At 36.5% G+C, this 144,179-nt stretch overlaps 3 protein-coding genes, 1 long non-coding RNA gene and 1 pseudogene across 5 annotated transcripts in view; 3 read left to right on the top strand and 2 right to left on the bottom strand.

Annotated features, from left to right (window-relative positions):
• mkxb (mohawk homeobox b) overlaps nucleotides 1-3,691 on the bottom strand; it is a 10,036-nt gene extending 6,345 nt beyond the window's left edge. Inside the window, exons 1-3 of the mRNA XM_042717802.1 lie at nucleotides 3,393-3,691; nucleotides 2,199-2,346; nucleotides 1-29 (exon numbers count right to left, since the gene is read on the bottom strand). The exon at nucleotides 1-29 is cut by the window's left edge and continues 125 nt beyond it. Of these exons, the coding sequence (XP_042573736.1) occupies nucleotides 1-29; nucleotides 2,199-2,346; nucleotides 3,393-3,577 (362 nt within the window). The 5' untranslated portion in view covers nucleotides 3,578-3,691. The remainder of the gene's footprint in view (nucleotides 30-2,198; nucleotides 2,347-3,392) is intronic.
• Nucleotides 3,692-19,605: 15,914 nt separating this feature from the next.
• Nucleotides 19,606-72,664, bottom strand: LOC109092036 (MAGUK p55 subfamily member 7). Its single transcript, XM_042719335.1, is given in 19 exon segments — nucleotides 19,606-19,803; nucleotides 29,335-29,433; nucleotides 29,435-29,481; nucleotides 30,115-30,227; nucleotides 31,881-31,997; nucleotides 33,290-33,299; nucleotides 43,725-43,853; nucleotides 43,856-43,891; nucleotides 53,793-53,857; nucleotides 55,070-55,272; nucleotides 55,379-55,453; nucleotides 55,795-55,880; nucleotides 56,349-56,430; nucleotides 60,594-60,734; nucleotides 61,536-61,616; nucleotides 66,167-66,244; nucleotides 70,553-70,671; nucleotides 71,049-71,107; nucleotides 72,494-72,664. Coding segments are annotated over 18 exon segments (1,689 nt in total). The 5' UTR covers nucleotides 71,077-71,107; nucleotides 72,494-72,664; the 3' UTR covers nucleotides 19,606-19,623.
• LOC122136144 lies at nucleotides 22,664-23,713 on the top strand. 2 transcript variants are annotated; one of them, XR_006153954.1, is made up of 3 exons: nucleotides 22,664-23,032; nucleotides 23,125-23,205; nucleotides 23,688-23,713. It is a non-coding gene; the product is annotated as an uncharacterized LOC122136144 (long non-coding RNA). The 2 variants fall into 2 exon arrangements; XR_006153955.1 differs by having other exon boundaries at nucleotides 22,665-23,032; nucleotides 23,169-23,205.
• A 2,471-nt stretch (nucleotides 72,665-75,135) lies between the features above and the next one.
• Nucleotides 75,136-89,294, top strand: LOC109092352 (annotated as a pseudogene).
• An 818-nt stretch (nucleotides 89,295-90,112) lies between these two features.
• On the top strand, nucleotides 90,113-93,570 carry LOC109092353 (BMP and activin membrane-bound inhibitor homolog). Its single transcript, XM_019106128.2, has 3 exons — nucleotides 90,113-90,614; nucleotides 91,143-91,424; nucleotides 91,942-93,570. The coding sequence occupies exons 1-3, from the start codon at nucleotides 90,539-90,541 to the stop codon at nucleotides 92,355-92,357; spliced, it is 774 nt and encodes a 257-aa protein (XP_018961673.1). The 5' UTR covers nucleotides 90,113-90,538; the 3' UTR covers nucleotides 92,358-93,570.
• Nucleotides 93,571-144,179: the final 50,609 nt, after the last annotated feature.

The raw sequence follows: 144,179 nt of genomic DNA on the forward strand, positions 1-144,179 counted from the left end.
CGCCTCGCATTTGCAAACCAGTTGGAGACCTGAAAAATACAAACACATCATTGTTAAATCAGGAACATGTTTTGGCTTATCTTTGTTGCAGTAAAAAAAAAAAAAAAGATGCAGTACATGGTCTATTTGTTTTCAGTCATGCTAGCTGTTTTTCATCCCTATATAACTCCTCAGAGGCAGGCTGTTGTGGTTGGTTTTTGTCTGCAGTTTGAAGATTTGACAGTTAGATTTGTACTTTTTATTTATATAATATTTATCATATTCACATATAAATGCATACCATTTATATTCATAACATACATAATCTGGCTGTGTTTTACGATGGAACATTTCTGCCCTATCAATATGACTCCTGACACTAGATAGAAGGGGTCACAAACTTGTTACCCATTACATCAATGATGCATTCATACAGTAAATTAACAGATGAATTTACAGATGTGTCTGCAGCAGAAATTACATGTGATACATAAACCAGCAAGGTGAGTTATATGCATTGCTTTGTTTTCCTCCCTTTTATATTATTCAAGAACCCACATGGCCTGCTCCCATTGCAGAAATGTATTGCATGTAGTTACCCTGTAAATAAAATGTGTTTGGAAATGGTGACATTGACTTTTTTTGTCAGGATTTATCATTTATTTTCACATGGTAAAATGTAATCTTGAAATTAAATAAATGAAAGGAAATATAAACGTTTAAATCTTGAAATATGTGTATCTGTCTTGATGGTGGCAAAAGGCTGATTTTTTTTTTTTAATGTTTTGATATCGTTTGGTTATTGTAATGTTTTGTCACATAAACCTGCCTTCCCTGATCGGCTTCACGTGCAATTCCTAAAAAAATAAAATAAAAAAAGGCAAGGATCATGTCAAAATGATCTGGATTTCTGCTTAAATGGATTCTAAATGATATCAGATTTTCCATCTATGTCATGATATTAAATACAGACTTATTTAACAAATAACACATGCACCAGTCTGCAGCGCCATCAATTTATTGGACCAAAAATTTAAACATTTAAAATCATCAATGGAAAAAGTATGTGACCCTGAATGATACTACAGTCAGATATTTCAATGCGTTTAGATTGACCTGCTCTGCAGTATCAAAAACACATTAGTGCCCCACTCTTCATGAGAAGATCATGTTTATGTGTAATATACAGTAACTCAATCAAAAGAGATTTCAGTAGACCTCAGAAAGAGACCTGTTGAAGTTCATAAGACTGGAAGGGTTGCATAAGAATTTCCAGACTTTGCCCTCCGTCCATTTATAATCAGGACGATAGTTTACAAATGGAAGGAATTCAACATGATTGTTACTCCTGTGAGCGGGCTTCAGCAGACTATCAGTGTACTTGGTAGTTTACCATTAGGAAAACACTAAAGACGAGAGGAAACCTCTAAACCATCTCCAAAAAAGGTATGGTGCCTGATAAGATAAAGGTTGAATTTTTTTGTCTAGTTCTACACAGCTAAAAGTTTAAACATTCCAACATCTAAAACTCATCCCAGTTGTGAAAAATGATGCTGGGAATATGATATTGTGGGGGCTGTTTTGATGTCTCTGGGCCTGGAAAGTTTACAATCAGAAGGATTAATAAATTCCAAGTTGTACCAAGAAATTATACAGACGAGCTTCAGCACATCTGTCTGTTATCTAAAACTTGAAAGAGGATGGTTCATGCAACACAACAAGGACCCAAAAACACAGAAGCAAACAACAATAGGGAAGAATTTGGTATTTTTATATTAGCCAAGTCAGTGTCTTTGAAATCCAGTTAAAATTCTGTGGAGCAATCTAAACAAAATCCTTAAATAAAATTACAGGAAATGTTTCATGATCTTTTTGAAAACTATCTTTTACTATTATTATTATTATTAAATTATTAATCTAGTTGCCATGTATTTTTGCATTAGCATTGTTTTTAAATCAGAACAGACTTGCTACCCATTTTTGGGTTGTGACCCACCAGTAGCTTAAATGCCATTTTACATTGCTGTGCAAGTTGTTTGTTAAACATGTCATGATAGGACTAATAAGCTTTTTTTCATCACCTCTACATTCTGTAAATCCATGTTTTTATGTCTTAATATAAATGCTCCAAATCCATCCAGGTACTCCCTCAAAACCACCCCAGTCTGATCTGATGAAATATCAGTCTCATTCAGTGTCAGTGTTTGTTTTGACCTCACCTGAACCAGGGTCATGTGGGAGCCCAGAGCCAGCAGTATCTTCTCAGTCTTGGTGGGGTAAGGGTTGTCCCTGTGCTTATAGAGCCACTGCTTCAGTGGTCGAGCCATATCCTGCAGGGCCTGGCGTTTGTGTCGCACCTTCCCTCCACTGATCAAGTAAAACAACACAGAGAGGCAAAGTTGTAATTTTATATTCCAGATGTTAATGTCTATGTTGCATATAATTAATTATAAACTAAATTACAATTGTTAATTTCTTCAAAGAACAACATAGTTATCTGTAGCCATCTGTCCTGATATTTCAACAGATGATTTAATGGAATATATGTCATTAGTCATCTTTACTGCAAGATGTCGCATAACAAATCCTTTCCCCCTCTCAGTTACTTTGCTGATTCTATAATAATTCTTTGTAATCCTTCATGCAAAACTAGCTGAAAATGATAGCTGAAGCATTAGTTTGGAAAAACTGTCAACAAAGCATCCTTACCACTACCACCGCACTATATTAACACAAATGATTGCATTGTCAGTGTATAAACAATTCATTTTACATGAGCGACCAAAGATACTGTAAACAAAGTGCAGGCCAATGCAGCTTAAATTAATGAACCATTTAAAAGAAAAGAGTTGATGTCCAATTAGAAGATGTGGATATCCAGCACCAATACAATCAGCAGATGTCACTGTGGCCCAAGTAACATCCCTGCTGTATCTCTCCACATATGATGTTCTGACTGGTCAAAATACATAACCCAGTGACTTTACTTATACTGTATGGGTTTGAGGTTCACATCGCTGTCATATCAGTATCCTTTAAATAAGAATAAACAATATCTCACATCCAGTGTTGATGTATTAGGCTACATTGCACTTCTTTCCTATAGATTAAAGGAGAAAGAACCACGTACCCTACCTACATCAAACCACCACTTGCTGCCAATATTCAATAATCTTCATCATTCTAGCTGAATAAAACTGGTTTGTTATATTACATTAACAACAGAGATAACAGTGACATTTTTAATACTTGCGATATTAAAAGTATAAATCAACACTGTTCACGAATATTTACTTATGAGGGGTGGTAGATGTAAAAAAAGGCTGGGTCCATTTAAAGTAACTAATAGTGGATCACATTCAGTCACAATTACAATGTTTCATGCACAGTCATTTTATTTGTCACATACATACCCATTTCTCCTGTGTTTGAGAGCTTCAGTGCCACCCATCACTTTGTGGCTGGTCAGTAAATCTGAATGTTGTCCTTCAATCACCTCTAAATAGCTTCTGCTGGTTTTCTCCACGTTCTGTCCGCTCTCTTCAAAGCGCAGCTGATCAAACGTACTATAGACTGCCGTGTTCATCGCAGCTTTCATTAACTGCCATGTGCCAGTGGAACTCCAAAGTCTGTCCAGGAAATGTCCTTATACTTTTATAATGCCCCTGTCAACGAATGAGTTATTTGAAATGATTCTCCTGATTTAAAAATCCTTATATGGCTAATTCGGATAATTTTGGATATAGTTTAATTATAATTTGTTTTAAAATGTTTTCAGTAAATAAATAAAATATGACCAATGAGCAAAGTTTATTTAAATAAAATAAAATATTATTTAAATAAACAGTCATAATTTCAATAAAAATTAAACTTAAACAGCAATAGCAACTATTGTAAAAGTTGTCTAATTATGTAGTTGTAGTGTTATTTGATAGTTTTCATGTTAGATAGAATTTCAGTGTCTTCCATACCATCTGCTCATATTCAACAGCACTGCGCTCAGCCAGGCGGCTCTCCACTATATCAACCCAACGCTAGAGGGTTTGACACCCCGGAACATGAATACAGCGCGAATCTCGTCTTTCCCAATGAGTCTGGCGGGCTCGTGTCCATTCAGCTACTGTGCGTCTGGCTGCTAGCGGGACTGGATCATCTCCAGTGGACTTCTCGAGTGTAACCTGCTTATTTCACGGATAACATTTTAAAGTTGCGTTGGTCAGACTCGGCTCAGCACCGACAATTAACTAGGAGCGTCTGGTTTAAAGCAGAAAAGCACAAACAGGCGCTTTTTAATGCGTGTTAGAACATACAGTGAAAAGTATAAAAACAACAACTTCAAGAAAACATAAATTGACGAAAATCACCTTAAGTATTTCCCCTCTGGTAAAAATTGTGAAAAAAATAAATAATGGCATAATGTCAGCCTTATTTAGGTCAGGTCATATAAATCTGGAGATTTTCCGCTTATTTCGAGGTTACCAAATAAACAAATAGGCATGGCTTGAGATATTGCTTTGAGTTTAAATGTCTTTATTTATTTACTCTCTGACTCAAGACAGGACACGAAGATTATACATTATATGTTAATCATAAACAATTATTCCATGGGTCTAAATCTTACAAAATGTACATTTTTAATTGGTAGATTGACAAACAAATAAATAAAAATACTATTTTTATTGTTTTATATAAAATACTGGTAACACTTTATTTTGATAGTCCTGTAACTTTGCAGCATGTCATTAGAGTAAGACTGTCTGCTTAATATCTTCTAACACTTTATTTCGATGGGTCCACAACACACTGACTATAAGAAACTTCAAGTATATATCAACTTATTCTACTAACCCTAAACCTAACAGTCTGAGAGTTAGTAGACACATACTTGCAAATGAATGAGAATTAGTTGACATGTAGTTGCAGAGTTACTAGCTAGTAGAATGTCTAAAGTGGACTATCAAAATACAAAATACTTGCTGAAAACTGAAGTAGCCCCAGGTTTACTCCACTGTATTGATTTGATACATTAGCCTTTAGTGGCACCTCAAATTGAGCTCAGGATAAAAACATTTTTATGATAAAATATATATTTTTAAATTAGGTATAATTATGGTTATTGAGAAAGCTTTATTTCCCACTCAGACCTGAGCACAGATGTTCTCACATAGGGGTGTTTTAGTTCAAGCTTTTGTAATCACAAAGAGCATCCCCATATGAAACCTTAAAGCAGACAGCACTTTCCTCTTCAGTAGCCCAGGCATATAACACAGCAACACACAACATAAATTCCTTTCCCTCAGAGATAGCCTTGCTACCACATTCGTTGATACTAGCTACACGCAGCCACTTTTTTCACCTAGGAAAACAAAAAGAAGGGACACGTTAAGGTGGAGTTGTTGACTTAAGCTGCACAATGCTGCAAATGTAGACAACTTTCCACATAAAAGACACAGGTTTATTCCCACTTGTTTTTCCACTCTTTTTCGGATAAAGGATGTTTCAGGATTTCTCAGACCCAATTTTCCAGGAAAATGTACTTTTATATGTGCACTAAGATGTACTTTTATATGTGCACTTCCAGTTTTTTTTGCTTTAATAATACTGAGTAATGTTGTGTAATGTAATGAGAATATATGGTTATGAAGCTGTAAAATTCATTGCAAAAACAGCAGCAGTTTCTTCACAGGCCTGAAGGAAAAAGCATTGGGCAACTTGAGATTACTGCAATATAGCAGCAATTAGAGCAAATCCGAAACCACGAACACCACAGCCACAAATGCTCTGCAGCACACAATAAAACGAGCACAGCCCAGAGAGATGTACGGTACGACATCTCTCTATAAATGACACAATCGGTTTAATATTCCTATATGGAATGATCTGAATAGAAACAGTGTCAGCGAATGTATCACATGTACCACAAGCCTTTTGAGTCATTCAGTTAACAATCTCAGCGCCCTCTTGATCTGTTGTTTTGATTTCTAGACATTGGTCACAGATACAGGATTGCATGTACTGGGAAAAAAAATTATGACGACTGTGGTACATGGCACTGTCCCATGAAATTTATAATCCTAGAAGGAAAAAGCTTTGAAAGGTGACACAAAGAACAGCTATTATGTTTCCAGTTTGGTCTGGTATATCTAGCTGTTGTTGTTTTGTTTGGTATTTTTGTTGTTTTTTTTTTTTTAATTGCAACTAATGCTGTTTGATGGAAGTGACGCTACTGAGTTTATTGTGCATTCGTTTTTCTTGTGGTTTTTGTTTGGATCTTTTATAGCTGCTTGATATAATTGGCCATACGTTGCTTTAGCAGTCACATCTATTTCTTTGATTGGGCAGCTGTTGTTCTAAGGCGGCAACGGTGGATCTGAAAGGTCACAGCATTCATGTGCAGCGGTTCTCGGCCAGAGCCGGCTATCACTGACAGTCTGTAGAGAAGAGCATTACTGCAGCGTTACTCTGTCTCAGACCCTATAACCAGCTCCACATGTCTTATCTAAATAAGCACTACGCCAAGACAGATCACATTTCCGTCTGGTGCTAGCCAGACGTACGGATTACCTTGTCACTGGCTTTGCCATAAAAATCGGAATTTGGTTCTGGATAATGATTGTGTTTTAATTGTCATGTTAAAGAAATACTGTACTTTGGTTTATTAAGTGATTCTTCACCCCTTTTTACCATAAAGATATTGTACATTACTTTTTGCCGTACAGGAAGTCACATTTACCGCACAAGAATGGGTTAAGTAGGTGTTTTATCTGGGTTATTTTACCTTTGCCATTCCACGTATATAAATCTTTTGAAGAATTTCCCCCCACGACATGGACCAATTGAAATGTTAATTCATACCACAATCACAGGGTGAGCACAGTTAGTCAGACAAAAAGCAGCCAGAATGCCAAGGTACAGTCATGGCAATGGCTGGAAAAATTGAACAGAAGGCAGAATGTGGAACGTACTGTAAGATCATATTAGTAACCACCATTTTTGGTGGGTAAAGAGACTGTAGAAACACTGGACGCTATTAAGTATGAAGCACTGGGTTTACAATCAATATGAAATCATAATTGACCCTTGACCCTGCAAGCTATTCCAAAAGAAAACATTTACTGTCTTTGTAATATGTTTTCATAATCTTTCTGCTTGATGTGATTATTTGATGTGTTTCTGATTGTTTTTATAGTCTTTATGGGATGTTTGTTAATTTTATCTGTGTATAATCTGTAAAAATTACAGTTGCAGTTATACAGCCTTGAAATATAGTCCTGTTGAGGCAGGTTTCCCAAATGCAAAATCCTGGGGGTTCATCTGTTGATGAAATGCTAATAATTAAATATATTGAATGGACAAAAAAAAAAATGGGGCTGAATGATGATTGCAATGCAACTTAGTGTGATTATCAATTAAAGGCTGTGAATATTGTTTGATGCAAAGCATATTTCAATGAAACGCAGCACTATGTTCAGCGCACATACTAGCAGCTTATGATCCAGTGTTTTCAGTATCTCAGAGTGGATTTGGGAATGCTAGGTTTGCTTTCTTTTCACATTCACATAATTTCCAACATTTTTTTTTTTTCAGAATTTATCCAGTTTTTCCAAAATAAAATCTAATGAGTGTGAATGTTTGAAAGTGAAGAATTTGACATAAACATTAGTATTGGAACTCACATAAAATACTAATGTAAAATACTATATTTATTATATAATTTTTATTTTATTTTACAGTACAATATACAATAATCTTTATTTGTATGTTTAGAGTCAAAACATGGATTGTTTGGGACAGAGACAATATCACAACTAAAAAGAGGTTTAAAGGGATACTCCACCCCAAAATGAAAATTTTGTCATTAATCACTTACCCCCTTGTTGTTCCAAAACCGTAAAAGCTTCGTTCATCTTCGAACACAATTTAAGATATTTTGGATGAAAACGGGGAGGCTTGTGGCTGTGCCATAGACTGGCAAGTAAAATGCACTTTCAAGGTCCAGAAAAGTATGAAAGACATCGTCAAAATAGTCCATCTGCCATCAGTGGTTCAATCTGAATTTTATGAAGCGACGAGATAACTTTTTGTACGCAAAGAAGGTTCAATCTGAATTTAATTTTAAAAAATTTGCTCCTCTGTGTCTCTCTGCATCACGGGTAGCGCCATTTTGTAACGAAGCTTTTACGGGTTTGGAATGACATGGGGGTAACTGATTAATGACAAAATTTTCATTTTGGGGTGGAGTATCCCTTTAAATCCACTTTGAAGTCCAAATAAAAGTAAAACAAAAAAAATATTTGATTTAATGTGACTATTAACTGACATCAGAGAACCATGAATGTGCAAATGTGTCATTAAATTATTTTAATATTAACTTTAATATTAACAAGTAAGTATTTTACATCTAAGGAGTTTGGCTGACAAAAAAGTTTGGGAACCCCTGTGCTAAGGTAATAAATAGAAAATAATTATATTTAAGATGTTCTCTAAGATTAACTGCATGTTTGACATCATTCTGGTTTGGAAAGTTCACTTTTAAGATTTGAACAATAAAATGAACCCCACCCTTACGGAAGTAAAATGGGTTGCAAATGCCATTTCATCATGACTTTAAGACAGAGAAACAATAGAACTACAAGTAGTCAGATTAGCACGTCTTGTTGGCAGGTAAAATATGTATTAATAGTGTGCTGCCTGAATAAAAGCTGTAATACCATTTAATTTAAACCAGACTGTAAAAAATGCATTGCTTTTTGCAGGCCGCCTGATGTAATTTCATTTCCATATGCGTGCAGTCACCTTAACACTGTCTTCTCATAATTCTTTAAACATTCTCTAATCAACATGTCTCTGTGTCTAACAAAATGTTAAATCCCAGTAGAGTCTATTTGCATCATGTGTTTTTCTTTGCTAATAAATCTACCAAGGTGGAATTATATCCACAGAGTACAGTAAATTGAGTATGATGACATACCAATGTTAGCGTCTTCTCACTTGCTGTTTTGCCCATTAGCTAGCTGAATGGTCCAACAAAGAGATGCACCAGGTAGTTTAATATTCTACAAGTCGATGAAAGCTCTTTTTTGGTAATGCAATTTCTTTACATGTAGGAGGATAGTATAATTATTTTTTTTTTTTTTTTAATAGTGTTACACAGTCTTCACTTAATGCACCCAAGGTGATGCTAAATAGTGTACAACTCTAAGATTCAAAAGGCTCAGAAGTGATCAATTTGGCAATTCAATTCTGTTTCATGCAAAACTCCACAGGGTGCATCCTTTTGCAAAGAAGTTATGTCAAAAATTGTTCTTTTAACTCATTTGAGAGCACCTAAAATGTATTGAGGGCAAGGGCAATAACTGGGACAGGTATAATTGTGTCTGCTCTTCTGCAGGTGGCTCTCTTTAAGGGCTCACCCTATTTTAGCACCTTACATGACCACTAAGGTTTTGGACACTTGGGACAGGTATAATTGTGTATGGTTTTGTGCAGTGGGCTTAAAAAAAGGAGCTACAGAGCAATAGCTCTTATTAAAACATAATTAAAACTGCTCGTATTAAAACATAAGCAGTACGATCACAACTCCTGCTGATGTATTCTTTTACTCCTTTAGTAACCAGACATCAACACCTTTTGTGCTGTGATGTTTTTTTATTTTATTGTCTGAATTATAAATTATTCTAATGTTTTTAGGTGTATAAAGTCAGCAGTTTGAAGTATTATGTGGTGTAACCAACATGCTGAAACATTATATCATAGAGATTACATTCACAGACCCTCATGACTGTTTCTAAATTAACAGAACTAATTTTATAAAAAGTCAAGGTTTGTTCAGGCTATACAAAAAATTCCATATAGTGCAACTCCTTAAACAATGTAAATGATATTTATAAATATAGAGATAATTCATGGTATTTGTATAAAAAAATGTACATTGAATAATATATTAAAAAAATATCTTAAAATTGTATTTATTTATCTAAGGTTGTTGTGTTACAGTTGGTAAACTTCTTCAAAAGATATTCAGCTCAACTTTCCAATTGTCATTTACTGACTGATTTTTGAAACAAGAGGGAGGAGTGAGAACACAGGTTTTGATTGCATTTATTGTAGTATAAATATTGAACATCTTAGTTTAGCAAAGCAGTGGAAGCTGCACTCCTATTCAGTCTATCAAGTAATTACAAATCCAATTCTTCTGCCGTCTTTAGTAAAAATAAGCCCGGCTGAAGAGCCAAACATGCCTTTCCCTTGATGAATTGCTTAGTGAATGTGTTGGTCTATGCCACTTACACTCCCAAAAGTCCCTGGGTGTTTGAACACTGTAGTTACTATATCATATAATTAGGACTTTGCCTTCAGTCACATTTTCATACTAATGCATCATTAACCCAACAAATAACTCCCATATGTTCATCCGAACCCAGTCCTCTGGTCCAAATACTGTGTGCCTGCCACATGATTTTCCATAGAGTTGTGAGTTTACCATGCGCCACATGGTTTCTTCATCTCATAGGCTACATCTTTTTTCACATCCCTAATGAGTTGGGTCATGTTTGCTAGTTAAGCAGTCACTGATAATTCAGTACAAATGTGTTCTTTCGAGAGCCATGCGGATGTGTCAAGACTTTCCTGTGTTTCTGGGCTTTTCAAATGTACCGGATTGCTTTTGTAAGCAAAGCTTCATACGTCTCTGTTACCAGGGTCTGCAATCTACTCTGACAGCCGCCGGCTCCCTAACCCCGTTCCAGGTTTTTTCTTGGACGCTGACAATTTTATGTTTTTCTGCTCGCTCATAACTCCAGATCTCAACTTCAAGATGAAATCCCCTTGAAGCACATTAACCTTTTCTTACTTAGAATCATGCTGGTTTCCGTCGACAAGCAATGGGCAATTTTATGCCTTTCACAGCCAATTGACTATATGTTCCAGGGGAGAGGTGAGCCTCTAAAAACTTCTGTTATTTCACGTTTCTCATTAGACTCATCATGGGTCAGTGTTGAACACGGAGCTTTGCTAATGACATGGAAGAAACTGCACCTGCAATTACGGCTCTCATTATTGTAATCATCTTTATTTAATACTCCCTGTTGCGAGTATGGTTGATACCAAATGGAGCATAATGTGGTGTTGGGATGATAATAAGTTCAATGTGAAGATGATGAGGATGATGGCTTAATACTCCAATGGTATAGTGACTTGTGGTGTCGAACTGCTTTTGGCCCATGTGCAAGGCAGCTGGCACCTCATTGCATGGTAGAGGGCCATGTGGTGAACATCATCTAAAAGACGGTAACTGAAGGGTGTCTTTTTTTTCTGTTAGTTAAATTATTGACATATTAGTGAGATATTAGAGCTTGTTCAGTTATATTAATAAACCTACAGAATATTTAACCCATTAATACCCATATTTTCCCTCAAAAAAATATCTTTTAGAATGCAAAACAACATTAGGCTTTATATAGGAACTCCCATAGAAACCTTAAAAAGTCTGGATAGATTTTTTATATTAGCTTCCATAGAAAGATTTTACAAACAACTTTAATTGCCCATGGGCCTAAATGGGTTAAATATTAAGAACACTCCCGATTTTTCTAAAATGAACCAAGACAAACAACCCAATGCACAATCCTCCAAAAACGCCATCCAAAAAAAAAGACCAGACACACAAATTAGGATATTTTGCAATGGAAAATGAATCTCCCATCACTGTGGAATAACATAAAATTTGGCTGCATGTGTAGGAATCTTGTAAGTTATTTTTCTAGTTGAAAGGACTAGCAATCCAACAAATTCTTCCAAAATGCCACTCTTCTGGCTTTAGGTATATAATGGTCAAGTCTGATCAACTTTCCAAGTTTATATATATACTCTGAGTCTATAAATGGCTGAGCCAATAACAAAATTATGTTTGACTTTTTGCTTAGGATGATATTCCCTAATATAACCAATTCTATGAAACATAGCAGCACCTATAAATAGTTTGAGACAGATGGTGTGAAATCTTCGATATGTTGTGCCACTTCCCTTTGTTGGTGAATTATTTTAGATGTGTTGTGAGGTTTGAATTGAGGAAAGTAGTGGATATTTTTAAATGCATTTAAGTCTTCATTGGACAGATGACTTTGCCTCTCAGCCAGAACACTGGAACATGCATGGCTGAGCCTCTGATGCATGAGTTAAAGCCATAACATTTCGCTAACAGGGCAGATTGAATTAATACCCATCCGAGGACCACTCCAGATGGCTTCTGCCTCTCTCACAGCCTCTCATTGTGTAGGAAAATAAACATCCGTAAATCACCTCGATGGGAGTTCCTACAATCAACGGCGCTGAAGTCATGGTCCGAATCACGCCTTCTCAGAGGACCTGCTGATTTTGTGTGGAATACTGTGCGCTGTAAAAAGTAATCGACTGACACAACATAACGTAGCTGTTTGAGACGGATGTGGTCTCATGTTCTTTCTGAGCTGATGTTTTTGGCTACAAATGTTTGATTCTGCCGAGGCCACAAAGTAGCGACACCTCTGCTCGCATACCTGCTTACAAAGTCTATTTGTATCTTCAAGAACCGTTACAGGCATGTTCTAACACTCCAGAGAGGAAGCGTCCTGCTTTTGGAGTCTTGTCTTGCTTGTATTACAACAGCCACATAAAGGAGTGTTTTTATTGGAAAATAGATGCTGCCCGATACCCTTCTATGCCAAACTAAATCCATATGAATAGATGACCCTAAGCAGAGGCTGGTTACAATTGCAGTCAATAGAGCTTTTTGTGGATATTTTACAAAAACATTCATTGCATTCATTACAACTGTAAAACAGTAAATAGAGCTATTTGTGGATATTTTACAAAAACTGTAAAACTGTTTATGGATTGATGAGGTGTTTATGGTTGATTTCTTTTAAAAAGTTACACTTGTTAACAGAGAATTTTGCCCCAGAAATTCAATTATATTATATTTTTTTTTTTCTTTCTTTCTTTCTTTCTTTCTTTCTTCTTTCTTTCTTTCTTTCTTAATCTAACTTAAATGTTTCAGCTTCTTTGTACTCTTTATGTTTATGTTTTTGATAAAAGCGTCTGCTAAATGACTAAATGTAATGTAATGTAAATGTTGGTATCAAATTTTTTCAAAAACTTTTGTACCATTTTTCAAGAAGTTTAAATTTGAATATTTTTATTCATGTGGTATAACCATCAAGTTAAAATGAATATCATACTTTTCCTATACCTTGACATTTACAAATATCAGTATCAGTTTTGGGGATGTCACCACATGACATTTAACAACCTGATCTAACGAAGACTTATTGACCTTGACACGCATCAGCAGGGGTACTTTATATAATTTCCTATTTTTTATTTTGTATTTGTTTTTTTTTGCATGTTGTAAGGTAATAGCATGGTTGCAATCCCAGATCCAACCTCAATGGCCAAGTGAATGATTTGGTTAGAGGTAAACAGGAGGTTACTTTGGCTCTTTATGTGCTCTCTGGTCATAGTCCATTAAACCCACAGGCCCTCAGACCCGAACGTTCTACACTAACAAGAAATGATCGGACATCGCTGTAAATCACATCTTATGGAAAAACAAGAGCTTTGGTTTTCATAAATTACAGTAAAAGGAGTTTCAATACTGTATTATGAAATAACAGGAGGGTCAAGAGGTAAGTCTAGCCCTTCGTCTGAATATGTGTACATATGTATTCCCTGCTGAACAGTATGCAAGAAACATTATGTACAATGAGAACAATCTCTGTACAGTAGGAGAACAATATCCAGATGACCTACTGCATCTGATGGAAAGTGTAAACCCATTCGAAACTTTGCTATTCCTTGAGGGTAGTGAAGCTGGAAAGATGTCAGATTCAAAAAGATGAGAAAAACAAATTGTGGACAACCTTGAGCTTCTGCTAGGTATGAAGTTGCTCTTTGTGTTGTGACCTTTTGGTCAGTGCAGCAGTGCAACTGCTACAGCGCCCGTATTTGGACACAGCCTAGGTGTTTTAAAGCTGATCCAGCCTCCATTGTCTTCTCAACTGTCTGGAAAGGTGAATAATTTACATAAAGTGAAGATCCAAGGAGCATTCAGTAATTTCTGTGTGTTTTTATGTTTTGGGTAAAGCTTCTGGAGTTTTGTTAAAGACAAACCTATGTCTCTGGAAGATACTTTGAATGTATGAGAGCTGTCAGTTAGACAGACAGCCTTCTGGTTTCAGGGTCGCGTGCTCACGAAGGTGGAGCCCAACAAAACAACCGCAAGCTCTTTCATTTATTAGCAGGGGGCAAAATACCAAAATGAGCATTTGTGTTTTTAAATGAATCCACACTATGAATCACAGGATGGTGGTTTGACGGTTATGGTCACGACCCAAGCACAGTTTGTCAGAGTTTGGTGATTCAAGTTTAAGTGAAGTTCTCGTAAAATTTAAGTATTTGTGGCATGTTTCCATCCCAGGGATATTTTGTTCTAAGAGGTGGTCTGTTTTATCCTGTTTTATCCATCTTGATCTTACCATGATGGTGAAGTCATATTCACCCAGTGTATGGCGGTTCATTAACTAATCAATTTCATGTGCTCCAGTCAGCTGCAAGAATGGCCCGTTCTGCCTGAATCTGTTATGATTGGCTTTCAGTATGTTTAGAATCCCTCTGTTTCTCCAGTGTGTGTCTTGTGTTCCTCAAGTCTCCATAAATAACACTTAATTGAAACTGTCCAGCTGTCAAAATGATTACACGCTTTAGTTCGCCATTTGGCGGCAAGAGACAGAAGTCTATGCATGCTTGGTTAAACAGTACAGGTTTGTGGGGAATTCTTCACTTTCCTAGCCAACATAATCATGCCACTGGAAAAAAGGGTGAGCGGCTTACTGAAAACCTAGACGTACACCTGTTTAGTGCACTACAGCGATGTAAGCGGTTGTGCAGATGCTCTTATCAGCCTTGATAAACAAATATTGAAACATTTCTAAGGTCAGGGAGGAGTGGTGGTTTTTAACTAATCCATACTTGGAAAGAGTGAATGGGCTGCTAAAAGACTGCTAGCTCTAGCATGCAAAATCGCAAAGACTTTTTGCATTGAGCCAACACAGATGCGGTACAGTGGGACAACTTTATGAAAGACTAAATAAAACATTTTGCTAGCACAAAAGCAGCCTGTTTCTGGAGCCTCTCTTTGGAATTGGAACTGTGGACTGTTTAACTAAACCGCTTTCTATTATTTTATTGATTTATTGCTACTATAAAAACATTCAAATTGTGCACGTTTTGTCACAGAGAACAAGAACTTGCTGAACTTAAAATAGTTTCAATTTTGATGAATATTATTTAGATTTAGATGCATCATCTTAGTTTTATTTAGTTTATAAATTTGAAGAAAAAAAAAAAAAAAAGCCACAGATTTACCAAATAATTTGGGCTAACTAGCTGCAAAGGATGCTGATTTTTGCAGGGTGCTGGTGTTCCCAGCATGCACTTGGGTATAAATAAAATAACATGGTTGCAGTGTTGGCCCATTTGCCAGTATTACTTTGACTGTTGTGATCTAAGTGTTTTCTAAGCATTTTCATAATGATTTTTTTGGGGGAGGTCTTGGGGTCATAAAAATTGAGAACAATAATGGTGTATATTGTTTTAATCAGGCACAGTTCATTCACAGTTCAATTCTGTCTTCATTTATTCACCCTCATGTCATAAACCAGTAGTGGAAAGCAAAAGATATTTTGAAAATACAAAGTCTATAAAGCTAAAGAAATAGTTCAACCAAAAATGAGCAATTACTCTTAATTTACTCACCTTAAGCTGAAACTCCTTGGTGGTTCACAGTTCACGGCTACCATCACTCTGAGAATCAAAAAAGCATATACAGGCAACACAAAATGAATACCCGTGGCTCCTGAAGATATACTGTTGTCTTATGAAGTGAATCGATTAGTCTGTGCAAGAAACGAATATTAATTACAACTTTATTATCTGTAATCCATAGCCTCAGGCAATGGTCCAGAGTGATACCTAGGTTTGCGAATAAACTGTTCTTTTGAACAGGTTCTTTTTAGTGAACCAGATGAACCAGATCACCAAATCGAATTGAACTGAGCCAAAACAGACTGAAAGGGTACCTCCCCAGTGACAGCTTTTGTACTTTTTTTTCTCAAGATTTACATGAAACAGTCCTCATGAAACAGAGTAACTATGGCTCTAAGTTTCTGAGGTTTGGCAATAAGGTGAACAAGCTTTGTGCTGTATGTCCAGAGAAAGCTGTGTCCCCTCAAATGGACACTGTTTAGAGTGCACTTCGTTAGCCTTCTGTATTGAGTAAGTGTGCTAAAAAATATGTTTGAAACAGCCCCCATCAAATAACTTCATCCCTGCGTGATTGGGTTTTGTAAACTAGGAGTAGTTGAATTGATTTCACTGCTGACCACAAATGGTTGTTCTGTTGCTGAGAGGCAGGCCTGAATTTAGTGATGGCCAATGCCTGGCTATAGTTTTGGGAGAGTTTTGACATTAGGAATAAAGTGTGCTTTGTTTTATGTAGTTTTATTAATATTGTTCTTACATTGTTTCTCCTGCTGTATTTTGTGATAATCAGGAAAGCACAAATTTCTTGTTCACCATGAATTATGGTAGAATATTTAACTCAATCAGTTATTTTAAACCCTTGTCCGCAGCTCTATGGCTTGCCATATTTTTGTTGGCATTTTCATTGTGTGCATGTGCGCGCATGAAGTATCCTGGTCTTTTTAACACACTCGGGCCTCGCTGTTCAGATAGTGCTTTAATAGCAATGACGTGAGCCCATGAAGAAACCTGACCTCTCGTAAAGCCACAAAGTCTGGGCTGTCTACCCATGCAGCTACTCCACACAAAACCAGACAAATACAGTATCCATCTCTTCATCCAGGTTTCTCTTTTTTACACTGGCCTCTTTTAGTCATTATAAATCCGTTGCATACAAAAGACTAAATTGATTGACATTTGGATGAGCCGTGACTGACTAATAAACTCATTTCACATCCACCACAGATACATGGAAATTTTGAGTGGAAAATTACAGTACTCTCAGCTTTAAAGGCTGAATATAATTTCGTTATTACAAAAGAGGTCCTTGAATTTGATAGGTCAGCAGGTGGATTTTTAAAAAATAAAAGAAAGAAATAAAGTACATAGATAGATATAATGATTATATAATCCTATTATGGATTTTTTAAAATAATCCTTTCATGCAGTTTGTAACACAGCTCTAAGTGAATGAAAATATCCTGCACCTATTATCGGTTTTTGAAAACTCCATGTATAAAGTTATTGTCTCTCAAAAGAAAGAGTCGACTCTGAATCATTTAAACGAGTCGTTTTTAAAATGAATCCCAAGCTGTTTTAATGTTGAAGTCAACATGAAACATTAGCATATTGCCCGCCCACTTGTTGGTCTTTTCAGGTTGGTCTGAATGAAAATGCAAATTAATTCTGTGCCACTAGGTGCCGCTTTAGGGGAACGGAAAAATAGCGGTTTCCCCAGTAATGCTGTACACAAAGCAGCACTGCGCTCACAAACGCTGCTTTAATCAGGCATTACATTCAAGATGAATGAAAAATGGGACCAATCGGACCAATCACCACAGATTAGTGTCACGCAAAGGAGGGGTTTGGAAAAATGAATCATTAAACAAATAGCTGTTTGGGAGTCCTTGAGCAAATAAGGTGAAAAATAAAATGCATATTATAAGACAATGAAAGTGCTTTTTGACCTTGCATGCATGTTAACCTATTTTTGGGGACTCCCAAAACCAAATATGAACTTTTCATTACCCATAATAGGGGCACTTTAAAGACCGTTTGTCAAATCCATATCCCAAGTAGCCTAAGCTTTACAGATAGCCTATTTATTGAAAAGGGTTTAAACAATGTTTTACATGCTTGTTCAATGAAGCATAAACAAATATTGCATATGTGCATTTAAGGCCAATTAAGGTCATGGTTACATTAGAACATTAAAGTGACCTTTGTAGTAATTCTGAAAAACACCAGAAGGAAGATGCCCAGGGACTCTGCTCACCTGTGTGAACATGCCATAGTCCTGCTGCAGGGTGGCATGAGGACTGCAGATGTGGCCAGAGCAACAAACTGCAATGCGTGCAATGTAAGAACCTAACACACATGCTATAGGGAGACAGGAGGGACAGCTGATCATCCTTCCAGTGTCAAACCACATGTAACCATGTGTCATTCCATTTCAGTTTGTCAAATGTCTGTGAGACTTGTTCAGACGTTTAAGACATTTGCTGGAGTACCAGGTTTTTCTTTTTTTTTTTTTTTTACACAACGTATATATGCTCATGCAGTGTTATAAAAAAGAGAGTGGCTCTGCAATTCTATAAGTGACTTGCCTGATATTTACAGGTGTCAGAACCAAATTGTGAGAGCAAGTTTGGTTGATGTGTCCCATATGAACAGAAACCACAATTGGTGGAAAGCAGCAGAGAAAGGCTAAAAGCAGCTAAAAATCATGAAATCCATTAAATGCTGAATAGTTTAGAATAAAGACACAACACAACATCCTGATATATATATTTTTTTTATCACAATCTGTCACAATTTTCGATCAAAAACACTGACATACTGAATCTGAAGTTTCCCTTTCATTCCTGCTTCACAGAAATGTACAGTCAGGTGTGTGTGGAGTTCTGTCCCTCATGCTGACCAGGCAACCATCCAGTGTAACCCCAGGAACTCTCCCGTTACTCATTAATTCCACTTTAATATGCCGAGTACTGGTGAAAATAAACTCCACTTCCTCTTCTGGCCTCCGTAGAAACAACTAAGGTCACCATGAGGAAGCGTCTTCTTCTTAACTGCCATGTCATCTCAACTTTTCAAATGCAATTTTTGGGAGGAATTGCCATGGGATTTTTTTTTTGTTAGTTTTAATCTTTTAAAAAACAGTTGAGTTGATTTGATTTGGTTTTTTTGATATTTTGAGTTTTGGTTCTTGTTGTTTAGGTTCTTTGGATTTAATGCTTTTGAATCACTGTAAAGCCCTGAGTTCAATGTCAGGAACAAATCTAATCTTGGATAGGAACTGTTCGGTACATAGAGCTACCTGGATGTGATTCAGAGGTCTAATCCAGATTTCAATCTTGTAGTTACAATTATATATATATATATATATATATATATATATATATATATATATATATACATCACATATATATATATATATTAAAGATTTCAATCTTGTAGTCACAAATTATATATTTCAATCTTGTAGTCACCACATCTTTTCAATGGAAAATCCATGTCTGTAAGTGATTAATGTCAAAACATGCAGTAAGTGATTGATGTAAGAAATTTCTGTATAGAAATTGTATAGTGAAATATGCATAATGTATATCATTATGTAGGAATTAGGGGGAGATAAAATTCTTTAGAATTACTTGTTTCTCAACATAAACAACTATTTCAACTTCAGGTCAGTGTCATGAGTTTGGCGGTTATGAATGGAGCTGATTCATGACCTTCCAGCACACACTGCTTATAAGCATATAATTACAATAAAATGGTGTGCCCTTTTTTATATGCAGAAAAATCTCCAAACATAGTCAAAAGTTATCATGGGGTCTAAGTGGTTCGGTGAACATGAATTGCTTTTCAGACATGAGCCCATGTATTTGGGATCCAGTGAGTGTCTGTTTCTATCTTTGTAAGCTCGTCTCTCAGCTCAGTGAATGCCATGGCCAGGTCATCATTAATGATCACTTTCTCAAACAAGTGGCCATATTTATTCTCCATGGCTTGGGCACTGGTAATCATATCCTGAAAGTCCTCCTCCTGTTAAAATGAATAAAAGGGCAATGCATGAGAATATACAGCAGTTAGTTCCATTCCAAATTTGACTGGCTGAACGACATTCCAAAAGTGCTGATATTTATGGTGCATTCACATCTTATTGGAATTACTGTAATTATGAGTTTGAGAAATCAGAGCTTTTCAAACATTCTGACTTTACAAATGGTAAATTATGAGCTTTACGAGGTAGTGAATGTGTTTACAAGTTGGAATCTCATAGTGATTAGAATACCATTAGTATAACAGCACTGGAATGTTTTACTGTTTTGTATCACTCCTCTTGTCTGAGTTGTAGAACAGATTATTTGAGTTTCCCATGCACAGAAATTAATCAGATGAGATGGGAATCAAATGAATGAGATTTAAAAAATCATAATTTTAATGGTAAAACAGTAAAAATGCTACACTAAAAAAAACCTGTTAAATGGTTAATGGTAGTTTCCTTCCTTTATGGTGAAAAAAAAAAAAACTGTAATAGATCTAATATGACAGTTTACAAGTAAAAGTATAATTTCCACTAAAAAATGAGAAAATATATGCATATATATATACATATATATATATATGCATATATATATACATATAGATATATATATATATATGATATATATATATATATATATATGTATATATATATATAGACCTATATATATATATATATATATATGTATATATATATATATATATAGTATATAATATATATATATATATATATATATATATATATATATATGTATTATATATATATATATGTATATATAATATATATATATATATATATATATATATATATATATATATATATATATATATATATATATATATATATATATATATATATATATATATGTATATATATATAGATATATATGTATTATATATATATCTATATGTATGGCTATATATATATATATATATATATATGTATATATATATATATGTATATATATATATATAACAAAGAGAAAATAGATTATATGTATATATAAGAACACATATATAATATATATATATATATATGTATATATATTAATATATATATATATATATATATGTATATATATATATAGATATGTATGTATATATATGTATATATATATGTATGTATATAATATATATATTATATCTATATATATGTATAATATGTTATAATATATATATATTATATATATATATATGTATGTATATATATATGTATACATTATCTATATATTGTACCATATACAATAAAATATATCAATGTACTGTAAAATATTTTTAAATTAATCTTTAAAACTTTAAAATAAACTTAAAAATGCTACTACCGTATTTTATAGAGTAAAGGTCTGGCAACCACAGCTGCCGTTCTTGTACTGTAAATTTAACATTTTTTTTTAACAGTATATAAGCCCCAAAATACAATAAATACACCCTCAGCTGAATCGGAGGTTGTTCCTCTTTGCATAGCCTACTATACTGTATGTACACTGTGAAGGGATCAACAAGGAAAATAATAATAATAGAAAAATAATGCTTTTAGCTTTTTTCACCATGACTGATATTCACAGTCCTGCATGCCAGAAGAAATAGGGTCCACTGCCTACAGTGATTCATTTAAGTCATTAGGGATACCATGCTTTGGAGTGTTTCTTTGTTTTGGTCAGCTTAATAAAAATAAATTGCTAAAGTTTAAGCTTTATCATTTACATTCTTTACATATATACTCATCTTGAACCTTTTAGAAAAAAATGTCCATAAACATGGATACAGTTCAGTGTATTTAAAGGGGTCATCAGATGCAAAATTCACTTTACATGTTGTTTGAACATAAATGTGTGTTGGAAGTGTCTGTACAGATCCACACTACATTGTTTTTTAAATCCCTATTTTAAAATCCCCTTTCTCAAATCAGGCTGATTCCTGTCAGAATGACATAGTTCTGCACAGGTCCCTCACACGATTGTTGATTGACAGGCCGTCTTTACCTTAGACCCGCCCTGATCGAGCTGTGACCTGTCTGACATTGTGTGCCAGGGAAGACAAGAATGTCTCCGATTAAGCATAACGTGAAAATAAGCCCTCTTTTCCTGTTTTCTATCGGCCAGCCAGGTTACATCCGGCGTCGACGGCGCACATAGCGTCAATAACAACTATGCACTCGGATTTTCACTCGGTCCCTTCAAGATGTCCCACAGGTAACGGTCAACGACGTGAGTCGAATCATACAAAAGTTATGTCACACTTCGACAACCAAGAAAAGAGAAGGGCTTCAAATTGTTATGTGTCAAGCACATCCACAATTTTGAAGGTAAGATCTGGACGTGTTCTGTGTTTACATGCCCATAGCATGCATGCTATCTAGTGCTAGCGCAGCAGGGTGGCAGCGTAGGCTATGTTTACTATTATGTGTCAATCACAGCCCATTTTCCTAAACGCCTTTGTCAATGTCAGTTTTCAAACAAGGATTCAAGCACAGGAGAGGTAACGATTAGGGCTGAGTGCTACAGATCTATGAGGAAAAGCCAAAAGCCTCACAGCTTAAGCGTAAGAGAAAGTTATACTGCAGGTTCAGCGCAGATTGGTTCATGGTTCATGAGACAGGTTACGTTTGGCAGATCAAAGTTTCTGTGAATCATTGCATCTAATAATGCTAAAGGTTATTTTAAAGACAAATTTCATTTACCATACCATAAATAACACTGGTGTGTTGGAATATTTATCGATATTTAAATATGTACGCTAATCACTGGGATTCACAGAAACTGAGTTCTGTTTTGTCACTGCATTGACACACGTTCTGTGTCCACTGTTGGGGATGATGAGTAAAGTGAGATAAATAATAATATAAAATAATATTGTGGCTACAATTTTAGCTCATACAAATTGTTTAGTAGTTATTAATTGTTTTAGTAGTTAATAATTATATGTCGATGGTTCAAATTTGTTTGTTTTGTTAAACATTCTCACTGTACTCATGTATTCTCGTTTTTAAAAAACTGCACTTTTATTCTATTATAACAGATTTGTGTATTTTCAGATTGTGCTTGGGGATGCCCGTCCTGTGCAGCTACAAAGCTGCCAGTGTACCTGTGTGGCAGGTACAGCTGTGTGTAATCATGTGGCAGCACTGTTGTACCAGACTGCACATTATTGCCAGCTTAGCATCACCTCTGTTCCCCCAACACACAGCTGCACAGAGACTGAACAGAAGTGGCATAAGCCAAGATCCATGGTAACTAATGTTTTTTAACAGGGTACTTTTCTACTTAATTTTCTATTTATGGATGTTTGTGTTTATTGAAAACCTTTTTTGTTCAAATGCAGGGTGTTAAACCTGGTCTTGTAAAGTGACATGGTGATTCTTTCAGCCAGACCCAAGGAACGAAAACTGATGGAAGGCATTAGGTTAGTATTATTTTTATTATCATTAAAGGAACACTCCACTGTTTTTTCATATTAAACTATGTTATTCCCTTAACTAAGATGAGTTGATGCATACCTCTCTCGTCTCAGTGCGTGCACTTAATTGCTCTGGATAACTATAATGTATGGCAGAATAGCACTTGGGAACACTACTATATTTGCACTTGGGAGCACTTTGACTCAGCGCAGTAATATCATCACTCCTAAAAGGATATTTCTGTGGATATTACTGCGCCGAGTCAAAGTGCTCTCAAGTGCAGATATAGTAGTAATGCATTTTCTGTAGTAATCAGTGAGACCTCAGATAAAGTAGTAATCTCATCATATGATACATTGTATGGTTTACATAAATAAAGCTTTTTTTTTTTTTTGTTATTTGTTCATTCAACTTATATGTAACTTACTTTATGGCTCATTTAAAAAAAATTAAATAAAAAAAAACATTATTTTGTTTTTTTCCATAGGAGCAACTTGTATAAGGGTGTCAGTTTCAGCTCTGCCTGAACTTTCCACACTCAGGGTGGATGAAGTCTACCATGATGTTCCAAGTGATGTGGCTCCACTGATAACAACTATGGCTATGGACATTAATGTTCCTCTGGTTGACTCTGCATTTGGAAAAGTGCAAGAAGGAAGTGTGTTATCCTATCATATGCCAGCAAAAGAGTTCCAAAAAACCTGTCCCCACACAGATGCTCCTTCTCCCCCACAGCTGCCACTTCAGGGTTACAGGCTGGGACCCTCTACCTGCTCTTTTGTCTGCACTGAACATCAGCAGCACCACATGATGTCCCTGGAAACAACATTAGAGAACGCACACAAAATTGCCAACAGCACAAAAGAGCAGAGTTCCTGCATCGAGTGGCACCAACTGAGGGCGGCCCCGCATCACCTCCTCCAAGTTCAGAGAGGTATGTCACACCAGGGCACAGAGCTCTGCTGAAAATCTTGCTAAAAGACTTCTGAGACCTAGCCATCAGACTGCCGACATGAGGAGGGGGCTTGACATGGAACCTGCAGCAGTAGAGGAGTACTGCAGAGTAAGGGAGGTTTTAACCACTATCCCTGCGGCTTTCTTATCCACCCTGATGCACCCTGGATGGGGGTCATCACCTGATGGCATTGTGTATGATCCAAAGGGGCAGACAGTGTTTGGCCTTGTTGAAATTAAATGCCCCAATGTTGCAAGCTATGTTGACTGCCCATATATTAAGATCAGTGAGGGCACACACACATTAAGGAAATCTCATTCCTACTTTTGGCAAATCCAGGGCCAGATGTTGATTTCTGGTTTAGACTGGTGTGACTTTGTTGTCTACACACAGGAGGACATGTTATTCAGAGGATTCCCAGAGACAATGAACAATCACCAAAACAATGAAAGTAAAAATTGAGTTTTTTTTTTTATTTTATTGTTACCTCTTTGCTTCCCTAAATAATTAGATTCTGATTGCCTGTCACACTTCTTAATAGAGTGCTGTTAATTTCTTTTTTCTCCATTTCTCTTACTGGCAGTAACTCTTATTAGTTCAATCCATTTCAAAATATTGTACATATATATTGATTCAGTGTTTTTATATTTTTTCTTAATTGTATTACTATGTTTTCTTGTTGTATTAATACTAATCTATTATTAAATTACATGTTACATGTTCTTCCGATACTTTTTTTTGATAATTGGTTACCTAAAAATAGTATTTTATAACTGTTGTTTGTAAATTGGGAGCCCTAAATAAATGCTTATTCAGTAAATAATTCACTGTGCATGAAAGTATTATTCTTATATTACAGATGGCTTAAAAGCCCTGGTGAGGTAAAGTACATATAACATGCAAATAATTCAGTAGTTCTTTATTCAAAGAGTATGTGCAATGTACAGCAGTGCATACATAACATTAACTATAAAAATTCAATTTATACAAAGTAATTTACAAAGGTACATTTAAAGAAAGTAGTTATACAAATGGTCATAGGTTATTAATTTTTATTTTTTTCTACTGCTGCTACTCTGGCTTCTTTGCCCAAGCCTTTACAAGAGGCCCGGGTTTCATAGTTCGTCAGAAGACATGCAACAGTATACAGCTGATTAATGTTGCCAAAAAGCCGAAGTGGGAATCTCTGTGTCAAAGAACTTGTGTTCCTTAAACACGCCGTATGAGGCGCTCAACATGCACCCTGAGGCGTGCAATTGCTTGGGTCTCCCTGACCTCACAGGCAGACATCTGGGATCTTCCAGAGAGAAATGCTGGCCTATAAATCTTGCAAGGTACAAGGTCATCAACCAGAAACCTCGGTCGACCATGATGGCCATTCCAGGTCTCAAAAGGGGAGAGAATTCCAGACTCACGCGTGATCTGTTTGTCACTGATGGAACCAGCGTACAGTTGAGAAATAAATGTGACCGCCCCATGAGGGAGCCACTCCAAGCAGCCCTTTGAGAGTACAGTGGGACTTGTATGCTGAGAAAATTTTCACTTTGGAGAAGAGGTGATGAAGGGCACTGGCACCTTAGCTCTGTGCAGTCCAGGATGACTGTAGTGTCTGCATAGTCCTTAAACTCAGCTGGCAGATGTGCCCTTATTTTCTCCTCTGGTATCCAGATCCTCACAGACCCTAGCACAGTGTACAGAAAGTTGCTCCATGTTGTAATGATCCGACTGACTGTGGACTGGTGGACTCCATACCGGTCAGCAAGATCACGCTGTTTTGAAACCCAGTGCCAGGTAATTGAGAAACATGAAACATCTCATCAATGGGCTGCAGGAAACGAGTCTGTTCAAAAAAAGAAAAAACAATTTTGCGTTTTGTTTCTCTCAACCTCTATTAGCCCTGATCTTTGTTAAAGGGATAGTTCACCTTCAAAATGAAAATCATATACTCAGTGAATTTCTTTCTTTCTTCAAAATATCTTCCTTTGTGTTCAGCAGAAGAAAGAAATTCATACAGGTTTAAAACAACTTGAGGGTGAGTATATGATGACAGAATTTTAATTTTGAAGTGAACTATCCCTTTAAGTTTTATTGTATGGGCCATGTAAATAACTACTTACTACAGTGGAACTTGGCTCTGTAAAGGTGACAGCTATACAGCTCCCTTGTTTAATAGCCGCCTCCCCGTCTCTGATAAGGGCTCACGAACATCCTCCTTGTTAAAAATGTCGGCTACATACTCGGGTATGGGGAGTAACTGTGAATTTGTCCCTCCGGATAGCTACAAGCCATTTTCGCCTGATTTTCCGCGTCAGATGGAAATGTATGAAAACTAAGTAAAACTGTTGTACTTGCTCGAAGCTTGACACAGAGGCACACAGCAATGCTCGGCTGTACTATAGATGGTTCGCTGAAATTTGAACGTTTTTTTCTTACTAGTCATATTGTAGTTGCTGTTATATCGCTTTGTAAACAATCGCCTCAGCGCGAGCGGAAATGGCTTAGCAGGCTGAGATTTTTTAGCGGAAGTACGTCATCACCTCCGTGTGTGCATAATAGCCAATTAAGGTGTTTTGTTGTTGGATGTAATAATGAACATAGCAGTCGTCATTTACTCCCGACATCTGAGCCACTGAAGACGCAGAGGTTTAACGTTACTTTCATGTTTTTGAAGGGAATGCGTCGATCCCCGATCTGCCTAAATGCATCTTTGCTCATGCGAATCATTCGTGATCCAGCTTCACCTAAAGAAGAAGTGAGTATAAGGGTTTTTTATGGATATTTGCAAATCACCTTTCCTAATATGTGCTAGTTAGCGAGTTTTGTGGCTGACGATTACAGTCTGCTCATCAACCCCACGGACGGAAGAGAGGGGCGGGGTCAGCGGGAGCTCATTACAATTTAAAAGCAACATGGACAAAAACAGTTTGCTGAAAAACAGAGCTGACAGCTCACTTTAGTATTTTGTTTTTTTGGTTTTGTAAGGTTGAGAATTTTTGTTTTTTTACAGTTATAAACTTTTCATTAAGACCCTAAAGAATGATATCAACTTGTGGAAAATGGGCATCCGAAGACCCCTTTAAGAGTCAAAAACAGTCAAATGTTCTTTCTCCCGCTGTTTTTTTTTAAATTAATTTTTGTCAATGGTAAGTGTGATAAATGTTATTTGTAGGTTGTTTGTATTGTTAAATATTTTTTATAATTGTATTGTGATTTTGTCAAGTGTGTTGTTGGTGTGAGTGATTAGTGCAGTCATATAGGACATGTTCTGGGTTAATATGGAAAGATGAGCAACACTTTTACACCCAAGAGCTTGGTAGTTTGTAAAACAACATCCAGGTGTGAGGGAGATGACCTAAGTCCTTTACAAGACCCTGGAGCAGACTTAGGTGCTCATGCTCAAAGCATGAGAAAAGATGGGTCTCAGTGGGGTTACCAGAAAACCTTCTATCCCAAGCCTGAACAACCCCCAGACAGTTGGGAGTGTAAGAATAAGAACCTGTGTGTGCTCATGGGGTACATCTGCAGCCCACCCTGGAGTGATTTTTAAAAAGGACCCTTGCCAAAAAGGGTGCATTAAATGCCAAAGAAGCTGAAGTAGGGTCAAGATAATAGGTCAGGTCAGGCCTTTTCCACCTATGCTAACTGGTGTAACATCAGGAAGGTCATGAATTAAGAACGTGATTATAATTCTTAATTCATGTAAATTAAAGAATTAGTTCACTTCCAGGACAAAAATCCAGGACATTTTTTTTTTTTTTTTTATAAATAATTCACAGCCAGATGACATGTGCCACAACCAGAAGTGGAATAGTTTTAGAATTATACTAAAATGCCTTTTATTTGTTAAAAAAACCCCCCATAAAGTATCAATCAGATGGCAGAATGTATGTAGTAGATTGTGTAAAACAGGTTTTTCAGTAAAAGTTTGATCAAGTTGATACTTTGGAGGCCTTAGAAAGAAAGGTACACAGGTACACTTTGGAGCCATTAGGTATATCATTTATTAAGTTTTAAGGCACATAATGTAAGTCTCATTTTTATTTTAAGAATAAAGTAATTTTGGTTTTGATTAATTAATGTGATTATTTGATTAATTTAGGGTGCTTTCACAATGCAGTGCAGTGTGTGTGTGTGTGTGTGTGTGCGCGCATGTTTTTGTGACATATCAGGACACAAATTTGTATAATGACAAGGGTATAACATAATTATTAGGAGAAGGTAACTTTTCAGGACATTACTCCATGTCCCAACTTTTCAAAATGCATAGAAATCACACAGAATGGAGTGTATTGAAAATCTGTAATAGCACCAAGTTTCCTGTGAGGGCTAGGCTAGGATAAGGTGTAGTGTTGGTGTAGGGCGATAGAATATACAGTTTGTACAGTATAAAAACCATTACGCCTATGGGACCCAAGTAATCCATTCATACAAAGAAAACAAATCAAAAAAGTTCAGAAATTAAGTGTAATGTTTAATGGAATGACAAATGGAAAAAGTACTACTGAAATTTATTTAATACTTTGTACAAAAGCCTTTGTTGGTGATGGCAGCTTCAAGACGCCTCCTTTATGGAGAAACTTGTAAAAATATAAAATCTTAAAATATAGTGTCAGTCAGATGCACGTAAAAATGCATGCACTCTTATTTCAGTGTTGTTGTTGATGTTAGTCAGTGGTTACTGATAGAGGGAGTAACGGCTACTTTCGTAAGTGTTTGCGTATGCCAAGACAGCTATAAAGCCACAATAAGCCAGCGGAGCGAACTTGTGACTCCATCTTGATGAATGACGCGAATGTGAACGTGAACCGTAACAAGAAGAAAATGCAACATTCTAACAAATTAAGTCCCTGTTTCGGAACAAAACAAACGATCTACAGTACAGGTCTGAAAATACCCTTAGTCTGCAACAAAATGGTTTACTGTGTAAAGATACTTAGTATTCAGCTGGTGTCAATATGGCAGCCAGCATAAGGGAGGACCTGGTGTATGAAGAATTGCTTTTAATAGGACATTAGTAAGACTGAACTTTTCATCTTATGTGAGAGCAAACATTTTAAAAAGCATCAAAGTATTTTCAAGCATCAATATATATATATTTCTTAGATGTAAAACTGTTTTAATGAGGATCAACACCAGACAATCAGACAGGACAACCATAATGCACAACAAACACTCTTACCGTAAATATTTTTGTAAGTGCTTGTTCATTCTGACTTGACAGTACTTTTGAATTTTCTTTTTTTCATTTTCGAGTGATCTTTTGATGGGGTCTTTTGATGGTACAGGATTTAGGGTTTAAACTCGGAGGTGTATAAGGCTGCTATGCCTGTTAGAGAAAGGAGGGAAAAAAAATGACATACAGTGAGCAAAATGGCAACATATGGGAACCATCTTTTTTTTCAAAATCATTTGTTCAGTCATTTGTTTATTGTCTAGTATGAATGTGTCCATGCTATATTGTAACAGTTTAATTTCAAACCATTTTCTATGACTTTATATTTTATGTTAGGAGAGTAGAATCTGCTTTGATTTAATTTTGTTGTGTTGGTATGTTATTTTAATACAGTGAGAATGTTTCTATAAATGTTACAAGCTGATGAAAAAATAATCAGACCACAGGAAATGTACCAGCTGGAGTGGAGCTGGCAGAATCTCCCCGTCCAGAATGACATAATTCCTGCCCTTGAGTCTGTGTTCCAAAGTCAACAAATATGACATGTAATATAGGACTCCCTGGCTCTTGCTCACTTGCTTTTTATCCCTGTTTCTCTTGTTCGCTCATGCTTCTGTAGAGAGGCACAAATTGGGGCATTTGTACCATATACCGCATGTGGTTCTTTAACAATATGAAATAAAATCCATTAAAAGTGGGAATTGTTGTTGAGCTTGTGCATGGATACCTGATCCAATGCTTGTTGACACTTTCATGAACCTAGCAATTCATGAATGATTTTTTTACTCACGTGTGTCTTCACATCCAGTAGGCACACCTTGCTCTCCGCTATAACCCTGCGCACTGAATCCAGACTCATACCGTAGTAGTTCCATTTATATTTACCATACTCCAAAAATCTACATGAAAGATTTTTCGTAATTTAAACCCCACTGTTAATAAGAAGTTATGAAAATTTCTGATAAATAGCAGTAAACTCTTAATTGAAAATATTTGCAGTAAAAGAGCATGAAAGATTTTTTGTAATTTATACAAAATTTTTATTGAGAAGTGACACACTGTGGTTAAATTTGATGTGGTTTAATTTTTATGATGGTATTCTGTTAAATATCTTTTTTTATCTTATTATTGTAAGATTAATAAAATAATTTATATTAATGGGACATATTGTAATTTTGTTTGACTTTTCTCAGGGGAATATCAAGATTTTTTTTTTTTTAGTATAGGGGAACATATTGTAAGTGCATTAATCTATGTGATACTGTTTTATGATGTTACACAAATGGCTTACATATTGATAAAATACATTTTAGTTTTGATTAATCTATGTGATTACTTGATTAATGGCTTACTGTAAAAAGGTGCTTAGTATTTTAGCTAAATAATTTCGTGCTCATTTTTTAAAAGTTTAAAACATTTATTTGTACATCCTGCTAGTTGGTTAACACTTGAATCTAGTGACAATAGAAATAGCCAATTTGCAGGACAGAGTGCTTGGTTGTAGAGGACTTACAGTGGCAGACTACAACAATCTAGCATACATTCATTATCATAAAATTTAATTTACCACCTGCTTTTCATTGGCGGTAATGGTGTAATGTAATTGCACATACCGAAGTTTTGTGAATAATATATGATGAAAAAAATTTACATAAAAGTTTATGCTGATTATATAATGATTTGATTTAATTATGCACCTGGGCATTGGGTTATAGGGTTTTGCACTAAAATACCACACGCAGAAGTAGAACAACTGTTTAGTGATTTAAACCCAGAATCCTTTTCTAATTTTGAAATCATTTGCCTAGTTGATGGTTTTACTGAAGAAGAGATAGGTTCCTACTGCTGAGTTCTGGAAGTAACTTCTTTAGCCTTTGGCTTCAAGGCATTTGTATGGTCATCAAAGTTGATGGTAATTCAGTGGTGTGATGCAAAAAGCAGTCTGCTTTTCCTTTCTCTAGTGCTCCACTCTGGAAAGTTGGGCTGTCTGCTCTCCGTCATTCCTGTCTCACTTGCCTTAACTTCTTTCCCTATGTCCGACTAACAAGACAAAAAGTCATTTCAAACCACAGAGGGCTCTTAAAATATCCCCCTAGTTTAATATAATGTGACACTGTTCATGAACAGATGCTTTTGAGATTTCCTCTCACTTTTGAGTGAAAATTGGAGAAAGAGAGTATTTCCTGTTGTATGTGTGTGTTATGTGTTTTTTTCATTAAATTAAGGATTAAAATGTTTAAATTTTGTATTTTTTGATTTTAAATTGGAGGTATAGGGTTTTTTTTGTACCCATGATTTAAAGTCATGATTTTAAATAATTTTTTATTAAAAACAAGGTTATCATTAAGTGGCAGATTCGTAGAACTGTTATTTCATTTTAAAATATGTATTTTTTTAATCTTAAATCTGTATTAACAAACTCTTATCCATAACTGAAAACTTCTTGCTGACTAGACAAAAGAGGTTTAGCAATTAAATCAACACAACCCAAAACTAGCCTCTAGAATAAACTACAACATGGGCTGGGTACCATTAAGGGGTGTTTAGCTTACTTGTGGTTGAGAATATCTTTTTCAAAAGTGTGTTTGGAGACAAAGTGGTACTCCACCCCTTCTTTCTCATTGTTTTGTGTAATAGTGTTACTCCACCCCTTCTCTCTCATGCTTTTTCTGTTCCCAAGTGGATAATTTTTCTGTTGAGGTTGACTTAATCCCAGATCCCTAATTTAAAATAGATAGTAATTGTGATAATGTGATTTGTTGTTTACAAAATCTTTTAATAGGCTTCTTGACCTTAAAAGCTACTCTGTCAGGATATTATTATTGATTTATCTGTTACAGTAACGTAAACAATATGACTGGTATTACATTGTATAGTAACAATGGTTTTTTTTCTTTTCTTTTGTCATTGTGATCGCAGAAAATAATTTAATTATATTTCTATGAGACCCCAAATAGAAAAAGGATTATATCTACTAATACTACATTAACTCTGAATTTACGAATTACAGTGCCTTTTAATAGCTTTTAACTTAGGCCAACTACAAAAGAGCAATTAATTTTGTTCTAATAAACTAGAATTAAAGTAAAATATTAATTCAATAAAAGGCTAGGGGCTACTATGAAGGGGACCCTTGGGTTTAGCTACAAGAACCAGGGTCGTATGTATTCTTATCAATATACACTACAATAAATACTAGTGTGCATTTGAATAACAATTAAGAACACTTCTTTTCACAATTTGGAAGCAGAGCTGTCTCTGGTAAAGTGTCCAAAACTGAGTAAGGGTTAGGTAGTACGGACCCTAGTTTAACTAGACTGAGTCACACAGAAAGTATGCCCTCAGAGGGTGATCTTAACAAGGCCTGAGGAGACTGCCACACACCCTAAACTCTAATTGGTCCACACCTTTCTATGCATATTCCAAAATAAACCTCTGTAACTTTTGTACTGCCAGTGATGTGTGTGTGTGTGTGTGTGTGTTTTTGGTATGTGAGTGTGTCCTTCCTCTAACCGATTCCAATAACATGAAACCGTTGGTTCATTGAGCACTGTTAATACTATGTATTTATGTCTATCTGTGCAAAAAACTGATCTAAACCCATCAACAAAGCACTGTTTACCCAATCATTTAACAGCCAGATAACATGCACATTTCATGTTGTGGTTGTGGCTTTGAAGTGTTCAAGCTGTCTTATATTGTACATTGAAAGGCAGCAGGAGTCTGTTACAAAAACACGTTATTCACTGAACTGGAAACTGTGTGATCACAGATGTTTATTTAGTTGTGGTTGTCATTAGTTCATGGCACTCTTAAGGCCTACATGTTGATGCTTAAATCACAAGCCACCATCTTACTGATCGATATTTAAACACTCAAAAACTACTCAAATTGTCATTAAATCAAATAATGAGGATATGTCAGACAAGTAGAGTTAGACCCTTAACCCTGTTTCGCTTACAGGTCGGAAGCTGAGAAACACATGTTCAAAAATATGGGAAAGACTGTTTAGTTTGAGCTTCCAAAAGGACAAAAACAGGCAAGACAAATGCCAAACCTAAAGAAACATGGCCTTTTTTCCAGAATAAAGAGAAAAAGTCACACTGCTCACTTCATCACTGCATCGTCTGTCTAGCTGTTAGTGGCTGTGATTTATACTGTTCTTTCATCGCTGTCATAGCTCTATCGCCCCCTGTCCACATCACTCTTGGACATTCAGAGTGGCAGTGAAAAGCTGGTTCTGTTCTCTTCTCCACTCTGGCAGTCCAACACAGCTTTAGGCCTCAATGTGGAAAGATTTGATGGTGTGCCTACAGATTATTCATGAACATTTACAAGAGTGTGGAGTCAAGGCAGTAAGTTTTACTTTTTAAGAAATATCTTATGGGTTCTTGATTCTTGTTAGTCAGTTTGCTTGCTTGGAAACAGAGTTAGAGAGTAACTACCTCTAAAACTGTTGTTAGTACCATTCAATGGTTCATAATGTACTGTTAGGAAAGTCAAATACATTTTTATGTCAAATAAATGATTCACCCATCAAATAAGTTGACAGATTCATAGGATATACTGGTTTTTAGTGGCCTTAAATGCATGTTAGTGTACATTCATTTGTTTTATTTATTTATTTGTATATGTGTATATATCTGATGTATAAAATACAATTAATGAAATTATACAAAAAGACATTTCTCTCTTAAATAGCTTCAGGGTAGATTCATTTTTTAAGTAGTTGGGGATGGGCATGTGTACACGAGTACTCAAGAGTGACAGTGATGATACTGTCACATGAACTTTGAGTTTTAAATGTTTTTTTAAAATTGATACATTATTGCTAATAATAAGTTTTAATAAGCTATCAATAAGCTATCAAGTATTCCAAAAAAAGAAAACAAAAAGGCCCATCCTTAGTAGCTTGTAGTCTATATAGCTACTTTATTTAGTGGACTCTTTGTAATACCAAACTGAGCAGGAAAGCTATGTAGACATCCTGACATTGATATCTCCAACATTGAATATATTTCCAATCAGATGTAAAAATCAAGACAATAATGACATCATAAATGTGCTCTCGTCAGAACAAATTTAATCTTAAAACTGCAATTTTCAAACTTGTCCAGTAATGAACATTTAATGTTTAAAGGGGAAATCAGAGTTAACTTTTCACTTTTTTTACCTTTTGTTTTGCATTCAGTTTTAGTTTTCTGGCATGTCAGCTCAGAAAAGCTGAAAAAGAAAACATGCAGCCAGTTCATTAGGGGGCTCGTATGATTCTAAAATGTGTCATCCAGAGGTTGGAAAGCGTACAAAAATATTCTACTTAAGTCAAAAGTACCATTACATTAATGAAAGTTTTTAACTTAAATACAAAGTACAAGTACCAGTCTAAAAATCTACTCAAAGTAAGAGTAAAAAGTAGCTCATTTAAAATGTAACTCAGAGTAAAAATTACTTAGTTACATTTTAACAGTGGGAGGGAGGCAAAAAAAAAATGGGACAGGCCAAGGGTGTCAAACTCAGTTCCTGGAGGGCCACAGTCTCTGCACAGTTTAGATTTAACCCTAATTAAAACACCTGATCCAGCTAATCTAATCATTTAGGCTTATTTGAAAACTACATGGTATGTGTGCTGGAGCAGGGGTTAGAACTAAAACTCTGCAGGGCTATGGACTTCCAGGAACTGAGTTTGACACAACCTGGGGCTATTAATCTCAAACTAGTTGTTTTTAATTAAAGGGATCAGTTTTTTAGAATAATAAGACATTTGGGCTGTACCAGCAAATCAGTATCAACAAACTCATCTTTTTTTCAATGCAGAGGAAATGCAGAAGAAGCTTCATCTGAAGTGGCATTTAGATTTATTTACACACTGTTTTTAGTGCAGGACAAGAATGCATTTAAAACCTGCAGTTACAAATGCCATGAATAATGTTTTTGATATACAAGGACATAAAATGTTGAATACTCATTTTAACTTATAAGAAATTAATTATTTAAAAAAATCAAAAGATACTTTAAATGTGAAATTAAAATGGCCAGTAGGTGTGAGGAAGACTCACTGTTAATAAGTGAGTCATTGCGATTGAACCGAATCATTTTCCAAACGGTTGATTCATTCAGGAACAAAACACTGTCATGTTGCTCTGAGACGCAAAACTGTGCTTTGGTGGCTGTGTTTGGGAATTAATTTTTGGTTGTAGAAATAGAGCAAAAACAGGCAATTATGGGTGTGTAAGAGGCAAGTTCTCTTAATTAACTTGTTTACTGACCCTGTGTAGAATATATATGTTATCATGATGATTTTTTTGGAGGAAAAGACGGCATTCTTTGTGTGATTTTGATTTACTATATGAAATTATATTATAATATGTAAATTTTCTGCCCCTATATCTCCAAGTTTTTGTGATCATTTCTAAATGCATTTTATACAGGACTGAATCACACAGTGAAAAACACTGTAAATGCACGCGCACACATCGTTTAAAAAACAACAATTATGATATTATCGCAGCGATATATAGTGCACACTCCGCACCACGGTCTTTTTGTTCTAATTTGTGCATAACCTCTTGCTAAAATGTCAAAGCTTCATTTTAACCAACAATGCAGCGATTGACAGTTATTTAGCTTACCTCTACATGCTTGCGAAGGGTTGAGTCTTGTCGAGATTTTTATAAGCTGAATAGTTTGGTCTCCACCATAGGCAAGCACAGCTCACGACTGCATAAACAGAGCGTAACATATGGCCATGGGGTTCAATTCATTTACTTCGAGTTCAACTTCTCATAATATGAGGGGGTTTTCTTTTTTCAGCGGTGTCTGCCACCACTAAACGCCTTTGGACCTGTTTGTCCGTCTGCATACTTTCTTGTGATTTTAGCGCCAGTTTGACCTCCTGACCCAGTATTTACTGAAGTAGTCGGTTTCCATGGAGCGATTTTTTTTTTCTTTTTTTACTCAGTAATTATGTGTGGTTTTTAAAATGTAGCCCGCGAAAGTACATACTTCAAACAAAATTATACTTAAGTACCCCCCCCCCCCCGTCTAAAATTACAGCGTTTTTAACAATTACTGTTAAAAAGTAGAAGTACACAAAAAAGCTTTACTCAATTACAGTAACTGCGAGTAAATGTAATTCGTTACTTTCCACCTTGGGTGTAATCAGTGAGCTGTTTTTAATTGCCAGTCTGGTTCTAGATAGACAGCTATATTTGAATAAGACCACCTCAGAGCCAAATACGGAGTCTTCTAAGGGCTCCCTGTTTACACCACAATGATGTAGTCAAAAAAAGTTGCAGTTTCACGTATACACAACAACATTTTCAAAACACATTGCGTCGTACACATATCCGCGAAAACGGCCAAAAAAACGTTGTATTTACATATTTTTGCCAGGCCAGTAGTTGGCGCTGTCTGTTGTCACCTTGTTAGTAACTGTACACTGTTAAAAATGTATGCTGTTTTTAGTCCCAGCAAAATGCTGTTGTCGTGTTAACGAACAGGCAAAACACATAAAAAGTTCCACTGTTTTTGGCTGGAAAATGTTGTCATGTAAACGGCCCCTAAAAGGCAAGCAATTCACGCCCTGTGAGCAGTAGCATCATGTCATTTAAAGAGGACATGTGCTCAAAACGGGTCGATGTGAACAGAGCTGTTTTTGGCAAGGTAAAAAGTGTGTTGTTTTACACACCCATGTGGGAATTTTTACTAAAGTATATACCGAAATTTCATGAGAACCCTAAACACGCCCCTGGCTATCCAATGTCCCAAACAGGCAATGCTTGTCTGATCAAAAAGCAGACAGATTTCCTTAGACCTTATGTAGCTCCACCCATTTTTCATTTTCCAATTGTATTTCCACCCCAGCATGAAAGGTAAAAATCTTATAGATTTTAAAATCTTCCCGATTCTTACTGACAATTGTTTTGCAGATCCGCTTCAAAACATTACAATGCTCAATGATAACTTTTGCCTTAACTCTACAATAACTAAATCTACCTTAACCAGCTAATTTCTCTTCAACCGCGATGTCATAGACATATACAGAGCTGCTACTAAAATGGAAAGTTCAAAGGCAAAATTCTAAAGATGGCTGCAGCCTGCCATACTTGGTTTTTCTCTAGCCGATAAGGTCTTATAGCCATTATTTGTTTTCTTATTCCCCACCCATATTATTCCCATTAATTTAGCTTTGAATTGTCTGTTTTGATCCCTCTCATGGTGTCCCTATTGTAATTTATTTTGGAGGGTAGAACAGATTTCGAGGTAACAAAGATCTGAAACTGAACTTTAAGCAGCTCTAAAGAGGTGTACTATTAGGTTGATTATTGCACAAATGTTATATGAACTTACACATCCCTGTCCAAACATTTTCTCTTTTATCTTGCACCCAATATAAAAGACTGCAGACTTGGCTGGTCAAGTGGTACATGGACAGCTTCAGAGAAGTCCTTGTTTGTAGGTGGACATTTACTGTATTTAAAGTCTTCTTGGACTGTCTGGGCCATGAAGTGGCCCATTATTCCAGCAGGCATCTGCTGTTTCCATCACTGGGACTTAAGTATAAGGATGATGGGGTAATGCTGTATTGATTTCAGGCTGTGGCTCCCGCCACTCACACCCTTTCCAAAACACAGATCCAGTCGCTGCTCTGGCCCGAGCACCCCCAGAAGGAAAAGCCATACTACTGTAGTGAAAATAAAGAATCTGTCTGGTGCCCATTCATGAGAGACTAAAAAGCCTGTGTCTGCCAGCCACAAACAGACGGTATGGTCGCTGCGGTTGCATCTCTAGAAATCAAAGTAAGTATGTTATCGCAACACTGGCTGCAATAACTGGCCTCCTTGATTTGGAATATGATTCTAGAGTGAAATTCCTGCCATTCTGATAATGCATGAAATTCCTTTGGCCATCTCAGTTCATGTTTGGCCCAGAATTTCTTTTCACAGCAAATGAGTTTCACAGAATGAGAGGAAAGAACAAAATCGCTTTGAATATGAAAATATTAAATCATCTTGTTTGACCTCACATGGGCTTTCTGCCTGCCCTCGCTTTCATCATCCACCAGTGCTCATCTCGCAAACAAACCTGTGGGTTAATGGTCTTCAAAATATTTGCAAGCTGTGTTTGCGGTCAGTTGAACAAACACATTAAGGAAGATACAGTATATTTTCATTCCGGGATGTCTTTTAAGTTATAGTTCTATATGGCATACCTAGGCAAGCAACAATCATAGAGTTAGTTAAATTAGACGTTAACATTTTGTATCCATGGCCAACATAAACTCATGAGAATGACACACATTAGAAGTGAAACTAGTAACTAGCAACAACCTGCTCACTAGGGATGAGCAGATAAATGTCCCTATTGTACGGAGCCCCTCTGGTCCCACTTTGTCAAAAAAAAAAAAAAAAACTTATCTTGTGGCCTCAAGATGCTAACTCGTGGCCTCAAGATACTAACTCGTGGCCTCAAGATAAGTAACTCGTGGCCTCAAGATAAGTTAACTCGTGGCCTCAAGATAAGTAACTCGTGGCCTCAAGATACTAACTCGTGGCCTCAAGATAAGTAACTAGTGGCCTCAAGATACTAACTCGTGTCCTCAAGATAAGTAACTCGTGGCCTCAAGATACTAACTCGTGTCCTCAAGATACTAACTCGTGGCCTCAAGATACTAACTCGTGGCCTCAAGATACTAACTCGTGGCCTCAAGATACTACCTCGTGGCCTCAAGATACTAACTCGTGGCCTCAAGATACTAACTCGTGGCCTCAAGATACTACCTCGTGGCCTCAAGATACTAACTCGTGGCCCTCAAGATAAGTAACTCGTGGCCTCAAGATAGTGAAGTGTCTGACACATGGACCCTTTGTTATTAAACTGGACCCTGTACTGTAGTGCAATGTAATACTTCACATTCTGTGCAATATTCTCTGTTTTAATATTCAGTGTAATATAGTTTGCTGCAGTTCTGCTTCTATTTATTTACTAGTACTGTTCATCACAATCAATTCAATTCTGTTAATACAGTAATGTAAATCTTGTAGGCTGCATATCCATAGTCCTTTATATTTTTTCTTCATATTTTATAGCATATGTTTCTGAGTTAAACAAAACCAAGTAATTGCAATGATACATAATACAACACTCGGTTAATCTTTGTAACGTAAATCTCCTCATGACATAGACGCCTGACAACATTGTTGTTGTGATTAATGTAAACACACAATTCATACTTTGCAGTCACATGACTACCATGGATACCTGGCGACCTCACAAACGCTGACAAAATGCATCCAAGTGTGCATCCAATTGCACAACAACTATCTGCCATGCAGGCGACGATTATTTACACCTCAAAACACCAACTTTTATATATTAAAACTGGCACCGTCCTGGCAAGATCCTGTTAATTCATACTTTGCACGTGACGTCACAAGTACTGGCTGGGAAATACTGGGAAATACACATAAATACATACAGCCAGACGGAGGTACCGTGACCTAAGCCTAGAACGCCCTCTGCTGACGTTTTATCGTAGACTACATGGACATGCTTTTCCAAAATGTGAAACACTTCAATAATTAACGAACCAGTCTGCACACTACTATAGGCTAACTTAAAATCAGAATCAGAAATACTTTATTGATCTTTATTGATATTGATAACTGGGGGACAATTCTTTTGTCACAGTTGATGTGCACATCAAGACATTTAAAGGAATATAAATAATAATAGAAGTTGGTAAAAAACAAGTAGCCTATATACATGTAAAAAGTATAAATATATGCTATAAAATATGAAGAAGAATTATAAAGGACTATGGATATGCAGCCTACAAGATTTACTTTACTGTATTAACAGAATTGAATTGATTGTGATGAACAGTACTAGTAAATAAATAGAAGCAGAACTGCAGCAAACTATATTACACTGAATATTAAAACAGAGAATATTGCACAGAATGTGAAGTTTTACATTGCACTACAGTACAGGGTCCAGTTTTAATAAGGATCCATGTGTCAGAAAGGCCACGATCCATCTTGAGGCCACGAGTGTATCTTGAGGCCACGAGTTAGTATCTTGAGGCCACAGTTAGTATCTTGAGGCCACGAGTTAGATCTTGAGGCCACGAGTTACTTATCTCTAGGCCACGAGTTAGTTGAGGCCACGAGTTCGTATCTTATCTTGAGGCCACGAGTTAGTACTGTATCTTGAGCCACCAGTTACTTATCTTGAGGCCACTTATCTTGAGGCCACGAGTTAGTATCTTGAGGCCACGAGTTACTTATCTTGAGGCCACGAGTTTACTTATCTTGAGGCCACCGGTTACGAGTTACTTATCTTGAGGCCACGAGTTGTATCTTGAGGATAAGTTTTTTTTTTTTTTTTGACAAAGTGGGACCAGAGGGGCTCCGTACTATTGTATTTCTGTAGGTTTTTTGTAGTAAAAAAGAAAAAAAGAAAAAAAAAGAAATTAAAGGTTTCTTTCTTTCTTTCTTTCTTTCTTTCTTTCTTTCTTTCTTTCTTTCTTTCTTTTCAAAACTACAAAACTACAAGTCCAAAAACAGCAGGCAGAGGCATAAATGGGTAAACAGCAAAAGTCCAAACACAGGAAAAGATAAACAGATGTAAACGCTCAGAATTGTCAATATGAATGATGAACAAGACTTTGCAAGTGCATGTATTTCATAAGCTAGGCCTATAAATACACAAGCTTATAATGTAATGTCCATACTGTCATTAGCAGGCACCCATGAATGTTCCTCCGGCCCATAACCTTCCCAGTCCACTAGATAGTACTGTACATGCGTCGGCCCCTTTGCTGGGAGTCCAGTAACGTACCTTGTAGGGAGTCTGGCCATTCAGGACCAGTGGGGGTGGAGGAGTGGAGTCATCCATGGGTCGATGGCCCCTCAATCCAGTCAGTTTTGACATGAAAGACAGAGGAGACACGATAATGAGCAGGGAGTAGTAGTTTGTATGTGACAGGATTTATTTGTTGCATTATTTTAAAGGGGCCAATGTACCTGGGACTTAGTTTCTTGCTGGGAAGTAGGAGCCAGAGGTCCCGGGTGGATAGCCAGACCCTTTGTCCTGGATGAAAGATTGGAAACTGTCGATGGTGGAGACATCCTGGATCTTCTGGCGTCATACTGCCGCTCTCAGCCCCACCCCTCTCGTCACAGAGACGCTTAGCCCTTTGGATGTATTCCAGGTTTCAGTGATTGGTAAGTAAATTACAAACACATTATTGTGACTGTAAGAATTCATTTGAATGTATATTGTGAATAAATTAATATAAAACAAAAATAATAACATAAAATACATGAAAATAAACAGAAACATTGATATATGAGAAGAAGTGTCATGTCATGGCCCCTAATTCTACTTGTCTGAATCCAACAAAACTAATCATGAAAAGTCTGTTTAACAAAAGCTAAATTCAGACACTGCCTAGTGCCACATTTTTTATCATTTTTCTCATATATCAATGGTAGACAACCCAGGTTCTGAACTTGCTGAGATGATTTAACGTCTTTGAAATAAATCCATGCAGTCTTTGAACATATTGGCTCTTTGGCCAGACTTGTCAAGGTTCACTTGAAGTCCTTCAGTACTGGAAGAGAGTTCACTGTGCTCCTGTACATTTTTTGTTGTTTGTTTAGGAAAGAAGTCTTGCATTCACCTACACCTTGCCAACAGCTGTTCTCACCCCTGATAAATCTAAGAATTAATGCTCTAAATTTACCACAGGGACATATTTTTAATTCAGCAGTGGATAAAAAAGTGAAAAAGTTTGAATGATCTCACACGCTTCATCGAATTTCTAAGTAGAATATCATGTATTTGTAATTACGCAAACACCAGAGCAATGATGATGTTTTAGGCAGAAAATTACTACTTTTATAACAATAGAAATTCTACCTGGCAAGATGCCATTCAATTTAGAATATTTAAATCTAGACCCTCAGCAACAAAGAAACTGAACTACCATTTCATTAAATCTCTGGACAGATAGCTCTGGATATCATACTTAATGGAATGTCAACTTTTGACTATGGTCATTTTTTAAACTCTTGCTACAGATGGACTGTTGCAACAGTCATGACAAAAAATAGTGAGTGGATCCAGCTGTATGGAGGGCTGCCTGGCATATTCAAGCACTACTTTCATGTTTAGATAATAAGCACTTATTCTGTTGGCTCATTTGGAGTCTGACTTTGAAAATGACGTTGAGATTAACATTTTGCAGACCCAGATCTTCGTCCAGGCAGTACAATGAAAACAGATACAGAGTTTGTAGATCCATGTTTTAATTTAACTTTCTAGACTTTTTCTTTCTCTACAGTATCTATATTATTTCACCAACACAATAGAAAAAAAGGTTCTTAAAGGAATAGTTCACTATGAAAAATGAAAATTCTATCTTTCCACCGGAAGAATGAAAAAAATGTTTTTTTTTTTTTGTTTATTTTTGTGATTCAGTAATGGCATGTATCAAATCGCAATTGTAAGTTAGTCAGAATTGCCAGATATAACTCACAATTCTAACAAATAAGGTCAAATAATAATAAAATAAAATCAACTCAGAAACTGTGACTCTATATCTTGCTCATTTTGTGTTCTTTTAAACAGAATTTTGAGATATAAACTTGCAATTTAAAAAAAAGTAGGCATTTTTTTCCTCTCAGATTCGGAAGTTATAACTCGCAATTGTCGCGGTTATAATCTCAAAATTCTGATGAAAAGAAGTCAGAACTGCAACATCTTGACTTTATCCACCATTGTGAGTTTGTATTTTGCAGTTCTGACTTCTGATTTGTCACACATTCTGAGAAAGTTCAGAAATAAAAGGTGCAGTTATTTATTGATTGATAGTTTTTTTTTTTTAGGGGTGGAAATAGGCTTCCATAGCTTTTGCACAATTGTGCTTTTTTCAACCCTAAAAGTTAAATAATGACTAGTGCTGTCTAAATGATTAATCACGATTAATCACATCCAAAATAAAGTTTTTGTTTACACAATATGAGTGGCACTGTGTGTGTATATGTAGTGTTTATATATTTTATATATATTTTATATATATATATATATATATATATATATATATATATATATATATATATAAAATGTAATATACTAAATGTATAAATTGTATAAAATGTATAAATACATATAATTTATTTCAAGATATATACTGTAAGTGTGTGTATTTATATATACATAAATAATAAACACAGTACACAAAACCAAACATGAACAATTTTTTTTATCTTGGACGTGATTAATCATGATTAATCATTTGGACAGTACTAATAATGACAGAAATTTAAGGTCTTAGATGAGTTTTTTTTTTTTTTTTTTTTTTTTTTTTTTTTAGCAAGAATCATCCTCACCAGTTAGGAGCACAAGGCGGTAAGGCTCATCAGGCTTTCTCTTGTAAGGCAGGACCTCCTGATATATTGGTAAAATGGATACCGGCAATTTCCTTTGCCCATCTTCTGTCTCACATGTTGACTTGTGTTGTCCTTCCGGCTCAACCGGAAACTTTTCCTTAAACCAGCTGTGGGAAAGAAGAAAACTAAATCAATGAACTTAACATCTCAATGTAGTTAGTTTTTAAAAAAGAATACTTGGACTCTTATTTTTATAATTTTTTATTGATTTTAAATTTACATAAGTATGTCATAATAAGTCAAGCTTGATTTGATTTTTTTTTCCCCCACATTGAGTAATGTGTTTAGAAATTACACCATAATTTGCTCAGAGTTCCTACCAAGTAAAGATGCCAAAAATATTTGGCCAGTTGTACTTACATCTGTTTCTTATTAGACAAGTGTGTTTGTCTAGATCATTAGTGTATGTTTTAGATAGCTGTCAATGTCTAGTTTTGCTTTGGAATTGGTTCTTGGAACCTGAAATCAGACATGAGGACCAAAGAAGGGTCAACAAAACTGAGAAATCAGTAGACTTGAATCCAAGAGGTAGTCAAAACTATAGTCCTGGCAAGACCTGCTGTTTGGTAAATCTACAATGCAAGCATTGGTTAGCTTAACAGTGACCAAAGAGAATCAGTAATGTGGCTGCCAGAAGAAAACTTTAAACATGAAGAAACCCCCATCAAGTAACTGAATAGCAGTATTCACCAGGGTGTAAGAGATTTCTTAAAGACTATCCGTGTGAATCTGATGGAAGTTTACATAGCACATTACAGTGCTTGAATGGTGGTTCCCAATCCTGTTCCTGGAAGCTCTCCAACTGTACACATTTTGGATGTCTTGCTTATCTGACACACCCATTTGAAATTTTGGCATTTCTACAAACAAGATGAAAAGTTATATCAGGTGTGTGTTTTTGATTAGGGAGCCATCCAAAACGTGTAAGGTGGGGAAACACTGCTCTGCTCTGGGATATCAAGCAGAACTGATTATTGCATACCATGATTAAGTGCAGTTCAGGATGGACACAATGACTCGTACAAACCTTAAGTGGAGAGTCTAACTTACAAGGACATGTGCTTTACTGGAGCAGTAAAGTACAGGTGGAGTATTTCTCATCTTTGTTCTCAACGCTGTTGAAAAAAGAAATCAAAACAGCATATGGTGTTTAGGTGTGTTGATGCATGTCAGTTGGTTTGAGCTGGTTTAAGCTGTTCCTTAGTTGGTCATGAGCTGGTTTAAGCTGGTTATGAGCTGGTCTTGAGCAAGATCTAGTTGCTTAGGACCAGCACATGACCAGCTTCAACCAGCTCATGACCAGGGCTGTGTTTCCCAAAAGCATCGTAAGCTTAAGTCGATTGTAGAACTACAGTATTGTCACCAATGGAGCTACGATCAACTTGGGCTTATGATGCTTTTGGGAAATGCAGCATAGATAAGGACCAGCTTAAACTAGCTACCATGCTTCAAAACATACCTAACTAACAAAAGGGTTTTTTTTTTTTTCAAAAGGGAATGCTTTCTTTGTGTAGTGCTGATAGGTTATTATGACCAACAGAGTGATTGGAGCATTGAAGTTCTTTAAAAACAAATAAAGGTATGAAAACTCTTGGAAGAGCTGAATCCTCTTTACTGATGACAGTTTGGGTCTTGCTCAGATTTATTTCCAGGAAATCAAGATATAAGAAAACTTAAAAAAAGACACTGTGGAAATGTAGAGCACATTGTTTCAAACTTGGACACAAAGTTACCCTCCTCTAATAGCTTTGTGCACAAAGTATTTTGAAAAGATAAGCATGTCGTTAGGGTACCCCTGTCAAGCATAATACATAAAATACATAATTGATGAAAATTCTGGAAGCTAGTAGTGACCTGAAAGACTGTGAAGATGCTCTTCTACTCTTTCCCCCTTCTGGATGTGGAGCAGGGTGTAGACCCTGCATAGACTGAACTTTTTGAAGATCCTGGTACTTTTTGGCAACTCAAAAGCAGTGTGGTTGTAGTTATGGTGAAATCAATGTTTTTTTGTTTTTCTGTGTGGGTCATTAGTAAACTTTTTGTTGTTTTTATAATTTCTGGGAGAATAGAATGTATGTGCTATAAATGTGGAGGGGTGGATAAAATCAAAACCAGCATCAAGGTCCTCTACTCTCAATGTGCCTCTCTTTCTCAGAACAGGCTCATAAGTAGCCTGTTCCTGATCAATTGCATAGCCAAAAGATCAATGAGGGGAAGGAATAATACTATACTGTATATGTAATATGACAACATGAACCTCAAAAGTCTGTGGAGACATTTGAAGTCCAATAAAGTGCATCCATTCATCATAAAAAGTACCCCCCCCCCCAAAAAAAAAGTGCCATGTAGAGTACTTTTTGTGATGGATGTATGCACTTTATTGGACTTCAAAATCTCAACGCCCATTAACTGCCATTATAAAGCTTAGAAGAGCCAGGACATTTTTTAATATAACTATTTATCTGAAAGAAGAAAATCATATACACCTACAGTAGGATGGCTTGAGGGTGAGTAAATCACGGGGTCATTTTTAGTTTTTGGTGAACTATCCCTTTAATATCAGAGGAAACATGTTTCTTCTCTTTCAATACAATAGTATAATAAAGAACCCAGCTACCAGTCTATAAACATAACTTTTAGCAGGCTTACAGCATATGGAATCCCAAATGGCCGTATCTTAAAGAACCCAGCTTCAGCTTTATAAACTTAACTTTTAGGCATCAGAAACGTTATTTCCAACATATAAATCAAATGTAGTATCGCGCAATAAACAAAAGTTCTGAGTTTGAAGGATTTTTGTGGAAAAGATACATACATCAAACTCTGTTTTCAAGTAATGTTCAACACAATTTGACACAATTTATAAACAGATTTGTAAAAATGTTGGGTAATCACTGTCAAAAACGTCTGCTGCCATGTTGAGAAACAAAAACTGGAGGTCATATTATAATAGTCCAATTCATTTGGTAGCTACTAATGATAACAGTATCATAAACACATTACAGTGCACTGAGTAGCTGTTGATGTTCATCTACACCTCTGGGAATTATGTAGCAGAGGGCCTGAACACAGGAACATAACGGACTTGGTGAACAGATGTAAGGCATCTAACATTGTCTGCTGCAGTATCCTCTTTACAAATACTTGTTTGATTGGTCCCACCAATATTAATCTTGCTGAATCCTTTAAATGCTTCCAGATGTTTAGTGTCCCACATAGACAGCAAAATCGGGGCCTGAAGGCCAAACAGCTTCTGGATAAATAAATCAAAAAGAAGCTAGGAAGATTTGACAGAGATAATCAAACCAAGGCCTGAAGATGAATTTTATCTGGCCCACTGGACTCCCACTAGATAGGGATCTCTAGACAGTAGTTTTTCTTTCTTAGATTCTTTTAACTTTTTTTTTTTAATTATTATTTTTTTTTCTTAATTTATGCAGTTCAGGATATCTAAGTAGACTTAAGCAAAGAAAAAAATAGCACTAAACATACAATAGTAAAAAATTATACTCTACACTGTAAAACTGTTTTATTATGTAACCCACAACTTTCTTGTGTTAACTAACAAAATTAACTTGTACGAATCAAGAATTCAAAAAATACTAAGATGTGGATGTCTAAATCAACCTTATTACACTGAAGGAATACAGGAATACAAATTAAAGCAATTTCCCTGTTTTCTGTTACTGAAAGATACAATAAGGGGAAAAAAATACAGGACAGGAAAAAAAGAACAATTTATGAAAATAAGCTATTATGAGGTTATAGGAAAGATGTTTTTATGAACACAACAATGCTGCTATAGATATAACAAAGAGAATCTTTTAGTCTGTGACACTATAATTCCATTAGCCTTCATACTCATCTCTGTTCACAGATGACCTTGGTTACAGCTAATGAACATTACTGCTTGTTTCCATCCTGTTCAAGGAAAGCTGAGCGGCTGGCAGTAAATAACCTGGATCAGTCCCGATCCTTAATGCAGCTGATGACTGGTGATGGTGGTGCTGACAGAGGTGGACTTTATCTAGAGATTAGAAACTTGGAACCTGCAGCATTTTTTGTGTAGGAAAACTAACAGAAGCATAGCCACATGACCAGTTTCAGAAAATAACACCGTGCAGGAGTCACCACTCCAGAAAGTTAATGGTCCTTAATTCACGGGCTACACCAAAGCAGGGCTTTCACCACATGCATGCGGTCTCGCGGAAGCCATGTTGTGGGCACGGTGAGGCTCTGACTTACTGAAATGATATGGGCATCTCCTAGCTCTGACATCTGCAAAATTACACTCAGTGGATAGAACAGCCTCTGTCTTATTATAAGTTACAGAGATGTTTGAGTTTTTGGAAGCAGTTTTGTTAGGATTGACTTGGGATCATGGTAATCCTGGTGGTCATGTTGTTTTCCAGAGTCTGTAACATGGAAGATCACTGTAGACAGGGAGCAATGGATCTCAGAAAAAAAGGACACAAAAACAAGATACCAACAAATCAGCAATGATAAAATCAGCTCAGATAGTTAAGTGTACCATCATATCAAAATGTTTTGGCCATTTTAGTCCATTAGCTTTGAAGTCATATAGTATTTTACCGCAAACTGGTGTCTGGGGCTGAGATAGATAGACAGACAGACAGACAGACAGACAGATAGACAGACAGACAGACAGACAGACAGATAGACAGATAGATAGATAGATAGATAGATAGATAGATAGATAGATAGATAGATAGATAGATAGATAATGAAGATGTTAATGTACTGTATTTGGTCTTGGCAGAATATATCTGCTACACTGCTGCAGATGCTGTTGATTATTGTTGTTGCTGCAAGTAAGTACAGAAACTTGTACTGCCAATGTGATAGGGTGATGCATTTAAAACATGCTGCTGCACAAATAGCATATAAAATAACCCATAGCAGATCTATACAGGTGGAGCTGGGGAAGTTGGAGGGTTTCAGGGGAACTCTGAAAGTGCGCTGCAAAATGCTCAAGTGGATGATAACCAGCCATTTAAATTTAAAGCAGCAAGCACATAGGCAGCGTATGCAACATGAACCAATCAGCTTGTGCCAAGTCGTTTAACGAATATCATCAGTTACGTTAATGCATACCTGTCAGCCTGTACCATCTAGAGTTCCATGAAAGAACTAAGCATTTTCTGGAAACTAAGTTGACCCCGACTATAAGTCACACTGGTCAAAACTGCATTGAATTTGTGTTTGAGTCACAATTTATTATTACGTTCATAAATAATGTAAAATACCGGTAAATAAAACAAAATGTTAAACACTATAAACTATAAAAATAATCTCATTTAGCACATGCTTGAAGTTAATTGCATTACATGAGTTTAAGATTATATATATATATATATATATATATATATATATATACTGTATATAAATGAGTCCTTGTACATGACAGCAAATAGCAATTATATTTTATGTATAGGGAGTCTATTGCAAAGGAATTATCATATCAGGGGCCTGTTACATTTGAAAACTTAAGCTTAAAAGCTGACAAAATTACATTTTTAGCAGATGTACTATATACATTTAAAATGTCTCCTTAAACTGGACAAAAATATTGATGACTCAGATATTGATAACTTATATTGTAAAATATTCTTTCCTTCTTTCTTTCTTAATTTTGCTTTGAAATGCCATAACTTGATTTTCCACTAAAACGACAGATTCTATCTGCTGACTTATACTGGACATCTCTAATCATTTAGCCTGCTTAAACCCTGCCCTTCCATGATTGACTACGAATCCCTGCCCTTCTTTTTTTTTTTCTTTCATAATCTGTTACACTCAGATGTGCATCACAATACAGAAGAGACAAATCTTCAATTAAAATTTTATTTTTGGGTGAACTATCCCTTTTAGAAAGAGTGAGAGGTACACCAAAACACTCTTTATACCCCCAAACTGTTGCCCTCGCGTTCCTGGAGTGATGCATGTAGCCACCCTAATGAGCCATTAACTCATCGATAGCAATTTAATGTGCAAGCAGTGAGCCAACACAGACACCATATATCGTATGCAGCAGAATCTGGACAGACAATCCGCTAATATTATGGAGAGTGCTTTGTTATGCCTCTTCAGAAACCACAAGACCCTCAAACTCATCAAGTACACAGTCCACATGATCTGCCACAAATGGTACATAAAAAGTATGACCTATATCATATGCGGTTGGTTACACCAGACTGCATGCTAAACCCATTATCTGTTTGACGAAGACTTTCTGCTGCCATATTACCGAAGTCTACTAATGCACATGAGCTGCGGCTACCTGACACTGAAAACAATCAAAAGATCTGGAGAAGTAAGCAAGCTTTCTGGAGTTTCAAGCATGCATTAACTATTGGCTCTTTGTATCATGTGGGACTGCATACTGATTAAATAATCTGGTTTGTAAATAGAGCCTGTTTTTAATGCATCTCTGTTTTTCCATGTCTGGATCTTTTTGGGATTTGCTGATACCTTTTCCAGGTTTCCCCAGTTTAATATCCCACCACACCTCTCCCTCATGACCCTTTTCATATCCCACAATACCCTGGGCCTTGTATCTCCACGTGGTTACTCTGAACAGCACCTCTAAATTTTAGCAAGGGCTTTGCTGAATAGATTTATAGAAGAATGTTGACAATTGCTCAAAAAGCATCCAGTGCTACCAGAGCTCTCCATCTGTGGCAAAGGCATCCAATTTTCCATTACATACTTGCTGCACTGCAAAATAAGCCCAGTATGGCTTGGTCCCATTGTAATGTCTTAAGCATGTTTTCTTGAGGGACTGCAGCAGCCCTGATGCTAGTTTGGCCATTGTGTGTCCTGGAGATTAGCTGTGGACAAGCTGGTTTTTTGAAGTGGGGTCAAGGTTGCCAAAGAGCTGCTAAATGAGTGCAGTGCATGTTAAGCTCTCAGATGGCCTTTAACATTAATGGACCAGCACAAAGCACCCAGTCTGGAGCCATCAAAGCCTCTCCCATTAGCATGAATGCTCAAACCAGATCAGGCTAAATCTAAAACTAATGATCCTTACCTTGAATAAACATCATCCTAATAATGGTGTTGGAACAAAATGCAAAAGTACAAATGAAACAGGATGAGATGGATATCTTTAACAACGGTCTTGTTCATCAGGACTGTGGCTAACAGGACAAGTCACATATACTGTAAATAAATACCAGGCTAGGAGGTTGCAAACAAAAATCTTACAAATAAATCCTCACCTATATGTATGCCACTTATTGCTCCATAGTCCACATCCTCTGGTTATTGAGTGAAAGCAGGTTAGAGAGAAAAGAGAAAAAAGTGCACTCTAATCAAATATTGATAAATGTGAGATGGAGTCTGGGCAATCCTTAATCAAGAAGTGGTGAAAGAAAGGGGTAATTTGCAATGTTACTGTTTTTTAAACTTGATGTAAACAAAGACAAAAATACTGGCAAATTAGAGCTGGGTTACTGTTATGTGACCGTGCTGAAAAGGATGAAAAATTACCTTCCATGTTGTCTTTTCAGTGTGAATGAAAGGGCAAGAGGGAGAAAGAGAGAGAGAGAGAGAGAGAGAGAGAGAGAGAGAGAGAGAGAGAGAGAGAGAGTCAATCAGACGTTGCACTCACAACAATATAAAAAAAAGTTTTTGACATTTTGTAGAGATTTCTAATACTCAGGAAATACATTCTCATTCTGAAGTTACACAGGCATCATATCTATTTGTTAAATATTGACTGTTGCATTTAGATACAGCAAGGGCTTAGATATTGATAAATGAATATTACTTTATAATTAGTTATTATTTTATGTTGTTTTTGCTTATTAAATTTGGAGCGTCATGGTCACATAGTTAGACTGCACCCTCACAGTTAGTTCACTGACCACTTCTGCATATTACTCACAGGACCTGACTCTACAATCTCTATCTGACAAACTCTAAGCTGATTGGCCGACTAGGTGCAACTTTCAGGAGCAGGGGCATATGGGGTCCAATGAGGATAAGTAGACTGACTATTTGACTGATGGATTTTATTTTACGTTATAATCTAATTTAGATAAACCTGCCATTTGCTTTAGAATACACTTTTTAGATAAACATTTGCTCATTTCGAATCTTTCATTTGATGTCTTTAGGATGTAAACATTGAGATGACAAGGTTTTTTTTTTTTTTTTATGAATGTACCGTAAATCGAGAAAAGAAAGGAAAATGTAATTATTTTGGAAGAGAACAAACATGCTTTTACTTCTCAAATGGGACGAGGTGAGCAATGTAAATCCAAAGCTTACAATATGTGTGTGGCCTCGTCTTTAGAAGCCACAATTCAGTGGTAGCCAAAGGGCAAGACATGGACTTTCAGTCCAATTGTCCATCATGCTGTGGCCAGGGTGGATTTTTGGAATAGTAATTGCAATTTTCTGTGACCAAGCTCAAGCTCTTAACCATGTCCTCACCTGCGGTTCATTTGGGAATGATGTGTTTCGTGCTTTTACAGAGCCAGTAAAAATGCTGGTGCTGTCTTGAGTTTAACATGTGGCATTTTGGTAACCTTCTGCTTCAACCCAAGCTCTGTGTTTGAGTGTGTTATAGGGGAGGCCGTAAAGTGACCTCGTCGATCATCGCCGTGTGAGGACTCGGAGTCGCAGAGCAGCTGTCACTCTCCTCGCATCCAACCCACAGATGGAGGTTTTATAGGGAAGGCTGTTGCTTTGAACAGACCTACAATGGCTTTTCAAGACGAGATCAAACTATTCCAGATCCATCTATTGGCTTTTCCATTTTCCACCCCAATTTAATTCCCTCAACAATTTGTACTGCAGAAAAATCAAGACTTAGGAAAATAGCAACTACATGTTACTTTGCATGCATATTGTTTTCACTATTCATCAGTTCAGATGAACTAGCTCATATGTAGGGTGCATTATTTATTCTTTGATGTCATACTTGTTTATAGAACCCAAACTGTAATGCCAAATGTAACATACTGTATTAAAAAAAATAGCTGCTGGAAGTTTGCTTGTATTAATTTTACAGTGTTTTCTGGTTTCTGGAGAACTGCTTTCATCCTGAGGTCACACATTGTTGTGTTTGCTTAGTCTATGCTGAAGTCTTTAGCAAAGTTGAAAGATTGACTAAGACTGTTCTGAATAGTGCGAATGCAACCTTTCCAATGGCTTAGTATGAATGTGTTCACACGTAATAAAACATTTTTTAATATGTCCGGCAGAGCCACTGTGATTTACAGCACTTCCGCAGACTTTATCAGGTCATTTATTCAGCTCACTTCTCTAGAGAACAGCTCCAGGAAGATGCCTGGCACTCTTAGACAAACTCTCATCTCTGACTGTCTAACAGTCTAACAGTTTTTGTAGTGATCTTAAGCATGACATTACTAATTTTCCACTTTGATTTCCACATCACTCTTTAACACAGTGTGGGATGCTGAGTTAATTCTTTTTTTATATGTTTAATCCAACAGGAGCTCTAAATTAACAACAGATGCTTTTCTGTATTTATTTAAATTTACCCTGAAAAGTGTTCTGATAATTTTATGTCTTATAGGCTAGTTGTTTTGTTTTATGCCTTCGTATAGCGTATATACTATTTGGTCAATTGAATGCAGCATAGATGTTTTTTTTTTTTAACTGACTCATTTAAATGAACTAATAAAAATGAATTGGACTTACAGTTTTCATATGAGACAGACTCTGTCCCAAATGATGGCCTAAGCTGAGGGAGACATCTGAGTAAGACATGAGGCTCAGAAAAAGCGCACAATGAGGGCTGCATGCCTCTAAAACAGCTAAAATGACAAAAGGAACACCCTGCCACCATGTTTGGCTCAAGTATGTGTGCATGGCAGCAATTAAAGGTTTGCTAGTGCACATAAAGTGCACAATTTGGAACAGGGCCAGAGAGAGTGAATATATTTAGCATTTGAATATTTCAAATGCTGTCTTAAATGCATGTTGTTTTAATCCTGCCTGGATTTCTGAGCTTACCACTGAATATCATCGACTCTCTCAGTGGGTGGAACAGAACTGCAGGCCTTTGTAAAGTCACTCTCCTGTAGGGAAACATAGGAATCATGCTGAAAATATCAACATTTCAGTTAGGCTCAGGGAAATTCCTCATAAATATTGTAAAGCTGTCTATTCAAAGTCAAAAGTTCAGTCTCTCATAGTCAAAGCTTTTGACAAAAATTTTATTAGGTCTGGTTGACACTGAAGCCTATTCTGGCTGAAATTCACTATAGTTCAAAAGTAAGAATTGTAACTGCAGTAATAACCATATTTTAAAATGTGATTTATTTGTGCAACGGCAAAGCTGAATTTTCTCCCAGTCATTTCTCTAGTCTTCAGTGTCTCACGATCCTTCAGAAATCATTCTTAAATGCTAAATTAGTACTCATTGCTATCATCACAGCTATAAACAATTGTGCTGTGTAATATTTGTGGAAACTGAGATAATTTTCAGCAATCTTTAATGAACAGAAAGTTCAAAAGAACTGTCTTTAATTTATTTTTGTAACAAAGTAACAACGTCTTTACTGACACTCCAAACTTTTTACCAGTAGTGTATAATATATCACAAAACAATAGCATATAATGTAAATAGAATCTGTTATCTTCTATAAGTCTATAATAAGAAATAAAAAGACCAATTCACAAACAAAACTCTCTTTCACAGAATATAGCTATACCTGCAATATTATTTCACCCTCAGATGTATTTGTTTGATCGACTACCAGACTGTTCTGTCTGGACAAAAAAAAAAAAAAAAATATTCCCGAAAGTTCCATAAAGCCAGCATGCCAGTTTAAGAATAAGCTTAACAGTTTGTGGGAACTGGCCTCAGATGGTCAGTGAATGGACTGTGGTGAACGTGTCATCATATGTTGAGACTACATCAAGTTATTTAGTAAACCTTTCAGCAATGTCACTTTCATGTCATTAATTCAAAGACACACAAATAACAAAATCTATGCAGGCTGATATATTCTCATCACTTGGTGTCATTTATAGGCACCGTCTGTCCAGACAAAAGACAAATTTTGATGACATTGATTGTTTTTCTTTTTATGAGCGAAAGTTTGACTAAGGGAGTTTCAGATTGTGTTGCCCTTGACTGTGTCTAATTCAGCATTGGGAACATTATGACAGGATCTGAGTCTGACTGACAAGGTCTGTGTTTGACTCTGACAACAGAAGGATTTAGTTTCTCAGTCTAGACTTGGAGTTGAAACTTTGCAATAGTATGATTATGTAAGTTTTCTTACCTTTCCTGAAGCTGTCTTGAGGGAATCAATCCAGCCCTGAGGTTGGCGTCCACGTCACTGTGCCGTCTGGCCTGCCACCAGGTGTCATCTTCTTGGCTTACAATCTGTAACACATCTCCTCTCCAGAATTCTAACCCGGCGTCTTTGCATGGAATAGCAGGATCTGCTTGGGGATTATAATCGAAAAGTGCCCTTACAAAGATCTGCAAAAATCCACAAATACATTTTGATGTCACCACGTTTGGTTTTAATTAGCTGGAGTGTAAATCAATTTAGAAAGCTCTGTACACATTATCTTAATAATGAGACCTTGTTATCTAAGGTCTCTGGCTCTTCTTTGGTGCCTGGGATGACTTTGAAGGTCACTGCTCCTTCTGACTTGGCCTAGAGAATTTGAAAATAGCAAACAGGCCCAAAACAAGCTTACAATGTTCAGATTCAATAACACTTATGAATAAAGACAGAATGCAGATTTGTCATCCTCCAGAAAACCCTCAGCAAACATACCAAATCCTTAAAAACATTTACACATACAGCTTAGACTAACATCAGTTTCTATTTTGGATATTGTTGGTTTCTGGTCTAGACAGCATAGTCATGTTAACCAAGAGACGTTTGCTGGTTAAGCTAGTTAAAATGTCTTGTGTGGACAGCAACACAATATCATCCTATGCTGGGAACCAGCTTCCAAAATGCAACACATGCTGGTAATCTGTGATGCATACTAGTATGGGAATGATCTCCTCTGGGTTCTTGTTCTCCATTGGAACAGCATTGACTTCCTGGAGCTTGTCACCTACATGAATTAGACCTGTAGTATTAACCAATGAACCAATGAGAAGAAAGTTTGAGCAGAATGAATTATGTTAAACATTGTGGAATGAATTTAACCAAGAGCTTAACTGGGAACTATAAGCATAGCACTGTGCCATGCATATTTAAAGCAAGACTTTTGAGTAGCGACAGATCTTTTGTTTCATATTGTGATGTACATCCAAGAAAAAAGAAAAGGGGAAAAAATATCAGATGGCTGCAGATCTGAATGTAAGCTAAGTGGACTAAATGACTGGAAAGTCATGACAGTTATGACATTTTGATTAAAAATGATGAGCTATGAGTAAAAATTAAACATATGTACAGTATGGATGAATCATTCACAATAAGATCAATAAGATGGTGAATTTCCATTTCGTGTTAACTTTAAGTGTTCTCCTATGTCTATATACTGATTCTGGTTCTAATTAGGTTTTAATATTAATACATTAAAAATGCTTCTCACCACTTCGATCAGCAGCTCCTCCTCTCATGACCCGAGCCACCACTATAGCTCCAGTGGACTCATCTCTCTTTATGGTGGCTCCCTGGAACATAGAAATGTCCACTGAGGTTCTGCAGGCTATCATTCAGAAATTTGAATATTAAAGTTCCAAAAAGTAAATTGACTGTAAAGCTGAAGTTCATATATCTGGAGGGACCAAGTACAAGCAAACATTCCCATTTTGCCTTGTAAATCAATATGTGAGTGTCAGGTTAAGTCCTAGAGAAATCGGTACAGAGATATCTTTAGAAAGGGTGATACAGGTATTAATATCACAACAGGAATCTTAAGCATGTTATGCAGTGAGAACTGAGCATTAAATGTTGCTTAAAACCATGGTGAACAAGTCAAAATTAATGAGGGAAACCCTTCATGAAAGCTCAAATTAGGACAAAAAAGCTTTTGTTTTAAATCACACAGTTTGTTGACAGTATATGTCAAACATTTGATCCGTTTTCTTTTAGTGTGTGAAGGAAAATTCAGCAGCCAGTGAAATTAATCTTCCAGGTTCATTGGCTCTAAACACACATCACATTTGACCTTGATGAATTAGACACATGTCTGGGTTTTGCTACAATTCCATACTCATTAGCACCATCTCACATCACTTGAATAGAAAAATCATTTCTGTTTTAATCATGTACCAAAATTTTCATTTCATACACATCATCTCCCAAGACAATCAGTACAATGACCGTGGCCACAATACCACAGCTACAATAATATTGTTTAGGTTTTACCCTCCAAAACATATTAACAACTTGCAGAAGTCCTAAAATAAACTCTAGTCCAAACTATGGTGATATTTTAGTCCTTAAAAGGCCTCTTAGATAACGGTTTTCAGGAGGCCAAGCTTTAACAAGCCTGTGCAGAAGCAGACAATGAGGTAAATGATGCTACAAGGGACAATGATATAGGAGTTAGGGGGCCCTGCATAGTTCCTCGACCACAGGCGAAGTCAAAATGGCCTGTAGTCCTTAATCGCAGGGCTAAGGCCCCCTATAAGTAAGACAAAAAGATCTCTTCAGATTGTGGAGAACTTTTTAGTTCCTTCTCATGCTTCTTAAATAGAAATGGGAAAAGCCATGACCCAATGTTTATAACTCTCTACTCATGGTGTAGGGAAAAAACAAATGGGCTCTGGTTTGTGCCTCTTTAAAATAGCCTGCTCAAAGAGAGAACAGTCAGATTTAAGGTTAATGTAGCCCCATGGCAACATCACTGATCATCATTTGTAAGGTAACCCCCATCTGTCAGGTCTGACTTCCACTACACAAGTCCCTGTAAACCACAAATATTTTTGCTGGAACATTGAGCACAGACCAAGTCTGATGACAGGAAATGCAGGCACTTTTGTTTGTACAGTATCAGAGCATGCTACTGGGATGATGGCAGAGCACTGGTTTCAGATGTCAGGTAGACCGTCACGATGCAGCGAAACTGAGAAAAAAGAAACTGAATGTATTCTATACCAAACCACTGAAACAATCCAAAAGACAGCAAATATAGTAATAATACATTAAAAATAGTCATATTATTAACTACAATAAAATTAAAATTTCTATTTTAATATATTTATATGTAATTAGGGCCTGAGCACCATGGTGCAAGGACCCTCTTGGAATTGCTCAGTTTCTTCTTCTTCTCCAAAATAAAATGCATTTTTGAGGGTCTAAACATGCTCAAACTCATTAAATAACAGAAGTTGCGAAAATTAACATCTAACATAGGTTTCAGAAGTGGGTGTGGCAAAATGCCTCAATAGCGCCACCTATAAAATTTCAATGAAGTACCCCTCAAGCTATGTTTCAGGTACATATACAAAATTTGGTAGACACATGTAACCAATACCTATAAAAAAGTATCCTGGTACGAAGTCCGAAACCCAACCTGCAGTCTATTAATTTGAATTTTCTCTGCAAGTTTTGTGCCGTTTTTGCCATTTTCAGGTATTCCTCCTAGTGATTTAAACAGATCAACACCAGATTTGGTCAGTGTAATCTAAAGCCCTTTGTGACATTAAATTGCGAAGATCTTGAGTTTTCATTGAAGTGCATGTCTGTGGCGGCTTGACAAACTTTGATGTTTCGCCATGAAACAGGAAGTTGCTGTAACTTAGGCAAACAATGTCCGATCTGCCCCAAATTTAACAAGTTTGATAAGAGTCCTGTGGTGGCTGTTGTAATTTTGGGTTATATTCATAGCGCACATGCTGGCAACAGGAAGTGGCATGTTTTACATTCTAACAAACTCCTCCTAGAGATTTAATGACATCAACATTATATTTGGTCAGTCTACTCTAAAGGCCTTTGCAATGTTAAATTGTGAAGATCTAGAGTTTTTGTTAAAGGGCTTGTCCGTGGTGGCCTGACAAAATTCTTTGTTTTGTTTTGTCATGGAGTTGTTGTTTGTTGTAAATAAGATGTAAGATGTGCTATCTGACTTAAAATTTTCGTTAAGTGTTTTGTCCTGAACACATGTAAAGGCCAATATTCTGTTATAATCATAGCGTCATCTGCTGGCAACAGGAAACAACTTGTTTTATACTAACTTAAACATGCAATGTCTAATCTGCACCAAATTTCATATGTGTGATCAAAGTCCTGGCTTGAAGATATCTACATGCCAATATTCAGTTACAATAGTCATAGCATCACCAGCTGGCAGCAGGAAGTTTGGCACATATAAATGACTGACAAATTCCTCCTATATTTACAACTTTAAATTCATATTGCTCACCATTTAACGTTTTTCTAAAGCCACCGGGTGGTGGTGAGCCCGGGTGCGAGGGCCCTTTCAACACTGCATGCAGCTTTAATTTATTGCTGTGATGCAAAGCTGAAATTTTGGCAGTCATTACTACAGTATTTAGTGTCACATGATCCAGATATTTATCAAAAATGCTGATTTAGTGATTGAAAAACATTTCTTATTATTTTTTATGTTGAAAACAGCTGTACTGCTTAATATTTTTGTGCAAACCATGATACATTTTTGTTTTCAGGATTCTTTGATAAATGTAAAGTTCAAAAGAACAGCATTTATTTACAATTTTTTTTATCATTTCCTTTTTTGTAGCAATGTAAAAGTTTTACTGACACTTTTAATCAACTGTATGTGTCCTTGCTAACTTAAAAAAAAGATAACAAAACTAAAATAAAACAGTATAGTATAGTATATGCATCTTCGTGTTCTCACCAGACTGCTTGAAAATTTTGTGTATTTGACTGTCCTCTGATTCATCATAGAGTATTCCATTCTAATCACAATCACGATATACAACAATGGAAAAAAAATACAAAAAATAATCAGTTTAGCAAGGGGTTGGCATGGAGGGACTCTTCATCACAGTGATGTCAAAAAATTATGATGCTCTTTCCATTCATTTTCTGGAATTCATAAAGCTCCATTCAAATGACTGCATTCTTCAACATTATTCACCAGGTGTTATAGATAAAAAGACTCATAATAGAGAAAATCTGCATTTTACAAGTTATGCATTATAAATGGGAAGACAGCCACATTGTGCGTCAGAACGAGAAGGATAAACCACATTAAAAAGATAGCTCTTGTTTGAGAGGGTTCGATCTGAAGTCACACATTTTATTTGCAGAGGGCTGTACAGTGTTTCCTATTTGTATTCAAAGCATCCCATCTAAGTAACACAAATGTAAGTGCAGATGGTTTTGCTCAGAGATGGAAAATATGATTCTGGAGGTAAAGTTGAAGGCAAAACTGATCCAGGTTGCACTTTGATATTCTTTAGTATTATAATCCAAATCTTACCCCTAAATATGCATGCCTTATTACTGTTATGCTGATTATAATCAAAAACAATTCAGTGAAGTAATCAATTTCAGATGATTCGGTTGATTTCAATTGATTCCTAATCAATTTCAGTGACCTGACTTTAATATAAACATGAAGTTTAACTCACAGTTTAATTGATGGAAAAAGTTAATCTATGAATGATCTTTCCAAGCAATAGTCTTCAGAAATGAGTTTGTAAATGTATCTGACAGTTTGATGTTGTAAGGCAGACCAATGCACTTTACATTTAAAGCTGAAGCAGATATCTCTAATGGACTGTAGATATGATGATGGTCCATAATGACTTAACTGCTGAGTTCCTACTGCTACAAACCTGTTTTAACCAACATGGACTATTTTCCTATGTTTTTACTCATTTTATTCAGAGGGACTCACCAGTGGCTCCTGGTTTTTAACCAAGCAAACAATCTTGATTGAATCTTCCTCTTTCTCAATGTAATCAGGCAGTGGGGGCAGAGGAGGCAACCGAGGGTCAAACTCTTTCTGAGATACCATGTCATGCACTGAGAGAAGAGCCTGAAGAGGATAATGAAAACATAGAGGAATTAGGAACTCATTTAGTTGCATTTGTAAGGGATAATGTGTGACGCAATGTTACAAATCACTGTTTTGTTTTTTAACAATAATATGTATAATGAATATGTATATCCGAGTGAAGCATCTTTTTGAATGAGAAACAAATGTAGGGCAGGATTGTCCATGCGGCCTTATATTAAAATAAATGCAGCCTTTATAAGTGACTTTCATATCTTTAGTAACTTTTGCAGAACACTATTTTTTGAACAGTAGCATATATATATATAAAACTAAAAATATTTTCAGAAAATCAAAAGGTAAATCAACAATCAACACTGCTGACTGGTCTTTACACTTGGCTTGATAAAGAATCTTTCCACATTGAATATTACCTTACTGAGGCAACCCAGTGTTGCTGTATAAAATGTGAGAGCCAAACAAACGATCCAAGAAGCAACATATCATTAGACCAATCACAAATAAATCTGTCAAAGCTCTCATGAGTGAAACTCCTGAACTCTATAAACTTAATGTGTGGGTCTGGACTTTTACAGACCTAAAGATTATTATTATTTTTTTTTATTTTTTCCATATCCAGTTCATCCATTTTTTTATCAACCATATATTGTCTATCACAAAATTTTCACCAAATACTATTTATGTACTTTGACACCAGCCCACCATAAAAGCAGGGATTCTTTTATTTGCTTCTGTTTTCAGTCAAGCCTTTATGTCAGTCAAGCCTCTGCCTTTTTTTTAATTGTCACGGAATCTTGACCTAAATGTACATTCTCTTCTCACCTGTACATGAGGTTTAGAGAGCAAGTACAACAACTCTGTTGTCTCTGGGCTGGCGACTACACAGCGCAGCTCATCTGCCAACTGGAATGAAAAATAAGACGCATTAAACATTTAATAATGTCTATACGATATGGTATAACAGGCAAAAGTCTCTGACCAGCCCATTTGGCTTAGTTTATGCTCCAGGTATCATGAACTGATCTGGTGCCAGTGTGCTTTGGCAATGCTTGGGGTCTGGTGCAGTCTATTCCAACCCACTTGACAATATTATGCGAATGTTTGCATAGCAGGTCAAAAAGCCACAGTACCAGGAGCCCTGGAGTAATAGCTGTTTCTGTTGTGGTTCAGCCAAGCAACAACCAACTTGACTGAATGTGGTTCTGAGTGACACCGGACCTGACATTAAACATACATTAAATCTCCAAAACTGAAATCTTACACTGAGCTGCGACATAAGGAAAATGCTTTTAACGGCTTAATGCTCCAAAATGTCCTCCTCATTTTCAGTCAGAGAGAAGATGGAAAGTGATATCACTTTAAAACTACACTTTGCCTTAATGAAATACAGCATGCACAGTCAAAAGCTGGAGATAATCTTTCTTTTAAGAGTCTCTGCAGAATTGAGTTGATAAAGATAGATCTGATTGTTTTTGCAAGGTGTGTAAGGAAGAGGAAAAACTTTAGTTTTATAATAGAAATGTGAATACTGTTGAAGGGAGATAACTGTAATGAGGAAAAATAGAGGTTGAAGTGTAATCCAACTGTTTTTGTGATAAAAATGCTTCACATAGGCAACAAACATCAATTAACAACTTTTTAGTCAGTAGTTCTGCTTACCGAAATTATTATTAAATACATTTTAAAATGTCATTTATTCTTGTGTCATCTTCATCAGTCTTCAGTGTCACATGATCCTCCAGAAATCATTCTAATATATCTATCTGGTACTGAAGAAACATTTATAAGCATTAATATTAGCAATGTTGAAAACTGTTTTCTGAAAGCTGAAAGAGGTTGGTCAAGCTCTGGGGTCCAGGACAGAGACTTCAAATTGGATCCAAGGAAGAAGGTAAGTGGAACAGTAAGGATACTGTGTAGGTTTTTTACTTTGGCATTTTTCACTTTATTATGATAGGACATATCAGAGTTGACAGGAAGTGATGTGGGAGAGAGAGGGGGTGCGTTATCAAGAAAGGTCCTCGAGTCGGGATTCAAACTCTGGATGCCCATAGTGCATAGCATTGGATGTTGGCGCACTACCCACAAGGCTATCGTCACCGACAGGTTACTGTAGTTTTTAATGAATCAATGGTATAAATTGTATAAGTCTAGGTTGAAGGATTGAACCAGTAGTTTACTGCTGGCACTGACCGGGCCATATGGGATGACGCAGTAGTGTAGGGGCCACAAAAGCTGTTTTCCATTCAAATTTATTATCAGAATGAGGTTGTATGTGCTGCAAAGGTCAAGCTTCATGAAGATGATAGCTTCACACAACAATTCCAAAACAGCCAGGATGAGGGGAAGAGGGTACATGTATTTCACAGTAGGCTTGTTAAGAGACTGGTGATCGATGCAGATCACTGAGGACCCCACTTCAGGACATGTACAGTAGAACAAGATACTATGGGTGAATGCTTAACGAGCCATGGGCACTCCAAGATAATGACCGCTGTTGTCTTTTCCAGAACCAGGAGAGTGATGTCTTCCACTTGCAAGCAGCCCACCTATAGCCTTATTGGACCCAGACAGATAGTGCCATGACCCAGAGGTTTTCCTATTATTGAGAAGATCTTGTATGAAGATTCACAGGTATTATTTTGGAGGTGGGGGGAAGCGACAGAGATTAAGGCTGACGCTGAATCTATAAGAGCAGACACAGATAGGTATTGGAGACAGTAAGCAGGGGCTAATGGTTTGGCATGGAGATTATGATGTGATGAAACTCACTAAAGCTTGTGGGAGCTTGATGGGACATGTAGATTCCACATGTCTACCTACTCTGTAATATAGACAGAGATAAAGGGTACGCCAGCATTGACCCTCTGCCGAAGAGAAAGGGCAAGTGTCGATCTGCATCGGTTTGTGGCCTGCTTCTGGAGAGTCAAGTGAAGCTGGCTGGGACTGAAAGATAGGAATGTTGGCTCATTCCAGTCACTGGCAGCTGTGGGGGTCTAGAACTTTAAAGCATAATCTATAATTGAGGTTTTCCTTGACGTAACTGATAGAGTTGTTCACTGACTTAAGTATCACCGACAGGATCTCCAAAAACCTCACAGTAATGGGATATGAATTTCTGAAGTGACTGAGTGGCAGGACCAGCTTGATTCCATATCATTTCTGCCCATTGGAAAGCTCTTCATTAAAAAGGATCGAGGATGCAGTGCCTGCAGGGTTCATGGTGGGTTGTGGTCTGGCCTTCTATCATAGAACACCAAACATGGTAGACAAAATGTTAGGAAGCCAATCGTAGATATTTATCGCACAGTTGAAGAATAATGACAGCTAAGTAAATGAGCAGAGATACAGATATTGCAGAGATAGAAAAGCAATACTAATACTGATGTCTTTCGTAGGATATCAGAGCAGCACACTACAGAGGGGAGCAGAAGATACAAATACATACACAGGGGATTACTTAAGGAGGAGATGTAGGAGATTGCTGGAGATAATGCTGGAGATTGCTGGAGTTAACATTGAAAACCACTGGAGACAACACAGGAGATATTGTTGTCTGGCTAATATTTCTCTCTGTAGCTTTCCAAACTCAACATTTTAGCAAAGTAAACAGAAATTATTATTGTTCACATTCACAATAGTACACATACACTCACCACTTTATTAGGTATACCTATTCAATTGCTTGGTAACACAAACTGCTAATCAGCCAATCAAATGACAGCAGCTCAATGCATTTAGGCATTTAGATGTGTTGAAGACGACTTGCTGAAGTTCAAACCGAGCATCAGAATGGGGAAGAAATGGGATTTTTGAACGTGAAATGGTTGTTGGTGCCAGACAGGCTGGTCTGAGTATTTCAAAAACTGCTGATCTACTGGGATTTTCACGTACAACCATTTCTAGGGTTTACAGAGAATGATCCGAAAAAGAAAATATCCAGTATGCGGCAGTTGTGTGGATGAAAATGCCTTGTTGATGTCAGAGGTCAGAGGAGAATGGGCAGACTGGTTAGAGATGATAGAAAGGCAACAGTAACTCAAATAACCATTTGTTACAACCAAGGTATGCAGAATACCATCTCTGAATGCACAACACGTTGAACCCCGAAGCAGATGGGCTACAGCAGCAGAAGACCACACCGGGTTCCACTCCTGTCAGCTAAGAACAGGAAACGGAGACTACAATTCACACAGGCTCACCAAAATTGGACAATAGAAGACTGGAAAAACGTTGCCTGGTCTGATGAGTCTTGATTTCTGCTGCGACATTCAGATGGAAGGGTCAGAATTTGAGGTAAAGAACATGAAAGCATGGATCCATCGTGCTTGTCTCAACGGTTCAGGCTGGTGGTGTAATGGTAGGGGGGATATTTTCTAGGCACACTTTGGGCCCCTTAGTACCAATTGAGCATCGTTTAAACGCCGCTGCCTACGTGAGTATTGTTGCTGACCATGTCCATCCCTTTATGACTACAGTGTACCCAACTTCTGATAGCTACTTCCAGCAGGATAATGCACCATGTCACTAAGCTCAAATCATCTCAGACTGATTTCTTGAACATGACAATGAGTTCACTTTACTCGAATGGCCTCCACAGTCACCAGATCTCAATCCAAAAGAGCAGCTTTGGGATGTGGTGGAATGGGAGATTCGCATTATGGATGTGCAGCTGACAAATCTGCAGCAACTGCGTGATGCTATCATGTCAATATGGACCAAAATCTCTGAGGAATGTTTCCAACACCTTGTTGAATCTATGCCACAAAGAATTGAGGCAGTTCTGAAGCCAAAAGGGGGTCCAACCTGGTACTAGCAAGGTGTATCCAATAAAGTGGCCAGTGAGTGTATAATGACATATAATAATATAAATTATATATTACAAATAATCTGTATTAAAACCTGAGCTTTTTATCAAATATATCCTTACTTCCTGAAACAAAACACTGACCAGTCTGATGTACCAATATTGGCTCAACCAGTGGTGTGAATTTAGAACAGGACTATTTATTTCTTTGACCAATGCAGATGACAGGGTTTTTCGGGAAGCTTGTTTGAAACAATAATTATTACAATAATTAATTTCCAGTTTGTCATGCTGGTGGTGCAGAAATTATACACTGCAGTTTTAAAGAGCTTAGGGAAAATTGGGTCATGCTGGGCATTGACACACAAAAATGTCATTTTGGCCTTGAATATAAATAGGTATTGCCAGATTAAAAAAAAAATAATAATAAAAATAAAAAGCAATAAATAAATGAGTGTCTGTGAAGCTGCACATGTATTTATGTGACACTGGGGTGTTCACAAGTAATCCCTTCCAGTACACTTCAAACCGACAACACTGAACAGACTAAAGGTCCTGCAACTGAATCCCGTCCCAGCTCTGCTGGATTGTCTGATCACTCTGGTCTGGAGACAAAAACCACTAGATGCCCCAGAGGAGAACTTACGTCCTGAGCCAGGCCCTGTGTGTTTTCCAACAGTGGAGCAGGACGCTGGGCTTTGTACTTCTGCAGTCTGTCATAGACCTGTGAAGAGAAGAGAAGTGGCATTAGACTGCCGTCCAATGCCCAGAGGGTTACTGTTCACCCTGTTGACCCTCACCCCTGAAATGCATCTATAGTAGCAAAATGTTCTCTGTATTAAATTCTCTGTATTATGTGAGTGATATATCACTCAGTCTGATAAGCAGAAGTAACCAAAGTGTAATATATCAGTCAAATCTATAGTAACATTTTTTTATTTTTTTTATTTTGTGTTTATCATTTATCTATCTCTTCATTCATTGGCTGAACTGTATGGTGCAGGCAATGCTAAAGCTATTAGAATATCAGCCAAGAAAGATGTAATCATATTTATGGGCCTCACACAGCTAACAGAGCTCATAAAGACGAACATGTTTCATAACAGATGTATTAGGTAAAACAATTTAAATTTTTTAAAAGATGGTGTCACAAGCTAACCAGATACATTTTGGCTTGTAGGTTTGGGGCCACAGTCTCTGTTAACACAAAACTGCATGTAAAGCATTTTAACACACTTGCTATCAATGTTTCTAGCTGTTTCTTAATTCAAATCAATGTGTCAAATATCACACCTTACATATAGGAAGCCAACAAATAATCTAAATACATATGTTTAAATAAATCTATTAAATATTTATTTCCACAATAAGGGAATTGCCATTTTGTAAACACAATTTTATGATGATGTATATTCTGACTTAGACTGCATATTTATTTCAAATTCTTATCGTACATTTCTTGTAAAGTTTCTTCTTGTTTAAAAAATTGGAAGTATAATTGCTTATTTTCCAACACAAGTAAGAGCTTTGATTTCCTTTACAGTCATATGGCAAAAAAGCAAAAACTTTCTCTTTGTGCTTACTTAGTATAATCCTTTAGTTTCATGTTTGTGTTTGCTGCTGAGATGGACTCTGACATTAGTTGTTGTGTGGTGAGAATTGGTATATCAGTTTAAGACATTTCGGACTCATGCTGAAATTTCTTTCACATAAAGTAAATTTAAAGCTTGTCTCTGGAAATATGCTTGTCGATGTAACAAACACTTTTCTTTTTAATGGCCCCTCAACAAGTGTGTGTGAGGGAAGTTTCAAGCAGCCGTTTCACATGCTATAATTCATCTAAAACTATTTCAGAATTATTTTATAATTATTGCATGTAGGTTTCTATTACCTCATTTTATTTTAAAACTACATGAAATATTTGTATTTTTTTCATAAAATGAACTATAATGAAGGCAAAAAAGATAAATTACATTACAGTACATGAAACACACTTTCCTTTATATACTTACATACACAAGTATTCAAAAGTATGGTTTTAGCACATCTGCAATTGGTATACAAAATTGGTAAACTTAAAGTCTGCTAAATTGGAACAAATAATTTTGTCCTTAATGCACTTTAATTGTGAGGAAGTAGTGCTGAAGTACAACTAAAGATGAATAATGAAGTACATTTGATTGTGCTAAAAGTGGAACTATTGCAAGTATACTTCAGGTACATTATAACAATATTTTGCATTTAAAGATCATACAATCCTCATCAATAGTGACATTAAAACAAATTTTAAGCTTAATATTAAGAAATGTGCATTGTACACAAGCATTTAGAGGAAGCATTTTAATAATCCTGTGATTGCACTTAAAGAATGCAGGATTGAACCGTTAATCAAATCACATCGAATTTAACTGTGAATTTTCTCAAATCAAATCATTCTCAATTTGTAAAAATTCTTGAATCTAATTGTTCTTGAATGAATCATGAATCGAATCGATTCGCTGTTTACCCAAAGATTCACAGCCCTACCTGTTACTGATGTCTTAAATATTTAACATTTCTTTAAATAAATCTGTCATGAAAAGTTATAACAGCAACTGTGTAAATGAATAGTCCTAGCCTTTAAATCAACAACGAATCAGAGTAGAAACATAACAAATTTATAATTAGATTTACAAGGTCATTTAAAAACTACATTTTGCGTACATTTTTATTTGAGAGTAGGGCTTCCTTTATAGTTTACATCATTAGTTAACAACATTATCTAATTTTAATTGAAATTATTTAAAGACAGAGCCACAATTCCCCCGCTGTACTATTTGTCACATTAATGCTTACTAAATAAAAATATTGAAGTATTAATTTAAAAAATCTTCATGGTTGTTTTGTCTTCATGAACTTCATGCATGTGTTTTATTTTATCGGCACATGTGTTTGCATGTGCGTTGTGTTTTACAATATATTTTGAAGTAAAAGCCATAAATGCTACTGGTATTTAATGTACTGTAGGTATTAATTATTATGTCATATAATAATGTTCCTGGCATGCATTTGAAGTATTTTTGTACCAGTTATAGAAATAGTTTTCAAAATTTTTTTGAGCAGTTATGTTGTTTCTAAGGAAAGTGAAAAGTCAGAATGATTGGAAAATATGATCCTTTGTTAGCATTCAAAGAGAAACATCCAGCAGGAGCACTGAACATCTCACAGATCCATGTGACTAATGGAACAGAGCACCCAACAGTCCAGCTGAGCTGTATTTGGGTTTTTATCACAGTCTCCCCTTCCCCTTCAACCTCTCCTCCCTTTCTCCTCGCCTCCCCCTCTCTCCGTGTCACAGACAGCATGTGCTGGATTCATTAGACCTGTCTGCCAGCAAATGATGATGCTGGGTGTGCACTTGCTGCAGTGTTTGGAGAACTCAGCTTTCAAAATATTTAATTCTAAAGTGTGCCTGATGCCCATAACTAAAGCAGAGTGAGTCAATGAGTGAATGATTAACCCTCTGGTGGTCTCTGGTCATTTCAGACAGAAAAACTGGATGTACCCTCAGAATGGTATGAAACTTGGTGACTTTTGTGGCATCTATGAAAAAAAAAAAGTGGACATGATTAAATGGTCTTTAAAAAAATTGTCACACTTGAAAAAAAACGAACAAAAAAAAAAAAACATTATATATATAATGTTTACCAATTGCGAGTATACTTCAACTAGGGAATACACAATCCCATGTAAGTGAGCAATACCAGAGGGTTAGGAAGTGACTGAACAAATGTGTGATTGAAACGAGTGACTGAAGTGAGTAATTCACTCAATGAAGGAAGGAACTGAAATTTGAAATAGTTTCCCAGTCACCAACAAACAAACAAACAAACCAACAAGAAGAACAACAAAACATTAAAGCTATCCCCATGGCTTTGTCACTTTTTCCATTTAACATTGTGAAGGGCTCACTCTGCTTTGGGGCTTCATAAACATAAAGTAAATATTTTTAAACTACTGGAAGACACTTTGTATCTCTAAACTATTTGTGCATTTTGACCTAGATGCTGTCACATCCCACAACCTCATCATCTGCAGAAGAAACTGACACTCAAAATAAACACATGATGGACTTAAAGGCATTTTGAATGGAACTTGACTGGATATTACTGGAATTTGATTGCATCATTTTCATTGCATCTATTTTGCCTTTTTTTTTCTTTAGCAAAACCCTATTTGATGCTACGATTTATTATAAGACTAGATATAGGGTTAAAAAATATTATTAAATTATAATTTATTTATGATAAAGTAAAATACGTATTTATGACACTTTTAATTCCTATATAGCACCTTCAAAGCATGATTCTTTATCAAACCTTATAAAAAGGGTTCTGTTTAACACCAAAAAGGGTTCTACTATTGTTACAAGCCAAAGAACCTTAATCTAGTACCATTTAGAACCAATTTACTTGTAAGAGTGATGACTCGATGGAACTCCAGTCTGAAGCTAAACAATCAAGATTTTGTGTCCATCATGCACTACCGAGTTTTCCATGAAATCTGTCAACTCTAACTGCTCATAATCTGAAGAATGACTTTGACTTTCTGCAACTAGCTTTGACTCATCCAAGGTGCAAACCAGGGCAAAAATATGTTCAAAATCATGTATTCCAGCATTAAGTCAGTGAATGCAAAAATTAGTGATTAGTTGAATAAAAGAATGACTGTATGGGTGAGTGAGTGACTGATCAAGACAGTGAGTGTATGAATAAGTCAGTGAGTCAATGAATGAAGGAATGCATGAATAAATAAGTCACTGAATGAGTCACTGAATGAATGAATGAGTCAGTGAGTCACTGAATAAATGAATGAATGAGTCAATTAATGAATGAATGATTGAGTGAATGAGTGAGTGAATGAATGTGTAAATGTGCAGGTGCACCTTCTTATGGTCAAGCCAGCAACTTGATCTAAATAATTTCAAACAGCAGTCACTAAAGTGGGCTAACAACACTCATATACTGGATGCTGCTAAAATAAAAAGTCTGACCTTAATAAGCAGATGCAGAGTATTGCCCCTGAGCATGTCCTGAAGAAAAGTGCTGTCCTCTGAGGTGTCCAAATGAGACTTCAGCCCATAAAGCAAAGAGGCCAGCAACCTACACACACCTAAAGATGAGAGGAATATGATAAACAGTCTAATAGTCTCTAATATTCCCTGAATTATTCATTTCTATTCTTATACTGTACATTTTCTTTCATTTAAGTGACATGTAAATATAGGACATTAATGATTTGTCTCATTCACATATTGCCCTCTACTGGCAATAAATTAAGGTTTGCAACTCTCAACCTCTATAGTGAAACTAAATGCTTAAATGCAGATCCAGATATAACTGCTTTTTACATACAACCTGACACCACAAATCTTTCATAAAACCTCTGAAATAATGCCGTATGGTAACCACATCCCACAGACTCAAGCCTGCAGCCAAAGTATACACAAGCACCAAACTGCATTCATGACCCTTAAACATCCTGCTCACCTCCTGGTCCAGATGATGGGTTTATCATGATGATATACAGAAAGACAACAGATAAAGGCCTGGTTTATGAAGAAAAAATATAGAATAATTAGTTAATATTCAATGCAAAAGACTGATATTGGTATTATTTCATTGTCATGTACACTACCATTTGAGGTCAACAACTTTTTGTTTTAAGAAATTAATACTTTCATTTAGCAAGAAGGATGCATAATGTTGATCAAAAGTAATGGTAAAGACATGCTACAAAGGGGAAAAAATCTATTTCAAATAATCACTGTTCTTGTGAACTTTCTCTTCATCGCAGAATTATGAAAAAAAAAAGAAAAGGCAGCACTGTTTTCAGCATTGATAAATAAGAATAATAAATGTTTTGTGAGCACCAAATAAGCATATTAAAATAATATCTGAAGTATCATGTGACACTAAAGACTAGAACAATGGCTGCTGAAAATTCAGCTTTGCCATCATATAGGAATTAATTACATTTTGAGAATTCTTTAAAGAAGATATGTATATATATATATTTATATGTATCACATTGTATTTCACTATTTTTTGCTGTATTTTTGATCAAATAAATGCAGCCTTGGTGAGCATAAGAGACTTCTTTTAAAAACTTATGAACAATAAACTATTATAATTGGAAGATTACAGATTGTTCCATTGCTGTAAATGTAATTTTTATATTTAAAACAACAAATTATTTTGCATTTCCTGTCTCAAAAAAGTTGTATTGTAATTAGGGCTGTCAAATGATTAATCACGATTAATCACATCCAAAATAAAAGTTTTGTTTACATAATATACTGTGTATATTTATTATGTATATATAAATACACACACATAAATTATATATTTAGAAAATATTTACATGTATATACATTTATATATTTATATTCTTATATTTTATATTATATATAAATATATTTAATATATAAACATAACATATTCTTCTTAAATATATACATGCATGTGTGTGTATTTATATATACATAATAAATATACACAGTATACACACATATATTATGTAAACAAAACTTTATTTTGGATGTGATTAATCGTGATTAATCATTTGACAGCCCTAATTGTAATGTAATGTTATGATTATTTACTTCTGCTCATATAAACAGTTTGTTTTGTGAAATCATTCATATATACCAAATGAATATCACAAACTGTCAATATGGTCAAACTGCAAAAGCACACTGTTCTTTTTGTTGTATCAATACAAATTGGTTCACTTGGTACTGGATTAAGAATGTCAGTGTGACCCAATTTACATGATAAAACTTAACTAGTACGTGGTCTGCATTTATAGTAGGATAACGTATCATTATTCAAACATCTCTCACAAGACCCTATAAACATTAAAAAGGGGGGCTATGACTGACACAAAACTCTTATTTGTATCAGAAATCAAACTTTGTTATTCTACAGCTTACCTGGCCTGCAGAATGAGGTTCCAGTAATGGTCTTGTCTGGTAGTTCACTTTCAAACTCTGCATGAAGTGTGACAGAGGCTCACTCACAACTATCAGGCAGATAGATCATCATCAATAATGACCTAAATGGAACAGACAAGCAGACACACTCAATAAAGCAGCACAGCATTTGACCTCTTTAGCTCCAATATAGCACAAATAAACCTCCGTCTTCTGCAAAAATCAACTACATTTATTTACTGACCTAACTGACTACTGACTATTTTAAGTAAATAGTTGATAAAATGGCCTTGTAGCACCTTGCAGTCCAGTTATAGAAGAAATCAAAGGACACCAGAGATGTCTCTCTTGTGCTGGACTAGTTTACAACTAATGAAATTTAACAAATAAACTAACAATAACATTAGTTAAATATTAGCTTACCAATAATTATGTTGATAAGTCACCACCTGAAAATATATATATAACATGCAACACTTAAACACTTTATTTATTTATTTGTTTATTTAAGATAATTATATATATTTATTATATATAGAGAGATTATTCAACATTGATGGAGCAACTTTTGTGGGAAAAGAAATCAAAAAAGCATATAAATGTATCTAAATGTGGCGAGGGTGGCCTCTTATTTCAAGATAAAATAGTAGATAAAATAATAAATAAAATATTATTAGTATTTTTTTTTAGTATTATTAGTATAGTAATATATTTAGCAAAATATCTCAGTCAATAATTTTTTTAAACAATCACTCCAGCAATGTCTGTAACATTTTTTGTTTATTTTGGTAGATAAAATAATATAATAAATAAAATGATAAATAATTTTTTATAATGATAAAAAAATTATAATAATCATAAAATTAAACTTCTTACACTGCTTGAAGGTGATCTCATAATTATTTCATACCAACAATAAATTAGATTTTTTTGTAATATCATATGATAAATATAATATTTTAAAATTAATTAGAAATATTGTGATTATCATATAAGGTGGATACCCAATGTAATAAATGATATTGACTATTGATTCTAAACATTTCCTGTCAACAAATGAAATTGTCCGCCCCACTACTTTTTTATCACGTCAATTATTGGTTCGTTTAGCACCAACAATAGGTGTGCTTTTTACTCCAGATACCTCAGTTATTATATTATTCAGAGTATTTCAATATTCTTCAGTTACTGAAAAAGCATAGCACAAAATAGTAGCCTAAGTGCTAAGAGGGGATCCAAAAATACTACCATAATAAACATGTCAATGCCTTAAAAAAAAAAAAAAAAAAAATTAAAATTTGAAGAAGACATAAAACGATCAAATTCGTTTTGAAATGCTTATGTAAACAAAATTTTGACAGCAATAGAAATAAATTAACAATTTATTCATCCTTTGTTATTTTTGTTTTCATAATAAACAATAATATCCTTTAATGTAAAAAGCAATTAACCTTTACTAAATTAAAAATACATTCTGCTAATTTCCAACAACCCTCTCTCACTTTTACAAAAGAAACACAAATCATCAATATCAGAGTATCTTGAAATGAATGGTTTAACAGGGTAAATGGTATGCACAATTTTTAAAATGTTCTTCTTTAGTTTTATCATTAATACAATATTTAAAAGGTCTTAACCAAGCAGTCTTCCAATTAAAATTGTGAATATCAGAGTTCCTATATATATATATATATATATATATATATATATATATATATATATATATATATATATAAATATATATATATATATATAAACTCCTCCAGCTGCAATTTTATTTTTTAAAAATAGGCTAGTACAAATATGTTTGTTATTTAATTTTTTAGTTTTTTTTATCAGTCAGCTCAACACTGTTTGAAGTTAGTTTGGATTTTGTCATTGAGTAGGTTGAACATGACTTTTAACAAGCTAAACAAGGTTAGAGGCTTCAATAAGAGAATTCAATTCCTTAAATTGGACAGGAAAATTGTGGAAACAGGAAAATTATCAAAAAGGCGACTGATATCCCAGTTAAACAAATTCCTTAAAAATAAATATTTATTTGCAATTATATTGGTAATCCAAATGAAAGAAGTGTGAGGAGAGAAACTGTGTGAGTAGCAAATTTTCCAAGCTAATAGAGCTTGCTGGTGGAATTTGGACAATTTATTGGACAGATATTTAAAAAAGAGGTGAGGTGGGTTGGTGCCATCTAGTGGTTAAGAGGATAATAATATCAAATTCGCCTTTATGCTCCTTTTTAGCTTTGTTGTATCAAATAAGCGTACCCCCAGTCAATTTTACTTTCATTATGACGTCCTAAACTACATTACTAGACACTGTATACACATTATGCATATATACTCTAATACACTATTGAACCTTTTAGCCTATCTATGAAACTGAAATACACAGAGATCTGGTGAACGTTACTTAGTTTAATAGGATTTTCACTTCTATAAATTAATTTAATATCTTGTAGCTTAAGTTAAACAAGTTTAATACATTTAAACCTCAATTGCTACTGTCGCTTCGTGAGTAGCAAAGGAAAAAGGTGCATGAGCGCAGGTTGCAGTCGTCTGCTCGTGCACGTCGCGCGCTGATATCGAGAGATTGTCTGTGATTGTTCTCTGTGGTTTGGTAGTGGATTTGAGGGGGAAGCGATGGACCGTCAGCTCTTTCCCGAATAGCGAAGCAGCAGAGCTACTTTTCCAGATATTGTAGTGTGTTTGCAGGCAGTACCACTAAAGAGAGCTGTAGTGTAGCAGAACTGCTTCAGTAGTAGTAACACTTCACTTCCACATCATTGCTGCATTAATGGTAATGCATGCAACGAATCCATCCAGACTCAATGATGGGTAATCACACATTTACCTCCAGTTTACACCCTTCAGCTAATCGCTTAAAGCCTTACCTAAGTGCATATTATATTCGAAGAAATTGTTTCAAAGTAGTTTTTCCCCCTTTATTAGCGAGTTGTTTTCATTTCTCTACGTTAGCATTGTAGCTGGCTAACAGAGAGCGCGTTTCTGACTATTTTAACTTTTTTGTCTTTCACAGGTGTAATGATCGAAGAGATCCTCAAGCCTACCAGGTACACAGAGAAGTATTTTACCGTTGAAAGTAGATACATATTTGGGAGAAAAGCTGAAATGGTGTCAAAATTGACTTAGCCGGTTTTAGCATAACACTAGTGCTCACAGGCCTAGTTCCTGCTTGCTAACTTAATCCGTGATATATACATTACGCGTCTTACTTTGTAGGTAATAGAAGCCAATAATTTGTTTTTAGCAAATTGTTCTACAGTTAAACTGAAATAGTAGCTTATACAGAGGGAATGGTGTGACTAGAGAGCTCACGTCTCGGCGTGCAAGCTTGTTTTGTAGTTAGCTTTCCTAATCACTGGATTCACAACAAATAGAAACTAATAGCACATCGTTCTCATTTACTGTTAGGCCTTATCAGATCTAGTATTACATTTTATAGTGAAGTGACTTGATGAGCTTAACAAACACAGTTAAAAGTGCAAATCAACTAGCTTCCTATCTAGTTTTAATAAACATAATATTTGTGTTTTGTTTTTTCTCAAAAGCACCAGGTGTTCTTTCATGTCATTTGTAGTACAGTAACTGTAGTACAGAGAAAAGCAGGCTCAAATAAATGTAATATTATTAAATCACTAAATGTAATTTAGTGATTTAATAATATTACATTTATTTGATCCTGCTTTTCTCTGCTAGAATAGAGGCTCAAGCTCAGTGGTCTTTGCAGTCCTTTTCTCATGCACTGTATTTTGCAGTCTGTCAAATATCAGTCAAAGAGTCACTCGTCAAATGACCATCGCCATGACAAGATGCGAGATTCGTCAGACTCCACACCACCAACTAAAATGCTGCGGCGATCAGACAGTCCAGACAACAAGCACAGTGACGGAACAGGGCACAGCCAAACGAAAGCACTCCACGTTCACCGGACCCGCGAGAGGGACAGCGGTAAGAACATGAAAGAGGGGAGGTTCCTCGTGCATATGGTTTCATGGTTGAATGATATGGTCCCTAATACCTCAGAACCCTAAAATCCTATTTTAAGTGGGTTATATGGGGAAACATTATTCACAGTGGTAAATAATTATACATGATAGTATATAAATATATATTTAGTTGTGGTTAAGCAGGGCATTAGAATTAAGAGTGCACTGACCAGGGGCTTTCAGGCAGATACCAATAAGTGATATTGTAAGACAGCAGATACATTTCACAACTTGGAACTCACAACTTCACAACTATATTTAGTTTATGCTTTTGTTTAGGTATTATTAGTAGCTCAAATTACTGTAGGTGATGATAAGCAATGTGAGAAGTCATCTCTGTTTTAATATTGGTTTATTTCATTTATTGCTAGGGTTATGTCAATATTAAAATAGCAACATTCTGCCCGATTCCTATAATCCAGTAAATTTTTGTCTTGTTATTATTGATATTAATATTATTATAATGTTAATTATATTCTGAGGTGTTTTGTCTAAATTAAAAATAATAAAAACTACAATTTATCATTTTAAATACTACAAGTCAATTTAGGTTTTTCTTTTTTTTAGTATTATTATCTTAAGCAATATGTAAAATGGATATTAATTTTGAGATTTGCTTTGCATAACCATGTTAACATGTAATATGTGATATAATTAAATCTGCCGATAACTGACATAATACACTGTTTCAAGAATCTCTATTTTGCCATCTTGCATTTTAGAATTCTGTGTAATGTAATTATTCTTGAAAAAATTCTTGAAAATTGACATGTTATAAACCAAAACACCATTTGGAAGTTGTAGGGTTATATAATAGGCTAAAGGATTATATAATAAGGCTAAAATCCATCTATAATAAAATTGACTGATATTGATAATAGTCTTTACATGTTTTTATGGAATAGATTTATTTGCTACTGTAGATTTTAGTTAATCAAGCAGCATTAAAACACAGGATACTCTTGTGCTTCCTTCATGCTGTCTTACTTCCTGTTATAACCACAGCCACGAGGCTGCAGCAGGTGCACAGTATTATTTATCTCGTCAGAGGCCTCTTAGCATCGGTCTTTTCTCTGATAGGTTGTTTAGACCTTACTTTTAATTCAGTTATTTTCAGATCTCTGGTGTATTTTCAGTCTTGGTGTAGATTGACATTTTTATTTGGCATGAAAATATTATTTTTTATTATTATCTCATCCTGTCATGAGGCCATGTTTCCACCGCTCAGCCGCAGGACTGTCAGCTCAAGCCGATAAACTAGCTGTCCAGCGTGTTAAATGGAAGCCAGGAATACGGTCTTGTTTCAGTGAATTATGTTCTGCAAAAGTCTTCAGGCTTTCACATGTTTGATGGTTTGTTTCTGATCTTCTAAATTATGTTTCAGGTGTCAGTCCTTCTCCACAAGAAAACTCCCATCATGCATCCAGTTCTCACCCTCATCCAAACAGAACTTCAGAGATGGTAAGTTGATTAGTCTGTGGGTTGTCTGAGAAACTAGAATGTGTTAAGGAAGCCTGTGCAATTAGACAGATATTTGCGACATTTTGAGGTGTGTTATTCCCTGATAACAACCGTTGTGATTAGTCTTCTGGGTATTAACATTTTAGTTAGAATTGTTGCACTCCTGTTTTTTGCGCTTTTTCAGTTTGACATGCATATGCAAGTCTCGCTTTCTTTCAGGATAAACCTTTGTACAAAATTAAAACAAAGATGGAAATACTTTTGAACATTTACATATATAGTTATAACCATAACAATTGAGTTATCCATTGAGGATAACATGTATTAAAGGGGTCATATTATGCTTTTTTATATTTTTAATTACATTTAGTCTGTAATTTTGTTATGATATGCAATGTACAGTATAGTTGTACATAGATGTTTTCTGTGAACAGCGCGTTGATAATTTTCATTAACGATTATTACTGTTTTTATCGATTAACTGTTGCAGCACTGCTTTTGTTGGAAAAACTGCATCCAAATGAGGTTTCATGAGATACCGTCTCTGATGTCAAATATGTTAATAAAATGTTGCTGTGGTATATATTGTAGTTTTATTTTGAGAATTGCAGCAATGTATTAATTCATAGCAGAGTTCTGTAAATAAAATAAGGGGTATTAAAACATTTACAAACAAATATTTCTCAAAACTTGGTAAAAAGTGAGATCCAACTGTAAGGTTGAAATTACTATACTGGGATATTTAAAGGACTGTTGCTTAAAAAAAAAAAAAAAAAGCTGCAGTACTAAATCATCCTGACTCATCCCTATCCCTAATGTTCTCTCATATGACAAATTTTCCTGCTCTTTCTTTCTTTGATGTGCCTGCATATTTCCTGTCTCTTCCAGCCCCGTGAGCCAGCAGATGATTGGTCAGAGCATATCAGTTCGTCTGGCAAAAAATACTACTATAACTGTAGAACAGAGGTCTCTCAGTGGGAGAAGCCTAAAGAATGGTTGGAGAGGTGAGTTGCTTTATATCCCCTGTACAGCTGCCTTAAACCATGCACTGACACCAGACTTCCTGTCTGAACAGAGAACAAAGGCAGAGAGAATGTGCCAAGACTATGGTTAACAGCTTTCCCAAAGACAGAGACTACAGACAAGAGGCGATGCAGGCCAGTGCCACAAGTGCCCTCAGTAGTACAAGTAAGTAGCAGAAACACATTTCTAAGTGGTATTACGTTGGTAGAAGTTCACTCTGCTGATGGTTTCAGTGGTTCTTAAAACATTTGTCTTGTGTTTTTCCACAATCCCTTTCATCCTGCTGATGGTTTCTTTGGTTGTTAAGACGTTTTTATTGTTTGGTTATTCTCAGCCTTTGTCCATAAACCCCTCCAGCACGTCCAGCTCCTCTTCATCCTCCACAGTGCCTGTGTCTCCTTCCCTGCAAGCTTCAACATCCACTCTGCTTCAGGACCCAGCACTCCTCCGACAGCTGCTGCCTGCGCTCCAGGCCACCCTGCAGATGAACCACGGCAATGTTGACATGGGCAAACTTAATGAAGGTAATGGCTGTGCAGTGTTTCCCATAGGATTTTGTGAGACTATGGGGGTAGACTGTATAGTTGGTACTAGGGGTGTCACGGTACACAAATAAATTTTAAATTTTCTTAGTGATAAAATCTACCTCAGGTTATGCTTAAAACTATAGGGAGCCCTTTTACATTATAAGGTTACAATTATGTATGGAGACTTTTTACAATATTAGGTTGAATTACTGTTTATTTTTAAATAGATGATCAACACTCACGATACCACTTATTTTATTTTTGATACGATATCGATATTTTTCAAGGCAGTATCGTCGATATCAATACTTCTGAACTAAACTTTTAAATTATGAAATGTATTAAATTACTATTGGTTAAATGGGTAATGATTGCCACTTAAATTTGTTTTAAAAACACATTTTAACATTCAATACGCCTTAATTGTAACTTCTTAGGTTATATTTTTGTTTACGCATGGTTCAAATATGTTTTTTTGTGATTTATATTAACATTACAGAATAGAACATGATCAATATTATCTTACAATGTTCAATTTCAATTAACGTAACTGCACAAACTATGTAGGCTAATTTCAGATTGGTTATTGTGAAATGTTAATTTTTTTTTTTTTTTTTTTTTTTTTCTGTCCTGTCTTGTGGTATTGTTTGTTGATGGTTTTTGTTAAAGATTTATTTATTTATGATACTTTTGGGAAATGCAGCCCTGTTTGAATGTACTGTCAGAGGTGAGTGAACGCTCTCTGTGATGGATTGGTTCTGTCTTGCAACATTTGCATGTGTTCCAAGCGTCAATGTCCTGCTCTCTCTTGTGAAGCCAACACGGTTGTGACTTAAACTGTATTTCGTCAACTGGCCGCTAGAGGCTGGCTGCAAAAGGGAGTCAATCCCATAGACTCCCCATGTTAAAATGCCCAATTGTACAGCAGAAAAAACCATGTTTATAGCCTGGTTCAAAAAATGATTTTGGTCTATATATCTAATTTTGCCCTTCATGACAACTTTGAGGGGGTGAATTTTTTTATAACTTATCCATTTAAATTATATTAAGCCTTAAATTTCTGCATAATTAAGGGCATGGCCATTTAAATGACAGGTCAATTGCCACTGCTGACACTGCCGTCGAGCTAGGTGGGCGTGGCTTCAGCAACCAGCTCCCGCCTTTTTGCCCATTTTCAATTATCCAGGAGTGATGCGCTGCCAAGATGGCGTCGGCCCGCTCCGCCCACTTTGAGCCTCAAAAACGCTCTTCAGAAAATTACGGGTGACGTCACAGACACTACGTCCATGTTTTTATACAGTCTATGGTGTGTTCGAATGAGCAGGAAAATAGTTCTGTCCTACACAATTATTTGCTAACATAGGTTATTCGTCCAATTCAACGCATTTTATTTTTGTTAAATAAAATCTCTGGTAAATAAAACACACCATAGTATTGATAATTATTTGTTTGAGAATCGAAACTTTCGATATTCTCATCAGTATCGATACTTCGGATCGATACGCCCATCCCGAGCTGTGGACACTGATGACTTGCTGAGGTAAATTAAATGCTACGTGACATTTTATTTCCACTCTGTATTGTTGATGTCTTTCCGCGGTTGAAACACTGATTGAGCAATTACATGAGGCATGAGATGTTTAGTCATGTTTATTCACGTTAAAACTAGTAGTACAGAGGAAAGAATGATCGCGTTCACTCGCGCTCCGCTCTGCACAAATCTGCAGGGCTTTACAGCTCAGACACGGGAACCGGAGCTGATCGCGCCCGCTCTAGTAGTCAGTGCTCGTGTTGGGATTATACCAGCACATTTCTGAACCATCCCAGAAGTGGCTTTCCAAGGCGTTTATACAGTGATCTGTCATGCCACATAAAAGACTGTCAAAACACCATTTATTTTTTTAATTTCCTGAAAAAAAAACTGTATTCGTTTGGTACACATGTGCACCAAACCGAAAGACCCGTACCGAAACGGTTCGGTATGAATACGTTTACCGTTACACCCCTTGTTGTTACATCTGGTGCACTTTAAGAGTTCAGAATTAAGAGCTCCAACCCATTTTCAGTGTCCAAATTAAATAAATTGAGTAAATTGCATTAATTTTTACCTGAACTTTAAAGTGGATTAGAACCTTTTTTGTTGTTGTTGTTGTAATAGTGGCTTACAATGTACATTTGGGAATACAACTTTTTATTTATTGTTATTATTTTCTATGCAGATGCACTCTCCTACGAAATCACCCTAATCATTCTTTTTATCTTGCTCTTCTTAAAACACACTTTTCTTTGTGGATTTCTTTAAAGTCAAGAGATCAGATCTTGTTAGTTTTTCTCCAGTCTTGTAACTTTTCATGCTGCTTACACACTTTTTTCTGTTTTAATTTCCTATTGATCACGTGATTTAAGCATAAATTATATAGAGGTAGGGCTGGGTACAGATTTTTTCAAATTCAGTTCTAATTTACTACTAGCTCCCAGTTCCATTCGATTCATGTTTCAGTTCAGTTTGATTTTTTCCAATTGTGTGTATATTGTGTGTATGGTAAAAGATTAATATTAGGATTTTGAGAATCAGTATTTGCTCAAATAAAGACTGCAGTTTTAAATCAGTATTACTCTACCCTATTCAGTAGACAGCTGACGACCTGTGTTCTAGGGAGGAAGTATGATCTGCTCTTGATCAGAGATGCTCTCTAGATTAGTGTTCATCCAGTATTGTTTTTGCCCTTTAAACTGCAGTTATCATAGAGACCAGGGTGGCTGATATTAAGCAGGTACGCATATCATGCTAATTAATTTAATGATATTAAAAACACATGCATAACAGTTGATTAAATAATTGTTTTCCGTGTTTACAAAATTATTAATAAATAATTAGGAAATTAACTATATTTAATTAAAAATTCTGTAAAATCATCAGAATTATACTTTAGAGAAAAAAAAAACTTATTGATTCTGTAATTCTGTAACAGTTTTTTTTTTCCCTCACAAAGAAATTGTTAAAAAATAAGGATAGATAAATGCACCACTTCATACACATCAGCCAAACATAAAAACCATTGGCCTGGGCTATATATATATATATATAGTATGATATATATATATATATATATATATGTATATGTATGTATATGTATGTATATATATGTGTATATATGTATATATATATGTATGTATATATATATATATATATGTATGTATAAAATCAGTATATCCACCTAAATGCATTCCAAAATGACATCATCAATCTGTGACATGAGTTTTTGTGTTCTAATAAAACACAAATCTAATAAAAATCTATACAAATGCATCTACCTGTAGCAACAAATACAAGTAGGCCTCCATCCAGGTAGCTAAAACATGTTCATACTGTTTTGCCATTTTGACAACTGCTTTTTGCAGAATATGTGACATCTTCTCACCACATGGTGAAAATATCGTAAGCCGCTTTCAGTGTGTAGGACTGCTTTGACACAGTGTGTGTCTTTTTCTGTCTTTGTCTTCCTCCAGTCCTCACAGCCGCTGTCACACAAGCTTCCTTACAGTCTATGCTTCATAAGCTTCTCACTGCCGGACCGTCCGCTTTCAACGTCACTACTCTGCTTTCCCAAGCTGCTCAGCTTTCCACACAAGGTACGGCTGAAGTCCCAGTCACTTCACACCTCTCCTAACTGATGTTGTGCTGCAGAGCAACTAATCCACATTTTTTAAAGGAACCATGTGATCATATATCACAATACTTTGTTAGACCAATGTTTTAAGTATGTTTATACACACCCAAGACAATGGACACAAAGCATCTTGAATAATTCTTAATAGGTTAAGCGACAACTTTACAGGAAAACTGAGACTTTGGTGAAGAATGAGATTTATTTATTTATTTATTTTTCAAATCATGTTAATTTAGTAGTAATTTAAGTAGAATTTAGTACATTTGTTATATTGTTATAAATAAATGTCTTTACCAGATTCCGTATGTCATTTCTATAACTCTGTTTCTAATGAACAGCTCAACAGTCCGGTCAGTCACCCATGTCATTAGCATCAGATGCCTCTTCACCGAGGTCATACGTGTCTCCCAGAGTCAGCACACCTCAGACCAATGCTGTCTCTAAACCCCTGCTCAGCTCTGCATCTTTTTCTTCACAACCAAAGGTCAGTAGCAACTAGTGGTTTGTCATTGCCTAAACTTCTCTGTTATGGCGGCCTCAAAGTGTTTGGACATGTCATTGCAATAGATAACAAAATATCAATCCATGTGACATATGTAAACAGACGATGCTACAGCTTGCTGACTTGTTTCCTTAAGTATTTTTTGTTCTAGTTTTTTTCAACCAGCTGTTCCCAAAGTAATTTGAAGTAAAGTTTGCTGTTCTATAGTAAAAATCTGTTCTACTTCTAAAATCTGAACAAACATTAGGCATCAACCTTTGTAAAAGGTTACGACATGCACATTGTAGCTAGGAGACACATAACCAAAGCAAATAAATATTCAAAATCAAATCACACTTGTTTGATATCTGAAGCTAATTTGTAAACTCAACTACCCAAAATATGTCGACTGGCTCTGACTTTCAATAAGTAGACTCGACACGTGGTGCAAACTAAATTGAATAATTTATTTGTTTTAATAACGGATTTGTGTAGATAAAGATGAAAATATTGGTCTTTAGAAAAAGGGCTCAAAAGTTCAAGAAACACCTATGTACAGTATATATGTCATATTGGTTTGATATTTAGTTGTAATAATATTCACACATAATATTCAAATACTTTTTGGGACCACTGTGCATGTTTTACATCCCAACACATTTAAGAAAGTTGTACTGCTGACCATTTCTGGTCATTTTCAAGCTGTTGTTCTTCAATTTCAGGTCAGTGCATCAATTCAGAGGCAAGGATCGTCTTCCCAGCAGTCTGTCAGCTCTGACAAACCTCTGGAATTCAGTGATCCCCGTCTTCACAGGCAAATGTACGAATCCCTCAGTAGGAACTTGGCTTTTGGCTGTTGGTAATGTTGAAGCAGCCTATCAAATGTTGTCGTACAGCACCATCTACCTGTTCAGTGTTGAAATGCAACCAAACACATACATTTTGGAGAATGCTGATAACAATTTTGGTTTCCTTTGAGTGAGTATATGGTGACAGAAATTGCATTGTTGGGTAGACTTTCACTTTAATACATGTTTATTATTATAAGCATACACTTGTTGTTAGTATTAGTAGTAGTAGTAGTATACAAAATGAATCTATTTAAATAGTTCTAATTGTAAAAATCTATTTATTTATGCATTTTTTTATAGCAGTCAAGATGGCTTGTCGGGCTCTAATGGCAGTGCAGGCATCAGCGTTCCCGCCTCAGGCAGCACCTCTCGAACCCAAAGCACTTTCACTCCTTCTCTAGCATTGCACTTTGATGAAAATCTCATCAAGCATGTTCAAGGCTGGCCTGCAGAACATGTGGAGAAGCAGGTATGAGCATGCCTTTGTCTCTCAGCTGTTCATTGATCTTCTAGAGCCAGTTGTTCAAAAGTAATCTGATTGGATCAAATCTTCAAGATTGGTTGTCCGACAGAAATCTGAATCTGGGTCAAATAATCAATTTGCGTTATTCAAAACTTTTTAGTGAGATTGGGATACCTTTGATCCAAAAAATCAGGATTATACTGGTCCCACCAGAAGTGTGGATTTCAGGAACAAACATGTAATAAAACTTTAAAACTGGTTCAAAAATGCAACATTTGTAACATTTAAGATATCCCCAAAAGCCCCAAACAGCTGTCAATATAAAAAAAAAAAGTTATCTCATTTAAAGTATTTTATTTATTTATTTTTAATCACTGTTTGTAAACTACATTGGCACAATCATCAAATATGAACCAGTCAGAAGTAGTTATTTATGTAAATGAAATATGACCCTGGACCACAAAACCAGTCCTAACAACAATAGCCAACAATACATTCTATAGGTCAAAATAAGGCTGCACAATTAATCAAATTTCTAATGGCGATTACGATTATGGATGCCACAATTATGTAATCGTTTGAAGTCCACTTATTTTATTCTGCACGCTTAAGATTTTTTTCTACATGTTATCTTAAGGGTTTTTCCATTGTTTAAGTTTTAGTATTACATTATAATACCATTCATATTTTTACTTTTTTAGAATTTAAAGAAGAAACCAATCCGATGTGTATTTGACATTTGAGGCTTAAAACTATAGAAAAGCATTCAAGGTTTTTCAGTTAGTGTTTTCAGCTTGTTTATTTTCATATAAAAATACAGCATGCAGTTGCATCAAACAATGGTATAAACATCAATGTAAAATGTGATAATAGTAATTAATAATCGCAATTACAATTTCAAGGGAATAATCGAAAATTATGATTAGTGATGCACCGATCATGATTTTTCATGGCCGATTCTGATACCGATATTTTTACAAGCAAACTGGCCGATTCTGATACCGATTTCTGATTATTTTTTTTCTTTAAGCAACAAACAAGAAAGAAGGAAAGTATACATTAACAAGATGTTTATTTGGTATTTAACAGGCCAAACTGGCTTTTGGCTGTTGAAAACAACAACTGTAACCATCTGAAATTAACGACAGTAAGTAGCCCACATTCAATACAAACATAGATGGTACAGACATCAGCATTTAACTTTTGTTTTTAAATTGGGTTGAAACTACATAAAACTGGTCTTAAATGAAAACATTATCTGTAACCATGTGAAATTAAAGGCAACAACTGTATAGTTCTACAATCCAAACAACACAATCAACACACATTCAATAATCCAAATAAAGATGTTTCCTAATCAGCATTCAGTATTTGTTTTAGTTTTTCAATTTGGTGTAAAGAAAAAAAAGGTCTTTACCAGTGAAACTTAATAAAACCAAAGTAGGCTAAATAAATAAATTATTCCAAAATGTTAAATCAAATAATGTTTAGTGGGAGTAAAACAAAGATGCTACAGCAGGTGATTTTTAAATCAAATTAAGTCAATGTGATTTTAAGGTAAAATAAAATAATCCTCCTATACCAGAACTGACGTTTTCTTCTGGCTTTTCAAAAGTGCATGCGAGTTCTACTTACTTTACAAAATGAAGCATTTCAGCTTTGTCACAAGTTAATCTGTTTCGTTTCTCAACCAACACGCGAGAAGCTGAGCTGAACAACTGTTCACTGTCTACACTTGTGCAGGGTGTGGACAGGTGCGCTCGCGCAACTTCAGTGAGCGCAGGAAAGCGGCTCTTATTTGTGCGCCAGTGCACCAACGGCTGTTCACTTCCTGCTATCTGTGCTTCAGACAGGTAGCTCTGCATTTCCAGTGCTGTACGGCTGCCCGTGTCCTGCGCACAGATTTCGAAATACTTCCACGCAAATGACATGATGGCGAATGATTACAATGTAGTCTGTGCACGCAGGCGCACTTCTGGAAAAATCGGCCGAAAAAAAGACCAAAAACCGATTGCCGATCGCATATTTTAAGCAAAAAACGACCGGTCAACCGGTGCATCCCTAATTATGATCATAATCATGCAGCCCTAGGTCAAAATGATTGATTTTTCTTTTATGCCAAAAATCATTAGGAAAGATCATGTTCCATGACGATATTTCGTAAAAAAACCCCTCAGATTCCAGATTTTCAAATAGTTTTTAGCAAATATTGTCCTATTGTAACAAACCATACATCAATGGAAAGCTTATTTATTAAGATTTCAGATGATCTATAAATCTCAGTTTTTAAAAATTGACCCTTATGAGTGGTTTTGTGGTCCAGGGTCACAAATGCAAAACTTTTCTGAGAGAATGCAAACATACACATAGATAGATAGATTATTATTATTATTATTATGTTTATTTTTTTACATGTCCCTTTAGGGGCTTCGTTGAGCACTAGTAATCCAGATTTGGTAATTACCAAAAAAAAAAAAAAGTGTGTATGTGGTCAATCCAGTTTTGCTTTTAATTACCTGATCCTGGATAGCAAAACATGAGATTTCCAAATCCAGATCATTCTGATCCAGATTAAGCTTTTTGAACAACTGGCCCCTGAAGATCAGATATCAGTTCTCCAGCTATTGAATTTCTCTTCCTCTTCTTCTTAAATTCCTGTCACCCAGGCGTCACGGTTACGTGAGGATATCCACAACATGGGAACCCTCTACATGTCAGAGATCTGCACCGAACTTAAGAACCTTCGCTCTTTAGTGCGAGTATGTGAAATCCAGGCCACATTGAGAGAGCAAAGGTCTGTAACCCTGATTTGATTAGAATGATCAAATATACACAATGAAAAGACTTTTTCTGAATCTTTTTTCTTCTTTTCACACAGGATTCTGTTTCTGAGACAGCAGATCAAAGAACTTGACAAACTGAAAAATCAGAATTCCTTCATGGTTTGAGTGATGGCTGTGGAGCTCATGGCAGTCTCTCTCCAAACATGGCCAGCCCCTGGTTGTTTGGACCTCTGCTCTCAGCCCGAGCTCTCAGATTTGCAGTCCAACTGTAGGCTGCAATGCCTGAAATGGGACAGAGAGAAAGGAAGCTTCCAAAAGTGCTTATCAAGGCAACACAGGGCCCTGAGATCGTAGATTAATTTCACAGTCCTTTGACGTACATTGCTTCTCTATTCTCAGATCCACAGGTCATAAGAGAGAGAGATTCAGAGAGCGCTCTCCAACTCAGACTAACCTTTGAGTAATCATGCAGTGGATCTGGTGATTCATGTGCTGGTTTTTCAGGGTTATGCCTGTGTTAACGGATCATAAAGTTCACTGTCACACTGGAGACCTAATATCCCCTTATCCTCCAGTGACTGACAGTGATTATGAATGATGTCAGAAGGGCTATCTGTGCACAAGGACACTTCCAGCTGCACTGGCATTTATCAAAGTGACCAACTAAAATAAACCCAATATAATTCTGAGTGCTCATTCTCAAAAGTTAGGCATGACTGGCTGATTCTCTACCCCTCAGAAGAATTACATAGGACGCAAAAGTGATCTTCCTAAATTCACTGCAGAAAAACAAATGGGTGCTAAAAATTTCTGAATTGGTGACGTGGCACTTAAAAGCTTTTGCCGAAGCGGTAGACGCACATTTTCTGAGTTTCTGACCCTGATATAAGGGTTGTCACTATCTGCCTTCGATGTTCCTTGTTCTTTGCAGTGCTGTTACACATCTAACAGAGATTACTTTTCATGCTGCACCCCAGCACTGTTTGACACTTTTTTTTTTCTTTTTTTTTTGTATTAATGTTTTTGATTTGTTTGTATTTGCTCAGTTTAGTCATTCCCAAATTGCTCGAATTAGGAGGATGCAATCAGAGAACTCAATATTTTATACAGCTGTGGCTGCACATCAAAAGTGCATCCTTCATGGACAAAAGAGGACCACAAGGACTGTCCAAGCCAACCTGGGGGAAGAGTATGGAGACATTCAGGATCAGATCAAGTTTTTCCTAATCTTTTACGTAAAATATCAACCAATCTATAGAGAAAAAAAAAAAAACTAAGCATTTAGTCACCTTGTCAGTTTGTTTTTGACAAGTATGTGGAAAAAGGCTAAACTGGTGATTCCTCTTTGATGTTTGCAATGTCATTCATAGTTTTGCTCCATTGTTCTTTCTGTCTTCACTGCCCTCTGATGCAGGGTTTGACCAATTTTAACGTGATAGGCTGTAAATGGGGTACACTTTAAGAATAGAGATGGGTATGTTGCTTTGTATATGGTTTCTAAAAGTTACAGGAAATAAACAGTTACCACATTATGTTTTGGTACATTTGCTTTTGTGTATCGGTTGGTTTAAGATGGCTGCATGCAATCATGAACTTAAAGAACTCAAACACATGCTTAAATGTTTTTCCATGTTAGCTTTTCTGTGGAATGTTTCACATGCACTTGTGATCTGACCATTTCAGTGTTTCAGAACCCTAGGATTAATAATAACAGTCTACTTATCTGTAAGTAGTAACCATGTTATGTTAGATATAATATATACATACAGTTGTGGCTATAAGTTTAGTTGCAGAAAGCTAAAGGTTAGTAACAAGGTTAAAAAATTGCATTTTAGTACTGCACTAAATGAGATGTTTCACACTCTAGATGCTTGCTTGCATAATTATTATAAATGTCCTATTCATAATATGTAAGTTTGATTCTTAAAGGGGTGTTTTTTTTTTTTTTTTTTTTTTTGTGATAATTGTTCATGGGTCTCTTGTTTGTCCTGAGCAGTTAAACTGCTCACTGTTCTCAAGAACAATCCTCCAGTTTACAATATCATCTGCGTTTTTGAACACGATGCATTAAGAGATTTAAATGGGGTAAATTTTATTTCGTCTTCTGGAAAACATAATCATGAAAGTATAAATTACCATCTATCTTAATACTGTTTTGAAGTAATTCATGGACTTAAACGTGTGTCTATTTAAGGGTCAATTGGTTTCGATTAGATAAAGAGAAAATAACATTAAACCATTGGCAATTGGTATTTTTACACACAGGGGTCACTAAGTCGATGCTTTTTTCTCCAGAACGAGGGTTAAGCTGTATTAGCTGTGCATGGGCACATGGGGAGGCAACAGTCACAACTCACGCCTGTGAATGAACAGTCCCAGCGGCTCGATGACTCTTATAGGAGGAGCTGCTCTCATTCTCAAGTCTTCTACATTTAAGAGCACTCAAGCGGACTAGATTGAGGAGATTATCCTTCTGAATAGTTGCGAAGTCTTGAGAATCTCGCGTTCGAATTAAAACGAAAATGGATTGTGTCTAACATGGGTTTTTAAATTTTATTCAGACAACTCCACGTCGGCTTTTCTGCGCACCGATGATTTTATCTGGAAGTCTTGAAAAGCAGCGAGGACTAAACCACGATGTGATCATTTCTATCCAAAAATGTTACGAAAAGTTAACGAAGCAAGTTGGAACACATCTTGGACACTAATACAGTGTTTCTGGCTATAAAGTCCGAATCGATGCGAATCTGAAAGGCAAAGAAATTGTTTTTGTCCAATGCAGCGCAACAGCAGTCTCGTTTCCATTTGGCTTCAGCTCGAGCTGTGCGCGATGGCTGTTCTCCTCACTAAAGGTGAGTGAATACTGTTTATATGGTCAGAAGAGTCTCCAGACTGGCATATTAAGGATTTAGTGAAACTACAATTAATCGCATTTGTAATAAAACGAATGAAGTGTGTTTACAGCTAAAATATTTGTATTAATAATTGCATATTATTACACAGTAATAACAATGCAACATGAACCCTAACGTATAGTGTGACCAAAGGTTTTTTGAACACCTAATTATTTTTTAATCACTTATTAGCACGTTTGTTTTGCATTGCTAAGTGTGTGTACAAGTATAATAAAAGTATAAAAGTACAAATATCAATACTAAATGTTGTATAGTTTTGTCAGAGCTACACCAAAAGTCTTAAAGCCAAATTCCAAACAAGGGATCATATGACTTTTTTCTTTCTTTCTTTTTTTCTTTTTTAAATCCATTTTTCATCCAGGTTTTAAGTTTGAAAATTAATATATATTTTAAAGTTATTATAAGTATTCAGTTGGAGTGAAGTTCATTCTTTTAATACGAGTAATTTCTCTTTTCTTGTAAAAGGAGAAATACGGTGTTACTGCGATGCCCCCCACTGTGTGGCCACCGGTTACATGTGCAAATCGGAGCTGAATGCCTGCTTCACCCGCACCTTAGACCCTCAAAGCGCCAAGTCTCCTTTATCTCATGGATGTTACGACCCTCTGTTGAACTCTGGAAAAACTTGCCATCCAGAGTCAACCCATGACACCATTCATGGATCTGCCACACTTCAGTGTTGCCATGAGGATATGTGCAATTACAGAGGCCTGCAAGATGTCACATACAGAGGAAGTGAAATTCATGGTATGAGAAGGAGTATTCTTTAGATATTGCTAGTGATAAATAGAAGTACCACCATTCTAAATCTGCCAATTTATCAATTTGTCATTATCTAAAAACAGTCTCGTCAATGAGTAATTCACAGTTTTTATTTTCAAATATTTTGCTATATTCTGGTCTGTAATAATGTGCATAGGCAAGATCTGAAATGGAGCTTAATCATCAAATTTGCTATATTTAGAAACAACTTCCCCACTGTGATTGGCTGATGGTTGTGAAACAGAGTACATTTCATTTAAATGAGTAGTTGTTACAAATCTGTATGACTATTTTAGAAAAAAATTATTTTTGTCCAATGTTGTTTTGGAACCCACTGACTTTGATTGAATTGACAAAAACAGTTCAAAAACATTCTTGAAAATATATTTTGAGTTCTTTTGTGTCCTACAGAATATCATACAATTTAAAAGAGTGTATGTCGATGTTTTTCTTCAATTGCTTCATAAAAACATGGCCCTAAACATTCTCTGTTCTTATTTAGACAAACGGCGACATCAAACCGAAGGTAGCCGTCACGTGATTGCAAGACTACAGGAAATTCCTTCCTCCAAGGAGGTATGGTTCCGTGCTGCGGTCATCACTGTACCCATTGCCGGCGGCCTCATCTTGGTCCTCCTCATCATGCTGGCCCTGCGTATGCTGCGCAGTGAAAACCGCAGACTGCAACAACAACGGAGAGAAATGCTGTCTCGCCTTCATTATAGCTTTCATGGCCAACACCTCACCAAGAGTCATGTGGCGCAACTGGACTTAGAATGTATGGTTCCAGTAGGAGGCCATGAGAACTGCTGCCTGACCTGTGACAAGATTCAGCAGTCCGACCTTACCAGCCAAAGACTTCTTTCATTGGTCAGCTGGGGAAAGTACAGTGGCCAAGGCAAGCTGGAGTTTGTGTGATGGCTTAAGAATTTGCTTTCCTCCGTGAGACTTGTTTGGCTAAGACTTGTTTTATTTCAACAATTCTAAAGGAGGTACTGCAAACAAGAACTCAAAAGAGAACACTTGAAAGCTCTAACCATATGGTTGTTGCTCTTGAAGCACTTTACTTGAATTAGAGACTTGAGGAGAAGACTGCTTGTATTATAGGCTGCGACGAGGAGCAGCTTCGTGCTGGTATTCTTTATCACCGAAGGATTCCAAAAAAAATGTATTTTGGTTTTATCATTTGCACTTTTTGTATAAAGAATCCATGGTTTATTTGCTTTAATAGTGGAGTAAAACCAGTGTGTCAATACTTGTAAAAAAATAGTAGGGGTACAATATCTTGTCACTGGGGCAGTACCCTCAAAGGGACATCTTTGTACCTTGTTTACCCCTAATAGTCAAAAGTACCTTAAGGATGCATGTTATTATTCTAAGGTATTAATATACAATTTTTAAGGGTAGATAAGGTCTTGGTGACATGCTGTTGTATCAGTAAGGTACAGTTTTTGCCTTTTTTTTTTCACAGTGAATGATGGCCGCTGCTGTGTGAATGTGTGACTCTCACTGTTAAAGGGATAGTTCACCCAAAAATGAAATTTCTGACATTATTTACTCACTCTCAAACTCAAACATTCAGCTGTTTTTGTTAATACAGTGAAGTAAATGTGGTTCAAAACCTCCAAGCTCTAAAATGGACATAAATGTTGTGTAAAAAATGTAATCGAACCATACAAGTAATCCATATCCATAACTCTTTTCTGAAGCAATATGTTCACTTAGAACAATGGACAAGCCAAAAATGTTCAGGGTTTTCATTTACAAATCACATCATATCATTGATAAACTTGTGTATACAAAGCCCAAATGTGGCAAAAACATCAAACCTTATTGGTGCATGTGTCATGATATAAAGGAGGTTAGAAGTTTTGATCTTTCATCGTTTGGACAAAAACGTACACCAGAAACATTCTTCAAATACATTAATTTGTGTTCAGCAGAAGAAAGAAAATAATAAACTGAAACGTCACGAGGGTGAGTAAATGATCACCAGATTTTTAGCTTTTTGATGAACAATCCCTGTAACATTCACCAGTCACCTCTGACCTGCTTGTAGATTGTGCTCACTGTAAAGATGTTTCACTGTAAATATTACATGTTCAACAAGGAATCTGTTTGGTGTTTCGTATCTTTATTGTTTCTTGTTTGATGAGATCGCATTGGGTGTGTGAAGCTGAACAGCACTAAAAGTACTCAGTGTTGTGTATGATATTTACAAGCTCATTATACCCGGAGGGAGAAGTCTTGGCTAATGCTTCAGTATGTCAACACGTGCACAGTTGCAACCGTTCGACTGAGGCATTGCAATCATTAGCAGCAGCATAAGGGCATGGCAGTGTAGTGTGGTAGCTATTACAATCATGTCTTGTTTTACAGTAGCGCTACACGTCTGACTGACTCAATTCCCACGCCACAATCACTCAGACTCAAACTCTTTCACTTGCTTTCTTTGGAAAGAATTTAGATCCTCTGTCTAAACTTACCCTCTCACACTACTTATTGTTAATTCCACTGGACTGAAGGTGCACTTGACACTGGTTTACTCATTATTATTTTTGCAGGAAATGCAGTCAATGCACTTAAAATTTACTGTCATTTTGCATTTTAGTTAATTCTGGGATCCCAAGCCTTAACAGTGTCTTTCTTATGCTTCCTCAAAAATCTGTCTCTGTTCACTTTCTAAGTCATCGTGGCACTGCACACTCGGCCTCTGGCTCCTTGCACAAAAAGTTAACAGTTATTGTTGGCCCTAGAGGAGAATGCAAGCTTTATTGCAGTGAATGGGATAAAAGGCATTTTCCTCTGACAGTAATAACTTATTCCGTGGTCCACATATATTTTAAAACATAAACTCAAATTCTTTAATGTGCATTTTTGCAGAGGTTAACATCAGGGTCGGAGAACAGAACCACCCTTTCTTTTGCCTTCTAGGGGATTTGGAGCTGCCACTTTTTGTGATTATTTGACAGTGAAATATATTTGTGAATTGATAATGGGTCCTGCGTTGGTCTTATTATTATCAGGTTTCCATTTCCGTGGAATATCCTTATATGATATTTTAGATATAATAATAATCCTCTTCCTTAGTAAATCTTTATCACCTGTTAACAAAAGCCTTCAACATGTCACACTGACAGTACATTCTCATCTAAAGAAAGGGCCATTACAATGCCTGCTCAAACATGTTAGATAATGTCAGATAAGTGTTTAAGTGAGTCTTAGAAATTGGAGGGTGCCCAATGTTCCTGCAGACAAATAAAAAGAAATAAAAAAAGCAAGACAGATTAACTTAGATTTCTCAAAACAGCTCTGACCCCTACCTTTTTATGCCTTGAACACTATTGAGTGAGAGGGAATGTCTGGTTTCTGTGTCTAGAATTAGGTGTCAGATTTGGGGGGTTTCAACAATGCCTTGTGCCTTCAACCTTTCAAGACTTCCTCAAATCCCTGGCCTGTTCAGAACATGATCAGCAGAGCAAGTGTGCACTTTGAACTTGTAGTGTGAGGAATGTGGATTAATGCATGAGAGCATAGCAAGTCCTCTCTTCAAGGGCACACAAGCCATTCTCTCACATACAACAGCTGAAATACAGAGGCACATGCCCAGAATGAGCTAAATTAGTTATCAGTTCGACATGAAATGGTAGGGTTTAGTTCTGAAAACTTCCCAAGAGCTCTGAATTTGTGTATTTGGACAAAAACATCTGCAGGCAAACAACAGTATGGCATAAATATAATTTAGCTTTCTGAGAAAGTGAGAAAGAGTCTGACTGTGATATGCATTATTTGCATATTTGAGTGCGATATGCATTATTTTGTGTTTAAAAGCATATTGTGTTGTTAGTTAAGTAGCATCCGCTTTTGGCAAACTACTGGAATCAACTATAAATGTTGGAGACTTACTTGTGGTTCTTGTGAAGATCACGAATGATCATTCAACAAGTTCCTGGCATGTAAAGCATTCCTTATTAGTCACTTATGCAGTTCCATTACAGTTTGAATGCTTTATTGAAAGATAGCTTCCTTTGTAGACAGTAGGGCAAGGCAGCTTGCTAGGTTTAAGAACAGAGCCAAAGAGTTCTCAGAGCTTTGAGCTTTTATGACAGATTGCAGAAAAAAACAGTCATTTCAAAATGTGTAACTGTAAAAAGATGTTTATGAAAAAGCTAGAAGAGACAGGAAGTACTTAGTCACTTGCTGTTTACCTCAGAAGTTGCAGATATTCTATACCTGAGGGGTCTCACACAACCTTTTGATTTTTCAACTTGTAGTAGTCGGGGAAGTAAAAGGAAAAATACAGGCTCTTTTGATCCTCAACTCAAAGGACATTCAACAAATATTACATCACCAAGCAGAGGGGAAACTTGCTTAAAGTTTGTTAGCACTGTAATATTTCAACTTTAACTGGCTAGCTGCTAACATTTATTTTGGTAATTCAAGTATAAAAATTGAAGTGATTTGAAAGGAACAAGCACTTTTTTATTATTACAAATATGAGTCAGACTGGAGCATATTCATTAGTTTTTAATTGTTTTGAAGGGGGGAAATTATATTCTTATAGAAAGATAAGCATTATGTTGACAAAGCAGGGATTGAAGAACAACAATATGAAAATGGCACATAAATTATGATTAGAAACATCAAATTTAGGGGGTGTAGCACAACCAGCACTCCCTGGATCTGGGCCCTGTTGTTCAAGAGGGGTGTGGAGTTTGAATTTGAACATTCCTTTTGTAACTAAATGGGGGAAAACAGGATTAAGAAGAGAGAAAAGGAGATGAGTGAGTTATCAGAAAACAGTGAATATGGAGCTTAAATGTGATTAAAGATTCATTTGTGATTTTTCTACACATTTGAGAAATGGCAGCTTTATGGTTTTGTAAAGTCATGTAAAACAGATATAGGTAGACTGGGAATGATAAATAACTTTTGGCTCACTGTCCATTCTCAAAACAAAATGTTCTAATATCAACATGAAACTCTGGAGCTATAATCATTTCCTGAATATTGACAAGGAACTAAATATAACATTCCTATAACAATGACACATAAATATAGCTGGATATTAACCATAAATTATTTTGTGTTAGTCAGATAACTAGTTATCTGTAAACCCACTGATATTGAATCAAACTCTTTGCACATTTAACTCACACAATGTTTTACAAATGTTCATCATTCATGAAACAGCAACACTCACTAAAATGTTAGATTCGTAACATTAAAAAAATTGTTGTCATATCTTATATGATTGCAACACAAAATAAACAAGATTTTTTTTAGTGTTTTATGCTAATAAACAGACATTGGGGCCACGTTGAAATACCAAAATGTATTCAGACTACTTATTTTCTTCCCCCTGTTTAAGAGGGGGATTGCTTTTCACAACTGTAATTTTCAGAATCATGATTAAAGTTTTGAAGTTTGGAAATGAAAGATCTTACAAAGCCTCACCACGCAGCCCCACAGAAACTACTATGTTCTTGTTTATCAAAGCCTCATGCTAACTACTGAAAACAATATTCACAAAGGCAGTCTTGAACCGACAGTTAGGGGAGACCAAAATTGACTCTATGTTGGCTTTTTCAGAGAAGCCATGTATTTGAGCAAGCCTTATATTTGTCTGTAAAATAGTAACGCCCTTGCCCCCCCACAGCATTTCTCTTTCTGGGTACTATTTTCTTGTGGCCTTGTTAAGTACTGTCTAGTTGGTATACATAAGGTTTGTGCTGAGGGCAGGAGGATCTATTATGCAGTAGTGGCACATATATTCTGCTTTGCCAGTCGAACATGGTCAATAGTCCAGGCTGCATCACAAATCAGATTATGAATTGATATATTTCAGAATATTTCATCCAGTTCATTCTCCTTGAAGATCGGGATACATTACGCCAGCATTTGGTGGGGAGGCTTGAAGCTGGCAATATGGTCTGTCAGACAACTTTTGTGTTCCCTTGTGATCTTTGCTGGGGATCTGTCTCTATGGCTCATCTAGTTGTCATAGTCTCGGCTGACACTGATGACAGATAGACTGTATTAGCGTACTGTAGATGCCCCTCCACTTACGATGTAACAAGAATGAATGCTATGGAAAGTGTTCTCATTTCTGGTTGACCTAATTTATGCAGCATTTATTATGCAGCATTTATGTTTAGATTTATACCTGTCCACTCTTGTATGTCATTGACCCATATGTGTCTGTTTTGATTTTGGGTCAGTTCCTCTTTGTGTTTCTAATATTTATTGCACAAGAGCCAGGAACTTGTTTTAGATTGAACATTTGTTATGACAGATAGGGAAGTCTATTTGATGTATTGTTTAAAATGTATTATAAATCTCTGTCATCATTTGATGAGCTAAAATCAAAACCTAACAGGATGCACTGTATCTGTAGTAGTCACACATTTTTTTTTTTTTTTGTCTAAATTTAATGTTTCGTTGTATTTTGGGTGACTGTCTGTCAATAGCTGTTATGTTGACTTCTGGGAGGTGTAGTAGTAGGTGATCAAAGGAAAACACTGCTCCACAGAGGTTTACTGAAGCCGACACCAGATTTTCCCCTATCATGTCCTGTCATGCTAGTAATTACACAAAGCTGTCTACTTCTGAGCCAAGCCCTTAGACTCCACGTTATCATGTCTCTCTCTCTGTAAGGTACACGCTGAGAAGATAAACACACATTTCCACACATATCTTTGACGTTAAACTTAAGTTCCTAGTCACATGAGATGGAGGGCATTCCAGTGGCTGAAGACTTAATAACAGGCCAGAATGTTTGTTCCTGCATGTAGGATGTCACTTTGTCTTATGGCAGTCTAAAGGCTACCAGTGACCAACCCCAAACAGATGTCTGCCATACCACAATACATCAGCAAGTCCTCAGTGTGCACCATGATAACACAGATTACACAGACAAATACTGCCAGGTACATATTAAATCATTATGTTTTAATAATCATATGTACAGCACACAATTATAATTTTAACTGTAGTGTGCTATTTGATATTACATTTAAAGATACTGTAATTTATTTTAAATATACAGTTGCAACCTAATCATTACAAATGTGTAATTACAAATATTTTCAAGTACATGTTATACAAGTTTCAGTTGAAATGACATTAAAGTATATATCTATCAAGTAGGATGCTTCAAGACATACATAAGTAATCAATTCTCATTCATTACTCTCCACTTGGTTTGTGTTAATCCAAACATCCATGGGATATAAAAAAAAGCATGTCTGACTTCAGATGTTTTCTTTCTTGTTACTTTTTTTGTTTTGGGCATCATTTGATCAGAAGGGGGTCAGAACAGAATTAGCAGTTTTCCCTCAGTTGAAGAAGTGGACAGTGTTCAGTGTGATTAAGCTTTGAAGCACAATGAATATGAGTGCTATATTGCACACTAGTGATACATTAACTCTGACATAGTCACAGAGTCAAAGATAGTGGCTAGACTTCATGACATTGTGCTTGAGAAACAGGAAGATATTGAATCAGGATGCTGATGAGATTCAGGGACTTTGAAACTAATGCAGGTTTTGTTCTAGATTTATGTGTGTGTGTGCCTCAAAGACTTGAGTACAAATCAAACTGATCTGGATAATGGGATGATGCAGCAAAACTGGTGAAATAAAATGTAATTTTGGTTTTGAAATACATCCTGACTAGCCTTTACCCTCTGCTGCACTGCATTACAGTAGCTTTGAAGCCACCACAATGTGCCGAGCATTCTCTCTCCCACTCTCTGTCTCTTGCTCTCTTTCTCTAGTAAAGATAAGTCAAGCCAGCACCCGGTGCTTCTAATTATGGGGCCGGAAGATTGTAGGGTTTGAAGTCATCTCCACAGGCCAGCCAAGATTACAGTGCTTCATCTGTGCTTGTGCTGGAGAAAGAACGAGGGGAAACAGACTTTCTGCTGAGTGCTGTATTTAGATGTGCTTGAGCTGCAAGACAGCCATTCTTCAATTTTTACTTTTTTTTTTTTTTTTTTTTGAATGTGGGTTTTGTAGGAGTTACAGCACAAATGCCTAAATTCAACAGAATAATGCCAGATGAAGGTTGTGTGATTGAAACATTATAGCGTTGTGTTAAACTGTAAAAATGCACGAAATGTTCCATTAGATCTACAACAGTTTTTCACCATATAGAGTAAGAGTTTAGTGGTTCAGTGCTGTTGTGTATTTGCAAACAGCATTGCAAAGTTGTCTGGTTGGAATTACAGCTCTCAACCTGCGTTTAGAAGCATAGTTTCTTGTTAGTATAACATGTGGAGATAATTTTCTAGAGCAAAATAAGTAAGCTAACATGCAATACAATTTACATATTTCACTCCATATACAGTATGTTTTTGAAAATTGTGCATATACAAATGTTTATTACCCTAGGAGGAAAAATCTGACAAGGGATAGTTCACCCAAAAATGACCCAATGATTTACTCACGCCATCCTCTGTGTATATGATTTTCTTCTTTAAGACAAATACAGTCAGAGTTCTATTAAAAACATCCTGGCTCTTCCAAGCTTTATAATGGCAGTGGTAGTGGTACAAATTTTGAAGCAAAATAAATCCGCTTACTGTTGTACGTACATATACAAGAGAGTGGCGTTCCAGTGGATGACGGAGGACGTTGGCGAACGTCATAACCGACGCAAAAGTGACAAACATGGAAGCGCAGAAGAGAGAGCAGATTGTATTCGTGTATTTGTATTGTTGTTGTATTCGTCTGAAAGAAGAAAGTCATAAACACTGAGAATGTCTTGATGTGAGTAAATTATTGGGTAGTTTTCATTTTTGGGTGAACTATCCCTTGAAATTGATTTGGAATGCATTTATTAGAAGAAGTCATTAGTCCACCACATTTGTGACATCATTAACCAATGTGGTTTGGAGAACGAATGAGTGACAAATTTGCTATGGTTGCTAGACCTTTTAGTCACATAGAAGTAAAAGCATTCCTTTCCTCAACAAGCTGCATGGTATGAGGCATTTAAAAATGAAGTTAGGGTTAGGTTTAATACATAGGATTGGGGGGCTTATTAAAATATAACAATTGTTTTTAAACAGGTTTCCCTTTTAAGAACACTCCCTCATCTTCTGTTGGTTTACTACTACTACTACTACTACTACTAATGTATTCCCACCCCAAACACACTCCACTGGCCAAGCCAATGTCGTTGTGTCAAACCATTCAGGATACAGCATGGTTTGGATAGTTCCAGAGAGCCTATGAATGGCTTACTTATATTTATCTGATTATTATGCTGTGATCAAAGAAAGATGTTTTAACATAACATACATAAGATTGTAAAAATGGAGGGAATTTTACTTTGTAAAATGTGAAGCAGAACCAAAATGAGACAGGATGATTGGACAGTTTAAATGTGGATTCTGGTTCCGCTGAAACTGATAGTTTAAAACAATGTTTCTGAAAATGTGTGTTTAAATCTTTTGTGGCTCCATTCATCTTACAGAGTCTGACAGTCTGTTGTCAGAAGCTGTTTAAATGGAGCCATAAACACATTTTCAGCATAACAGAGTGACAGCTACCTGCTTTAGCTTACCTTTAACCTGACATAACCCCTGTGCACTGGGATTTTTTTCTTGTTTTGCAACATTGTACAAAAGCATCTCCAATACTTGTGTAGAGAAACATATAGGCAAACTTTGGAGTGATTGATGAAATACATGTGGCTGCACCACTTTTTATTTAAGCAAGGATAAAAGTAAGAGATAATAAACAGAAGTAAACAATAATACACCTAATTAAAGCAAGCATCTGTAACATTAGGTATAGAAATATGATTTCTTAAAATAAAAATGTAAATTTTGAAACACCAAAACAAACAATTTTAAAATATATTATGCTGCACTTTAATCACATTTTCATAAAAAGGCAAGAAAAAACAATTGTTACAATATTGGAATTTGCAGTCACATTTTACGTTAGGTGTCTTCACTTGTGTGCTTATGTCTAAATAAATATATACATAAATGAACAAATAAATTAATGAATGTTAGGTACAGTGTACTTGGTGTTCATGTTGAATTGCAAGTGTAACTACTGCATAATTAATGTAATTACAGGAAGCTTTTTTGAATGTAAGTATGATCAAATAACATGTACACAATAAGTCCATTGAATCAAATGATTGATTTAAATGTAAGTACATAGTAGTTAAATACACTCAATATAAAGTTCATTTACATTTACATGCATTTATAATATTTAGCCTACAATACTAAAACCCCACCAAAAAAATTAAGCAATTGGTAAATTTTAAGCAAAGCATTTTCTTGATTTTATACTTCCATACTTTGTAAATGCACAAAAAGGTATGCTATATTTTTAGACTTTTTAAACTTTTTTTTTTAGAATAAAGTTTTTTTTTTTTTTTTTTTTTTTAGAATAAATAAACTTACTTTGACATAAAACAAAATTTCCCTTCTATATAGAAAATTTAGTATGACAGGAAATGTTACATTTTTATTATTGTTTTTAAAATTATTTTGTTATTATTTTTAGAAAAAAAAACCTGTTTTAAAAATGTTCTGTGTCTGCCACAGGTAGCCGTATAAGATGGGTCTTTTCAAAATAAAAATAAAAAATAATAAAAATAAATAAACAAATAATTGAACAGGGTTTTTTGTTGTTGTTGTTGTTGCTTTTTAAATAGTGTTCAGTTTACCCCAATCTCCCCTACTGTGTTTTAAACACATATATGCTTAATGACTTGTTTTCTTTCAGCTTGTTCCTTGTGTAGGTGGTTTCTTTGAGCTGTGTGTGTAGAAGGGCGTCTTGCCGGGTCCTGCCCTATGATTGCTGAGCTCGTCTCTGCGTTTAAACGTGCTCTGCTCTGTAATTATATGTGTGCCAGGCTGTCTGGTGAAAAACAGGCTGAGAGAGAGAGAGAGAGAGAGGGAGAGAGAGGGAGAGAGAGAGAGAGAGTGAGAGAGAGAGAGAGAGAGAGAGAGAGAGAGAGAGAGAGAGAGAGAGAGAGAGCGAGCCTCAGGCCTGGGCTGAGAGAAGGGAGGAGACGCTCTCAAAGCCCCATCCATGTTATTTAATAGTCTGACAGACAGCCATGGCTCCACACTACCTTTTTGTTCTACATAGTCTGGGTGTTTAGTTTGTAATATTCTATAAGGAAGCAGCTGATTTATACCTGAATTAACCTGCATGCTGCTAATGCAGAGCGGTTTATACATTTTAAACCATTTGTAAAATTATTTCTGCATCACTATTGTCACCAGACTTAATTAGGATTTTATATTTTGAGGTTTTTCACTGGTTTTGTCATCAAAACACTTGATGATTATTTCCAACAGGTTTGCCAAACAACATCGGTTCCCACAGCCATTATCTCTGGTCAGACCTGTAGGCAAAAGTACAGTTACTTCTGTATTAGCTTTTATATGTGGCTCTTCCATAACTCATGTCCCACAGGCTTTTAGCATTTACACCAACGCCATATGGCTATTTTTAGAAAAGCATGTTAACACACTACTCTGCAATATATGCATAGTGTATGTAACATGCAAATGTACATAATATGCAACATCTTCATTTCCAATGTGATGGATTAACAGTGTGAAAATTTATATCAAATCAATCAAAATTCAATCCAACCAAAACTGTGTTCTCAGTGTTCCTCTTTGTCATTTAGTTATTTAAGGTGTGTGTAAAATTGCTCTATTAGTTTATGCATGTTGCACAATGACGTGATGCAATAGTCATATTATTACCATTACAGTGAACTCTACACCCATTGTTAGGCCCATTGAAATGCAAGACCTGTGAGACAGTAGACAAAAAGTCAGATTTACATTCTAGCTTGATTCAATAAGACTATTTTTCTAAATGTAGTGAACAATAAATGGGCACACTTTAGCATACTTTTAAAAAGAAATAGACTATGCAGACTAAATGCAATGTTTTTGGACACTCACAGTGGTTGCATGTTAATGCATTATAGTTTAATTTTATATTAAAAGTAATCAGCTGAACTTTGCAGTGCTTTTTTGACCCATTTTGGAAACAAGTCCATCTTTATTGTCTGTTTGTTCTGCCAATGCATATACTTAACAAGCTTTTGCGAAAACTAAAATATACTTTAATGTCTTTTCTATTGAATCGTACATGTCATGATGGAGCTGGAATTAAGTATTTCAAGTATATTTATTAACCTTGAATGTAATATTGAATAACTCATGTACAATTATAGTCAGTTATTTTGCATTATACCTAATTAATTTTATTAAAACATATGATTTAAAAATAAAAGATGATACAAAATTCATCTTTTAAAAAGTGTTAAGAAGTTATGAAAGTGCACTTTTTATTTATTTATTATTTCATTAATATCACATTATTTTTTTATTATTTTTTTTTTAAAGTACACTACAATTGGACAATCAGTGCAATTAGGTTATGTTTGCATGATTGTACCAAAAATTGAAAAGTTTTTCTCTTGCATTTTTGAAAAGTTTTGCTACAGACAACAACTTGTCAAAGCCATCCCCATTGACACGGATCCGCAAAAATATCTAAAAATGCTGTATTATGCATGCAAGGGCAGTAGCTGTTGATGTCACTTTATAAAGAAACATTACGCATCACCGTTTTCACAAATTTGCATTTTTGTTTACACAGAGATGATAACTATCATTTAAAAAAACAAACAAACAAAAAAACATGCACTTTGAAACCCATTTCCAAATGTTAGCCTTTACAGGCCCCAAAAATGGCAGTGCCGTAAATAAATGGCCAAAATGCATTTTTCGTTGAAAGAGGAGTCATGTAAACAGCCCCTTAGACGCATTTCTTTTTCAGATAGTTTAGTTATGTGGTGTAGCAAATTAGTTGTAAACAAGAAATTAAATATAATACAACATAGTCCATGTATCATGTAGTCTCTTATAAAACTATAAGAATTATTAAGTTAATGAATAACATGTCTACAATTAGCACACTGCCGTCACTGCTTGAAATTTTCATGTAAACTTCCTTAATACCTTACGAGTACCAAATGTACCAAAATGACCAAATGTGTGCTCTTTTATGTTGCTCCACAAAGGAAATAACGTTCATGGAAAGAATGGTAGAGACACCTCTGGCCAGTCCAAAAAATAAGTGATTTCTGCCAGTAGTCTGTTTGTATTAATAGCCTCATCAAACGTCGAAGTGGCATCGGGAAACACTTGCGGTTACCCCACAAATGAGTATTACCTTCCTTCTGAAACAATTCCCTAAAGGGCTCAGGATGTAAAAACAAATGGGCACATCAGTAAATTGACATCTGTTTGTGGTTTGTCTGGACTCCAGAGCAGAACTGGAGTTGATCTGGCTTTAGTGCTTTAAAGTTTAAACTATTAGACAGTTTAAGCAAAGACCTTGATCTCCTAAAAAACTATCACACCAGTCCTCTTTAATTATTCCTGTTAGCTATTTATAATCACTTTGGATAAAGTTTTAAAAATACACCCTGTTCCACCAGTTAAATTTCAAATGTGAGTGGCTCAGATGCACTCCAGGCCTAAATAATTTTTTGTTTCCCATTTATATTGTTTAGTCTTGTACATGGGATTTTTATGACCTGGGGAATTACATTGGAGGAAACTACACAGTTCTGAGTGCTCTGGGTCTGAAAGAGGCAGAAATGAAAGGAAAGAGGATGAGGAAAACCATTCCCTGAGCTCTCCATAAAAAACAGTTCTGAAATCTGGGTGACTGTGCTCTCCATAAAGTCACTCTGAGAGGGCCCCTTTTTATTTGGTTCGAACAGGAGGTTTGTGTTAACGCCATCACCAACTGTACACAAGAGAGTCCCTGGTCCTTTTTACAGAGGGGTCTGGAGTTCATTAAGCCCTTTGGTGGGAGGAGAAAGAAAAAGAGCCGTGGAGCATGGTCTTTACACAGAAGGACACAAGCTGCCCTGCTTCTGGGTATGGAGGCTAACACCTGTTCTGACTGGATATTTGGTATGAAGTGCTATTGTAGTAGTGGCAAACATATTTGTTTTATTGCAATTTTTAGAGGAAACTGAGTTTTGTTTTATAGTTCCGTGTGTACTGATCCAGTCATTTCCTAATAATGTTACTGCTTCTGTGTTGGATGTTGAGGGTTTCATGTTTATTGATGCCTGTGCTTTCTGAGAGTTTTTTTTTTTTTTCTAAAAGTGGCAACTTGCAGCTGTTACATTAAACAGCTATTTCTTCCTGATCTGGTGTAACCTAATATATTTAGGTTGATTCTAGATGTTAAATACAATTTTAATTTTAATAAAATCAGTTAATTTAGATGTTACCACATGCTGCACATTTTTTAGGTAACCATTTTTTTCAGTGTATGTAGAGTGAGTAAAAATCTAGTGCCTCAATGATAAGAGATATTAAAAAAGAGATAGGTGTAGAATATGTGGTGGTTGTGGATACATTTAACAAGTCTGCACTTTTTAATTTGGCATGTGCATTCCACAGTGAGGTTTTCATGGGGCAATGTGTATGTATAAATGCAGATTGAAAATTCAAAGAGACAAGATCTATAAATGACCTCACATTTCCATGACAATCTGTGTCAGGGGTTGTAGTTCACCATGCACAACACAGAATAAATTATAAACACTTTACTTACTGAGAACACAGAGGAGGAGAACCAGCACAGCAAGCTTCACAAGATCAGATAGCATTAACAGAAAGAACTGAAGTTTCAAATACATAGAGGGAATAATCAATGGAACAGAGAACAGGTGTGAATCAAATGAGTGGGGGGGGAAATGGGAACAAATGGGGAAAAAAATAACACTAAAACAAAACCAAAACAGTTACTGGTGACAATCGCCCATTCATGTGTCATCCAGGCTCACAGTGTTGCAGCTTTTACAGTTTTGATCCTAAATACTAATAGAAGTAGTGACAATTTTAATTTTATAAATAATAAAATGACTGACTTACAGCACACCGCCATCATAACTTGAAAATTTTGCAACAGTTTAGCTAAGTACTGTACTTGTTGTATACTAAGAGGAAATCCTTTTTAACCCTAATTCTGTTTAAACACTGCCTCCAGATCCAGTCTGTATCCAGATCAGACCCCTAAGGCCCTGAATATCAGTGGAGACCATGTCAACTATGTGCCCCAGAGACTTCCCCAGCAAAGTCCATGTCACCTAGATGGCTTTTGAGACAAGACAACAGGAACCAGATGACTCCTCTGCACAATCTGACTTTGCTGCAGCCTGGAATTAAACTACTGGTTTCGTCTGGCCAGAGGAGAACTGACCCCTCGACAGAGCCTGGTTTATCTCATTTCTGTCACAGATGAAGTTTTGGTTCCTTGCCGCTGTCGCCTCTGGCTTGCTTAGTTGGGGACACTTAATTTCCAGTGATATCCTCAACTTGATTGCACAGATATGACTGTTTTTGAATTGAACTGAGCTGGACAATGACATCACTGAATCAACAATGAATTGACTTAACCAAAGACTATAGAATACCTAAGACATGTCACTCGTATAGTTTTAAATAGGGAAAAATGAAACGCTCAATGGCCGCTCAGTCACAGAAAGCCCCGCCTTCTGAATGAAAGAGCCAATCGCTAATCTGTAAAGTCGGTACATCACTGCAGCTGCCGTTAGAAGTCCCGGTTGCTATAGAAACAGTCAGCATTCTGAGACATACGCTTTAGGACTGTGCATGCGCACTGGCTGATCTAGCCTGAAAAATAAGCTTTCTATAACGTTATTTGAGCAAAAGAAACAACATTTATGACACAGTTGTTGTCGGATTTCTTTGGTGATTTCAAATATGAAATTTAATCATAAGCTTAGTTAACAGGTTTGGTGAATTTGATGTTTTCCCATACAAAGAGATAGGAGCTGCACTTGCATGCCCGAGAGACGTTTCAAAGATGGCCGCTGAGTGACATGACTTGTCTTAAAGAGTCTTTGCTTTAACTGAAAATGTAATATTTACGGTTGTCCTTTTGCATTATTACACAATATTTTCCAATTTAATACTGTAAAGCTGCTTTGACACGATCAGTATTGTTAAAAGCACTGTATAAATAAAGGTGACTTGTCTTGACCAATATTTTTACACCATATAATTCAATAAAAAAGCAGACAGCTGAAATGCATATGCATATATATGATATGCAACATTTAAAATAATTTCCAGTTAAGAAGTGCTACACATTTATGTCTAAAATAAATAAATAAAAATCTGTATTGTCAATATTATTGTCAAATTATAATGGGAACTGTATGAAACTATTAGATGCTGGGTTGCAGTCCAGTGGCCTTTTTTAATCTCTTAAAATTATATTACAGTCATAAGTGAGAGTTGTGTTGTTTGACTTTAAACTTCAGTACCTTGCGGCCAGTTCCCCATATCCCTCATTATTCCACCTCTTCTTCATGAAACGGCCACATTCCTGTGTTTCACAGCCATAAACAACTATTAAGCTAATGGGTAAAAAATCATTAGAGGGGAACATCTGTGGACCCCAAGGTACCAGTTAAAGTGGGTAATGGAGGCGCGGTGCCCAGTAATGCTGTGTCTGATTGGCCTAATGCGACTTATCTTTTCTTCAAGCCCCTCCCGAGTGCATGTTACTTTAAGTCTGTCTAGTGACAGGGGGAGTCAAACAGAAGGGATGAATAAAATAGAAGGGGGGGGGGTGCTTGGGGGGTAAAAAGGAGGGTTGAGTTTAAAACAGAAAACCTAAATTATTAAACAAACAGATGGAAACGTTTAGCCCCTGAGTGGTAGCTACGATGGCCCCCTCTCTAGTCAGCTTGTTTAATGCTCTTTCATTTAGCCAGCCTCAGATTTAAGGATGTCACTGAAAATTGAGGTAGGTAAACTGTCAAGCAAATGAAGGGGGGAAAAAAAGAAAGGAAGGCTGTAAATCACATAATTACAGGCCCCAGAGAGGAACACAGGCTTTTTAAATGAAACCTGCTTCCCACCAGGATTTCCACTTCAATGACTACACACAGGCAGCTTTGGGGCGGGCGGGTATGAGTCGGAGTTGGGTAGCTGCTCTCCAGATTGCTGATCAGGTCAAATGAGTGGCCATAACATCTGTCCTGTACCTATGTGCTGCCAAAGCAGGATATGCCACAGCACTACAAAACCACCTGAGAGATGGTTTTGTAGTGCTGTGGCTAATTCATTTCAACAATTTTAATTGGAGTTCTTGGTGTTTCTTTGACTTTGGTGTATTTTATAGGTAATGGGTTTGGTTTTTAAATTTTTTTTGTTTAATGAATTTTAAATGGTTTTTTTTGATTTGAAGTTTTATAGTTTCTTCATTATTTATTTGTGCTTTATTTTTGAATGCCTTTCATGGCATTTGATTTTATTGTTTGACTACAGACTTTTATCTATATGAAAATCAATCATGAATAATAATTATTATATTTAATGATTTAGTCAGAGCCAATAGTCTTTTTGGGCAGTGTTTAAACATAGTGCATTTGCACTTTGAGTCCTGGCTTCTAGTTATTTCCATTTTCTCCAGTGTTGTTTACTGTCCACTCTACCGTTCTATACAAATAAAAGTCTAGAAATGCTAAAAAAAAAAAAAAGAACAAAAAAAAAAGAAAATTGATGATCTAAACAAAAGTTAAATGAAATAAACATAAACCAGAGACATATCATTTGTTAACTGAATATATTTATTGTGTGGTTTATTGTGTTATTTCAAACTGTCATTTTGTAAAATGATTTTAAATATTCTGTGCATTTAGGATTCTCAGAATATGATCTATGTATTAGCCAGACAAAGGAGACTTTTTATGTTTATTCCAACATTTAATTCTAAAAAAAATTTAATGTAATTTAATGCAATGCTCACACCCTTCAGAGGGGAAGAGAGAGATTGTTATTTAACAAATTATACTTGGAAGAATTTGAAGAGTAGCCTATAATAAAATATTATTTTCTGCAGTGTTCAGTTCCATTTCCTTTTAAATCAAACTATACAAATCTTTACTGTATAAACATGCATAAGAAAGACAAAACATGAATAAAATGAATGCCTCGTTTTATCAACAACAATCAAACTCACAAACGAGTTGCATTCATTCATAAAGTGTCACATGGTCAATAGTAAAATCTGATATCTTTTGTTTGATTTGTTACTGGTCTGTGACCTGTTTCTTCCTCTGGTTTCTTTTTTTTGGTTTTTTAGTGGTATTTGGGTTGTTTGCGAACTAAATACTCTGGAGAGGACCTCCAAGCAGACCTCATAAACACCATCAACTGTAACAGATCTTACATTTTCAGCTTTTTCCCAACCCCCTTTCCCACTTCTCCAACCACTCCCACACTCTTTCTGTCATGAGCAAAGAGGCATGAAAATACTTTCCCAAATGGAGATAATTGGGGGAAAGAGTCCTACCCTGTCTGTCTAATCAACTCACACAACAATCGGTGGATTGTTCCAGAAAGCTGGTTACACAAAACCTTGTACTGCAACATTTAAGCTGTAATTAGCAAGCGCTTACTGTCATAACTGTCAGATGCAGTTATGTGGTGGATTGAATTAAACAATGCGTAAATTGAGGCATCATGCATGGGCCTACAGTAGAAATACTGAAAGATACTGAATACTGAAATACTGAAAAGATAAAAGCATCCATATTGTTTTGGAGCAAGAGGCACAGTAATCGACATGATAATGAATAGCTGCATGACTTTTTTCACATGTTGACATCATGTGGTTAGATCCAAATGGTCATATCATTTATTTAGTTAGATATTAAGTTGAATTTATAACTTGTGTAGGAATTTTGTTGAATTAGTAGAATGTAGTTGAATTTATAACCAGGCAGACAGAAAGACAAACAGTCTGGATCCTGTTCTATGTTGAATCAATGATCAGAGTGGCCAAAGGACTGATAAGAGATAAACCTCACTCAACCTATCTTTCTCTGCCTCCCTGGCCCTGGCTCTTAAAACCAAACAGAAGCACAGAGAGCAAGAGCACTACCCTTTTTCTATGCTAAAGTACAGTTTTGCAGTTAAATGTATTATATTATTATTATAATGGTATACACTTGAATATACAGTACACTCTTCGAAATACAAGTATTTAAGACAGAAATTTAATTAAGCACCGTTAATGTATCATTAAACAAATCGAGGACCTTTCCCTGATCCCCTGCCACCCCTCCTCTCCCCCACTTCGCTTCCTATCATTGTCTGATCTGTCCCTATCACATTAAAAGGCAACCCCCTCCCCCCACCCCCGCCCCCAAAAAAATAAATGAAATTTGATTTAAATTATATTAAGTTATTTGAATTATATAAAAATTGTACTTTATTTTTGAAATTAGCTTTACATTATCTATTCATACTCGAGTCATATATTTACTGAAAATCATTGAAAAAATAATCTATACGGAAGCTCTCCATGCATTTTGGAGCTTAACTGTGGCAAGTTATCATTCATTTCTAACTTATGGAGAAGAGTGGCCAGAATATCCCTTAAAATTTTGCCTTTATGTTCCATGGGAGACAGAAAGATCAGTTTTAGAACAACAGTGAGGGTGAGTAAATTGATGCCGCAGGACTTTTCATTTTCAGCGTGAACTAGCCTATCCCTTTAACCTTTGATAAATTTTCCCTTCAAATAAAATCTTGTTTGTCTTGAATAGGCTACTCTGTGTTCTTATTCAAAAATCTCCAAGAACTATTTCTACTTGGTTATATTACACTCTGAAGTAAAGTTCCCAGGGAAATATCTCTCCTAACCTACTTAGAGAGCTTCCCATCCTTTTGTCCATGTTCTTGGCAGCCCTTTTAAAAAGTATCACTGCATAAATCAAATTACCAGGACTGAGGAAAGACGAGAGCACCCCCAGGAAGCGAGAGCCCTGACGAATAACTAAGGTCAGTCCTGATGGTCCCAGGCGACTCATGAACAGCCCTGGGGGAGGAGAGGTTGTTATGCATACGGACCTGACAAGGACCCTGAGGTGCCCTTCCCTGCATGATTAGATCTCTGACGCAGGAATGTCCTGTCTTTGTGACGCCTGGTCAGGGAGATCACAGACAGAAGCATTCACCCAGCTACAAATCTAATGAGTCACATGGACCGAGCCTCTTGCTCAGACTAGTTCATAAGTACTTCATTCCCTTTTCAGACCCGATCAACACATGGCACCCGGCTTTAAAAACTGAAACAGGCTTTAAACTGGCATGGAGACAACAAAACACTTCAGCGTCAGAAGACCAAAGCACGTATCTGAACAGGTGAATCTCACAAGCATGCCAATAACAAGTCATATTTCTCTTCAAAATCAAAAATAAAGAGCTTTTTTATTGAGCTTAAAGACATGACGCCACTTTTAGGAGCATTATATGAAGTCTATTTTTAGGACTATTAATATCAAGTCAATCAAATCACCCGGTCACTATTTATTTATACACATTGTTTCAAAAGTAGCATTACAAAAAGTCATGATCCTTATCATTATTAAGGTTTAGAATTTAGCAGATTAGAGCGTGGCGCAATAATGTAGTCATACCGATCAATGTTGTACATTGTACGTTATACCCCTACAATACCTGATCTTTAGAATGTACCTGTGGTCTTAATGCAGATAATTTTGGGTATAAATCTGACAACGCCCTACACCCCAAGCATTTTTGGGGATTTAAAACACTATATTTTTTGAAAAAAAAGGTTGAAAATCCCGAGGTTTTTGGAATAACGCACCACCGTTGTCATTTCCTTGTGTGTAAACAACCGACAACCCCACACCGCAGTCTTTGAAAAATGGTGACATCATGCGCTTGACTAGTATGTGTTGTAGGTAGAACATGCACAGTACGTGTCGATTTTAAAGGCAAGCGCGAAAAACATACACCACAATGGTGGGGGAGTACATGGTTACTGTTTTCGCTTCTTCAGCCAAGTGGGGATTTACTTCAATATTACCAAGCAACAGCGGAGACGCATAATATACAACATTATAATCATCACTTCCCTACAGGGTAGTTTACAAACAAGGTGACAGCGCCAACTACTGGCCTGGCATATGTAATACAGCATTTTTGGCTGTTTTCGCGGATATGTGTAAACGCAAAATCGTTTTTAAAAACCTATGTTGTGTATACGTGAAACTTTTTAAAAATGAAAGGGAAAAACTTATTCTGTTTTTTGACTACATCGTTGGTCGTGTAAATGTAGTCTCACGTTTGAATTGAAGCTACTTCCTCATGCCCCTCCACTGTGGACAGCAAGCCAAATACATGTAAACTTTAATAGCTTAAAGATTAGGCAAAACAAAAACTCATGAAATCCTTTCTTATAGGGACTGTTGTGTATGCTATGTGAAGTTTTACATGCATCTAACATGCCTGCAAATACAGCAACAATCAAGAAATGGTCCTTATAATGTGTTTGTTCCAATGTTGTTCTTAAGTATTTTTAGTAGAGTATAGATAAACAGTTGGACGCTGGAATCTAATTTTTGTTATTTTTCAATATTTTCAGGCCTGCACTGGAAAATACACAATATATGGCAAAGATTCAAAGCTTTAAGCTCCCCAAATGAGAGGAAACACTGCTGTTGGCTGCAGGCTGAATTCAACTGAGGAAAACGAAGGGTTTTCTACTGTGGTAACCTAATTAAACACTTTTGGAGACACTTGGCAGTCAAGATGTTGATTTTTCTTCATGGGGGTAATACAAAATGCATATATAAAGGCATTGTATGAGAATACAATGTACAAATCATCCGGCCTGGTGATCAGTCATTAAACCTCAAAGTCTTCTGGAAAAAATAGTTCTCATTGAGTGTGTTTACACACAGGAGTTTAGGAACAATTTTGCAAAGGATGCTGGTGTATTTATTCAGTTTTAATGGGCACAATTAAAAAAGGCTTGATGGAAAGCTACGATGGGAAAAATCGAATCAGCAAGCGCGGAAACACCATTGGCTCTTTCCTACCAATGCCAACAGCCGTATCCCTTACAATGTGCCTTTTTCCAATGTCTTCATCCTTGACAGCTCTCAGCTGACCCTCCCATAATGAGCCCTGCCCAAATGAGACTCCACCTCAGATGATCGCCTTTCAGCACACTGATTCAGCCCGATTTAGCCAAATGTCTATAAACACTGATTCAATATGCTTGTAAGAGTAAGTTCTAGAGAAATACTCTCAGCTGAGACTGTGGGAGTCCTGCAGAAAGAAGGCCCTTCTGTTTATTTTCTGTTTACATAAAGGTAAATTGAAGCCACATCCAAGCTTAACAAAGAGGCCGTATGTTAAAACTGTTTGCTGAATATGCGATCATGGTGAATCGAAATGCAAGGGACCAAAAAGAAATGTGACCTGTGAAAGGGTTCACTTAAATGCCCTGAATTTGTAAAGGACAAGCTCTCTTGACCCTCTTGTGGAAACAAAAAAGAGCCTGATGTGTCTTTTGGTACTGCCTGGTGCCATAGAGACTAATGGGACTGGCCCCAGGGCCAGGAATGGTTCACCACAAATGTGCCTGTTAGTCTGAGGCCTGGGGCTCTGTCACTAACCTGAAAGAGATCCCTGTTGGGTCAAGGATGTGGTTACTGTAAGTGCTGTGAGAATGGTTTGCTTCGTCTTTGGCAGAATAAGGAAATCAAATTTTGTTTACTCAAGGAAACAGATCTGCATTGTGCAAGCTTTAATATAGAATGATAACTAAAAAAGATTTGTTTATATTTTCTGAACTAACACCACAGGATCTAAAACTTAAACAGTAAGCTATTTTGAAATACCTGACTAAGCAAAATAATATAATCATAAATAATAAAAATAATTATTATTAATCAGCCCATTGTGACCATGGTTTTTTTCTTTAAAGCATTCATGCCGTCTAAAATAGGATAGAATTTATAAGAAATGATAAAGAATAGTTGTTCCAAGAAGAAGAAAAATAGAAAATAGCTTATGGAGTCCTTTTATGCTACTTTTATGGTGTGTTTGCATCCTTTTTCCATTACAAAAATTAACCATAGCTTTACTACAAATTAATAAAACAAAACAAATCATGGTTACTTGTTAAGCTGTGATAACCACAAAGTAACCACTAACTACAGTTTAACCATTGTATTTGTATCAAAACTGTGATTATACAAATAGTCAATATGGCAAAAAAATAAAAAAACAACAACAACAACAACAACAACAACAACAACAACAACAAAAAACTTGTTTACCACAGTTTTACTGTAATAAAACCAGGGTTAATTTTCTAAAAAGGGTTTGACTCTTGCCCCCATTCACTGCACTTTCATGGAACATTTTAAATTCTTAAAAGTAACCTCCTTTTTGTGTTCCACATTAAGAAAGTAAAGTATAGAACAATATGAGGGTGAGAAAATGACAGAATTTTAATTTTTGTTTCATCTCAAGGAGAAATACTGTTCATTAGCACAATGTTGATTATGTTTACTCCTATCTGCAGTGGGCGAGATGAGTGATTTGTAGTCATTTTCACATGTGTGGCTCCCTTTCTCACCCTTGACAGATCTGTCTGGACCTGCTGACAATATGGCGAGAGGCAGACGTTTACCTACTTATCACAGCCTGCCATCAGACCCCTCTTGTCCTTCTATGATGATCTGACTGCGGTCCCTGCTAACCCCGTGTCTCTCCAGCAGGAACAACAAAAGCGGCTTGTACATGAAACAATTAACCTTTGTCATCATAAGAAGAATGAATAACTTACCCCTTTTGCAAACCTTCACCGGTGTTATCTGCAGAATACCATCTGTTTGAGCAGGGGGGGAATCTCAGTATTTCAAAAAATGAATAAAACTATTGTTAATAATATAAGTCATCTTCAAGAATTGTGGTATGGACATTTTATTTGAAATAATATTAGCATAAAACTGTTGTTAAATTTAAAGGATGCGGAGTAGGGGAAGGATTATAGGGAACGCACATTGCCATCAAGAGATTTCAATCACTTCAGTTGGGATGGTTAGAAATATCCAGTGCCTTTTGATATCATATAGTAAATCTTGACAGACTCCTGTTGTGTCCTTACTATGGTGAGCGCAGGACATGTCTTGACCTGTCTTATGACATGCCTCTATAGCTCTGCAAAATCTTCACCCCCTTGGACAGTTGTTCAAATGCATCAATTTTAGTACAGTACCACAGTTAGGTAAACATGTCACTGCTAGGTCCTATACAGGATCCTACTGTCTAGGACAGCCTGTTTATACAGTAATAAATGCATTCAATAGAAAGGCAAACAAATCACAATTACTATTGCTCACCCTTGTAAAAAATGCCAGTGTGGATACATTAACCTGTATTAAGTAATGCATTTGTAGTGTATTTCAGATCTTAAATGTATATTTAAAAATGCAAAGTAAGACATTTATTGTACTTACAAAAGAAAACACTTTCCTCATGACTATATTTTTTTAAAACACTTAATTAGACTTTAAGGAGTGCACTTCCTAATAATGTCAAATTAAAGGCTTTACTTTAAAGTACGTTTTAAATCATTATGTTTTAATGATCTTTAAAGAAATTCACTAAATTTTGATGTGTTTACACTAATATCGTAAGGACATATATGACAAGCACAACTTCATCTTTACAAATGTGTAATTTACAATTATATTTAAATAAGTAATGACAAATATCAATAGAAATTACATTTTAAAAAATACATTTTAAGTTTAGTTTACCCATAAATACATGTAATTACATTTCTGCAGTACACTTGAATCATATTTCAAAGACAATAGAAGTAGTTATGAAATTGCATATGTACTTTTTTTACATACCACATTAAGTGGGTCAAAAAAGCACTCAACTGATTGAATTTAAAATACTTCAAATACATTTTTCATTAAATTGTGAATAGTATTACTTGCTATTTACAATAAGGTCAAAATGCATTATTTGAATTTATATTAAGTGTAATTATGGTGTCCAAAATATTACATACAGTTCAAATTTATGTAGTTTATAACAGTATATATATATATATATCTATATCTATATAGTATCTATATATATATATATATATATATATAATATATTATATATATATATATATAATATAGTATATATATATATAGGTATTAGTTTACAGAATGGTCTTTTTAAAAGTATGCTAAATTGTACTCCTTTTAATAAGTGTATAAAAATATTTTTGTGTAGGAATTGTACATTTATTCTTAGTAACTGACGATCACGTTTTTTCATCTCCACAATTTTTTCTTAAAAGGATTGTTTTTGCTTTACTTTTCTTTCCAACTTTTTTTTCTTGGTTCCCCTAATATGTTTTTTTCCTATTCCGTTCCACATCACGAGCGATCCTTGGGAACACTGTGCGCCCTTTTGCCCGAGCCACAGTAATGGAGAAAAGGTCTAACATTTATTTTCCTGCTTCTCTTTGCGGAGTGCGGAGGCATGTTGTTTTCATTGGTCTGGGGAGACAGTGCTGTGAAAAGTTCTGGCGAACTGGCACTTTTGTGAGAGAACTAAACAGGCTGCTCTCCATCCCACACACATTGCATACGTTTGCCACTGCGAGTATTACTGTGCCTTTTTCCACTTCCCACGAGTAAATATAGGGGAGATGATGACTGATCCAAACTAATAAAAGTCCTCTCGCAGAGCTGACTGCAACATTATTACTGTTTCATTGTAATTTTGGTAATTTACCTGACATTTACTTGTCTACTAACAACTTAATAAGGCTGGTTTGGATAAGTTTACAAAGCAACAAGTAAAGCATTAGCCAAGATACAAATCCGGTTGTCAGGCATTTGTGAAAAAAGAAGGCCTACTTACTACACAAATACTATACTTTAAAAGATTATACTTAAGTGCATACTAGATGTAATGTTTTTGGACACATAACTGCATGTTATTTGCAATTAATTAAAAATGGATTATAATTTAGATGTATATTAAATGTAATTTGTTGAACTTGAGTGCCCTTTTGACATACTTACATAGGACTTCAGTACATCTTTATACATAATTTTATTATGAAATAAAAACAATCAAAAAAATGTGGTATTTTTTATAGTGAAGAAGAGGTTTGGAGTGTTAGGAAGTGAGGGAGAAAACTTTTAATGAAACAATAATGAATAAAGTGTTCTCTCTCTAAGTACACTTAAGTGGCCTTTTATTGCATTATTACATATCTGCAAGTACATTTAAAAAAAAAAAAACAATACACTTTTAAGATATGAAATACACTACAAGTGCACGTTAGGTACAATTAAGCACACTTATTTTTCTACGGGGGTGACAGCTTGACATATTAGCTGTTTAGGTCACTATTAAGTAAAATAATATCACACCCACACACTACTATTTCCTGTCCAGCAGGATGTTTGTTGAACATTGTGTTTAAAATGTCACTCGGTTTGTAGAAATGTTTATATATGAAAGTCTTTGTGGCTTTCAAAGAGTAACTTTAATTAAATGCTCTATTCTCTCGGTGATAACCATCTACTGCAGGGTATAAGACCATTAGCCCAATGTAGTGTGTGCTCTCACACTTCCCCCGACGTCTTTGGTCATTCCCTCATGTAATTACTCTTTCGTCATTGCCAAGGCACTCTGTTTTGTCAAAAAACACCTGGTTTGAGATTGGGAGGTTCCTCTGAACTAGTGCTGAACCTGTGCTTAAGAGGTAGAGATGGAAATCCAGTAATAAGTAAAGTGCATTTGCTGTTTCCTAAAACACAACATGGCTCAGATCCTTCTAGCCATTCTTGGATTTAACGAACATTCCAAAGGAGAGGAACTCTTGACACAGTCTCCTCGCTCGGGTTAAAAGCAACAGTCCCTTCCTGGACATGTTATTATGATTGCAGTTGTGAGGAAATGTTATCTCTTCACCTTTGGCCTGTGTAGATTTTCTTCTATCAACTAGTGACATATGCTCAACCCAGAAACAAATGGGGCGAAAAAAATCATTCCTTTGGGAAACATGAAAGAAACTCCAAAAACACTCTTACATTAAATTAGTCAACAAAGTTTCCCTTTTAGTCTTGGCCATACACTTTCAAAACAAAACGGCCTCTTGTTTGTGAAATAGCTGAAACAGTGATTCTTATATTTTGTGCTATACTGTGATCCTTCAATTCATGCACAACACATTTAAGCCATTTCCAGGATCATTAATTTCTGTGATAGTAATTTTTGGTATTTTTTTGGATTTTGATCCTCTGACTTCCTTCTCCAAACTGTGCTTTGACATGGGAAATAAAACCAATGCAGCCTTAAGATTCGAGAATGCCCATAGCCGTGGTGGGCATATTGTGAATTAGGCTTATGTTTCAGTGCATGGTTTTTATCTGTTCATACTCCATTTTGTACTTGGCTGTGTATTGATTTTATGGATTCGACTTAAAGAAAGTTTTATGATGCCCATAGTTTAGTTGACTAAATAACCTTTTTACAATGTTTGCCATAAGACATGCATAAGAACAGTATGAAAAGGAAATGAATTCTTATTAATGCTTTGTTATTGAAATATGAAATATAATGTCTATGATCTTGCACATGTTTTCCTTTCTTCCACCATAGGACATGGTTAAACATAGCTCAGTAAAGAATCCACTTCTGATGATCTTGGTTTCGTTACACTGAATTATGACCATCATGACGTAAATGTGGTTCCCAATTCCTGAGGCTTGTGGAGATAATCATAGACTTCAGGACAAGAACGCTTTAGGGCAAGAAAATATTTTCATATTGTTCGACCAAACAAAAATAGATGCTTAACCACACTCTGTTCTGTTATTTGTTTCTTCATGGGTTATCTGAGAAACATAACTAGCTAATTCATTGGGCTGTGTTTTAACTGTAACTGTATAGCTTCCAGAAACAATCCCTATATCCCGAAATCAGTCCCAAATTATTTATTTCTCCTTGATATGATTCTATAGACAAAGGCAAATAGAACACACCATCCCTCAGTTAAGGCACAAGAATGGTTATGTTAGAGTATCGTGATCAGGTATTGAGAATGTTTTGTTGTATCATTATCGAATTCATGTTTGAGTATTATTTATAGGTTCTATATTCATATTTGAAAATTTCTTGGTCCATCATCTCAAAGCTAATGTGACACTGAGGTAAATACAATTAAGCCCAGCCAGAGGCAAGCCTGGCTTATTATTGTTTATCTTTAAACCTGACTCCATGTCTCCTTTTGGCCTTATGCCATGAGCCATCTGATTTTTTTCTCTCTCTATTTTAGAAGTCAAGGGTATTGAATAGAACATTCCAGTGCATTTAGTTAAATTGATTTTTTTAAGATAATAATGTAGAACAGAAATATAGTCTACTGTATATACAGATAAAAATAAATAAACATTCAGTTATAAGGCAGCTTATATAACAAAAAATGACGGTACAAAAGTTGTCACTGTGGCAGTACTTTTCAAAAAGTACACTTTTGTACCATTTTTGGTTTAAATATGTACACTTTAGGTAAATACATACCATTTGAAAATTTACCGCCCCATTGACGCTTTTGTACTTGTTATTTCTGAGAGTCAGGTTATTCAAATACCTTGTCCTTTTGTTTAAGTAGATTCTTATTAGACTATTCAAAATAATAGTTTTTTTTAGTTGTTTTGAGACATAAGCACGTGTATCTGTACATAATTATACAAAAAATTTTATCGCATACTCACATGAGAAGAATTCACAGTGGTCTAACTATCAGTAGCCTAAGGGCTGTGTCCACACCATACTGACAATCATAAAGATGAAGAAAGCCAGCTGTGTTGATGCCTACGTTTGCCTGTGTCTAGGCCAAAAAGTTGCACTTTATGGAAAAGACTACAGCCAATAGCCAACTCATACATTCTGTGCATACATTAAATAACTGAAATTACTGTCTATATAAACAGGTGCCAGTAGTTTATGGCCCCTGTCCCAAATGTCACCGTAAAACCCTTGCTTTTGTAATGTAATGCTGCTTTGACTGTTAGGTAGAAATCTGGGTAGAAGTCTCAGTGCTGGCTCAGCAGAAGATGTGCATCGAGAAGTGCGCCATTTAAATGGCAATGATTAAAAAAAAAGTGAAAACTGAAACATGGACTGTGTATATTCAACCTGTAAACAAAGCAAAGCTTGCTTTTCTGTATAGCCAATCAGAGTGAGTCTCTCTCTCCCCACTAATTCAACATGCTTAATCAGCCAAAAAGATGCCAAAAAGGTCTGTCTAGTGCTAACGGTGTGAAACACACTGCAAAAACTGAGCTGACAGACACTCAACAAACGGTTTGAATATTTGCAATGGCTGACCATCAGCTTGGTGTCTTGATAAAGGCATAACAGCGGGGATCATGAAATTTTTATTTCAGTAACTGGTACTATTAACAGAAAATGTCCACATGGTTGACTGTAGTACAATTGCATTTGTGACAGAACTACTGTTTTGCATGATGTTGCATCCATTGGGGACTTTCAATACCAGCACAGAACGTTTTTCTAGATGGGGACACCCACCAGTTAACTGTTTAGCAAGTCCTGATGTAACATATCAAATTTACATGTTATGGTGGAACGGATCACATTTGATATGCTTGTAACAAAAAATATAAAAATTCTATGAGCCATTGTCTAAAAGGTGACTTACCTATGTCTTTTTTTGCGAAACTGCGTTCGTGAACTCTGATATGATGGCTTACAAACTAGCCCCATATTTTCATTGCTGTCTCAAAGGACAAGTTTATCATGTCTCCAAACATCAGATTTACTTCAGAACGAGGGGGAAAATGGCTGAAACTCATCCTTTTATCACAGCCTCATTACTCTGACATCTCAAAAAAATATATATATAAAAAGAAATGTATTTCCTTCCATCCAAGAACTATTACCCCAATGGCAATGCATTAGGGAGTAATGTAAAGCAATATCTGGAGTTTCTCTCAGACTGAAAGACTGCTTCAAAGTCCCCTTAATTCTGCCATCGGGTTTTGCTTATTTAGTCCACTGGTACTGCAGGCCCTCTGGGATTTGAAACTTTCTGGCTGAAGAGGTCTGATGCTTATCGAGGCGCTGTTCTAAATAGATTAACTGTGGGCTGCCTGTATGGCGGCATCTTTGGAGAAAGATAATGATCTACTAGTCAATAGTTGAGACAATAGACGCCAAGAACATTAGTTGTGACTGAATTTTCATAGTATGAGTTACAAAATAATTTAAACGACAAATTATATATTAAAATCAGGGAACTGAATGCATGCTTTTTCAGTTTATTTGCATAAAGGTATTTATAATCATCTTCCACCCAAACAAGGAAAATCATTTACACTCCCTGACCTTGCGTGACAATGAAAATGTCATTTACAATCTCTTTCCTGCTCCTGAGAGCTCTTTCTCAAATATATCAGCAACACCATTGCAAAAATCTACAAGTCGGCTGTGGGATGCCAGGACATATCAGTATGATAAATACTCTGCAGATAAGAGCAATGTCTTTGTCTGTCACAGTTTGGGTTTTTTTTTGAAAGAACAAAGCCGGCCCTGCCACCGTAGTTTTGGTAAGTCTGCGCTGGGCCCCATTGGGCCTGATTGGGCTGTTTGCTGTCTGGAATGTGTACGTAGGGGTAGGATGATCTGATTAATAACTGTAGATGTGTTTGTGTTCCGTAAGATACAACTCATAGTGCATTTCTTTGTAGGAAAAAGCTACATAAATTCTTCAAAAATATCTTTATAAAAAAGACACTTGGGGATCTTTTTTTCTTAATTTATTTATTTCCCATCATTGGAAAAAAAGTGTTGGGATGTATCTGTGTTTGTTAATTGTATTTCTGCTTTATTAGAATTACGTTGCTTCGTGGGCACATCATCACATTGTGCAATTTCAAATAGAAATGTCAGTGTCAGTGAGTTGGCAGACAAAAGTGTGTTCAGTTTTATCCTGTAAAATCTAAACAGGTGCAAACAGTTGCAACATTACATTACCTTTGGTTGCTGTATGTATCGTTCTGGGCACAATCTGAAATGAAATGTGGGCACTAAAATGTCAATGCTCTATCGCATATAAAAATAATGCACCACTCACATTAAACCCTACCCTAAATTTAATCGAAAGTGTTTAACAAAAGCAAACGTGAGATGAAAACAGTTGCCTGAAGCAACCCACGCCATTTTAGTTTGATTCCACAAGACTTTAAACTCTTTTATTGTTACTTGTGTTTTTCACGGGACTCGTCCCTAAAAAAGCACTTTGCATCACTAGTGCAGTGCTGTAATATCTGAGCTGCCTACGAGAAAAGCAGAAAAGCCATATCTATGGACTTGGGTTATTGTGATAAAAATCTCAAATGTATTCATTTACAAACTTGTGCCACCTTATGGTAATTTTTTTTTTTTTTTTGAAAGCCAATAAACATAGTATTTGTGCAAGGCACTAGAAAGCATGCAATGCGTGACAACTGTCACTTACTAATCATAATGTGTGCGAAAAGGAAGAAAATGGAAAACTGCAATGGTATTTTTTTTGAGTTTTGCAATGAAAAAAAGGAAAATAAAAATTGTAGGTTAAAGGCATGATGAGCTGCTGTTAAATAAGCTGCCTTTTTAAAACAGGTTTTTCCCCAAACACTCCCTCTGACTCCTGTCACATGGTTGGATTAACAAACAGCCTTACCCCCAAGGTCATGCCATTGGTTTTGAGCCACAGTACTAAGTGATTACAATATGTACTTGGCTATATTGTTTAAGGTTAGGTTTAGAGAGTTTGGTTTAGTGGTCAAATATTTATAAATTATCGAATTATTACTGTCATCATTACTATAGTAAATAAATGTAACCTGCACAAAGGGTCACATTCAAATACAGTATTTAACCAAATATTGCAATTGTCATTCATAACAAACCACTCAAATAATAACTTCATATTGTGTCCTGTTAACAAAGCATAAAAATCTGGTTAGAATATTGAGCATAGTATAAAAAACTGGAGATATATATTTTAAATTAATATGTAATCAAAGTAACTTGCAATGAAGAGACATAGGTTTTCTTAGGACAAGGTCCAAAAGCAGATAGGAAACCTGAGGCCCTGAATCATTGTTCATTATTTAAAATAATGTGACCAATGAAAGCCCACCAAATAGCTCTTTTCTCGTTCCACTGAATTTCTGCTCATTATCACTCCATCTGCACGATGAGAGGAAGTGTAGAACAACCACCCACGGGCATATTACTGTCCATAGGTCTATAACTTCCTCTGTGCTCCGGGGGCCACACACTGTGTGCAGGGTCCTCTTCCTTCACTCAGCAACCAACAGATTACTAACTCAGTAACCACAGAGTGATTTTCTGACCTCCCCTCATAGGCTCAGGTGGGAGACCACCAGGTGAAGAAGACAAGGCGGGAACATGGGCGGATTCCCGGATAGAATGGGAAGACAGATGTCTAATGGGGGGGGGGGGAGCAGTTGCTGCAATTCAGGAATAGAATTACAGGGTTTACAAAATATATGGCTTGTTTTTTATAGTGTGATATTTAGATTTGCATCTGCAGGGGTACAAAACCTGGCATTTTTGAAAAATTTAACAATTGCTTATATTTTATCAGAAGAGATACTAAACTTAAACATTTTAACATATTAAAAAAATGGTCATGGTCAAAATGTTATGGTCAAATTTATGTTAAAAGTTATGCATACTTTACCCATTGTAGTGCTTTTGTTGTTGTTGTTGCTTGTAATATATCCTTATGCCCATTCTCTAAATTTCCTAACTTGACCTTCACTTGTCCATTTCAATTGTAAATTTCTGTACAAAAAAGTAATGTGTAAGAAAAAAAATGGGCATATGAGAACACTCACCATTCAAGTTCATGTTCTGGGGGACAGCCCAGAAAAATCAATTGTTTACCCAAAAAATTTTAATTCTGTAAATCATTCACATTACCCTCATTATAATGGTTTAGGGCATTTCTTTTCTTCTCTAAACTCACAAGAGGATAATTGCTGTTTGCTGTTGTATATGTTCCTCCCCATTTAACTACTTTTGTTTGTTGCCACAGTTGTTTTCAAATAAATTTTCAAATTAGCATTTATTTTCCAAATTTAACATGACATGTTTTTACAGGTTTAAAAGGCATATGGCAAACACCCTTAATGTCACACTATCACAAAAAATAAAAGCATACAATTTTTTATGTTTATGTTAAACTTCTATTACAACTGTTTACAGTATTTAAAGCATTTTTTTGAACATTCCTAATTAAAAATTAAATTATTTTATTAAACATGATTTAAACATAGCAGGGTCCAAACAACACAAAGTTTATGGTTACAGAATGAAATTTTTAATGTCTTTGTGTGACAGCTTTGTAAATATACTCCATAAGTTTAGGGTTTTACCTCTAAAAAAAAACGTAACCTAGGAAAAAGGCTGAAAATGAACACAGCCCACAACTGTTGTCCACAGCATAAACTGACCCCAGTTGCCAATTCTAACACTGTCCAGTAAAAGGGAAAGAGAATAGTGGGTATTGGTCAAGCTTAATTTAGCTGTGTTGCATAGACTGCATACTCTATGAACCAAACCTAAAAAAAAAACATGGCCACAAATAGATTTCTTCCCTGTATTCTGAGGCCCTTGTGAACTCTGTGACCAAGGGGGCACTATGCTTAAAGGTATTACCTTTTTCAATTTGTAGCTCTGTTCTAACACAGGAGCCTGGGTGTGTAAAATTTTACTGTATCTTAAATGTTCTAGTTGAAAATAACTATTACACCATTTTTGCAGGTGACTGTGGCCGCAAACATTATAAATAGAAGATGCAGCTAGTAAGAAAGTATGGAAGGTTCTGGGGAAAAAAAACTGTGGTTAAAAAAAATGGGGATGCATGATGTCCCTTTTTATATTTTATTTTCCTGCCATAGGACTTTTTTAGGACAACTTTTGTTTTTTTGTTTTTTTTTTTTTTTTTTTGCAATACAAGCCATCTATTTAGTCCTGTGTGGTGAGCTACCAAAAGGCTGATTCAGTAAAACCGAGGCTGGTGGTTTATCCTACTCAGTGACGGAAGGCGACGTGTGGAAATATCTGAAACTGATGCAAAGGGGTCATTGTTTTAGGGCGACCTGTAAGGTCAAAAACGACACTGAGTTAGCTCCTTGTGAAGAGTGATAGACTTTCCAATCCTTGGGTTTGAGGGAAGGCCAGGGTCATTACTCAATGGATTAATAAAGTTTTTTTTTTTTTTTTTTTGCAAATCGGCTTAGAACAGAAAAGGCCTTCCTTTTCCCAAGTGTTTTAATGTTTTTTTAGGGCGGGTGCGGTTTGGGGTCTGTCATTGTTATGGATTCCCTGGAATAGAAATGTGAGCAGCCTGGGAGAGAGGTTACACATGTTGGATGTTAGTGATAAAGCAAAGAACTGCAGGCAGTAAAAAGAGCCTTACCTCTCTATGACCTCCAACAAATGCCACCCCAAAAATATATTCCAAGATAAATAAGACAAGGATAGACAACCCCTTGACTTGATTTTAAATACACTGAGACTCCTCACCGCCACACTGTAACAATATATTGAGTTCCTGTGCGCTGTGACATTGCTGATGCCCTATCTTGTACAACCCGTTCTTAAAATCCAAAATTTTTAAAGAAACCACATGATTGACTCCACAAACGTTCCCGCCAGGGGTCTAATTGTACAAAAAACTGTAGTCTAAATGTATTGCACATGTTTTAGATGCTATCATGCCAGTGTGGAGAGGTAGGCAAAAGATATCCGATGGCTGCTGTTGTTTTAAGAGATAATGTAGATATATCTGTCTTGTGTATTCAAGGTATGCGTGGCTTGAAATCAGGGCTGGGCTTGTTTTTGTGTGTTGACATGTCAAGGTGGGGAAAGGTGATAGGTTTATTCTGGATAAATAGTCTCAGATAAATAGTACATATTATTATTCCTGAAGAGATTAATTACGTGATGGAGCTCTAGCCACTGCAACTAATGCATTTTGAAACTTAATACTAATATTAGAAAGTATATTAGGAAAAAAGTTATTATTTATAAACTGATAAGACTTGAATTCTGGATTGCATGACCTACATTCAAAACTTGTAAAATAGAGGCCAAAAGTTACTTTAATTCAGTTATTTTTTGCTTGGCAACAATTAACAAGCTAATGAAATTATTGGGCTAATGAAATATAATTTCTTTTTTAAGAAATTACTACTTAATACTTTTGATTCAGCATTAAGGACAACAATACCAATTGATGATCTTAAGGACAAAAACAAAAGATTTAATATTACATGAGTGAATGTTATTTTTTATTTTGTTCTATTACATCAAAGTATCCTGAAAAAAAAAAAAAAAACATTGTTTACACAAAAAATATTTAGCAGCTCAAATGTATGTTTTCTCAGCATCTTTAATAATAAGAAGAAATGGGTTTCATTATCACAACCAAAATCAGCATATTATAATTTTCAGCTATTTTTTCATAGCTCTCAAATATTATTAACTATGCACATATTCAAAACCAGTGATTGATGAGATGCCTAACTTAATTGGTTCTTGTCTCATAACCACATAAGATATCAAATAAACAAATAATGTTTAAAAGGGATAGTTTACCCCACAAAATGAAAATTCTTGTCATCCTTTTATTCCTCCTCAATTGCCCCAGTACTTTTGCTGAACACAAAATAGGATGTTTTGTGATAAATGTTTGGGGTACGGGTAAAGCAAAACAGCCTGAATGAAAATGTTAAATGTGTAACAATAGAATAAGCATAAAGCAAAAATTTTCTTAATTTGTATATTCATTAAAATTCATAGAAAAAAGTAGCCTACAATGACAATAAGCCAACAGTAAAACCCCAAAAAACATGAATTAAGTTGAATCAAATTGGATTTGTGAAAGTCGTTTTTCAACTATTAATCTGACTTAGGAAGTTGTTTGGTTTGCCTATCGATTTTTGATAATATTATTACCTGTAAACATGTATGTGCCATACCAAAATCAGAATTTAAAGAAGTACATTTTTCTACAGCCATTGCAAAGAGATATAGCAAGAAAGTTTCGAGAACGTCTGTTTACCTCAGCAGCAACCAATCTCGCATTCTCTCGCATCGAGCAGCGCTTATTTTGATCTGTAATGTTAAGATCTATCCTATTCTTGGAACAAAATTAATGCTTAAAGTTGATTCAGTATTACTCTTAATGATAAAAAAAAAGAAAAAAAAAAAAAAATTCCCCACCCCACAACATCAAGGCAATACTACAGTCACAAAGTAGCTATTTATTAAACACATAAAAACCTTTCCCATTAACGAATGAAATAAGACATAACAATTTTACTAAAAGTTTTTTTTTTTTTGTTAGATTTTTTCCTTTACCTTCAAACGAATGCTTACTTTTGTGGCTCATTATTATGAATATTATTTATTATTTATATTATTATTATTAATTATTACAACAACCAACTGCTTTATAACAATAAAAAACAGTTAATAATGACAACCAAATCTACTTATATTTTAAGACTATGAACTTTTTATTGCAAAACTATGAGGAAATTAGGAAAAACATATGTTTTTTACACCCGCATGTAAAACAACCATAACATAAATGGTCTTTTGGATTGTTACCCGTTCTTTAAAAAACCGAAAATTTTTCCATAAGTTTGTTGGTTTCTTATTAGCCTATTAACTTACACACTTTCAGCCCTAAAAATAGTACAATGGCAAAATTATCATGTGCCCTATATTAAAACATCTAACTTTTATTAACAAAAAATGAATGAGATGGATATAGCCACTTGTGTTGTTAAAACCCAAATAAATAAGTTTTTTCCCTTCTCCCGATTTTTTTTAACAAAAAAAAAAGCTTAGTTATTTAATTATCTATTTTTAAGGAAAAACAGCAACAATAAAGACAAAACTCACATATAATAAACAAAACTTTTATTAACAGAGGTTTTATTGCTCAACCAAACGGAAACCCCCCAACCGACTAAAAAAAAAAAAAAAAAATAGCACCACTTTTGCTTTAATAATTGTCTTAATTCATGTGCAAGTCACAATGTAAAAAAACCGAAAATTGTCGGCATACTGTAATGGAAGAGGTCTGACGCAACAGGTTTAGTATATACAATAAAGTTTATTTAGGCCACAGAGAGTACGGGTGTAGGATCCAGATGGATGATATGGCTAGTGTATAGTTTCGTAGAAGAACAGTTTCAAAGGATATGACAAGTGGAAATAATCAGAGGTCTTTGCCTTTACAGGAGCTGGAATGCACCACAGGGAGGAGCCACAACACCACCTCAAAAGCTATTCGGGGGAACTAGGAGGGAACAGGAGACACTTGTAAAAAACAATGGAGAGACACTAGGAGGAACACAGAAGGTAAGTAATGCAGGTAAGTATTCAAATGGAAGCAGTAGCAAAGTCAGAGAGGCCTTTACATGTAGAGGGAGTCCCTCTGTGGGGTATGTGTATACGAGATATTGGACAATTGAGGGTGTCTGAGGTGTGTGCTTTTATACAGGCTAGTAGATGAGGGTGCTTGATTGGTGACAGGTGCAGGTGCTTCAGTACTCCCGGTGATAGGGATCGCTGTGATTGGATGGTGGTGGAGCCTGGCCAATCTGTTACAGTACCCCCTCCTCCAACGGCCCACTCCTGAGGGGGCTGAACACCCCGACGTGCGTGGTGGTCTTACCTCTGCCCTGAGTGTGCCCGGATGATCAGGATGGGCAGCATGGAACTCAGACATTAAGGGACAGTGTCTAATATATTGGTGCCTAGGTACCCATGAGCGTCTCCTCGGGTCCATATCCTTCCCAGTCTACGAGGTATATCCAGCTGACCACCCACAGCGCCGGGACTGCAGAATCTCCTTCACCTTGTAGACAGACCCCATCATCCAGGATCAATGGAAGAGGGCATTTCATCCATCGGCCAGGCTCTGTGGGGAGAGAAAGACAGGTTTCAATGGTGAGGTTTTTTAGCAGAGATACGTGAAATGTGGGATGAATTCTGTTATTGTGAGGGGAGTTGGAGTTTGTAGGTGACCCGGGTTTTACTTGTTCCAGGATGTGGAAGGGGCCAACCAAATCTGGGGGGACTGAGCTTTCCTACAGGGCAGGTGCAGTCTGATGTCCCGAGTTGACAGCCATACCTTTTTGACCTGGTTGATAGGTAGGTGTTTCAGCTCTTCAAAGGTCGGTGGCCACCTTCTAGCTGCGCACTGCCCATTGGAGATGGTGGTGAGCAGCGTCCCAGACCCTCTCGCTTTCAGTAGTCAACAGCCGGAACATCAGAAGGTTCCCCACACCAGGGGAACAGTGGAGGCTGGAACCCGAGCACGCACTGGAGGGGAGTGAGACCAGTAGAAGGCTGTCGCAGGGAATTTTGAGCTTACTCGGCCCAGCCCAGGAACTGGTTCCAGGAATCCTTGTGGCCATGGCAGAAGGTTCGCAGGAATCACCCCACCTCTTGAATCTTCCTCTCCGTTTGACCATTCGACTGTGGATTATATCCGGTCGAGAGGCTTACGCTTGAGATAAACTGAGGTCCCTGGTTTCTGATTACGATGTCAACTATTACCAGAATGGCATTGCATTTGTTATCTTCGTGACGGTGCTGGCAGGTCAGTGTGACAAAGTCCAGTCCTAGGGGTGTGACCAGGGGTGATTTGGCAACTGGGTAGAGGAGGAGTTTTGCCAGATGGTAAGTGGCATGAGCTTTTGGACATGGCACAGTCTAGACATCCCTTGTACGAAAACCTTTCTCACGTTCCTTGCCATTATTTGGGCCACCCAAACAGAAAGCGACTCTTGTAGCCAGCGAGAGGTGTGTGTTGGCCCCTAGGTGGCCACGTTTCTCTGAGAAGAGTGAGCAGAGTGAATCAGTGGGGTAAGTTGTTGTTCATGGTACATACTGGGCTTTATTCGTGGAGGACACCTGGCGGATTGTTGGGAGAGCCGTGTTTTAGGCTACTGGAGGGGAATTTCCAATGTTTCAATGGGACTGACGATCATCTTGGTGGGATGATACTCTCAGGTTCTTCTGGACCATCCACATGTATGTGAATACGTGACAATGCATCCACCTTGATGTTTCTGGGACCAGGGCGATAAGTAATGGTAAAGTGGAACCTGGTAAAGAATAATGCCCCATCGTTGCTTGGCAGGGATTCAGACGCTTTAGGCATCGCCTCACAAAAAAAAGACCACTGCGAGGATTCCTATGGTCAGTTCAGTACGGTGAATGGATGGGCTGCCCCCATCCAGTCAATGCCTCTACTCCTCTAAGGCAAGCTTGATGGGGGCAAATAGTTCCTTGTGTGCAGATGTCATAAATTAGTTTCCATGAGCAGAGCTTCCTAGATAAGAAGGCACATGGATTGAGTCTGGCTGGGGTTTCCCTACTGCTGGGACAACAAACTGCCCCCCACTCCTGTAGTGGAGGCATCGACTTCAACGAACGAAAATGGGATTGGGAAGGGATCTGGATGGACTATGAGTGGGGCGCTAGTGAAGGCTCTTTTGAGGGGGAGGAGGGAGGAGAAAAGCTTAATAAGGCCATGTGTATCCAGGACAGAGATTTGGGTTTCCCTCGTAGTATGCTTGTGAAGTGGGCTGGTGATACTGCTATAGTTTTGAATGAAGCCAAACGCTAAAAGTTTGCAAATCCAAGGAATTGTTGGAGCTCCTTAACTTAGTGGGTTCTGGCCAGGAGGGTTATAGCTTCCACTTTCTTCCCCTCATCTATCTTTATTCCGCGGTATGATCAATGTATCCAATACCCCAGGCATTGCACAAGGGTGGGTTGGTGGGGAAGGTGCACTTCTCAGCCTTGAGGAATAGGTGGCGTTGTAGGGACCTCTGCAATGTGCTGCCGATGTTCGGCCTGGCTCCGGAGTAGATGAGGATGTCATCTACTGTATGTAGACAATGACAAATCGATGAGGATTGAAGAGCTCCCAGAGCACCTCATTGCATGAAATTTTCTGGAATACGGAGGGGGTGTTGCCGAAGTCCATAGAGCATGACCAGATACTCGTAGTGGCCAGTAGGGGTCACAGGGGTCACAAGGCAGGCGTCTTCCATTCATCCCCCTCACGTATCTGGATGAGGTTGTAGGGAACAGGGGAGGTCCAACTTTGTGAAGATGGTAGCACCACAGAGATGTTCAAAGACGTTTGGGATGAGGGAAAGAGGATACTAGAACTTGATGGTGATGTTGTTTAGAGCTCGGTAATCTATACAGGGCCTCAAGCCTCCGTCCTTCTTGGCCATGAAGAAGAAGCTAGATGCAGCAGGGGAATTAGGTGGATGGATGTAACCTTGACCCAGCGCCTCCTTGATGTATTCTTCCATGGCCTTCTGTTCAGTAAGCGACAGTGGATAGATTTTCCCGTGAGGCACTGGCTCACCTGGAATGAGATCTATGGCGCAGTGAGTGGTTTCATCTTAACGATATCAGGCTGAATCAGGCTGAAGATAACCGTGGCCTCTCTACAATCATGGATTCTGATGCTGGTTCTTGAGTGTAACTGGACTCTGGTTGCCGGAGGTAGGAGGTTGTGGCGGACGGGAGGGGGGGGGGTGACTGATGTTGCTGCTAAACAGGACTGGATGCGGTTTGAACAATGGATGGATAGCTGAATGAATCTTTCCAATCGAAGTGAATCAATCATACACGGTGAGCTTTAACCAAAGCTGGGGCTCCAGCCCCTGTCTGTAGGTAGTCAGCAGCAATCTCCCATTCCATCCACTTGCTGCTGCAAGAGTTCTGAACTTCATAGAGTATTCTGCGATTGACATGGTATCCTGTTGCAAACGATAGAGTTGTTTCTCCCCACAGAGGTATCTCCGTCTGTCGTTCCAAACACTTTTCGAAAATGCACTAGGAAGTTCTGCAGATTTTGAATGACGGGGCTGGCCTGGGACCAGATCATTTCCGCCCATTGCAACGCAGGTCCTCTTAGCAGGAAGATAATAAAGGCAATTTTGGATGAGTCAGTGGGATATGATTGCAGTTGCATTTCAAATGTGAGATTACCACTGAAGGAGGATTCCGTTGCACTCCTCCGCCGAGCCAAAGTAGGGCGCTGGGCGGGCCACGGGGACTAGCGATGATGGTAGGCGAAGAAGTGCTGTTTGGGATGAAGGAGGTGATGGGTGGTGATGGCGATGGTGCCAGTGATGGTGACGATGCGGTGGATTAAGAAGAGTCTGCTCATATTGAGTCTATGAGCTCTCTGAAATGGATCGTGGTTTATCATCTAGCGTTGTGATCCGTCAGTGCTATGTCCGATCTCTCTGTAAACAAAAGAGGTCTGACGCAACAGGTTAGTAATAATACAAAGTTTATTTAGGTCATAGAAAGTACGGGTTGTAGGATCCAGATGATGATATGGTGAGTGTATAGTTCATAGAACAGTTCAAAAAGGATATGACAAAGTGGAATAATCAGAGTCTTTGCCTTTAGAGGAGCACACACCTCAGCTATCTGGGACTAGGAGGAAACAGGATACACTTGGAGATGAGGAGGAGACACTAGGAGGAACACAGGAGGTAATTAAATGCAGGTAAGTATTCAAAATGGAAGCAGTAGCAAAGTCCAGAGAGTCCTTTACATGTATACGAAGATCGGACAATGAGGGGTGTCGGGGGGTGTGTGCTTTTATACAGGCTGGTAGATGAGGTGCTTCGATTGGTGGATAGGTGCAGGTGCTCAGTACTACTTTTCCCGGTGATAGGGATTCTGCTGTTTGAATTATGGTGGTGGTAGTGGAGCCTGGGCCGATCTGTTACAGTATATTTTCAAGTTTTTATTTTCCTTTTATAGTTATTGCCATTATTTCTTTGTTTGGGTGAGGTAAAGTTCTCTGTATCCCTGTCCTGTAAAGCTGCTCTGAGACAGAGACCCCACAGAGTGGCGTGTTTTTCCTTCATTAGGCTGAGATGAGGGGAGGGTGTGTCAATGACGGGCCGCCCCCCCTCCCCGCTGGTGAAATAATAGGTCAGGCGTTTGGAGAGTCGGTGGGCTGGGGTCGAGAGGGCCTGATCTCCTTGCTCCTGAGTGGCTCAGTGCTTTCTTTGGAACCAGTATTCACATGGGCCCGCCGGGGGGCCTGGCTTGTCCTGGCCCTGGGACAGGATACCACCTGCGCTTGCTGACGGGGGGGAGGGGATGTGGGGCTGCAGGACACACTGTGGGAAAGGGGGTTCGGGCCATTAAGAACTGGGCAATATGCCCTGGACGATTGTTAAGCCGCGTTAGACCTGGTGAAAGGAGTTACATATAAATCCATTATGGAGGGTACCTGTTTTTCCGTACGTTCTCTCTCTCCTCGCGTCTCAACGTATTCGTCTCGCTTTCGCATCTCTCTCTCCATCGCTTGCCCTCTTTTTTCTTTCATGCCCAACACATACAAATATATCTCTCTACATATTGGACAGGGAGCAGCAAAACCTTGTAGCGCTGGAAGCACGCCTTGCACAACAAAAGGCGTCTGGTGCACAAAATAACATGAATAAAAAAGGGACATCAGATAGAGAGAAATTGATGGACTGAACTTGTTCAGAAGTTACGTGTATGCCTTTAACATGGTTGCACTTAAATGTGCTGTGCTCTACCACAAAACAACACCAAGGCTCAAAAGAATGCTTTATGCACCACGTATCCCAAAACTTTTGCCATGTTTAACTTCCTTATGTTGATTCAAAAGTTCCAAAAATAATAAGGAAATTGTGTTTTTTTTGTAGAAATAAAAAATTTAAAATTATTAAAAATTCAAAATAAAATAAAAAAAAAATTTACATTGACACAAAGCAAAGGACAATAACAGAAAAAGGGAACAAAAAGCAAGAGCACGAAGAAAACAATAAATGGGCCAGCAAACAAAAAAATTGCTTCAAAAAAGGAATCAGACCGCTATTTGTCTACAATGTCTTGCATCTTCTTGCTATAGATTGAACATGATCAGTTTCACAAATACTAAAAAAGAAAATACGTATATTGTTTGCCGAAAAACAACGAGATGTAACTGAAAGCCACACCTAGGGGCTGTGTGTGGTTCTTTCAGGTAATTTAACTGTACACAAAATGGATCTAAAGAAACTAAGGGACGCAAGTTATGTTACGTGGTAATTGCGTAAACATTTTAACCATGTGTTAGCCTAAAACCAGAAGTACACGCCAGTGGGAATTTTCTTTAAACAGCAGGGAACGGATGTGGCTATGCCTAGTTATGTAAAAGGGGCGTTTTTTCAAAAGAACAACAGGTATAAACGTATTTAAACCCCCATTGGTAGGGTTTTCTTTTATCTTCTTTCTTGTTTTTTCTTTCTTTTGTTTTGTTGGGTCCATTGTTTTTTTGGACAAGAAAGTTGTTGGAGTGCATTTTTACAGTCTTTTTCTTTGCTAGTGGCTATTTAGGAACTGATTTGATTTGTAAAGAGACATCTGGAAGAATGTTTTGGGTAGGTTTTCAGTTGCCGTTTTTTGGCATTGTGGAAAATCTTATTTTGATTACAGCGTGCGCAAAAGCGCTTAAAGTTGGACACAAGTCGAAATAACTGTGTTTAGAAGAGTCTACAATCCAATAAATAAAAATAAATTAAAAATAAAAAATTTTACATATTGTTCAATAGGGAGGGAAAATTCATATATTGGCAACTCAGACGAACCGCACGTTCGGGACGCGTACCCACGCAGGGGGAAACAAGGGGACTTTGGCCCATGCTACAAAAACGAGCGCCACAAAAACAAAATAAAGGATGCAAACCTTTTGTTGGTTTTTCATTTGTGAGGAATTTAAAAGCAGGGGTTAATGCTTTTTGCCCTCTAACAGTTTAATGGTAAAGTGCGCTTACACTGAAATTGGACACTAATCTGGACATATTTACCTCAATCATCGTCTACAGCTAGGTAGGCGTATGAATGCTAAATATTGTGCGTGCATACGTGTGTGTGTGTGTGTGTGTGTGTGGGTGTGGGTGTGTGTGTTGGGGTGTGTGTGTGTGTTTGTGTTGTGTGTGTTGTGGTGTGTGGTGTAAAATCTGCCCTTAAAAAGAACACGAACTAGTGAACTGGTCCTTTACCCAAAGAAATTGGTCAACTGAGTATTTTTTTATTTAAATCTACTGTGTTTTTTACACGATCTCTGTGGGGGGTTTTGTTATGGCACATTTAGAGGTTATACGAGGTTATGTCGAGTTAAGGAGCGTGTATATATTATTAATGACCTAATATAACATCAAATGGAGTTTATGCGAGATGTCCTCCACCAATATAGTGAAACCAATGTGTGAGGTAAAAAGCTTCAAGGGTCGGGATTGTGTCTAGACCATAAGAGGGGAGATTTCTTATTCTGCACTGACTCATGAATTTATTTACTCCACTATATTCTGAGGAAAATGATAGTTCCAGACATTGCCCCCACGAATGATCACTATATGAAGGTTAAAGTTTATTTGTTTGTACGGTCTTCTAGTATAATTGTGCTCATCATTTAATCACACCCTTTCATGGTCTTACAAAAAAACTACGTTCAGCAATGACATACTTTACCTTCAGATAAATTGTGGAAGTATACTATTGTGGTACTTATCCTGTTTCTTTCTTTCTTTCTTTCTTTCTTTCTGTGCAATTTAGGGAGGAATAGAGACTGGAGCACAGAATAAATAAAGACAAATATGGAACAATGAAAAGTGAGTTAATGCCACCAGCCCCCCCAAAAACAGTTAATTATGGCGTGGGGTGAATTCGGAAAAGGTCTCTTTAAGTAGCATACATTTGAATTAATCTTGCAAAGGTGAGAGGCCAGGTTTTTAGAAGAAAGAGATCTTGTTGCACCCCTGGTCCTTACCAATTAAGACTAAAAAATCAAACTCATAAAATTAGACCATGCAACAGCTGCTGCTGGGACTGGGACAGTGGCCAATGGAAGACCCTTGACAAATCCCATTTTCATTGCTTTGCAGGACCACATTTTTACAGAATTGAATTGGCATAGGGGTGGGTCTGCAATTTTGGTGGAAGTTGCCCGAGTCAGTAGTAGAAAAGGATAATGATGAGGTCCCTAGGTGGGGTTAATTATTGGAAAAATAAAAAATCCTGACAAAAAACCAAAAAAAGGGTTTGTAACACAATATACAGTAGGGGGTAATATTTAATATTAGGACTTTCATTGTTCAGTGACATTTCAATATACGGGGGAGAGTATCGCATTGCGGCCAAGGTTGGGCTGTTTGTAAAAAACAAGAAGACAGTTGAGTCCCCCTGTGGTGTGTGATAATGAGGGGGACACAACAGGTGTTGGTGTGGTTGAATGTAAGGGACCACTCCAGGTCCCCAACTAGAATATTCCCAGAGATACTGGTTGGAAAAGCGATGTCAGTTCTCGAAGATGACCAATTGAGGGGGGAAGATTTTTTTTATAATTGTTAATTCTGTTTCACTTCGCAGTTTTACAAGTTTAACCAAGAGTGTGCCCCACCGATTATAAAAACTTCCAACGTATTTTAGTACAAATATAAAAATTTTGTTTAATTATCTTTCATTAAAAACAATTAAACAAGATGTTAAAATTGAAAAGAGGAATCAAGTCATCTATTCATATCATTCTTTCTTTTTTTTGTCTTTTTTTCTTTTTTTTTCACGGGAAGCAAAGTTATGCCGGGAGCGCATATACGCTACACCCATAAATTATCAGGACTAGAATATCTAAAACTGGTAAAGCTATCTAATAAAGAACATGGAACTGTAAATCAAATAAATGGCGAAGCTTTCTGTCAACGCAACTCCAAGATGGATCAGGGCTGATGGGTCAATAAAAAGCAAACTACTAATAAATCATAGCATTAAACAGCTTCGGTACATAGGATGATTGGGTCATGTTGCCATAACAAACAAGTTTAGAGCCTTGATTCTTATATATTTAACTGTCTTGTTTCGTATATGCACTCTATACGTTTTCGACAGCAGCAAAATTTCTTTCAAGTTCCTCTCTGAAACCCTTGCCCACTTATCCCAGAAGTGGCTCCACATGATGATCTGCGATGGGGTAGTAATATTGCTATTTGTCCACAGCACACCTGTATATCTTAAATATTCACAGCACCGTTGGTCAACTCCCATCACCGTAATGCATAGTTTATTATTTTGGTGCTATTTGATGATATGATTACACAGAACCGTGGGTGCCTTCCTTACTAAACTGAAAGACACTGTTCCTAAAGTAGTCTACCAAGATGACATGGTAGCCTCAATGTGACTACCACTAGTAGGGCCTTCTGTCACTGTGGATGGTAAGGTATTGAAGGTATGGACGAAGGTCAGTGTGTGAGGAGCTCCACTTAGAGTGGTGTCACTCCCTGCCAAAATCATTCACAGTTGCTTGGCGATTGGTGGTAACTTGTAGTTTGGGTCATAAGCAGAAAGCCAGCCCACCAAAAAGTTAGGCCCCATTTTTTTTCATGGATCACAATGGACAAAGATCTCCAAAAGTAAAACATGGCCCCCCACACTTGGCTTGCAGTCACGCTCTCCTGGAAAAGCCCATTTCCACTTGTCATGGAAGACATGTCTGTGATCGGCTCTACATTGCAACCAGATATTGGTTTGCAAAAACATGTTGAAAACAGAGAAATACCCGCTTGACGCATTGTCCTGCAAACTATAAATATCAAAGGACGTGGAGAGTTTGCCAAATCTGGTTTTGCCAATCTGTCTATTATTAAAGCTTCAGTGTAGGGTGATCTTGTGCTTTCGTTGCGAGGGAGCTTAATTTAAATTCCCACAGTCCAAATTTTTGTGTATGTTATCAGCGATTGTGTAAATATATAATATATATTACATGGTTTAAAGATACATTGCTTTGCCACTTTGTGTGAAACATGGGACATTGAAGAATTAAATCATTGTTTTGGTCAAGGATTTTGGCCTGCGAAAAAAAAAAATCAATTTAATTAATTAATTAAAAAAAAATATTGTCCAAAATTGTGGGTATGTCACTGGAACACGTCATTCCCATTGAGTCATGTATGTAGTGATACGAGAGATTTATGTATAATGGCTGTGCTATCCCCGGGGCTCACCTGTTTTCCAGCAAACATTGTTCAGAATATTTATTTTGAAGCCATTAGATCCATGTCTTTTGCCCAAGTATGGTTTTGAGCTTATGAAAGACCATAATTGTCTACATACTTAAGACAACATAAATCATCAAAATCAAAATGTTGGCAGAGTACCCATTCATATTTATCTGATCATACAACATGGGACGGGTCCCAAATAGCCCCTTAAATAAGTGCATCTTTTGAGAGGAAAGCCGCCAATGGTGTCATAGAAATTAACGAGTGACACAATCAATATACACTCAATGACCAGCCAAGAAAAACCCATGCTGACAATAAGATTTCTGCGCACACTCTGGGTTTGAATTCACTCACTCCTGTTCATTAACGCAATTCATGGAGCTTTATTAGTGGAGTAATGTAGGTAAGTGAATGGGGGTATTTTGGGGGTGATTTCAGATAACAGCCATATGAGACAACGATGAAAACTCTGGACGCACTGAATGCCGCACTTCGAAACAAGTAATTGTGATCGAAAAAAAGAAACATAAAAGACCTTCAGAAGGAAAATAATAAACAGTCAGTACACCTTCTTCATTGTGTGACGATAACAGACTAGAGTGAGTATAAATAGAAGAGTAGTAGATGAGAACATGTTTTTTTGTAAGTTTGCATAATCCGGGATGTATCAAACAATCAAGGACTAATATCTGGATATTTATGGAAGGTGTATCGTATTAGTAGTTTTGGGGGGGGGGGGTGGTAAAACACTCAAATGCAATTATAGATGTAATAGACTGATTGAGTTTGTAGCATGATTGAGAGTGATGTACAAATAACTATTTCCTCAGACTCTATGAATTGACAGAGCAGGAAAAGGATGTGTTCCATGACCTGAAAGAGGATTAAAAAAAAAAAAAACACAACCACAAAACAAAAAAAAAAACGATGGAAGAACATTTTCACGTTAGTATTAATTCTTTTTACACTATCTATGCAGATTATTGAACCCATGAATCGAATAGAGAGGACTTAAAATTCATGTCAATTGAAAATGACACAGGAAGTTTTCAAAATAGAAACACTGAAGATTGTGAAAAAAAGTCTGAAAAACAAATATAGCTCAAATTTCACTATTGATAATTGCGAATCACTGCGTCCAAAGAGGCAGCTAGCATGCTTAGTGGTAAAAAAAATAAAAAATAAACAAACCCTTTCCATTGGGTCGGTACATTTTGATTTGATTTTATGAGGAGATACCTCTCTAAACTTGGCAACCCATCAACTTTTTTACCATTCAATTTTGAGCACTAATAGTTATTATAGGGACTACACTATTATTCAACCAGGCCATCAACAAACAAAAACGATTCATTTTCTATCTGAAGCTCTGTCAAACACCCACAAGCATGAAAAAAGTGGATTTCAAATGACATGCAAGTTACGTTGCTTGAGCCTCTAACTATAGCGTTGGTGCAAACAGTGAATCACCTCTCATGATGCTAAAAATAAACCAAATCAAATTAATTGTATAGGTATTGTCAGCTCGTCTCAAGGCAGATGGCAGGCACATCAGGTATACCGGAGAACCGTAGAAAGGTCAGAAAATCGTATGGTGGTTCTCTCAGACACTCCCCCCAGGCCTCATCTCATAGATACTTGCGCCATACCTCAATCTCCCTCTCCCCCCTCCAAACGCAAGATACAGAACCTGAATTGCCTGATCCACGGTGGTCCTCTTGGTATTGGTCAAACAGTGCAACATGATGGTCCTTGCCATTCAGATAGAACTGACTTTATGCATCTTTATTATACGGTGAGATGAATAAGTAAGAAGTACACTCCGGGCAGAACACAAAGCGGAAACTTTCCGAAACAATCATCGTAACGAGGATGACAGTGATACATAATGAATAATAAAAGAACTGTTTTGTGGAACAATAACTAAAAGCGGATTTGTCCCAATTGGGAGGGGTGGGGAACAAGCTCACATTCAGAACCCTAACGCTAAAGGCTGAACTGGTCAGACAAAGCACTTTCACCACGGGCCCCCTTTCGATCAGACCTGGTTTTCCCAGGAAATCCTATTGTCCAGCAAGTGGCCAATGTCTCCCCTTACTGTCCAGGATCTCCTTTCTCACCTGCTTTCCCCTTGCAAAAAATAGAATCTTTAATATACATTTACACAGTCATACACCTTCAGTTAAATAGGTTTTTTACAGAATCAAAATCAGAAGCCTGGAAAGATCCTAGTGCTTTGGCTTTTGTGTGTCTTACTTCCCTAAGATCATTCTTTGACTTTTGTCCCAAGTTTGCCACCTCAAACACGACTCCCTCAAGAGACAGGGTGTGGGCTGCAAATGCCTTGGTTTTTCTGACCCTGTCTCCAGCTGGGACTATATGAGTGCATATTCAGGAGAGAGAGGACTTGAAGGGACCCTGATCCATGGCAAGGCATGTGCTGCTCAAAAATCCACTGACATAACCATTCGAACTTCCTTAATCGTCTTGAACCACAGTCTCACCGTAGGTGCCAAAAAGACAAAAATGTGTGATTGGAGCACTAAGAAGTACAGATCTTTCTTTCTCATTTGAGCCCTAAAAGGAAAAGCCATAGATGTTTGCTCTTCTTGGACCGTCCTACCTACTGTTTTGGGCACAAAGTCGTTTCAAAGGTTGGCCTGATAGGTTCTGCAACACCACCAGCATGGTTGTGCAGGCACGCACCACCAGCCTGTTGGCCACTGTGTAAGCCTTGGCCATGAGCCTTGAGTTAGTCCTAACAGGGCTTTGAGGTGCAAGGTGGGGTGCCTTGCATTGAAATGCACTCTGGATGTAGAAAGAGGTCAGGAACACGGGCTGAGTACAGTTGTCTCCTACAATCTCACTCACCAATTCCTGGTGAAGATCATGGAGAAAATGTCCTCACCGTGGGGAGCATTTATTGCTTGTGAGGAAGCGTATCAGCCTCTTGTGAGCTGAATCCTCTCCCCTCCAACTTAAGCCTGGCCGAGGTGTTGCCCACAAGCTCCAACCAACTCGTTTGTAAGGCAGGGTCCAAGGGAGGAGGCAAGCTCACTGTGAACACTTCCTGCCTTCTTTTCCCAAAACATTCTAGCTCCTCTGAGCTAGACTGGGCCAATAGCATGCTCTTCACCTGCTTCAAGCTCCTTTAAGCAGCTCCATCTTGAATCTTTTAAAACAAAGTCCTCCACCCATTCCCCTAAAAGATAGCCGGCAGGAGAAGATCTTCCTTACTGTGTGCACACCCAGCTCCCTTGAGAGCTGACTTGAACGTGTTACAACTCCTAGGTGAATGATAAAAAATCCGGTGTTGTCACCTGGTGTAATCTTTCACATGTGACATGACCATCTTCTAAACCTCGTTTGCCATTTGGGGGGGGGGGGGTCCTTTTTCACTTTCTATTCCAAACAAACACACACAGAGGTCAAGATTTTCCACATGCACACACCAGACAAATGACTTCCCTGAAGACAAAGTAGGCGTGGGATATTCCATGACAGTAGGCGAACCTTTTAATGACACGGGTTTTACGTCAGCGCTGCTGTCATGGTTACTACGTCCATTCAGCCAATGGAACTGGCCTATTTGCTTCAACACATGACCTTCAGATACCAGCAACACCGGAGGCATATTCCATAGGAATCTAAACCGCTGACTGAAGTTCCGACTTTGAAAGAGAATTAGTTCAGTTCTTATATGATTTACAAATCATATACTTGAGTGAAATTTGTCAATAAGTGTGGTTTTCACCATTTTTTTCCAGTGTAACCTTAATACCAATGGCTATTAACAACATAATTTCACCATTTAAGGTGTTTATATTTTAATATTTAATTAATGATATTTTTTTATTGTATAATGTAATTAATGTAGTAATAAATTAATAAATAATAAAATAAAAGACCATCTAAATAAAAAGTTGGTTTCAGATGTAGAGCAACATTAATCATTCACAAAAAACAACACCAGTAACATTAAAGAAAATTAAAGAGAGCAAATTTTGATTACATGTTTGAAAAATTTTAAAATTAATTGCAAAAATTAAAGGGGGGTTTTGCCTCACAGATGCCACTTACCAAATTCCAGAAGCACGGTATCATTTCAGACAAAGATCTAGGCAAAGTTCAAACTGTAAGAAAGTGACTTACTCTAACCTTTATCTCCTTTCTCACCCCTCGTGAGCCACTCACGGGCGACCCTATCTCTGCCATCGTTTCCAGGTTTTACCACATGAATGCCCGTGTGCCAGGACAACACACTCCCATCCACATGTGCACACTGGCTGTCTCAGCTTCGGCTCATCAGGGTTGACTAGATAGCTGTTCACCCTAGAACCGCTCCAGCTCCTTTACACGGCCCGTAATCACTCCCCAGATCCCTTCATCCAAACATGTTCTGCGATCTATATTTCTCCTCTGGAAGGTCCTGGACTTTGACTGAGTCGTCCAGTTAAAAGATTTCCAATAAGATCTTCCATAAGCAGCATGGTCATACTAATGTCAAAATTGACAATATGCCAATTAAAAATAATGCATTTTATGGGTATAATATGTGTGTGCGTTGCTATGTGTCTCATAATATAATCCATGAGATGTTGCAGGGGTCACCAAGTGATTAATTGTTTCACTATTTGTTAAGATTTTTGAACACAATGTTATAACTTAACTCAAACCTAAACTGCTTGATGTGATTTGCTTTGAAAATTTTCAAAACATTTTAGTGATGTCAAACCGATATTTGCTGATTTATGGACTATATTAATATAATGCTATGAAAACCTGGCTTTCTTACCTGGTCTGTAAGTGTTTGTCTCCCAGAAGCACAGAACAGTAAGAACAACCACCTGAGCTGACTGCCACCAAACTGCCTTTGTTGGCGATGTGCTGTCATCACTGTGGGCTTTTCTGAACTATATTTATCCAAGTCTAAATTCTAAATGTATTTATAGCTTGTTGAACAGCAGATCACTTTATCCAATCTGATACTCAGTCTGACATACATTGTTAAAGGAAAGTTTATTTTCTGCTGTATGATATGAATGCAATCTGCAAGCAAAGAGAAACAGAATTATCAAGTGTCATGGCAGAGTTTTCCTTTATCCTTCAGTGAAGTTTAATGCACTGAACTAAGTTCTCAAAACCATTCTCTTTTTATGTAGGCACAGTTTCAAAATACACACAATAAGAGTGTAATTGAAATAATACTGCATTGTTGTATTTAGTGTTAGTGTTTCAATATGCCCTGTGCATACAGTTAATAAAATTCTTAATGCACTCTTCATTTTCATTCAGGGGTCAGAAAGTCTAATTCTGGAAGCAAAGTTGTGCATTTAATGACTTCACTACATTGTGTTGTCTTGGTAAGATCATTTCAGCAATTGTCTATTATTTATAAATGTCTCATCTGCATTACAACAAATTATTCTTGTGGTGTCTTTGGTCCCATCATATTTAATAACATAATTTAGTTTCTTTGGCGAATATTCTGTTTTATTAAGAAGATCAGCTCGGGGTGTACCAAAACATTTAAGCCATAATTTATTACAGACGGTGTCATATCTGTACACAAATTAAACTGAAATAACGAAACCAACCAGATGGGGCAAGTACTTGTTCATCTGGTAATAATCTTTCATAACT

The sequence above is a fragment of the Cyprinus carpio genome, chromosome B2, assembly GCF_018340385.1.
Source record: "Cyprinus carpio isolate SPL01 chromosome B2, ASM1834038v1, whole genome shotgun sequence".
NCBI lineage: Eukaryota > Metazoa > Chordata > Actinopteri > Cypriniformes > Cyprinidae > Cyprinus > Cyprinus carpio.

Excerpts from the sequence above, each read along its gene's own strand:
- LOC109092353 (XM_019106128.2), top strand. The coding sequence starts at position 90,539 with ATGCAGCGCAACAGCAGTCTCGTTTCCATTTGGCTTCAGCTCGAGCTG. Across the intron at positions 90,615-91,142 it reads GGCTGTTCTCCTCACTAAAG|GAGAAATACGGTGTTACTGC; the intron begins GTGAGTGAATAC and ends TTCTTGTAAAAG. Across the intron at positions 91,425-91,941 it reads CAGAGGAAGTGAAATTCATG|ACAAACGGCGACATCAAACC; the intron begins GTATGAGAAGGA and ends GTTCTTATTTAG.